At 38.0% G+C, this 144,179-nt stretch overlaps 2 protein-coding genes, 2 long non-coding RNA genes and 1 pseudogene across 5 annotated transcripts; all 5 read right to left on the reverse strand.

Moving 5' to 3' along the window:
- Positions 1–46,576: 46,576 nt before the first annotated feature.
- On the reverse strand, positions 46,577–47,658 carry LOC147509683 (uncharacterized). The gene has a single exon (XM_086597881.1). The coding sequence runs from the start codon at positions 47,597–47,599 to the stop codon at positions 46,577–46,579; it is 1,023 nt and encodes a 340-aa protein (XP_086454007.1). The 5' UTR covers positions 47,600–47,658.
- Positions 47,659–56,419: 8,761 nt separating this feature from the next.
- On the reverse strand, positions 56,420–59,644 carry LOC147509684 (uncharacterized; annotated as a pseudogene). The gene is made up of 3 exons (XR_015218582.1): positions 59,263–59,644; positions 57,205–59,139; positions 56,420–57,049 (listed from the first exon to the last, which is right to left on the reverse strand). The product of XR_015218582.1 is annotated as an uncharacterized LOC147509684 (transcript).
- A 19,031-nt stretch (positions 59,645–78,675) lies between these two features.
- Positions 78,676–80,111, reverse strand: LOC147509685 (uncharacterized). Its single transcript, XR_015216611.1, has 3 exons — positions 79,999–80,111; positions 79,749–79,778; positions 78,676–78,991 (listed from the first exon to the last, which is right to left on the reverse strand). It is a non-coding gene; the product is annotated as an uncharacterized LOC147509685 (long non-coding RNA).
- Positions 80,112–100,639: 20,528 nt separating this feature from the next.
- Positions 100,640–101,544, reverse strand: LOC147509686 (uncharacterized). Its single transcript, XR_015216612.1, has 3 exons — positions 101,155–101,544; positions 100,980–101,078; positions 100,640–100,885 (listed from the first exon to the last, which is right to left on the reverse strand). It is a non-coding gene; the product is annotated as an uncharacterized LOC147509686 (long non-coding RNA).
- A 96-nt stretch (positions 101,545–101,640) lies between these two features.
- On the reverse strand, positions 101,641–105,569 carry LOC147509687 (uncharacterized). The gene is made up of 8 exons (XM_086597882.1): positions 105,474–105,569; positions 105,288–105,398; positions 103,846–103,897; positions 102,548–102,734; positions 102,267–102,477; positions 102,125–102,175; positions 101,814–101,891; positions 101,641–101,742 (listed from the first exon to the last, which is right to left on the reverse strand). The coding sequence occupies exons 1-8, from the start codon at positions 105,567–105,569 to the stop codon at positions 101,641–101,643; spliced, it is 888 nt and encodes a 295-aa protein (XP_086454008.1).
- Positions 105,570–144,179: the final 38,610 nt, after the last annotated feature.

Below are 144,179 nucleotides of genomic sequence, written 5' to 3' on the forward strand. Positions count from 1 at the left end.
CAATATTCAAATTACGGAAATAAAAATTACATTACAATAAAACAACAAAAGTAAATAAAACAACAAAAGTAAATAACACAACAAAAGTAAATAAAACAACAACCACTATCAATCCTCGACTCTCTAAACAAATTCGCCATCGGCGGTGGAGGGCACACTCTCTAGTGGTGGCTCCCCGGGCTCCGAAGGTCCAAAAAGCAGCCGCCCTTCGCCGACGACGCCATGCCTCAGAGCTGTGGTCCTCGAAGCAGAAAGTCAGATGAGGAGGGAAGCGTGCAAGCATATCCACTCTAAACCGGCGCTGGCTTCCATCTCAGCCCCGCCTGCTCCCCATCTCTCATCCTCTCGCGGATCTCCTGATGAATAGTCACCCGTCGAGTCCGGAGGTCCAGGCAGATAGTGTTTAGTGAACACATGCCCCTATGAAGCATAGCCATGCTCGTGATCGACCAACACCTCGAAGGCATCTCAGATCAAAGCAGTCACGCCCCCTCCTCATCCCTGAGGCATCCTCATCCTCCTCCTCTTCATTCCCAGCCCCACCATCCTCTTCTTCTTCCTCTCTATCCTCCGCCCTCCTCCAAACTTGTTGGACACACTCCCCTATAGATACGCCGCGGTTCCGTGCGTGGTAATGTAAATCCTCCTCGACACGGAGTCGCTTTCATCTTCAAAGATGATCTTGGTGATTAACACGTGAAGAGGTGCCAAAGACCTTCCGACCCCCTCTAATCATGCTTCAAGAAAACTCCGTGATACAGAAATCGTGATTTCCGCCTCCCTCGAGTATCCATAGACGCGGAGGGTCGACCGATGTCACCGACCTTGTCCTTCCCTTAGACATTCCGGATTAATCCATCGGGTCAGATTTCCACCGGTCGGGTCCCGAGGGATGCCGGGCGCATACAATGGGAGTTTGTATCAGAAAGTTCCCATCGATGACAAGTCACGCCCATCAAGGCTCTACCTCACAACCGGGGCTCCTCGTAAGGTGGTTTCCAGATGGATTCTAGGCGAATGCCTAGAATCTCACCCAACAACCAAGAGTCAACTCCCTTTCTTCTTCCTTACCATCACAAAATCCTACTCCTCCAACTCCCCGGGTGTTGTAGAACCGCCCGGACCAAGTCTTCATGGTAGAAGGCTTCGGTCAGGTACCGTAGACTATTCCAGTCTTTACTAGCCATTTCGTCACCGTAAAACGGAGTTTAAATGGTCGGCAAAGGAAAACTTGCTCCTGTGATGATTCAAATTGTTGTTGAGCATTTGAAGTTTGAAATGGTTTGGGGTTTGTAGAAATGTGTGGTAGTGGTGGTTTAACTTGACCGACTGAAGAAAGAACAGTGGTGGTGGCGGTGTGGTGGCGGCGCTAAAGACCAAATTTTTGAATTTTTGGTGGTTTTTTGTTGGTTAAATTGGTGGAGGTGGTTTGGTTTTAGTTTTAGAAGAGATTTGGCTTGGAAATTTGATGGTTGGCGTGAGTTTATGGTATTTCTTTTAATTTTTATTTTTGTTAGGGTTTTGAGCTTTGTTAATGGCGGAATGGAGTGGAAAAACGATGAACCGTTGTTGAGAATGGGCGCCGAGCTACCGGGTCGTATTGGTTCAGCCCAAGCCCAAAATCGAAATTTTGATTTTTTTGATTTTTTCGCGAATTTCAAATCAAAATTCCCGCTTCGCTATCGGGTCCGATTTATGCGAATGAGATATGGAAATGATCAGGAGAGAATTTCCTATCCAATGATCCATAAAACACTCTATTCCGACTTCAGATGAGATACGAGATAGTGGAAAACGCCCGAAGCGCGCATGACGAAGTTACGCTTAACTAATGAACTCTAAATTAATAGATTATGTCAATCCAAATCGTAATACAATAAAACGCCTAAGCAACTCTAATGGGACATAAACATTTTAGTACGGAACATTTAACACTTATTCCCCAAACAAATTTTTACAACGGCTTAGAAAATTTGTTTTTAGCAAAGGGTCTTTTTAAAGTCGATTCGATTCGAGACTTCCTAGATTACTATGTTTATTTTTTTTTTATTTTTATTTATTTTAGAAAGAAAAACAATAAGCAATAAAGACATAATTCACACCATAGAGAAACATGACTCAAAAAATCCGAGAAAAAAATATGCAAGAGTGGAAAACGTGAACTATGTGAACCGTGGACTTGGATCCGTACTTACAGCCACACACTCCATAGGAGGGCCCGGTTACCTTTAATGGTGCACTCGCCAATATATTAAAGTGAAAGGAAGTGCACCAAACACGTAAATTGAGTCGCTTATAGTCGATACTCGAGACTTTATCTAAAACATATGTATGAACATGCAATTGATCATATATCAACAACCTAAATAGTTGTGGATCATTCCATAAATAAATATCACAGTAAAACATATCCAAACACAATCAAACACCAATTTTCCCTATGACTCAACCTAGTGATATGAAAGGGAAGTCGGATTACCCTATCAGGTAACCTATCATGCACCTTCTTTTTAATTTTGAATGAGTGGGTGTTCTAGTAAATAAGTGTGGAAAAGTGAATGGGTGTGGAGAATATGGTGGATATGGATAAGTTGTAGAAAGACGGCTTGTACACAATGAGGATGTGGTTTTAGCACCAACTCATTCATCAGGTATGTAGGGACTGCCTCACCGAAAAATGAAGGTGTCAAATAGTTTGTCCTTCCAAGTATCCGCTTTACAGAGGATTTAAAAAAATTATGAAGCATGTGAGAGAAAAAAAAAGGATCGAAAAGTGCAAACTCGAGATTCCTTTGAAAGGGTGGAAGGAGGGGAGTCGAGGCGGATGTTGTGCAAGTTAGTTCTTGATAGGGTGAATTGTCACCTACCAAGAAACTCATCAAATTCCTCATCTAGATTGGTCATATCCACATTACTATGGTAGTCCTTTACATCTTTGAGAAATCCTTTATCCCTTCCTCATCAATAATACGTATCGACTAAGTGTAGGATGAAAATGTTGAGAGTCCTGACTTTCCAAAGGAAAGAATTTTCGGGGCATATGACTATCGTGGAACGGTTGTTGAAATAATCTCGAAAGCAAAGCTCTCGATCATGCTAACCTCTCCATCCATAGACTAATCGGGTAACCGTGGTCCTTGTTTTAAAACATCGACTTCAAAAAGCCAAGATGGCCAAAAGACATGGACATTGAACCATCACGCAATTAATGAGCGCATTGGCAAGTTGCCAAGAAAGGACACCCTAGAATGATCGACAGAGTCGTTAGCTTAATTTCAGATCGAGGACTACAAAATCAGCCGGATAGTAGAAATCCCGAACTTTTACCAACACATTTTCGACTACACCCTTTAGGATACTTAATAGACCGATCAGCTAATTGCAACGCCATTTTAGTGGGTTGCATCTTGTCTAGACCTATTTGTCTATACAAATAAAATGGGAGTAAGTTAACACTAGCCCCCGTGTCTAATAACGCGGGTCGTCAGATAGAATCTCCTAAGGTGCATCAGACAAGAGGGATCTAATTGTGGTCCTCAGATTTAACAATTCCATTATGTTCAGATAAGGTCGGGAATTGTTCTCTAAAAGCGCGCTTTTTGGTATATTTGTCTTTACGCCTAGTAGTACACAATTCTTTAAGAAACTTAGCATGATGTGGTAGCTTTTTAATAGCTTTCGAGGAAGGAAGGTTTATAGTTAGATTCTTGAAAACGCCCCTAATCTCCCTCGTAATTTGTATCCCTAGTTAACATGGCTAATTTTTGTGGAAACGTGGTTTCGCCTCATATTTAGCAATGGTATCACCCGGATGTTTAACCGCGGCTTTCTCGCTTTTAGGTTGGTTGTAACCGGTACCTCTACGCTGGTAGCTCTTCAGCTTCTATTTCGCATCTAGTAAAATAGTAGGTGTAGGGTTATCGGGTGGGGTAACTATAGGCATAGTTACCTTTTGTTATCAACCACTCGCCTTTAATCGGAGAGAGTGGTGATGGCATTTATCTCACCTACATTTTCAAATTCATTACTAGTATTATCCGCTACCTCAAAGGTCGTGGTTTGTTGTTTTAGGATTATGTATCGCGACTTGGCAACACACCTTTGGTTTCGGGCTTTATCTTCGAGCCAACATTGGGTTAAATTATTAACGGATTGTAGAAGCTGTTGGTTAGATTGAGCCATGGTTTGGAAAAGTTTTGGCTCACTTGTATGAAGGTGTCGAGGCGATCCGGTAAGGGGGTGTAGTAGTCACGTGGTGTGGATCGAACTATTTCACGGAATTATTTATAAAGGCGGATTTCGATAATTATTATCGAATCGAACGATACCTCTATTAGCATTATAATTATTATAATTACCTTGACCTTGTGCTTGACCTTGTCGAGGTTGCACTTGGTTGTTATAATTATTAAAATTACCCCACCCTCGCCCTTGTCGTGAAATGAGCTTGGTTAAAGCCGCGGGCGGCCTAACATATTGATTATTGTAATTCTCGAGGTGTGACTTGTTGGTTATTTCTCCAACCTAAGTCTGGGATTTTGTCCCCAAGGGCTTAGGTTCACTATTAATGGAACAAGCCCGCTCATAGGCTATAGGACGTGGGGAGCCCGGATGCTCGTGGACTCCAACGTAAACTACATGGTTTGAATTTACATTCATGACTCGATAGCTTTTGTCATACGTAAATGGCCTCTACCTTTTTTTGAAAGTGATTCGATTAGAGTTTTAAGCTCGAATCGTGGTTTAATTTCAAACATACGGCGGCCTTTAATCAGAAGAAGAACTATCGAAATGGGGATATCATCACTACCCCCCACCATTATTTCGCTTTAGTTTGGTCTTCTAAAAATTTATAAGCCTCCGGAGGCTCCTTTTACTTAAGAAACTACCCCATTCATTCATAATGTCAAGGACTTCTTTATGGTGATGTTGAAGTCCTTTGAAAGGCATTAACTAACGGTCTTTTGCTAGGTTATGGTGTGGACACTCTATAAGCAGATCGGTGAAACGATTCCAAGCCTCCTCAAAAATGATTCACGAGGATTTTGTCGAAAGAAATGAATCTGGAAAGATCTCATCCGTTTTAAAGGGTAAAATGTTCCATAAACAAACAACAAGTTTAGCTCCACGAAGTCCATTTAATTAGCGCCAAAGCGCTTAACCAAGACGCCTTTATCGGGCGTGAAAGGGAATACCCTTAATTTAATTTGTTCCGCATCAACCGTAGGATGGTGGAATGTCATAAGACTTGTTCATGCTTTGTAGCATTTATAAAGTGTTGCGATAGCTCAATTAAATAACACTTCAAAGTATTACATAATTTTGTAACATTTTAAAATGTTACATAAGCGTCGTAACATTTGAAATGTTACAACTTTATGAGGGGTTTTACAACATTTTACTAAAATGTTACAAAAGCTTTAACATTTCACGAAGTGTCATGACTCTTTTCTGTTGGTGGTGGTTACATTGTTTACTACTTGTTTAGGAGTTATTTAGTTGATTTCATACACGTAGTTGTGAGTTGTTGATTACCCACGTTTATCATTGGTTGTTAAACACATTTACATAGAATTGGTGTGCTCCACAGTTTTTGGGGCTATGGACATTATTAATGTCTTGGTGATCTGGTTGATGTTGGTGGGTGTCAAGCTGAGGTTATTCGCGATGTGAGGACTTACGTGGCTTTGAATAATTTAGTAACTAGTTATTGAGATTGAGTCGATGTTGCATTGTTCGCGTCGGTGGTTGATCTTTGAATCTAGCAAGAGAGATTTTCATATTGTTAAACATGATAAGTAATGAAGTAACTTCTTGCCCGATTGTGAAGTAGTTGAAATTGTCGAGGCTGCCTTGCAGTCCTAGAAATGAGAACGAGGCATGCATGCATGACTGTTCACTGACTTGTAACTCTTTGTAAATTTTAATATACTATTCGTCTTACCAAGCAAAAAAAGTGGAGGGATGTTGATTAGCTAAAGCGTCAATTGATGAGCTAAGACTAAGAGTGCAAATTTGCAATTTTGTTGAGAACTTGTAAGGGTTCGATGCTAGATGACTTAGCGTTACTATTGTCGGTTGTCACTATCTAAAAATGCCAAACTAACATAACATGAACCAAGGTTAGAGCAGTTAAGTTCCATATCTGTGAGAATCTATCCGAAAGCCTCATCCCGAATGATTATTGAGTGATGACACAAGGATATCGGATAGAGATAACATGTTCATTTGCTTGATCACCACACCATATCTATGAGAGAATTTAGGCCGCTTTTTGGTCCGATATAGCCAAATAAGCGTTAAAAAACCGAAAAAGATAATTTTCCTCCTGAATTTACCCCTTGAGCCTTCACGATTTCACAAAGCCTTTTTATTTGCCATGCATCAATCCACTGAACCGTTATATCTGATTAAAAGCTTACCGGTGATGAGTTGAGAATTGGATGAGCAAATAAAAAAGAGAAGAAGGCACTTGTCTATGAATAGTTAGAATTAGGCTTCAAAGAAAAGAAAAAGAAAGAAAATATTAAAAATTGAAATCTCCCAAAGTTCAAAATCAATCAAAATTCGAATTCAAAAGAAACAAAAAGCAAAAGTTAGAACTCCAAAAATCAAAATCATGTGGAGTCCAAGCCAAAGTAAGAATGTAATCGATTTCAAAGCCAAAATGAGAGGGTTCTTCTCACAGTTACAAATATCACGAAGACCTAATTTCTCAACTTATCGAGTTTGTTTTCCCTTCCTTTATTTTCTGAAACCCACTACCTTAGCCCGTAATTCCTAATAAAATACCTCCAGCTCTGACTAGGAATATGATGGTGTGATAGTAAGTGGATATTGTGATCAATCGACCCCGGTTTCCTTAGAAGTCATTTGTGTATATAGGGAATATAAGTGCCCTCACGCACTTGAGTAAATGAAACTTGAGTGAATCTATCGTGAGTTGTGAGTTGTAGTTACCTTGTGAGAACCTAGGTTAAAAGGCAGCTCTTCAAAAGTTTTAGGCTTGACTTTGCTTTTTGCATTTCACGCTCATGTTTTGCATGTTTATCTTTAGATGATTAAATTCTTTGTGTAAATGTTATTCGAGGAGTTCAAATAGGCTTTTTCTTATTCCCCATTTAATGAGATGTATAAACCTTTGAGAATAAATAAGGAAGCGAGACCCTTTGTACTAGATAAAAGGAAGTTTGTAGTACGCTCTCTGGAAAACTCAAAGAGGCTTAAAAGCTCATCCTAGGGAAGTCCTAGTGGTTTAAGGCACTGTTGCATATAGTTAATGCAATCACCTTCTTGAAACAAAACTAGTATAATAAATCACATTTGTGATCTTAGTTTTCTCTCTCCTCTTTGCTTGAGGACAAGTAAAATGTTGTTTAAGGGGTAGTTGAGTAGTCCAAAGTATGCGTTTATTACCTTTATAATTCTTCAATTATGCCCTTCTTATGCTTAATGAATAAACAACTTTTTAGCTTTTTGCTACCCGTTTGCATAATCTGAGACCAATTAGGCGTATATTCCTATCACGTGCATTTTTAATAAAAAGGTTTGTATTGGCCAGCTGCTTGGGAAGATTCTAAGCAGGAGGAAAAAGTGCGAGAAAGTCAAAGTCAACTCTCTCAAAGACTCAAGGACTTAAAAATTTAAAAGCTATGGACTCGGGGACTTAAAGAAGCCAAAATCAAGAATTCTATTGTATGAGGCAGGTTAAAATCCACAAGGTTGTTTCTAGAAGGAAGGGCAAAAGATGTAATTGGTGTCCTATATAAACCAAAAAGATGTAGAAATTAGTTATTCAATGTTTGAGGTCGAAACCATTTTGGTTTGTTAGGAGATAGAGACCCTAGAGCTAATCTTTGGTCATTAGGGTAGATTAAATGTTTTAATTTAAATTATTTATTTACTTGTTTTCCTTTTTATATTCTTCAAGCTTTAGTGTTTTTTTCAATACAAGTTCTTAATCTTTCAATACAAGTTTTTAGTCCTTTCAATACAAGTTTTCATCCTAGCTTATATACAAGTTTTCTCTGCTTATCTCATATTGATTGACCCACAAACCTGAGTCGTACTCATTTGACAAGTTCAAATGAGTATAACACAATGATGATAAAAACCAAAACTGTAGTTTTAACCCCTTAACAATAATCTTACAGACCAATTATGAAGTAATAAATAGAGAGTTTATCATGATTCACGTTTTTTATGTATTTGGGCATTAAAAGTCAGTGTAATGCGAGAAATGTGTCACTTTGGGAGAGATAAAGGCAAGGGTTGGTTGCTAGAAGTTCTGTGATTAAAGTCAAGATTCAAGGGAAAAAGCCTTTGTAAAGCCCAGTCAAAGCTGAAAAGTCAAAAGTCAGCGAGGGAAAGCATTACAAAGTCAGTGAGAACTTCTCTTAAGGCTGTATCATTGGACTCAGACCTTGGAATTGGGCATATCTTATGTCAAAGCGACCGGGCTCGAAAAGAGATTTTCAATAGTTTAAACCTTGACCCAATTAGAGAGGAGAAAAAGTGGGCCGAAAGGTCTGTTGAAAGCAAAATCCATTTGGAAAGGCCTCTATGTAATTTGAAGAGTGGGTTTTGGGCTCGATTTTCGACCCCAAAACATGGCTCCTCATCCCATACACGAAAATGTGGATCTTGTCTCCTCCATTTTAGTAGAGAAGACTTAGCTCTTAAAGCAATCTTAGTTTAGGGTAGAAGGTAGCCATTAGAGAATAGTCTAGATCCGGGTTTTGAGAATCCATTAATTCATTAGTTTTTATTTTCTTGTTTTAACTTAGTTATTGAATTATTATTTATTGCTATTCATTAGATCAATAAAGTTAATTAGTTCTTCATAATTTAGTTTTTATTTTCCATTAATTATTTAGTTTCAATTCATTGATTTAGTCATTTTGTCATTTATTAATTTCAATCAAATCTTGCATGAGTAGTTTCATTTTGAATTCAAATAAGTAAAGTTAGAAACTTTATACCATGTCTTGTTTAATGTCATTTGGGAAATGATAGCATAATGATTCTAGGCTAAACTCCATTAGAGGGGTTGAATAAGCCATGATGAAGCTTGATTTGTGTTAGCGTAGAGGGTAAGTAATTTCCGTTTCCATTCTAGAAAAAGCGATTAGTTCACCATGAGAATGGGTTTGATTGTTTTCACATGTTAGATGTTAGTTGGTAGAGATTACCATGAATAACTAGGGATTAGAAAGAACCAATTGTTATCTGCAGAAAGTTCAATTCCGGATTATGGCGATTCTACGTTAGTAAATTAAATCAAGTTAAGGTAGAATCGATCCCCCTAATTCCTTATCATAGATTCAATTTAGCATTTCATAGTTGAATTATAATTATCTAGTTAGTATAATTTGTATAGTAGTATAAATTATTAAAACTCTCGTATTAACTTTGGCTAGGACCGATAATCTTAGAAAATATTGAATACTAAAAAGAACTAGGAGTGGAGCGAATCTTTTTACTCAAACTCTATTTTGAAATAATCGAGAGTAGAAAACTTTGATAGACAACACACACTTTCGAAAATAGTTTTTGTTTTACTTTCGTTTGAGTTTCATCGTTTATTCTTAGGTAAAACTATTCATTTCACGTTTATCAAATGGCATACCGCCATCTTAGTTCCCTTTAGTATTGTTTTTTAGTATTATTAGTCTTCCAAAGTCCCATAACCCACCCACCCGTGTTTGATTCTAACCAGGGTGTTTGTTTGTTTAGAACTAAATTTTTCCTCATAGGAATACGGGCCGACCGCACCCTACTAAAACAAAACTTCGAAAAACCAAACTCTACAGTTTAGTTTTACGGCTGGCGACCAGCGGCTTGCCAAAAGCAAAACCAGCGAAGCACCCCCCTGGGCGCTGGAACTTGAGTTTTACCCGGCTAGCGACCAGCGCCATGCCAAGGCAAAGTTCGAGCTCCCCCCGGGGCGCCTGGAGCTTGAGTTGGACCTGAGCGCTACCCGCTCCCTACCTAGGTGATTCTCGAAGCGACTGCGCCTTTACTTTGAACCCTGATTCCATAGGTTAGTTCAAACTTCCATTTCTTCAAGTTATTCAGTGTTCTAACTTGATAAATGCTGCTTGAGCTTCAGATACAAGACGCCATTCATAAGCCGCAAAGCGCTACAGTCAGTACTTCTTTCTTCCACACCTCGCATATCCCGTTTAGAGGTTCATACTAGCATATCAGATTGTTTGGAGTGTTGTCATGTTTAGTTAAGATTGGTCTTAGCTTTGTATGAGATTAAGGTCGCCAAGAAAACGCCTAACGTAATCAATCGTCAACGTCAACAAACCGCCTTTCTAGTATACCACTTACTGATCTCTAGCTAATATACCACATACCACACTTTCAAATAATGGTCAAGAAAGAGACTCTCCTCTCCGACTTTTACAAAGCCTTGAACGATCTCACCGCACCTCTAGCTAATATACCACATACTATACTTGAAATAATGGTTTGAAGAAAGAGAGTCTCCTCTCTCCGACTTTTACAAAGCCTTGAACGATAGCCCAAATCTTGTATCGTTTTATATCCGGACTCCATGGGAGATTTCAATCCCCCCAAATATATTTAATTTGTTACCCATTTTTCATGGGTTGGGATCAGAAAAGCCTTATCGACACGCGTAGGATTGACCAAGTCCTTAATACATTCCACCATCCTACGGTTGGTCTTTGAACAAATTAAACCGATGGTATTTCCTTTCACTTTAGCCGATAATATGACGCCTTGGTTAATCGCCCAAGTGCCTAATTGTGGACTCGTGGGCCAAACTTGTTCAACTATTTATGGAACATTTTACCCACCAATCAAGACCGATGAAATGCTTTCCAAGATTCATTTCTTTTGACAGAATCCTCATGAATCATTTTTAGAGGCTTGGAATCATTTCACCAATCTTCTTATAGAGTGTCCACACCATAACCTCGCGAAAGACACGTTAGTTCGTGCCTTTTTCAAGGGACTGTTGCACCACCACAAAGAGGTGCTTGACATAATGAATGGGGGTAGCTTCCTCAGTAAGGGAGCCTCAGAGGCTTATAAATTTTTAGAAGATCAAACCAAGCGTAATAATAACTGAGGGGTAGTGACGATATCTCCCGTTCTACTAGTTCTTCTACAACAGTTAAGGCCGCCGGTATGTTTGAGATGAAACCCAATCCTGAACTTAAAAATTTAATCAAATCTCTCACTAAAAAGGTAGAGGCTATTTCTGTTCAACAAAGCCTATTCCCATCATGAATGTCAACACCAATCCATGTAATTTCTGTTTAAGTCAAAAACATCCCGACTCCTATTGTCCTCTCGCTTATGAATAACAAACATTACAATAAGATAACGTTTGCTCAATAAATAGTTATCCTATTCCTAACGCCCCTTGCAGACAACATCCCAACTTCAGTTGGAGAAATAATCAACAAGTAACACCTCCAGGATATAATAATCAAAATGTTAGGCCAGCAAACAATTACAATCTACCCATTAATTATAACAACCAAGCTCCACCACGTCAAGGACAAGGTCAGGGTAATTATAATAATTATAACAATAATAATTATATTGCTAATAGTGGTATCATTCCAGTAAATAATAACTATCAAAATCCACCCATTAATAATCAACGTGATATAGTTCATGTCACACAACCTATAGCTAGCTCCTCCACAACCGATCGTTTCGGACGCCTTTATGCAAAACCCAACAACAGATTTTTACAAGCTATCCAACTTTCCTTATAGAAGTTAGCACAAGAGAGTATTAACCCAAAGGTGTGTTTCCAGTCAAGCGATACCAAATCCTAAAACAACAAAACACAACCTTTGAGGTAAACGGTAATACTAGTGCGGAAAAATGCTTAACGTGGGGTGAACTAAATGCCATCACCACTCTCCGCTCGGCAGAGTGTTTGATAACAACGTAACTATGCCTCTAGTTATCCCAACCGTGGGTCCCTACAATGAGATATTGTACTAGATACCAGACATAGAAACTCAAGATCCTACCCCATAGAGGTACTAGTTAAACCACAACCTAAGAAACATAAAGCTAAGGTTAGACATCCAGGTTGGCCCATACGCTAAATATAGAGAGAAACCACCGTTCCCCCAGAGATTAGCTATGTTGAACAATGATACAAATTACGATGAGATTAGGGAAGTTTTCAAAAATCTAACAATAAACCTTCCTTTTCTTGAAGCAATTAAAAAGTTATCTCACCACGTTAAGTTTCTTAAAGTGTTGTGCACTACTAAGCGTAAGACAAAGATTCCTAAAGACGCCTTTTTAACTAAATAGTTTCCAACTTTAACGAACACAATGGAATCGTTAAGTACAAGGACCCTAGTCATCCCATCTGATAATGCACTTTGGGGATACTCACACTAACCAACGCTTTATGGGACTCAAGGGCGAAGTGTTAACTTACTCCCATATTATTTATATAAATAAATAGGGTCTACAGAAATGCAACGTGATAACAATGACGCGTTGCAATTAGCCGATAGGTCTATCAAGTATCCTAAGGGTGTCTTGGAAAACGTCTTTGGTTAAGGTCGGGGATTCTACTATCCTATGGATTTTGTTATCCTCGATGTAAGTCACTAACGACTCTTGTTCTCGATCATTTTAAGGCACCTTTCTTGGCAACCGCCAACGGCTTATAAACCGGGATGGTTCGATGTCCTTGTCCTTTTGGCCATCTTTTCGTTGAGGTCAATGTTTTAAAACGATGAAACAATTTCCCGATACTTAATATTGATGGAGAGGTTAGCATGATCGAGAGCTTAGCTCATGATTATTTCAAAACCACGTTTCGGATGACCGATGCACAAATTCCTTTCCTTTGAAGTTCCAACTTTGACAAGGACTCCTTGGGCGTAGATGAAATTGAGGAAGATTTCCTTCAACTCTTTTACAACTCTTTCCTTTCCACCTCACGAAGTCCCACCCCCAACACATCTATTCATCACTTGACGCTTATGATGGAAGATGAATTTTTCACCCTCTATCCCCTGATTCTTTTGACCCACCTATTGAGGAATGTCTCGCATATCTCAAGGATTTTAATGATCTAGACCTGAGAGCTCTAGCTGACACTCATTCATCTTCCATCACCAATGTTCCCCACCTTCCACCTTTTCAAAGGAACCTGGAGTTTGCGCTTGACCCTTTTGCTTCTTCTATACTTAATGATTTTCTAAATCCTCTTAATACAGAAATAATTTCCAAGGGAAAGGCACTTGACACTTTCATTTTCAGAATTGAGACAGTTCCCACCTACACCATGAATGAGTTTTGTGCTAAACCCACATTCCCATTTTTTCCATTCCTTACTTCTAAAACTTATCCATATCCAACATATTTTCCACAAACATCCATTTTCTCATGATCATTCACTTGGACACCTTCTCATTCAAAGATGGAAAAGAAGGTGCATGCTCGATCACATTCTAGATCTACCAGACTTCGCTTTCATTTCAATAAGTCATACAGTAAAAAATCTTGGTACTTGATTACGTTTGGGGGTGCATTCCATGTTATTTATTTATAGAAAGACCCACAACTCTTTAGGTTGTTGATATATGGAAACTGCAGGGTATATATATATATATATATATATATATATATATATATATATATATATATATATATATATATATATTTGTTAAAGTTTCGAAGTATCCGACTATAAACCACTCATTCTCATTGTTTGGTGTACTTTGTTTCACTTCCATATATTGGTAAGTGCACCATTCAGGTAACTTAGGACTCTTGATAAGAGCCCAAACCAGTAGTTTTAACCCCTTAATAATACTACTTTTAGACCATTATGAGTAATAAATAAGTGTTAATGCGAATTACGTGCTTTTATGTATTTCGGGCATGGAACTCAATTATATGTGCAGACATGTGCCACTTTGCATATATAAAGGAGCAAAGGGTTGGTTGCTAAGAAGTTTTGTGATAAAGGCCAAGATTCAAGGAGACAAAGCCTTTATGAAGCCCGGTCAAAAGCTGAAAAGTCAACACGGGCAGAAACAGTGCACAAGTCAACAGAACTTCCAAATATCATATCTTTGGACTCAGGCATCGGATTTGGGCCTACCTTACATCAAAACGACCATCTCGGAAAGAACTTTCCAATGATCTAAGCCTTAACCCAATTAGTGGAGTAGAAGTGGATGAAAAGTCTGCTGAAGTCAAAGCCAGCTGAAACAGGCTCTGTGGATTGAAGAAATTTGGCTTTGGCCTCGATTTTCCGGCCCAAAACATTAGACCTCTGCCCATGCATGAAATGTGGATCTGGTCTCCTCCTTTACGTAAAATAAGACTAAGCTCTTAAGAAAGGGATAGTTAGAGAATCTAGAATAGAGAGTAGCCATTAAAATAGCTTGTAGATCTAGTTTTGAATTAAATTAGTTAAATTAATTAGTTTCATACATTGTTTTAGATTAATTCTTTGAATCATACTTCTTCATTGATTAGATAAATAAAATAGTTATTTCTTGTTCATTTTGATTCTGTCATTTAAAATTGTTAGATCTAATTTTAGGTGGGTTGTTATTCAATTCTTAGTTATTAATTTAGAATTCAATTATTGTTTAGTTATATTTAATAAAGTTATAATCTTTATATTACATCTAGTTTTAATTCACATCGTAGTATAATTCCCACCATTGCTCTCATTAGACTTTGAATAGATTAGTCAATCTAGGAAACTTGAATGCTAAAGAACTAAGAGTGGAACTAACTTTTCTTGACTCTATTTCGATAGAATTGAGAGTATAGAAATCTTTGATAGCAACGCGTAATTAAGTTTAGTTTCACTTGCGTTTTGAGTTTCATCGTTCATTTCGTACGTAAATTATTCAATTTTACGTTTATCAAATACATTTGCCGCCATCTTAGTACTCTTTAGTATTATTTTTTGTAGACTTGATAGTTTTTCAAAGTCCCATAACCTACCCACCCTTGTTTGGATTTTCACCGTGGTTGTCTGTTTTTTAGCTTTGCAAGTTTCCACGAAAAATTACTCGAGCGACTTCATACTGGCAAGCCAAAGTGGAAGCACCGCTTCACATGCTTGGAATCCCACCCTTTGGTCGCGCCACTTACCTACCAAGGCCAACTTGGAGTGCCACCCGCGCTACCACGCTGGAATCCTACCTTTTGCCTCGAGCGACTGCGCCCTGCCTTAGGCATATTCTCGGAAGCACCGCCTCTTTGAAACTGCCCGATTTCCACAGGTTTGTTTTGAACTTCCATTTCTTCAAAGTTTTTAGTGTTCTAACTTGTTATATACACTGAGCACGCGTAAACAAGACGTTATTCATAAGCGAAGCAAGGAGGCTTTTAGGTACTCTTTTCTTCCACACCTCGTATCTTCTGTTAGAGATTCATACTAGCATATCAGGATTGTTTGGAGTGTTGTTGTGTTTCATTAATATTGGTCTTAGCCTTGCATGAGATTAAGGTCGGGTTGAAGAAAAACACCTAACGTAATTAACCGACAACGGCAACAAACAAGTCTTTCTAGTATACCACTCACTACACCTCTAGCTAGCATACCACACACACCACCAAGTAATGGCTGAAGAAAGAGAGTCTCCTCTCTCGACTTTACAAAGCCTTGAACGATAGCCCTAAATCTTGCATCGTTCTATCGGACAGATGGGGATTTCGAATTCCCCAAATATATTTAATTTGTTACCCGCTTTTCATGGGTTAGACTATGAAAACCTTATCGACATTACGTAGGATTGACCAAGTCCTTACTATATTCCACCATCCTACGGTAGGTGCTGAACAAATTAACCTAAGTGGTATTTCTTTTCACCTTAGCCGATAAGGCGTTGTCTTGGTTAACTTGGCGCTCTAATTGCGGACTCGTGGGCTAAACTTGTTCAACTATTCATGAAACATTTTACCCACCATCAAGACCGATGAAATGCTTTCCAAGATTCATTTCTTTTCGACAGAATCCTCATGAATCATTTTCAGAGGCTTGGAATCGTTTCACCGATCTACTTATAGAGTGTCCACACTATAACCTCGCGAAAGACATGTTAGTTCGTGCTTTTTTCAAAGGACTTCTACACCACCATAAAGAAGTCCTTGACATAATGAATGGGGTAGTTTCTTAAGTAAAGGAGCCTCGAGGCTTATAAATTTTTAGAAGATCGGACTAAAGCGGAATAATAATGGGGGTAGTGATGATATCTCCCGTTCCGCTAGTTCTTCTACAACAACTAAAGCAGCCGGTATGTTTGAGATGAAACCCGATCTAGAACTTAAAAATTTAATCGAATCTCTAACTAAAAATGTAGAGGCTAATTCTGTCCAACAAAAACCTATCCCCGTCATGAATGTCAACTCCAACCCATGTAACTTATGTTTGAGTCCAGAGCACCCTGACTCCTATTGTCTTTTCATTTACGAACAACAAATATTACAACAAGATAACGTTTGCTCAATTAATAGTTATCCTATTTCTAACGCCCCTTGGAGACAACACCCCAACTTCAGTTGGAGAAATAATCAACAAGTAACAACTTTAGGATTTAATAATCAAAATGTTAGGCAAGCAAACAATTATAACCAACCTCCACCACGACAAGGACAAGGTCAGGGTAATTATAATAATTATAACAACCAAGCGCAACCACGACAAGGTCAGGGTAATTATAATAATTATAACAATAATAATTATAATGCAAATCGAGGTATCGTTCCGGTTATTAATAATAACTATCACAACCCACCCATAAATAATCAACGCGGACATAGTTCCCTGCCACACAACCTATAGCTAACACTCTTCCATAATATCGGATCGTTTCGATACCTTTTATGCAATCTCAACAATAGATTTTGGAAGCCATCTAACTTTCCTTTACAAGAGCTAGCTCAAGAGAATGTACAACCCAAAGGTGTGTTTCCGGGACAAGTTTATACCTAATCCTAAAACACCAAAACAGCCTTTGAGGTGAACGGTAATACTAGTACGGAAAATGTAAACGTAGGTGAGCTAAATGCCATCACCACTCTCCATTTTGGTAGAGTAGTTGACAACAATGTAACTATGCCTATAGTTATCCCACAAGTAGTCCCTACACAGGAGATTGAACTAGATACCAAAATGGAAACTGAAGAGCCTACCCCTGTAGAGGTACCAGTTAAACCACAACCTAAGAAACAAAAAGCAAAGGTTAGACATCCAGTTGAACCATACGTTAAGCATAGAGACACCACCGTTTTTCCAGAAATTAGCTATGTTAAACAGAGATACAAACTTTGACGAGATTAGGGAAGTATTCAAGAATCTAACGATTAACCTACCCTTTCTCGAAGCAATTAAAAAATTACCTCACCATGCTATGTTTCTTAAAGAGTTGTGTACTACTAGGCGTAGGAAAAATATTCCTAAAGACGCATTTCTAACTGAACAATTTCCAACTTTAACAGAACATAATGGAATTGTGAAGTACAAGGACCCTGGTCGCCCCATCGTATTAATCGCACCTTAGGAGATTCTCACACGACCATTGCATTATTAGACCTGGGGGCAAGTGTCAACTTACTCCCATATTATTTATACAAACAAATAGATCTACAAGAGATGCAACCTACTCAAATGACGTTGCAATTAGCGGATAGGTCTATTAAGTATCCTAAGGGTGTGGTTGAAAACGTGCTAGTTAAGGTCCGATTTCTACTATCCCCGCTGATTTTGTTATTCTCGAGGAAGTCGTTAATGACTCTGTTCGATCATCTTAGGGCGCCCATTTTGGCAACCGCCAACGCTTTTATAAATCCGAAATGGTTCGATGTCCTTGTCTTTTGGCCATCTTTCGATTGAGGTAAAATATTTTAAAATGATGAAATAGTTACCGATTCATCTATAGATGGAGAGATTAGCATGATCGAGCTTAATAGCAAAGATTACTTTAATAATACATTTCCAAAACCATATACATAAATTCCTTTCTTTTTGAAGTTCAGATTTTGTCGATGACTCCCTAACGATAAGAAGTCAAAACCATCTTCGAAGTCTACACAAATCGTAGAACCTTCGGTTGCTCCATATACTGAGTTTGAAGACCTGCTGCCTAAGCAAGTATTCATTACTCAAGATGAGGACACCCTGTAAGCTTTTATCGACATACCAACCACCCCGGTATTTTAAACCTCTTCCTCCCCGAAGTTAAAATATATTCAACTTGATCCGGATGGTAGCCATCCGTAATTATATCTTCTATTATCTAAGGAGGAAGAGACACATTTAATCAGGTGATTAAGGAACATCATTCTGCGATTGGTTGGTCCCTAGCCGATATTAAGGAATTGACCCTAATGTGTGCACTCACCTTATCCATTTGGAGGATAACGCAAAGACTTTCGCAAAACATCGGCCGTCATTTGAACCCCGACCATGAAAAAGTGGTCGGGGAAGAAGTCTTTACGGTTATTTGATGCACGGGTATCATATACCCAATCTCTCGATAGCTTAATGGGTGGGCCCCATTCACGTAGTTCCAAAAAAATCGGGGATTAAAAATCAGACGTAATGCCAAGGGTGAATATGTTTCCACACATGGTCCTATGAAATGGAGGATGTGTATTGATTACAGATGTTTAAATGCCATGACACGAAAGGATCATTTTCCATTATCCTTTATAGATCGATGCTAGAACGCCTAGCCGGGTCATGTTTTTTACTGTTTTTTTAGATGGCTACTCCGCTATTTCCAAATTATTATTGATATTGATGACCAAGAAAAGAGTACATTCACATGTCATTTTGGAACATACACCTATAAACTAATGCCTTTTGGCCTTTGTAATGCTCCTAGTATCTTTTGGTGATTGTATGCTTCATATATTTAGTGACATGGTAGAGCGTTTCATGGAAGTATTCATGGATGATTTTTCTATCTATGGAGACTCTTTCACTGACTGCCTGTATAACCTATCTAAGGTTTTGACACGGTGTGAATTGAAGAGTCTAGTTTTAAATTGGGAAAAATGTCATTTCATGGTAAAAAAGGGCATAGTACTAGGTCACATTGTATTTAATGATGGCATAGAAGTTGATAAGGCCAAACTAGATAAGATAGCGACTCTACCTATACCATGGACTGTCCGTGATATTAGAGCCTTTCTAGGCCATGCAGGTTTTTATAGGCACTTTATCAAAGATTTTTCGAAAATAGCTAGGCCGCTAAATAATCTGCCTTTAAAGGATGCCATCTTTGATTTTAATTTTAAATGTAAACAGGCTTCTGAAACTTTAAAAGTCGCCTTAACTTCTGCACCCATTATACAGCCTCCCGATTGGTCTAAACCTTTCGAACTCATGTGTGATGCTAGTGATTATGCAGTTGGTCTTTGTCGTCTTTGGGACGTAAAACTAGATAATAATCCACTGTTATTTATTATGCTAGTAAAACTCTAAACGATGCTCAAAGGAATTATACAACTACTGAAAAATAATTCTTAGCTGTCGTTTATGCTTTAGATAAGTTTCGTCCTTATTTGGTTGGTTTTAAGACCCTAGTTTACACTGACCATGCAGCCCTTAGGTACATTCTCGCAAAGAAGGATGTGAAGTAGAGATTAATTCGATGGATTCTCCTCTTGCAAGAGTTCACATTAGAAATAAAGGACAAAAGAGGGGTCGAAAACGTAGTTGCCGACCACTTATCAAGACTGACAAACGACGATGATAGTGATTCGGAGTCCATACCCGACTCTTTTCCTGATAAGTATTTGTATGCTATTTTTTCTACACCATGGTATGCTGACATCGTGAATTATTTAGCGGCTGATGCTATTCCTTATGATTGGTCAAGAAATGAACGTAAGAAGTTCTTGGCCAGAGTTAAGCTATACTACTGGGATGAGCCCTACCTTTTTAAGTATTGTACGGATCAGATTATTCGTCGTTGTATTCCTCAGTGGGAATATAATGAGGTTCTCTCATTCTTCCATGAAAAAGAGTGTGGTGGCCATTTCACTGGTATGAAAACAGCTGCTAAAATTCTACAATGTGGGTTTTATTGGCCTACTCTCTTTAAATATGCCCAAGTGCATTGCAAGGCGTGCATTCATTACCAACAACTTGGGCGAATCACGAAGCGTAATATGATGCCATTGAATCCAATCATGGTGGAAGAAATTTTGACGATGGGGCATTGATTTCATGGGTCCCTTTCCGTTTCCCACGACTTCATCTATATTCTAGTTGTGGACTACGGTCTAAATGGATAGAGGCCATGGCTTGCCGTCAGAAAGCAATGACCATAAGACAGGTTGTGTTTTTGTTAAAGAGTATATTTTCTGTCGATTTGGCATTCCCAAGGCCATCATTAGTGATGGTGGAACACATTTTTGCAACAGAGTTGTTGCATCTCTTATGAAGAAATATGGAGTTACACATAAGGTAGCAACTCCGTATCATCCACAAACTAGCGGACAAGTAGAAGTTTCTAATATGGAAATCAAAAAGATCTTAGAAACAACTGTAAATCTTGATAGGAAAGACTGGTCAAAGCGTCTATCTGATGCCTTATGGGCATATAAAACTGCTTTTAAAACTCCTATAGGTATGTCTCCCTTTAGACTTGTATTTGGGAAACTTTGTCATTTGCCCGTTGAATTGGAGCACCGTGCTGTGTGGGCTATAAAAAGCCTTAACTTTAATTTTGATGAGGCGGGTGTCAAGCGCAAGTTGCAATTGAATGAGCTAAAAGGAATCCATAGCGACTCTTATGACCTCGCAAAGGATTATAAAGCTAACATGAAACGTGTTCCTGATAAGCAAATTTTGCGCAAAGAGTTTGTGGTAGGTCAAAAGGTCTTACTTTACAATTCTCATCTACATATTTTTCCAGGGAAATTTCAAACCCATTGGACTGGTCCTTTTCTGGTTACTGAAGTCACTTCTTACGGGGCAATCACCTTGGTAAATCCCAAGGACAACAGTACCTTTCAAGTAAATGGCCAACGGTTGAAACATTTTCACGAGCTATTGTCCCCTGATGTAGAGGAAGTCCTTTTACAGGATCCTGTCTATGAGGATTGACCTTTTTCATTGGTGTACTTTCTTTCATTTCCATATATTGGTAAGTGCACCATTAAGGTAACCGGGCCCTCCTTATGGAGTGTGTGGCTGTAAGTACAGGATCATAAGTCCACATTTAACATAATTCACGTTTTCCACTCTTGCATGTTTTCTCGGTTTTTGAGTCATGTCCCTCTATGGTGTGAATTATGCATTTAATGCTTTCTTGTTTTCCTATAATAAATTTTATTCATAAAAAATAAAAAAAATTTGTTAAAATCACAAACATAGTAAGTTAAGAAGTCTCAGGAATCTGACTTTAAAAGACTCACTTTTTAAAACAAATTTTCTCAACTCTGTGTCTAAAATTTGTTTGGGGGTGGGGTGTTCGTTCCATCTTGGATTATTCAACTCTCCAGTTGTGTTGGTTAGACCGTTTAATTGTATTATGATTCGGGTTGACATTATCTATGAAATTAGATTTCATTCGTTCGCATAACTTACATCATGCACGCACTTTGAGGCATTTTCCATCTTCTTACATGTCACCAACGGTCGGACTAAAGCTTTTTATGGATCATTGGATTGGAAATTCTCTCCTAATCATTTCCATACCTCATTCGCAAAAATCGGCCCGGTAACGAAGCAGCAATTTAAGTTTGAAGTTGCGCGAAATATCGAAAAATCAAAATCCGAAAATCAAGTGGGCTTGGGCCCAACTTCGCACGCATGTGCAGCGCACGTGCGTCTCTTTCATTCACACCAACAGTCGCGATTCCATTCTCCAAACCGCCATTACCAAACATCAAAGCTTCAAAAACCTAACCTAAAAAGAAAAATAATAAGAAACCTAAATACACCCACGCCCAAAGTTAAAACCCACCCCAAATCTCCTCTTAACTACAACCACCACCACCCCCACCAACTTAAACAACCAAACACCACCAAAAATTCAAAAATTTTGACTGCCACCACCACCACCACCACCGCGCCTCCTACACATCTTATAAAAACTCCAATGGCTGAAAGACGTCGGATATTGCCGGAACACGCTTTTACTGCCGACCACTTCACACCGTTTTACGGTGATGAGATGGTTAGGAGAGACTGGAGTGGTTTGTGGTACTCGACAGATGATTTTTACCATGAAGATTTGGTCTGAGAGTTTTATAGGATGAGGGAGTTGAATGGGGATCGAATTTTTGTTAAGGTGGCTGGGAGGAGGAGAGAGGTTACTACTGGGTTGTTGGCTAAGATTTTAGGCATTCCACCTAGACACCATCTCGATGCCACATTACGGGATTCCGGTTCATCTGGCTGTAGAACCTTTGATGAACGCGATCGTTGTTGAGAAAGGAACTACAATGCGAGCTTGCATTGGTTCGCCACCGTCGTCTCCGAACCAAACCGGTTGGGTCAGAAGTGGATTGGTAGGAATGTCATAGGGAAGGAGAAAGTCGGTGATATCGGTCCGAATGCCTTCACGCTCTATGGATACTCGGGGAGCGTAAGTATGAGTTCGTATTTTGGAGTTTTTGCGTAACATGATTATGGGAGTTGGAAAGAGTATTGCACCTCTCCCTGTTTTGATAACGAAGATCATAATAACCTTGAGAGCGACTCCGAGGTCTGATAGGATTTGCCTGAAGGAGCAACGAAATCATCATATTTATACAGAGTGTATCCAGAGAGTTTGGAGGTTGCCTGAAGAGAGGGTAGTCGAGGAGAGTGACTCGGAGGATGAGGATGACACGGCATGTTTTGATGCCGATGCCTTGGAGAGGTGTAGGTCGGATGCAGAACGCATGGATGTGATTCACCGAGGCATGCGTTCTCTCAATACTATTTGTGAAGACCTCCAAACTAGGTAGGCTACCATGCATCATAACTTCGAGACTCGTGCCCGACGCGAGGATGAGCGGTGGGAACAGACGAGGGCCGACATGGACCATTTCGGCCCGATTCGAGGCGACATGCTTGCACGTTTTCCACCCCAGAGGGGTTCTTTTTCAGAGGAGCAGTCTGTGAGGCACCAGCATTGTCACCGCAAGACGGATGGCTCTGGCCCATCGGAAGCCCAAGGGCCATCTGTTTCTCGAGCGCATTCCACTACTAGGAGCGAGTGGTTTGGAGATCTAATGAGTTGATTTGTTTTATTGTATTTGTTTTTATTTAGTACGGATGTAAAAATATTAGTTCAGTAATTAAATTTGAATTTGGTTGTCGTATGTTATTTGGAATTCAATTTTAATATAAGTTGGTTAATTTCGAATTATGCGTTGTTCTTATCATTAATCCCACCATCCCGAATTGTTTGGGGGTGGTAGTATTTAGCCTAACATAATTCGTTATATGATCATCTATTTTTAGATGTTGTTTTGGAGTGAGGGTTGAGAATATTGCCGATATGGGCATCGCTATAAATAGATATTGTGTTAGGATGAAATCTCGATAAATTAGGCAGTATCTAACCTAAATTCAACCTAAAAGATATTAGGTTTGTTTTGGAATAGAGAATATGGGTTGTTTCCGTTTTCGATTTTGGAAATTTTATTATTTTCGGTAATTGCCTTAAAACTTTTTGGGTAACTTCCCGATTCGTTTTAGCAACTTAAATCCAATAAAAACTGCATTCATTCTACACTCATAACCCCAACTACATCTCACATTCATCTCTCACATTTCATTCCCACTTTACCTTATTTTTCCTTCAAGACTTCAACCTCACGGCTCCCGAGTGCACTCAGTGCTTGATGAGCCACAACGCCTCAAAGCATTGTCGAGGACTTACCCCGAGCGACCCGCCCTCTCCAAAGACAAACCTGAGTGCCACTTGTGCCCAAAACACTGGAATTCTAGTTTTCATCCTTAGCGCACCCCGCGCCCATCCCAGGCTAAAAGTGAGTGCACCTTGCACCTTCGAAATTCAACGAAGCTTCAATACCATCGAGCATACCTTGAGCGCACTCATACGACCCACTGTGGGCACCAAAAATTTCAAGTTTTACGAGGGTTGTTCCGGGATAGTTGCAGCTGTTCTAGAGAGTAGTTTTGTGATGACTTCTCCTATAGTAATACCGAATTAGTCTTCCGAACACTTGTTGGGGAGCGAGTCTTATGGACATTAGTTCCGCGAGAGGATCACGCAGTTCGGATGGAGGCATCTTTTGGTAAGTGAAGACGACTTGTATTCACTTAAGCTTACTGAATTTTTCTACAATAATGTTAAGTTCTATTGTAACCAGGATGGAGAACAAGAATTCTCCGTCACGGTTGATGACACACCCCTAGAATTTAATAAGTATGTGGTAGCATTAGTTTCGGGAATACCAATACCTGATCCTATTCACACGTGGGGATATATGACCGATAATTTATACCTCTATGACTATACATATTTCCATGAGTATTATAGGGGAGGGGTATTTTGTATAATGGACCAAGGGCGTTACAACATAGCCCTTGGTAGCCTGTCCCTAAATATAGGCACCACCATGTTATTCATCCTCATGCATATTCTAGGGGAGTTTTGGTTTATACGCAAAATAGTACCCGTTGGTGGCGTTTTCCTTGCTTTTTAGCTTGAGGGGCGCCACCGATCCGACATTCCCCGAAAGTATTAGTGGCTAGTCTTAAGAGAGCCCAAATTATCGCCATAAGTATCTTCTTATGCCTGTTTTGGTTTGCCGATCCTATGCGGTTGTCTACCGAATTATGTACTTTCAGTTCCGGATTGGAAAAGGGTTGAAGTCATGAGACCCCACCAATTGGGTGGTTCGCTCATTTCGAGTAATGATTTGGCCGGGATGGCAGGTGCAACCTCATTTGGTTGCTTCTTACACCCCATCAGACATAGTAACACTAGACAGGTTAGCACAAGTTGATGACACACGATTTATCCGTCACACCGAATTTCGGCGTAATCTCGGAAAAACATTATTTGTTCCGACTCTTCGATCTTCGAGGTGTGACGCACTCTCAACTCCCAAAAACCCATAAACAGTTTAAATATGTGGATAATTAAAAACCAATAAAATTTTTAACTTAAACAAAAGTCCTCTTCATTACAAAAATTTACAAATAAAAAAACAAATAACTTTGTCTCAACTGAAACTCTATATCACCTCAAGGGAAAACAAAACATATCCTGAAATGCAACGCTAACGCAAACCTCAAGCAGCAACCAACCTTCTTCAACACTAAACCTGTCAAGACTTATCAACTATGTTCATTTAATGAACACACCCGATAAGCAAACATGCAAATCGGGTCAGTATTATAAAAATGCTGGTGTGAGTAGCTCTAAAATACAACATATTCTTATACAAATATATACACAATCCATAAGGCAGTTAGTTCCTCCACCGAGGCGCCTTAACTTTCAACGACTAATATAACATCCTTAAGTACAATAATTAAGGTAGGTAGTTCCTCCACTGAGGCGCCTTAACTTCCTACTAACCACACAACAAACTATACACATAATAAATAAGGCAGGTAGTTCCTCCATCGAGGCTCCTTAGGTTCAACTAAACAAATAACCAACCAAACGTATTATATCCGTACCGCATTTCATGCTCAATAACAGAGTGGGTCGTCTCTGCCCAAGTAATTAGTTTGACCCACCCTTCTCCAAAACCATATACAATCATCTATCTAAAGATATATCATTAACCAACATATTATCATAATTATATTAATTAAGGCTTTCTTGGTGTGTCCCTAAAATCACGTCGTATTTATGTCTTACCTAGTTTTTCTGGCTACCACAATCGCTTCCCAACGCCAAACATGTACATCCACATGCCTCCCCTTACATAATGAACCACTCCGTGCATAACTACCTCGAAAGCGGGATGACACATACCAGGTAACCCTCACACGGAAGCCATTATGTAAAATCGCCAACTATTCGGCATAAAATATCGCGACGCCTCGTTCTATTTTTGATGAATGGAATAATCAAGCCACTATTAGGTGATAAAAGTAAAATGAATAGTCTACCTACTTAAAATGAGCGATGAATTCAAAACGTAAGTAAACTAAAACTAAACTTTTACTAGATATTTATCAAAGCTTCTACTCGATCGCTAATTGCACTAAGTGGAGTAGGAAGTTCGTTCCACTCCTAGTTCCCTAGCATGGATTGTCTTCTAAGTCTAAGAAATCAGTCCTAAGTCAATGAGAGCTTTATTTAAATGTTATGCTAACAAGACGCGCGTTAATTTAAATAACAAGATATAATATAAACTAAAGTTAATCTATGAAAGCTACGGGAATACGATTGTTTGACTCTAGATAAAGAAATAGAGGGAATTAAATCCACCTCGAATCCAACTTAATAACCTAGTATAGATTGTCGTATCTCGATTCTTACGTTTTCACGGCAAGAATTTCGAGTCTAATCCCTAGTGTTCATGGCATTCCTACCGGATACTAACTAGCATGTGAGGTCGTCCACCCATTCTCATGGCGAAACACGACCTTCTAGAGTGGAATAGATTCTACAACCAATTCTATACTAACCACTAAGTTTCATCAAGGCTTCATCAACCCCTCTAATGGAGGTTTTAGCCTTGAGTCATCAACCTAACATTTTCCATTGAATCTAAACTAAACATAATGTAAGAAATTGAGATTTACTTAATTAAACAATAATGAATCTAATTTAATATTTGGAATGGAATAAGAACAAGAATTTAAATTAGATCTAGAATGGAAATGACAAGAACGAAATTGAATAATAACTATTTTATTTATTTAATCAATCAAGAACAATCATTCAAGAATTTAATCTAAAACAAGAATTGTAATGGAACTAAAACTTAATTAATTAATTAAAACGGATCTAGAATTCTATATATTAATTTAGGTCTAACTAGCTACCATTAACAAAGAATGAAGCTTTTGTTTTTATACATCCAGATCAAAAATCGTGCATGGGCTTGGAGCCATGTTTTGGGGCAGGAGAATCGGGCCCAAAACCCAATTCTTCGATCCAAAAGGCCTCTTCAGATGCAGTTCGCTTCAACAGACTTTTCGTCCACTTCTGCTCCTCTGATTGGGTCAAGGATTGGACCATTGGAAAGCTCTTCCGAGCGGTCGTTTTGACATAAGGTAGGCCTCAATCCGAGGTCCGAGTCCAAAGATATGGCATTCGAAAGTTCTACCGACTTTTGCTCCTTTATCTCGCTAAAGTGGCACATTTACGCACATAATGGACTTTGAAGCCCTGAAATGCATAAAACACGTAATCGGTATTAACTCTTACTTATTATTCACATAATTGGTCTAACGGGATGATTATTAAGGGGTTAAAACTACAGTTTTGGGCTCTTATCATTAATTCGCCGAAGGGCCATTCAGATTCAATCAAACGCCCGGAAGGGCCAATCACATTACTTACGCCCGAAGGCCATTCAGATTCACTGAAACGCCAGAAGGGCCAATCACATGAGTTGTGGTAGCTAGGTTCTAGGATTTTCGTTACATAATTTATTCAAGTGTCATACATTAATGACTCATAATAATTCCACTATATCACGTGCAGGTCAAATACCTTATTGCACTATGCCACAATATTTAGAAATATCTCAATTATATCTTATAACCACTTTCATTCTTTCATGTGCCAATATATTATTGCACTAAGCCATAATCCAGTGGGAAAATATCCACACATACTATACTATCTCATAGTAGCATCTCACATATAAAATAATGGAGTGTTTATACATTTATTTCTCCAAAACTATTGCATTTAATATATATATCCCAACATATTATATAATGTCACAATATCAACGTCAAATCTTAATTAGATAATGACCACCAAATTTATACAAGCCTCCACAGCATTTTAGCATTTGATTTGTCCATACAATTTACAACATAAAATGTAGCACAATTAAACAGTCCACAGTCCACAATCAAAGTCCATGAATCTAAATCCGTATATAACTTAATACTCATAAAAACATATATATCAAAGTCTTATTAAAAATTCCCCGCTTGTTACGTGCCAATATTTATATGCTTTACACACTACTTACGTCAAAATCTTAATTAGATAAATGACAAACAAGGTTATACAATATTTGACAATATTTTATGACTACATTTGTCCATATTCTTAAATATGTGAAAAATTGGAAAAAGTCAACATTCCCCAGTCAACGATCAAAGTCAAAGTCAACGGTCAATGGTCAAAGTCAACACGTCATGGTCAAAGTCAAAGTCAAAGTCAACACGTCATGGTCAAGGTCAACGGTCAAAGTCAAACTATCGTTTCCATGTTCGACAGGTTCAGGGTCATAACCATGGTTCATGGCTAAGGTCAAAGGTGCATGGCTCATGGGCTCATGACCAAGGTAATGGTTCGGACCAATCGCCAAGCCCAAACTTTTTAACACGAAAGTCTGAACATTTAAAGACCCAATTAGATATATTTTAAGTTATATGACCAACCCAAAAACCAAAGTTAGAAACTGGCTCAAAACACCACTGGGTTCGGCCTGGAGAATTTAACTGAAACCGGCCCAACACTTAAACTAAAACTGGTCCACAACTTAAACTAAACAGGTCCGAAACGAAGGATTAATCCGGCCCAATAACTAACAAATGTTTAGGCCCAAAAACTTAAACTGAACTGGCCCATAACTTAATCAAAACTAGCCCAACAAAAACCAAAATAGAATCGGGCCCAACAATAAATGAACTGGCCCATAGATTAAGCCAAATTGGTCTGGCCCAAACAAAACAAGCTAAGGCCCAAGAACTGAAACTGACCCAGGCCCAAGCCCAAACTGACCAACAGTCATCTTCTCCAAATTTCTTCTGCCTCCAGCCACTAAAACCGGCCACCACCATCTCCACACGTCCACCCATTTCAACCAAACGGTTGGACTCCTAAAGAAGAACCCAACATCTTTAATACATAAAACTCGATCTCATCTCCCCTTACCACAGCGGTACCGAATTCGCCAAATCAAATCAGCCATTGCCAACTCCTCTCGAGCCAACAGCCCCCTCCCTCACTACACCACCCAATCCTACAACCACCAACCCAATCCTACAACCACCAACCCATAACACAAACAAAGCAGTTCACAACAACGAAAATTACAAATTTAAAACCAAACCCTCAGTAACACAGTATCAACCTCGCGCCCCATTAACGCACCTTCAAGTGTTAACAACCTCACCCAAACAACAACAATACAATCATCAACCTGTAACCCCAGACATCAATCCACAAATCGTTGGGTTTTGATCCCCAAACACCTAGATTATGACCACCTGCAAATTTGGATTAGTAGTCTTAACGATTTCTGACTTGCGCCACCATTTACAGCTTCCCCAAGCTTTGACAGAATCCAACCCAGCGTCAATACCTCATACCCAACACTCCACCACAGCCACCTAACATCATTCACTCATACCCACCTTAGTGAGGGTTCAAAACCACAACCAGGAGTGTTCAACATATTAGATATGACCGATTCTCTCTTTTGAGCTTGGCGACGCCATCTACAGCTCGTCAAGCTTCGACAGTTCAAATATCGAGTCTCAACAGAGTTTCGAAAGACAGTTTAAACCAATTTTAACAACTACATGATGAATAACAATAACCGAATAATGAACGAAAACTTTGAACAATACAATTATGTGTGAAATAGAAAAACTAATCTACTCACCTGTATAAAAAGCTCGACGAATTCCTCCTATTCCGAATCATCGCGCTCCACCCTCCAGCAAACGAGTTTCTAGCTCTGCCTCCATTTTTATTATTTTTTTATTCTCTAAAAACCCTATTCTCTAGAACAATGTGATTATATACTTAGGTTTGAAACCCAAGCCCAACACAGACTCGGGCCCAGAAATCAGGCCCGCGTATCCCAAACCCAATCTGATCCAATTTAAAAAAAAAATTAATTAATTAATAAATATGTATTTTAAATACGGGCGTTACAGCGGCGGGCTTGGCAAGTTATCATGGCATGGCAGGATGCGAAAGAACCTCACCTCTTTGAAGAGGGAAATGAGGAGGACAATGTTTAAACGGGAGTACAGGTAAGTGTTAGTTTCAGTAAGTGTCTGTTTATGTCCCAAGCAATCTATTTCTCGTTAACCCCATAATGGGTGGAACTCTTATAGAGTTGCGTCAGTTTTTCTTTTCTATATTAGTATGTTATAACCTTGTTTTGCAGATGTTCTGGAATTTCACGCGTTTCAATGGTATTTTCTTACCCTCTTTATTTAAAATACTTTGACGACAAAGCATGCTTTTTGTTTGGGGGGGGGCATAGAAACACGTGTAATTAAGACATTTGTTAGGATATAGATATGTATAATATGCACTTGTTTTCTAGCTAAAAAATTTAAAAAATTTAAAAATATAAATAAAAAGTATGATATACACTTCGGAACATTGGTATTGTTTTCTTTCTCTAGGCTCTCCATAATCTAGAAGTCTCACGTAGCTTTTGCATTAGAATAGTTTTTAGAAACTTAGGCTAATATGTAGGTAATAATCCTTGCATCTATCTATAAATATGTTACATGAGTATCTATGATTGTTTTGCGATAAGTTTTCAAATCTAGGCTAGAGTACTTATTCTACAAATCCTGTGAGAATATAGCTTAAAGCCTTATATGAGTGACACATTTGAGAAATGACACAAGGGAGAAATAAAATCCAGACAGAGAAATCACATGTCCACTTGCTAGATCACTATACCATATCCTAAGCGAGAATTTAGGCCCTCTTTGGATCGATATAGCTAGAAATTCCAACCTATGAATTATTTTCCGCTAGTCGCCCCTCTGAGCCTTTCTTTAGCCTTTCATAAACCACAAATCCTTTACCCTATTAGAAAATAAAACAAAATAAAAAATCAACCTATCCAATTCTTTGAATAAGTTTGAGAATAGAGATGAAGAATAGAAAAGAGAATAACCTTAGAAATCAAGAATTCGTTGGTCGCTTCAGAAGAGAAAAGTAAGTTTCCATCCAAATAAAAGAAAAAAAAAAAAAAAAAAATAAAGAGTTAGAACTCCAAAAATAGAATCAAGGAGTGAAAAGCCAAAGAAAAAGAAAAAGAATATATGGCTAAGAATGGAAACAAAGTGTAGAAGCAAAAGTAAAGAATAAGGTTTTCTCTAGTTACATAATATGAAGACTCTATTATCTCAAACTTGTTCTTTTTGAATATCCATTTCCTTTCTTCTTAAAACCATATCATAATCCCCGCAACACCTAATAAAGACCTCTAGCTCAATTGGGAATAGGTTAGTGTGATAGTAAGTGGCAGATGTGTTTGATCGACTCTAGCTTCCTTGTGTGTCATTAAGTTTGTAAGGTAAAGTGTGCCCACTGCACATTGGAGTAGCAAAACTTGAGCAAAAAAATTAGATTGATTTTTGTCTTGACATTTATGTGAGGACCTACTTAAGGACGCTATTTCGAGTTTTCAGAAACGGACCTACTAGTTTATCTCATAGTATTACTCATTGCAAATATGTTTATTCGTAGATGATAGATTATAATGCATATATTAGCTTAGGTTTCGACTTGATTATTCTGTATTCATTGCTAGTGAGATGTATAGATAATTGAACATAGATAAGGAAACAATAGTTTTATTTCTGAGTCGTTGTAGTATAGATAAAGATTGTGAGTACCTTCACTGGAAAACTCTCACGAGGCTATAACTCGTCCACTAGGGAATTCCTAGTGGTTTAAAACTTTGTTGCATATGGTCAATGCAATCGCACTCGGCAAAACGAGATTAGTTAGAACTCCATTTTTGGTCACTTATGCTAATTTCTCATATTTGCTTGAGGACAAGCAAAATGCTGTTTGGGGTGGTTTGATAAGAGCCCAAAACTGTAGTTTTAAACCCCTTAATAATATTACTTTTAGACCAATTATGCGAGTAATAAATAAGAGTTAATGCTAATTACGTGCTTTTATATATTTCAGGCATGGAACTCAATTATGTGCAGAAATATGCCACTTTGGTGATATAAAATAGCAAAGGGTTGGTTGCTAAGAAGTTCTGTGATAAAGGCCAAGATTCAAGGAGACAAAGCCTTTATGAAGCCCGATCAAAAGCTGAAAAGTCAACACAGGCAGAAATAGTGCACAAGTCAGCAGAACTTCCGAAGACCATATCTTTGGACTCAGGCCTCGGATTTGACCCAATCAGAGGAGCAGAAGTGGATGAAAATCTACTGAAGTCAAAGGCAGCTGAAATGGGCTCTGTGGACTGAAGAAATTGGGATTTGGGCTCGATTTTCCGGCCCAAAATATGAGACCTCAGTCCATGTATGAAATTGTGGATCTGGTCTCCTCCTTTACATAAAACAAGACTTAGCTCTTAAGAAAGGGATAGTTAGAGAATCTAGAATAGTGAGTAGCCATTAAAATAGCTTGTAGATCTAGTTTTGAATTGAATTAGTTAAATTAATTAGTTTCATACATTGTTTTAGATTAATTCTTTGAATCATAGTTCTTTATTGATTAGATAAATAAAATAGTTATTTCTTGTTCATTTCGATTCTATCATTTAAAATTGTTAGATCTAATTTCAGTGGTTGTTATTCAATTCTTAGTTATTAATTTAGAATTTAATTATTGTTTAGTTAAATTTAATAAAGTTATAATCTTTATATTACGTCTAATTTTAATTCACATCGTAGTATAATTCCCACCATTGCTCTCATTAGACTTTGAATAGATTAGTCAATCTAGAAAACTTGAATGCTAAAGAACTAAGAGTGGAACGAACTTTTTACTTCACTCTATTTCGATAGAATTGAGAGTATAGAAATCTTTGATAGCAACGCATAATTAAGTTTAGTTTCACTTATGTTTTGAGTTTCATCGTTCATTTCGTAGGTAAATTATTCAATTTTACGTTTATCAACCCTCCCTATGGAGGTGTGGCTGTAAGCACCGGATCCTAAGTCCACGTTTAACATAATTCGATCACGTTTTCCACTCTTGCATATTTTCTCGATTTTTGAGTTATGTTCCTCTATGGTGTGAATTATGTCCTTATTGCTTTTCGTTTTTCTTATAGTAAACATCATGCATAAAAATTAAAAAATTCTAAATCATAAAAATAGTAATTTAGGAAGTCTCGGGAATCTGACTTTAAAAGACCCACGTTTTAAAACAAAATTTCAAACTTCATTGCCAAAAATTTGTTTGGGGGTGGGGTGTTGGTTTTTCCATCCGGGATTGCTAAACTTCCCATTTTTGTTACTTATGTCGTTTAATCATAATTCGATTCTGGTTGACATTATCTATGAATTTAGATTTCATTCGTTCGCATAGCTTACGTCATACACGCACTTCGAAGCATTTTCCATCTACTTATATGTCACCCTAAGTTAGAATGGAGTGTTTTATGGATCATTGGATGGGAAATTCTCTCCTGATCGTTTCCATATCTCATTCACAAAAATCAGACCGGTAACGAAGTGGAAATTTTTGTTTAAGGTTATGCGACATATCGATTTTTTTTGAAAATCAAATTGGGCTTGGGTCCAATACCACACGCACGTGCACAACAAGCGCGTCCCCTTCCTCTAAAACCAAAACAGTCGCGAGTTTTGCTTCTCACTCCCGCCATTAAAGCTTTAACCCTAACCTTAAAAAATAAAAAAAGAAAACCTAAATACACCCACACCTAAAGTTCAAACCTACTCCAAATCTTCTCCACAACCTCTCCCACACCATTTCCATCCTTTTACACCACCAAAAATATAAAAAAATTCAAAAAATTCAAATTGCCACCGCCACCGCCACCACCGCGCCTCCTCCCATTCTTTTATGTAAGTTTGATTTTTAACTCCATTCCCCACCTTATTCAAACCCACAAATCCACCCAAAACTTCAGTGGCTCTAAGACAAAGAATTTTGCCGGAACAAGCTTTTACTGCCGCCCGCTTTACGCCGTTTTTTCGTGACGAGATGATTATGAGGAATTGGAATAGGTTGTGGTACTTTACAGATGATTTCTACCACTCCAATTTGGTCGAACAATTCTATAAGAAGAGAGAGTTGGATGGTTAGAAAATTTTCATGAAGGTGGCTGGGACTAGGAGAGAATTATCGAGAGAGAAGTTGGCTGAGATTTTAGGCATTACGCCTGAATGCCACCTCGAAGCCACCGTGTAGGAATCCCAATATACTGGAGTTCCTGCATTGATGAAAGACATTGTCATGGAGGGTCAATACAATCCGAATTCTTATTGTGCTCGACAAATATCATTCTCTAACCAACCAACCGGGTCAGAGCTCAGTGGATTGGTAAGAACATCATTGGGAAGGAGAAAGTGAGCGACATCAGTTTGACATGTCTGCACGTTCCCTAGATATTGCAAGAGAAGAGGTATGAATTTTGTATCCTCGAGTTTTTGATAAATATGATTAGAGGAGTTGGGAAGAGTATTACACCATTTCCCGCTTTAATTACGAAGATAATGTTATCTGGGGGGGTGAGGGTGAAACCAATAACTGAGCGGACTATGTTGAAATTGCATTCAAATGAAATTATTTATACTGAGTGTATCCAAAAGACTTGGATGTTGCTAGAGGATAGGGTGGTTGATTCGGATGAGGAAATGGAGGATATGACATGTTTGGATGAAGATGCTTTGGAGAGGTGTAAGTCTGATTTAGAACGCATGTCAGTGCTGGATACTGGAATGCGTTGCATTTATGGTATTTGTGAAGATGTACGGGATAGGCAGATTATAATTCGAAATAAACAAAAAAACTTTCAGACGAGTTTTGAAGTGCTCGCCAAGGGTCAGGCAGATCTCCATTATAACATGGAGACTCTCGTCCAGCGTCAGGATGCACATTATACAGAGATGAAGGCAGAGATGGAAGCACATCACCTGTTCCGAGTAGAGATTCTACGACGCATGCCACCCTTGGAGGGTTCTATTTCAGATGAGTCTGAGAGGCATGAGCGTAGTCGCCAAAGGAAGGATGGCTCGGGCCCTTCTTCCTCTTAGGCCCCATCTTCATCCTAGGCCCAATCTCCATCTCAGGGTCCATCTTCATCAAGTGCCTAGTTGTTTAGAAAAAGTTGTTGTTTCGATGTTATTTAGTTGTTTTTATTGTTTTTATTAGTTCGGATATAAAGTTTTTTGAATTCAGTAGCTAAAATTGTATTCGGTAGTTAATTGTATTTGAATTTGAATTTGAATTTGAATATAATTTGGTTCTTTTCAAATTGTGCTTTGTTTTTATTGTAATCCCACCTTCCAGAATTGTTTGGGGGTAGTATTATTTAGTATAGCATAATTTTTATATGATCCAAAATTTATTAGATAATTTTGCGATGATTGTTGGGAATGTTGCTGATATAGGCATGGCTATGAGTAGATATTGTGGTAGGATGAAATCTCAATGAGTTAGGCAGTTACTATCCTAAACTCAACCTAAAAAATATTGGGTTTGTTTTGGAATAAAGAATATAGGTTGTTTCCGTTTTCGGTTTTGGAAATATTTTGTTTTCGTCAATTGCCTTAAAACTTTTTAGCAACTTGCAGATTTGTTTTGGAAACTCACAACCTATATAAACTTCCTTCATTCTACCCTCACAACCCACACTACATCCTACTTTCACCTCTCACCTTTCACTCCCAAGTTTCCTTTTTTTTTCTTCTTCACTTTAGCACTTCAAGAAGACGGAGGGCCCTCAAGGTTGTTGAGCCACCGCTTTGCCCACCTGTAACTTGAGTTTTACCTGAGCATGACCTGCACCCATTCCAGGCAAAAAGTGAGCGCGCCCTACGCCTAAGTTCCTGGAACTCGAAATTCACCAAGGCGCATCCCGCGTCCATCCCAAGCAAAAAGTGAGCTCGCCCTGCGCCTAAGTGCCTGTCACTCAACTTAGACTAGAGCGCACCCCGCGCCCTGACATTCGTAGGCACGAAAATTCCAATTTTTTGTGGGTTATTCCAAGATCGTTCCAGCTGTTCTAGAGAGTAGTTTTGTGATGACATCACCTCGTATCATACCGGAACCGTCTTTTGAAGACTTGTTCTAAAGTGACGCTTATGGTGCTTGGTTTCGCAAGGTTATAATACACATAGGCTGGGAACCGCTAATGGTAAGACCTGATGAACTTTATTCTCCCGCACTTACATCTTATTTTTATGATAATTGTAAGTTCTTAGATAGACCAGATGGAGAACAAGTGTTTTCCATCACCATCGGGGACGAACCGATGGAAATTTCCAGGTTCTTGCTAGCCTTTGTTCTTGGACATGCTATGCCCGCTGAAATACAAGACTCATGGGCCTATTTGGTAGATAATATGTAAATGTATAACTATGAGGATTTGCATGAGCATTACGGGGCAGGAATCTTTAGGATTGAGGACCAAGGGGATTATAACGTCACCCTTGGTAGCCTGTTTATGAACGTGGGCACTGTTATGTTTTGGATCATCCTAAACATTAGAGGAGAATGGCGTTATTCTTTTGTGAATGACAAAACTTGTGATATTTTCCTTGCTTTAGCTGGAGGACGTACACTCTATGATATTCCCTAGACCCTAATGTCAAGTTTAGTCCGAGCCCATAGCAAGAGGCATAAGTACCTTCTTATGCTAGTTTTAATTTGTCGTATTATGTTATATTTTTTCCCTATTTTTTGTGCCCGCTTCACGGATTGGGTTGGGGTCGACATTGTGAGACCCACCAATTGTATTATTCGATCGTTCTGTGCAATGACTTGGCAAAGGTGGAGGATACAACCTCATCAGGTTGCACCTTACACCCCATCCGACCAAGTGGCGCTTAACAGGTTAGCTATAGTAGATGATAAGTGGTGTGAAGCCTATCAAATCATCATGGCATGACAGGATGCGAAAGAACCGCATTTCTTTATTAAGGATGAGGAGGATGACGCTTAAATGAGAGTTAAGGTAATGTTCGATATCCACATCGTAATGTTCGATATTCTCTCCTTCATCAGGTATCTTGCATTCCTCTTCTCTGATAGTGATGCTACGAGTGGTAGCGCCACCTTTTGTCTTCTTAGTTCCTGCCATCACATCGTTAAGAGAGTTTAAACTAAATTGGTCGACTGAACGAATGTTACTTGCTAACACTCCCCACAGACGGCGCCAAAAGATGTGGAGGAATTTCTGAGTATCATATGATCCTCCTTTGTGTCGTGTGATGATGAACTTTGGGATTAATTATGGAAAAGGGATGAGATGATTGAATGATCAGGGTTGAACCGCCTTGCGGCTGCCTACGTATCTTCCTATTTGTTTAGAAGAATCAAACTCAATTGTACGTAGTTCCTAAGAGCGAATTCCTACTGCTTATATAGGAGGAGCCTTAGGAGTCCTAGGGTTAGGGTTAACCTCACCGCTTGTGAGTTTCCTTCCCTCTTTGGACTCTGTTTTCCTATTAGGAATCCTCAGTTCTTGGAAGTTTGAATCTGGACCATATCTTCTCAGAGGTAAGTTTCCTTTTAGGTCATAATAACTCGTCATGTATGGGAAGATTAGGCCCAAAAGGTAACTCTTAGAGATATGTCATTTTGATTCCTTCCTTATCATCAAAGACTGTCCTCCTCAGTTTCCTTCTGTTTAGGAACTATCTATATTAGTTCCTATCGACTTGGAAAACTGTTATGTACGTCCAGAGGATGGTTCGTCACGTGATTAGCACATGATTATGAAACACTCGTGATAAACACGAGATTACTTATTCCCAGAACTTATCCGATGGTTCTCGTCTCATTTTGGGTAACTATAGTTCCAGGTCATTTCCCGTCCACGTGTCATTTACTTATTGACGGGAAATCCCCCTTACAAGAACGATTGTCGACCACCAAATCCGCTGGTCTGCTATATTCACCCCAGCCAACAAGCACAAATCCTCGGCACTAAATATAATAAAAAAGTACTCCAAAGACTCAAACCGTGGAATGCCCCCCTCTATTTGCTAGATTCCATTTAGCTTTCTCGGGTCCTCCCTTTCTATTCCTCGGTAAGCTAATCGATTCGTACTATCGGCACTAACCGGCAAGCAAGCGACTTTATTGAATTGAAGTGATTAGGTCTCAAAGAGGGAAGTAGTCCGAGTAGTATAGTTTTAATTGCTTGTGATTGTAGTTTGACTAGGTAGTTTTTCTTGGGGGTAAATCTCTGTTTCTTGTTTTGTGTTTTAGTAGTTTGAATGTCGCTGTACTTTATATGCTTGATATAATTTTGATTATAAATGAAAACCCTATGTTGCAGGCGACACCCAAGGATTTTAAGAAGGCAAAGGAGAAGGTGATATATTATAAGAAAGAAAGGGTGCCTAAAGGACTCTATATGTAACATCGATGCTCTAGACCTTGAGCTCGTAGGCATGTTTTATCTGTGTTTTCCTATAACTTCTGTCGCCTATAACTTACATGTTTATTAGTAAATTACATTCATGAAGCTAACATAATGATTACTATATGCTGTTGTGATTCAGTACTAACCGAAAAAGAAAGAAACTTATGTTTTGTGGTACTTTAATCGTCCCTTACATATTGCTTTGTGGCATAATTGTGTAAACCTAGGTTTCAGCTAATGTTTGTGAATTACTGATTGAAGGATTTGAACATTATTGAAACAAAAACTTTCAATGATCCAGAATAGGGTACTGAGACTAATAGAAATCAGAGGGCACATGCCCTCTGTTCTAATACAATCGAAGCCACAGCGCCTACCAAGATTCCATGAGACTGACTCTAAGTTTCGCGACCGCTTGTTTGTACATATTTTTGTTATTTGTTTCTATTTTCCTGTTCACGTATATAGTAAGGATTGACATCAATCTTAGGTACTTGTAACATCTATATAAACCATTGTATGAGACCTATAACTCAATCAAGTAAAATATTCTCTCAAATCTATCTCTTTATCTAATTTATCATGGTATCAGCCTAATTTCGATCCAAACCCTAACCCTTGCCGCTCTAAGTTTCCACCTCCTCTCAATTCTTAATGGTCGACGCCTCAAACATCACTAATGACTCTCTTCCAGGATCCGATGATCTTTTCTTTGTACACCACTCAGATAGCCCCAAGGCTATTCTCGTATCTCCTCTGTTATCCGGTGACAATTATCCAACTTAGTTATGGTCTATCTCTAGGGCCCTTCGAGCGAAAAATAAGTTTGGTTTTGTCGATGGCTCCGTCACACCTCCCACTACTCCCAAAGAGAAAGCCAAGTGGTCGCAATGTGATGATCTCGTTTCTTCATGGATTCTTAATTTTGTTACTCCAAATATCCGTGGAAGCATCTTCTATGCTGGTAGGAAATTAATCGGCCAAAATAAACAGGATAATTAAATCCTATTTTATTTATACTAATACTCGCAAGCGCACGAGGTCTATCGTAATAGGTGCGCAAGAACGAGGTCGATCCCACAGGGATTGCTATTTAGGAACAATTGAATATTAAAATACTACTTAACCTAATCCGAACTATATTGGTTTATGAAGTTTTGATTAACTAATAACTAGTCCTATTTAACTTAATTATGAAAACTATAGAACTTATATTAAATTATCAATGGAGAGACTACTAAGGCATTCGAATCCACCCTAGACCGTTGTAAGTATCCTAATTCAATTAATTCAAAGTTCTCTTTTAATTACGAGTAGCACGAGGGAAAGGAATCCCTAGCTTTCTCGAAGATGTGAACGTTGAGCTCTTATATAAATCTATATATTGGTTTGATCGAATTTCAACAAACGAGAATATAAACTCCTAGCAAAAATCGTCTTCTTACAAGATGACTTCTCACAAGTTTACGTAAAGCGATAAAACGATGCTTTGATAAGAACGGAATATGTATCTAACGATTAACTAGTCAAGTCATGCAAGATATAATTAATGAAAGTATACCACTAATATCAATAATAAAACGATCATCGAATCTTTTACGCCCGAGAACAATGAATCAACTAAACAAGATAAACCTCACGCAAGTCTAGGGCTTTATCTAAGCCCTAGCTTATAGTTTAGCTACACATAATAACTGGAACCATAAAACGTAAGAAATAAAACTCCTTAGCAAAACCATAGCCTGCTGTGAAGTCCTCTCTCTCTCTCTCTCCGTTTTGGAGAGTTCCAATGACATGATAACTTCGAACTCCCGCAGTAGCTCTGCTTCCCGCTTTTGTTCTCGCTTTTCCCCCCCCAGCGACCTTCCTTTCTTGTTGTGTTTTCCTGCTACCGGCTTTTCTATTCTCTCCTTTCTGTTCTCCCTCTCTTCCACGAGAGCCCGCGCCTTTTGTCTTTTTTTTTCCAACCAAGAGCCGCTTCTTTCTACTTCTTTGTGAGTTTTTCTCCGCCCAAGCCCCCACCCCAATTGCTCGCTCCTTTCCTTCTTTATGCAAGAAAAATCGATAGAAAGAAACTAAAGATCTTTCCTATTAGGTGGTAGCGATTTGGGCTTTTAATATCTTGGTTTGAATTTGTAAAGGCGGATTTTTCGGATTTTCCGTTTGTTTTGCGATGGAGAAGGAAGTTAAGGATTGCTACGGTGCTTCTCGGGTGGACATGATAAATGGTCTAGCCATTAGTTAGTTGTGTGGGCTTTGATGTTTTGGTTATGGGCTGGTCTAATTAGATGAACATGGGTGCACATGGTCCGGTCTTCAAAGACATGGGCTTAAACTCAACTCTCACCGGGTTGCCCACTTAAGTTCATGAGCCATTTGCTTTTCATTCTTTTTTTATTTCGCCCATCCAAATAATTGCCCAATTCTCCGATGCTCTTTTTCGGTACCAACTAAAATCACGCATTGATATCTCGATTCTTTCCAATATCGACCTTATTAATCAAGTTACTGTAATTCCTGCAAAATCACCAAAAATACGCTAACTTAATCAACCGAATAAATTAAACGAACTAACTAATATAAAATTGAGCGTGAATAATGTAATATTTATGTGCTTATCAAATACCCCCAAACTTACATTTTGCTAGTCCTCAAGCAAAACTACATCTAAACTAATAACAAAAATTAAAAATCCTAACTCATTTTCGTAGGAATCACGATTACACTTAGCATGTGCAACAAGCCTTTTAGACCCCTAAGTTTACCCTAGTGGACGAGTTTAGTCTCGTGAGAGTTTTCAGAGAAGATACTCACAAACTTCGTCTATACTATAATGACTAAGAAATAACAGTAATGTTTCCTTAATTTATCTCGGATATTCATATTTCTCACTAGCAAGGCATAAATAATACTCATTTTAAAACTTAAGTTAACATATCGTAATAATCAAATCATCTACAAATAAACATACATGCAATGAACAAAACTATGAAATGCGATGGCAGGTCCGGTAAAAAACTTGAATAAGTCCCCTAAGTAGGTCCTCACAAATATGTCAAGACAAAAATACTCTCGATTTTTCCGCTTTCGAGTTTTAAGCTCACTCCGGTGTCGCGGTGAGCACACTTTTCCTCTCAATCTCAATGACATCCAAAAGAGCCGAGGTCGATCAAACACATCTGCCACTTACTATCACACCAACCTATTCCTAATTGAGCTAAAGGTCTTTATTAGGTGTTATGTATGGCTTAGGTGATAGTTTAAGAATAAATGGAATGGATAAACAAAATAGACAAGTCTGAGAAAATAAGGTCTTCAAATTCCGTAACTAGAGAAAGTCCTGTTCTTACTTTGCTTCTGCACTTTGTTTCCATCCTTAGCCCTTTTGTTTTGGCTTTTTGACTCCTTTGATTCTATTTTTGGAGTTCTAACTTTTTTATTTTATTTCTATTCATTTTTTTTTCTTTGGATGGAAACTTTCTTTTCTTTATTTTTCTTTTGAAGCAACTAACAAATTCTTGATTTTCTACAGGTCTTTCTCATTTCTTTTCTTCATTTCATCCTATTTCTCAAACTTATCAAATGGGTAGGCTATTTTTATTTATTTTTTATTTTATTTTTTTCTTTTATATAGGGTAAGGAATTTGCGGTTTATGAAAAGGCTAATAAAAGGCTCAGTGGGGCGACTAGCGGAAAAAATATTCTTTAGGTTTGAATTTCTGGCTATATCGATCCAAAGATAGCCTAAATTCTCTTTTAGGATATGGTATGGTGATCAAGCAAGTGGGCGTGTGTTTTTCTCTTTCGAATTAACTTCTCCCTTGTGTCATCACTCAGATATCAACTCATATGAGGCTTTTAGGCTAGATTCTCACGGATATGTAAAATTAAGCACTCTAACTTAGGTCTCAGAAAAGTACTGCCAAATACAAATATAACGTTCATGCAAGACATTAATGAAAAGATGCAGAAACTATTACCTATATCTTAACCTAAGTTTCTTAATAACTACTCTTAATTCTAATGCTAATCGAGATTTCTAGACTATAATCATCATAGAAAAGGAAACGATACCACTACCCCTAAGTGTATAGTATACATAAGTTTTATTTTTTTGCTAAACAAAACATTTTGTTCCCACCCCAAACTTAGTTTAGACATTGTCTTCAATGTTGACAGATATGCTTAATTCCAAAATTAATAACATAGACAAGTAAAAGAATAAGGAAAGAAGTTACCAATAGCTCCATGAGCGAAAAATAAAACTTCGAGTCACCTGTAGAAATTAGTACCTCACTAAAGATATAAAATCGATAAAATAGAAAAGGAACCAATTTACTATGACGACTAACTGTGGCACATATCTCATTCCATAGAGTTACGTCTCCAAAACACGGAGAAAAGGTGCTAAAGTGGAATGCATGAGATATCGCGAAAGGTACACATGACTCAAAAAATAAAAACATGCATATATAATAAGCAAATGCGAACAATAAAATGGAAAATAAATTCCCAACTATTATGGCCATATTCATTGCTCCATCCCGTTCACCCGAACTCTTTTTGGTTGTCTTCGCTTAGTTCAATTGGGGTTCGACGACCCGGTCCTCTAAAACTGGAAAATTTCGTGTCCACGGAGGTCGAGGGTAGGTCGCTGCCCTCCACATGGTAGTAGCGCTTCGGAGTTTTTGGATTTTATGTTTTGGAAGCGGGCGACTTTTTTTTTTTTTTTTTTTTTTTTTAATGCAATTTCCGGAAATACTAAAACATGGGTTGCCTCCCACAAGCGCTTCTGATTAACGTCTCTAGCAGGCGAATGCTTCACCAAACCGATCATTGCTATGTGGGCTTATCAACAAGCGGATACTCAATCGGTCATGATAAATAGGATCAAGCAGACTTACTTCTTCCACATCCTGCCCGGCCAAACCGTCAAGGTATGGTTTCAAACGTTGACCATTTACCTTAAACACATGACCATCCGTAGGATCTTCTATCTCAACAGCACCATGAGGAAAAACAGTTTTAACAATGAAAGGACCAGTCCACCTAGAACGTAACTTACCCGGAAAAAGGCGCAAACGAGAATTATATAGCAATACTTTTTTATTAGGTTCAAAAGACTTTCGAAGAATAGATTTATCATGAAAAATCTTAGTCCGCTCTTTGTAAATCTTGGCATTCTCGTATGCCTCATTCCTTAACTCAGCTAACTCATTCAACTGAAGTTTACGTTGTGAACCACCTTACTTTACGATATCGAAGTTAAGCGTTTTAATGGTCCAAAAAGCACGATGTTCCAATTCTGAGTGCAAATGACATGCCTTTCCAAACACAAGCCTATAAGGGGACATACCAATAGGAGTCTTATAAGCAGTTCTATAAGCCCAAAGAGAATCATTAAGACGTTGAGACCAATCCTTACGGTCGGGTCGTACAGTCTTTTCTAAAATCCGCTTAATCTCCCTATTAGATACTTCTACTTGGCCACTAGTTTGAGGATGATATGGGGTAGCAAGCTTATGAGTAATAGAGTACTTTTTCATTAAAGATTCAAATGCTCGGTGTGTAAAATGAGTACCATTATCACTTATAATTGCACGAGGCGTACCAAAACGAGAAAATATATTATATTTTAAAAAGTTAACTACGACTTTATGATCATTCGTTTTACATGGCACCGCCTCAACCCACTTAGAAACATAGTCTACGGCAACAAGGATATAAAGATAACCAAAGGAAGGAAGGAAAGGACCCATGAAGTCTATACCCCATACATCAAAAAGCTCCACAACTAAAATAGGGGAAAGAGGCATCATGTTCCTATGGGAAATATTACCCATTCCTGTACGCTGGCATCTATCACAATTCAAACAAAACTCATGTGCATCCCTAAATAGAGTAGGCCAATAAAAACCACACTGCAAAACCTTCGCAGCCGTCTTTTTAGGACCAAAGTGACCACCACATGCATGGTCATGGCAAAAAGAGAATACTATGAGACTCACTCTCAGAGACACATCTCCTAACAATCTGGTCAAGGGCATGACTTAAACAAGTATGGATCATCCAGAAAAAATTCCTAACCTCAGCAAGAAACTTAGATTTATCCTGTTGTCTCCAATGAGAGGGAAACCTGTTTTCGTTACAAGATAATTAACAATATCCGCGATACTAAAGGCGATTGTGATATAACAAAAAGTTGCTCATCGGGGAAAAGATTCATTTCTGGGCAAAATATCGTAGAAGATTCTACTATAAGTCTAGACAAACAAGTGGTCGACCACCACATTCTCGATACCCTTCTTATCCCTAATCTCTATATCAAACTCTTGCAACAAGAGTACCCAGCGAATCAAACGCGCTTTAGCGTCCTTCTTAGTAAGGAGATATTTCAAAGCCGAATGATCAGTAAACACGACAACCTTAGACCCTATGAGGTAAGACCTAAATTTGTCTAAAGCAAACACAATGACTAACAACTCTTTCTCGGTTGTAGTGTAGTTCATCACGTGCATCATTAAGTGTTCGACTAGCATAATAAATAACATGGGGCAACTTGTCAAACCGTTGACCTAAAACAGCCCCAACTGCATAGTCAGACGCATCACACATTAACTCAAAAGGCTCACTCCAATCAGGTGGTTGTATGATGAGAGCGGTAGTCAATAAATGCTTAAGCTTCTCAAAAGCTTTCAAACAATCATTATCAAAGACAAAAGCGGCGTCCTTACCAAGTAAATTGCATAAGGGGACGAAATCTTGCTAAAGTCTTTAATGAAACGCGCCTATAAAACCGGCATGACCTAAGAATGACCTAATATCTTTCACGGTCTTAGGTGGTGGAAGGCCGAAATGACATCAACCTTGGCCTTATCGACCTCAATTCCTTTACTAGAAACAATATGACCAAGAACAATACCTGTTGAACCATAAAATGACACTTCTCCCAATTCAACACAAGATTCTTCTCCTTGCACCTAATTAACACTAATTCTAAACGGTGCAAACCCCTCATCAAAAGAATCCCCAAACACCGAGAAGTCATCCATAAACACCTCAAGAAACCTTTCTACCATATCGAAAAAAATACTAAGCATGCATCATTTGGAAGGTACCAGGTGCATTACATAATCCAAAAGGCATCTGACGATAGGCAAAAGTTCCAAAAGGACAAGTAAAAGTAGTCTTTTCTTGATCCTCACCGGGGATAATACATATTTGGTAATAACCGAATAACCATCAAGAAAACAATAATATTTATGATCGGCTAACCTCTCGAGCATCCGGTCAATAAGCGGAAGAGGAAAGTGATCTTTCCTAGTGGCCAAATTCAACTTACGACGATAGTCAATGCAAAAACGCCATCCGGTAGTCATGCGGGTGGGCACTAACTTCGCCCTTCGTGATTCTTAACTACCGTAAGCCCGGACTTTTTAGGGACAACACGAGCGGGACTCACCCATTTACTATCGGAAATGGGATAAATGATACCAAGATCTAACAACTTGAGAACCTCGGCTCTCACTACCTCTTTCATGTTAGGATTAAGCCGTCTTTGAAACTCACGGGTTGGTTTAGCATCCCTCTCAAGATGAATATGATGCATACAATCGGTTGGGCTTATACCATTAATATCGGCAATATTCCACCCTAAAGCTGCTTTCTATGCTCTTTAAGAACCTTAATCAATTTACCTTCTTGTTCATTATCAGATTAGAAGCAATAATAACCGCAAAGAATCATCGAGGTCCCAGAAAAACATACTTAAGAGTATCGGGTAATGGTTTCAACTCTAGCTTAGGAGGACTCTCTATAGAAGAGGATGGGGTAGACTTCGGATGGAGTCGGGTGCTATATTGTGGCTCTCCCATGATCGGTTTCTAAAATTGGGGTTGCATCCGAACGCATTAACTTCACAAATTACATCATCCACATCACAACCACTACCGAATTAGTTAAACAAGACTCAAGAGGGTCATTAGAATAACTCTCCAAGAAAGTCTCGTGAACTATACTATCAATAAGATTAACGTCCCAAAAATCATCGAGGTTCGGGGAGGTTCTTGACCCACATTAAATACATTAAGTTCTGTAGTCATATTACCAAAAGAAAGTTTTAACACTCCATTACTGACGAGTTAATGATAGCATTAGAAGTGGCTAAAAAGGGACGACCTAAAATGACCGGAATATGGTGTTTAGGATCTTGAACAGGTTGTGTATCCAGAACAACAAAGTCAACAGGGAAATAAAATTTATCAACCTGAATCAAAACATCCTCAACAACACCACGTGGAATCCTAATAGACCTATCTGCCAATTGAAGAGTAATTGATGTAGGTTTCAACTTACCAAGACCCAGCTGTAAATAAACTGAATAAGGCAACAAATTAACGCTAGCTCCTAAATCAAGTAATGCTTTCTCAATCATATGATCACCAATAACACAAGAAATAGTAGGGCATCCTGGATCTCGAAACTTAGGCGGAGTTTGGTTTTGGATAATAGAACTCACTTGCTCAGTTAGGAAAGCTTTCTTGTGCACATTCAACTTACGTTTTTGTGTACACAAATCTTTAAGAAACTTGGCGTAGGAAGGAACTTGTTTTATAGCATCAAGTAACGGAATATTTATTTGAACTTGTTTAAACATTTCCATTATTTCATTAAGATTAGAACCTTTCTTAGCCGGAATCAAACGTTGGGGAAAAGGAGCTTTAGGTATATAAGATGGCACAGGGTTAGTCTCCACAGCAGTAGAAGGTTCTACACCCTTCTTAGAAGTATTATGACTATTAGATTCACTCACCTCACCTTCCTCCTTCTCACACTCTATAGGATCAGATCTGACCTCAGCGTCCTTAGACATCTCAACCCTATTATCAACACGTTTTCCACTCCTAAGAACAGTGATAGCCTTGGCTTGCTCCTGGTGAGCCTGGTTTAAGTTAGAACTTATTTCCAACTGACTCCTCGGATTAGCTACTGGTTGACTAGGAAACCTACCCTTGTCTCTCTCATTCAAAGTATTAGCAATTTGACCTATGGTGATTTCAATCTTCCTAATGGCTTGAGCATTATCCTGAGTAGCCGTTTGACTGGCTTGCATAAACTGTTGCGTTGTGTCCTGGAATTTCATGGTGTTTTGTGTTAATTGAGCAATGGCCTCTTCTATAGGTGAAAGTTTAGGTGGTTGAGGTGCATACTGTGGTAATCTTGGGTTTTGAGTTAACCACGGGGCCTCCCTGATGTATACCTTTAGACCAAGACAAATTGGGATGGTTACGCCATCCAGGGTTATACGATGTTAGAAAAAGGATTATTGCCTGGCTTTTGGTATGAATTAAAAGCATTGACTTGTGCATTTACACGGGGCAATTATCTATAACGTGATCAAGACTTTCACACACAACGGACACCCGGGGACTTCAACATTGGCATTTGGAGCTAGAGACTTTGTCTCTTTTCTAGCTTCGAGCTTCAACTCTTCTAATTAAAGCGGCCATCCTAGCGTTAGGTGCCGAATTCCTTGTCAACGCTGAACAAACCCTTACGTGGTAGTAGTACTACTAGCCACCTTCTTAGGCTCACGACTAGTTTCCCATTCTTTGGACCTTCTCGGAGACTTCTTCTAAAAAGGTCCACGCTTCTTCTACTGATATTATCACGAAATCCCTAGTACTCATGGTCTCAATCATAGCCTTAGAACTAAAATCGAGACCCTCATAGAGAATCTGCACTAGCCTACCGTTCTCTAGGGCGTGGTTAGGACCTTTGCAAGAGCATGTCCTTAAACCTCTCCATACACTTCCATAATGACTCTCCATCGGTTTGGCAAAAGATGACAAGTCTTTTCTAAAAGCAAATCGCCTTTTATGATTAGGGAAAAAGTTCTTTAAAAACACAATGCATAACTTTTCCCATCCCGTTATGGAATTGATGGGAGAGTGTGAAACCAACTCTTGGCTTTTTCTTTAAGAGAAAATGGGAACAATTTTAATTTTATAGCTTCGTCACTAAATTTTTGAAGCTTAATAGTCCCACAAATATCCTCAAATTCCCTCACATGAAGATATGGGTCTTCCTCTTCCGTTCCCCTAAACTTAGGAAGGAGCCCCGGCCAGATTGGGCTTCAACTCAAAGTGATTAGCATTGGTTGCGGGGGAACGATGCAAGATGGTCGGGTTGTCCTAGTAGGATATATATATTCCTTAATAGATCTAGGTACTTGGGCAACCACGTTATTGTTATTACCCCTCCATGTCAAAGAAAAAATTGGTGTATTGCCAACAAAAGTTTCGGTACCTCTAATTCGGGATGCCTACTTCTCCTAAGGAGAGTGCGTTCAATCTCGGGATCAAAGCGGTGTAACGGGGTGTGTTATCGATCGAAGTTACTACCATAAACTACTTCTAAAACCTAAGACTCTAATAAAAGATGCATAATTCACACAAACAATACCAAACAAAAATTACAACCCAGATTGAATTTTAAAACTTGTTTAATATATATTTGCTCCTAAACCCAAATCACACGATTCCCGGTTCTTGTGCAAAAAGCAATCACTCGATCCACGCAGTAAAAAAAGGTTTTCCTAGTGAGCGGGCTAAAACCTGTCCTAATGCAAGATGCCTAAGGCTGGTCAATGTGATTTAACCTTCCTAAATGCAAGAAACAATAAAACAAGCACCGACCCACCTAAACAAACAAAATTCAATCCCACAAAGAAAAACGCATTCTACCTCCGTGAGCCTTCGAGGGCTACTTGCGGCGACGGTGTGACGACAAAGCAAGCACTTCACAACGCCCACAACAAAGTCGCGACTATCCCTTTGTAAGAAGAAATCTATGCTTAATTATCTGCAAAAATAACTGAAATTAGATCGTAAACTATGAAATAATATAACTACGACTAAACTTAAACTACTTAATCACGATAAATAAAACTTTAAAACTCAATTGTACTACTACTACAATCCGTGGGCGTGCTAAAAACTTGGTAGGAAATTAACCGGCCTAAATAAACAGGCTAATTAAATCCTATTTTACTTATACTAATACTCGCAAGTAGCGCACGAGGTCTATCGTAATAGGTGCGCAAGAACGAGGTCGATCCCATAGGGATTGCTATTTAGGAACAATTGAATATTAAAATACTACTTAACCTAATCCGAACTATATTGGTTTATGAAGTTTTGATTAACTAATAACTAGTCCTATTTAACTTAATTATGAAAACTATAGAACTTATATTAAATTATCAATGGAGAGACTACTAAGGCATTGAATCCACCCTAGACCGTTGTAAGTATCCTAATTCAATTAATTCAAAGTTCTCTTTTAATTAAGGAGTAGCACGAGGGAAAGGAATCCCTAGCTTTCTCGAAGATGTGAACGTTGAGCTCTTATATAAATCTATATATTGGTTTGATCGAATTTCAACAAACGAGAATATAAACTCCTAGCAAAAATCGTCTTCTTACAGTACGACTTCTCACAAGTTTACGTAAACGATAAAAACGATGCTTTGATAAGAACGGAATATGTATCTAACGATTAACTAGTCAAGTCATGCAAGATATAATTAATGAAAGTATACCACTAATATCAATAATGAAAAACGATCATGAATCTTTACGTTCCGAGAACAATGAATCAACTAAACAGTATAAACCTACGCAAGTCTAGGGCTTTATCTAAGCCCTAGCTTATAGTTTAGCTACACATAATAACTGGAACCATAAAACAGAAGAAATAAAACTCCCTTAGCAAAACCATAGCCTGCTGTGAAGTCCTCTCTCTCTCTCTCTCTCTCCGTTTTGGAGAGTTCCAATGACCGCAGTAACTCGAACTCCTGCAGTAGCTCGCTTCCTGCTTTTGTTCTGCGTTTTTCCCAGCCCCAGCGACCTTCCTTTACTGCTGTGTTTTCCTGCTACCGGCTTTTCTATTCTCTCCTTTCTGTTCTCCCTCTCTTCCACCTGAGAGCCGCCTTCTTTGTGTTTGTTTTTCCCACCAAGAGCCGCTTCTTTCTCATCTTCTTTGTGAGTTTTTCTCCAGCCAAGCCCCCACCCCAATTGCTCGCTCCTTTCCTTCTTTATGCAAGAAAAATCGATAGAGAAGGAAACTAAAGATCCTTCCTATTCGGTGGTAGCGATTTGGGCTTTTAATATCTTGGTTTGAATTTGTAAAGGCGGGATTTTCGGGATTTCCAGTTTGTTTGCGATGGAGAAGGAAGTTAAGGATTGCTACGGTGCTTCTCGGGTGGACAGTAAATGGTCTAGCCATTAGTTAGTTGTGTGGGCTTTGATGTTTTTGGTTATGGGCTGGTCTAATTAGATGAACATGGGTGCACATGGTCGGTCTTCAGCACATGGGCTTAAACTCAACTCCCGCTGGTTACATGCCCACTTAAGTTCATGACCCATTTGCTTTTCATTCTTTTATTTCGCCCCATCCAAATAATTGCCCAATTCTCCGATGCTCTTTCGGGTACCAACTAAAATCACGCATTGATATCTCGATTCTTTCCAATATCGACCTTATTAATCAAGTTACTGTAATTCCTGCAAAATCACCGAAAATACGCTAACTTAATCAACCGAATAAATTAAACGAACTAACTAATATAAAATTGAGCGTGAATAATGTAATATTTATGTGCTTATCATATGCCGACTCTGCATCCGAAATCTGGAAAGATGTAGGTGACCGTTTTTCACAAACTAACGCACCCAAGGTCTTTCAATTAAAAGATTTCATCACTCTTCTCAACCAAGACAACCGTCCGGTATATGTTTACTTCACTTTGCTTAAATCTTTATGGGATGAATTAAGTTCTTTGTCTATTATGCCTGCTTGTACTTGCGGTCATGCATCTATTGTTACCAAAGAGATTGAAGATGGTTGTTCTATGAAATTCATGCAAGGCCTCGATGATCATTTTACATCTATTCGCAGTCAAATTTTCTTAATGGATCATTTTCCTAGTATGTCCAAGATTTATTCTTTAATTCGACAAGAAGAGAAGCAACAAGAGATTCATGCACTATCTCTTCCTTCTACTCCAGACGCTGCTGCCCTGAGTACCCACTATAAAAAGCCAAATTGAGCTTCTTTTTCAAAACCAAGCCCATTCAAACCTCCACAAATCAATAGTCGCAACAGCCTCGAGGGCGCACACCCTCAGATTCGAGGCAAACAGAGGGTGCACGCCCCTTCTCCTCGCGTCCGTTTTGCATTCATTGTAATAGAGTTCGACATCATATTGGTACATGTTATAAACTGCACGGTTATCCCCCCAAGCCTGCTCAAGCCAATTCGGTTGCTACAGACTCTAATCATCCTATTTTCTCCACAAAATAATACAACAAACTTCTCAGTTTGCTCGATTCAAGTAGCACCACTTCACAAGCCAACCTGACATGTATTTCTCTCTCGTGTTTCTCTAAATCCATATGGATCATTGACTCTGGTGCTGCCAATCATGTATGTTCATCGTTAAATATGTTTTCTCATTATCATACTTGTTTAACACATTCTACTCTTAAACTTCCGAATGGAACATACCATTTAATAACTCATGTGGTAGTGTTATTCTCTCTCCTCTATTACGTCTTGACAAGATTCTGTTTGTTCACACCTTTCATTTTAACTTGCTTTCTATTAGTGAACTAGTCAAGTCTCACCCTATCTCTGTCACATTCACTAATGATTCTTGCCTTTTTCAGGACCAGTTATCGAAGAAGAAGATTGGATTGGGACAACTTAATGAGGGACTCTACCATCTTCAACTAGCTTCCGTTTGCTCATCCCACAACTCCACCACTAATAATTTATGGCACTATCGCTTAGGACATCTCTCTTCCACTCCTTTGTAGATTTTAGCTAAGTAGTTTCATTTTATTTCTAGTTCCAATAATGCTACTTGCCATGTATGTCCACAAGCTAAGCAAACACGTTTATCTTTTTCCCATAGTTTAATAAAAACTATTAGACCTTTTCAAATGATTCACTGTGATATTTGGGGTCTTTTTCATTTACCAATCTATTCCAATGCTCGTTTTTTCTTAACTATTATCGATGATTTTAGTCGTGCTACATGGATTTATCTTATGACTGTCAAATCTGAAACTACCATGCATTTACAATCTATTTTTGCCATGGTTCATACTCAATTTCATTCTAAAATACATTCGCTCATATCTAGCCATGACAACATTGATGACCATTTTCATGAAATACAAGTTTTTCGATCCGACAATAGATCCGAATTTATATCCCATATACCATGAAACAATTTTTTTTTCCAAACATAGGGTTATTCACAAACGTAGTTGTGTTGCTACTCCCTAACAAAATGTTGTTGTTGAAAGAAAACACCGTCACTTGCTCAATGTTGCACGAGCTTTATGTTTTCAAGCTTATCTCCTATTATCTTTCTGGGGTAAATGCATTCTCACCGCAAGCTATCTCATTAACAAAATTCTTACCCCTTTGTTAAATGGAAAATCACCTCATGAGTTTTTCTTTACAACACCTCCCACTATTACACATCTTCGTGTTTTTTGTTGTTTATATTCTGCTCACAACACTTCCATTAAACATAAGTTTGATCACCGAGGTAAACCTGGCATCTTCATTGGTTATCCTTATGCTCATAAAGGCTATCGCATTTATGATCTTTCTTCCAAAAAAAATTTACATCCTATGACGTGATTTTCCATGAGAATGTTTTCCCTTATCAACATTTATTTTCTTCACCATCAGATCTGCCTGTTTATCCATTACCTATTGCTGACAATGCCACTTTCAATTTTCCAACACCTAACACTCCACGAAGTCGAGATAATATCGCCTCTAATCCAAGATAAATCAAAGCACTCCGCGCCCCATCTTCAGTCGATCTTGCTCCAATTAATCTTCCCCCACAGTCAGCTCCATCACCTGCCATTTTGGAACCCCCTCAGTCATCACAACTCAACCCTCCTACCTCACCTTGATCTACTAGAGTGTGAAACTCTCCACCACTTCTCATCAAAGATTATCACTGCCATACTCTCACCAAGGCATCCACAGTCTCTCGTTCGACCAACCTCATCCAATCAGACTCTAAGGTAACATGATCTTCCACTCCATATCCTATGGCTTTCTATGTTTCTAACACTAATTTTTCTACTTGTCATAAAGTTTTTTTGTCAGAAGTATCTTCTTTTTTTTTTGGCAAACCTATTTTAAATGAGATCAGTAACTCTTTGATGCTAGCAGAGTTCAAGTTCCAGACCTGTGGTATCATCACCTAAAGGTTTTACCGACTTTGCTAGTCGGCACCTGCTAAAGTATCTTCTTTAGTTCTTCCTACACCTTTTTCTCAAGCTGTCAAAATTCCAGAATGGCGAGCTATTATGGCTACTAAAATTACAACTTTGGAACAGAATAACACATGAACTCTTGTTCCGTTATCCCCTTATCATAAGCTTATTGGTTGTCAATGGCTTTTCAAGATTAAACATCATTCAGATGGCTCTATTGAGCATTACAAAGCTCGTCTTGTTGCCAAGGGTTACAATCAGATTGAAGGACGAGACTATCATGACACTTTTGCACCCGTTGCTAAATTAGTCACTGTTCGATTACTTCTCTCCATTGCTGCTATGGCCCCCTCATCAGCTGGATGTCCACAATGCCTTTCTACAAGGTGATTTGGATGAAACTGTCCACATGACCTTACCTCCTGGCTTCGCCAAACAAGGGGAGCACAGGATCTGTCGCCTCAATAAGTCTTTATATGGACTCAAGCAGGCTTCTCGGCAATGGTTTAATTTGTCAAACTATCTACCACTCTTCTCATTGCCGGCTTCACTCAGTCTAAATCTGATTATTCTTTGTTCACTAGTATTCATGGTTCTAATTCTACATTTGTTCTTGTTTATGTAGACGACAATTTGATCACATGCAACAATCCATCTATCGTTCAGAACTTGAAGCAATTTTTAGAAGCCAAGTTCTATATCAAGGACTTGGGACGTCTTAAATATTTCTTGGGTATTGAGGTGGCTCGATCCAAAGAAGGATTATTTCTTACACAACGCAAATGTCTTTTGGACATTCTGTCCGATTGTGGTACCACTGGTGGTCGTATTTCTGAGTTCCCTATGGAACAAAACATCAACCTCAATACCGATGATGGCACCTTACTTCAGGATCCTACTATCTATCATCGCTTCATTAGGCATTTCCTATTTCTCACAGTTATACGACCAAATATCACTTATTCTGTTCATTATCTCAGCCGTTTCATGCAATCCCCATGGACTCCACATCTAAATGCTACTCATCATATACTCCACTACCTTAAAGGTTCAATCAACAAAGGGATTCTCTTATCAGCTACTAATTCTTTACATATCTCTAGCTTCTGTGACTCTGATTGGGCTGGTTGCCCTATCACTCGTCGTTCTACTAGTGGTTATTGCACTTTTCTTGGTTTTAGTCTTATCTCCTTGGAAACAAAGAAATAGATCGAGCACTTTATCTCATTTTTCTACTAAAGTCGAATATCAATCAATGGCTACCTTTGCATGTGAACTTAAATGGTTGAAGTATCTTCTACATGACTTAGGCATCACTCACCCCTCTCCGATGACCATGTTCTGCAACAATCAAGTCGCCCTCCATATCTCTCAGAATCCAGTTTTCCATGAATGAACGAAACACATCGAATTGGACTGTCATTTCTTATGCGACAAGATACAGACCAAGTTACTATTTCCTACGTTCGTTCCTTCCTCAGCTCAAGTTGCTGACACCTTCACTAAACCTCTCGGCAAGGACACCTTCCTAGGTTAATTCACAAGTTGGGCATTCTTGACATTTCCCACTCTCCAACTTGAGGGGGAGTAATAGAAGTCAGAGGGTGCACACCCTCTGTTCTAGTACAATCAGAGCAGCCCGCGCCTCGCATTCTAGTAGACAACTCTAAGACGTACTCGCACCATTTGTACAAATCTTTGTTATTTGTTTCTATTTTCCTGTTCACGTATATAGTAAGGATTGACATCAATCTTAGGTACTTGTAATCTCTATATAAACCATTGTATGAGACCTAGAAATCAATCAAGTAAAATATTTGCTCAAATCTATCTCTCTATCTAATTTATCAGAGACATTCCCAATGCTTATCCCATGTAGTCAAGTACCGTAACAGTTCTTTGAAGGAGAAGAAGTATTTCACACAAACAGCCTGACAGCAAAATCTTAACATGGCAAGTAGTGTCGAGTAAGATTTGGATCACAATGAAATCATTGAAACCCTTCAATGGTACTTTAAGTTGCAAAAGCAGCACATCAATGCGTGATTGCCCTATTAGACATTTTGCCTTTGCAGAATGAGCTGAAACCTAGGTTGATTTCAAAATACTGGCACGACTAACAGTTAGTTGTTGTGTAGCATTTTGAACTATAATAATATAAGATAGAAACCTGAACATGGAGAGCAGGATTGTGACGTGGTTGTTATCGGTGCATCAATAGGCCCCACTCTGTGGTTAGTCATGGGATCAAGTCGTGGTGACGAGAAAAAAACAACCAAGAAAAAAGAAACCATAAAAGTACAATACTTCTCCAACAGGAATAGAGCTAGTCTGGTTCTATAATGACAAATGTTTTAATCCAAGCGGTACTCCCATGATCCGTGTGTCCGTGTGTGGACAAACACTGTTTTGTACGTACCTTCCTAAAGTTCATGCCCGAAGTTCAACTATAGCAAGATTTGTCACCATTTTGGTGACAAGCTAGTTCGCCTCTGGGAATAGTTTGTCAACAGTATCTTTTTGCATACAAAATCAAAACCTCGAGGAAGTAGAAACTATGGATCATATTGTTGGCTACTATCCTCTCTACAAAACTTTGATGCGGGTTGGTTAAGAAGCCAAAATGCAGTAACAGAGTTGGACACTCAACATGCTTGAACATTTCATTTTTATAATACTTACTTGGTCTATACTAAATTGAAACTCACAATGATTTACGATTCATAATATGTACATTCCATTCCTACACAATAATCCTATATAACCATTGCAATCCATCTAGAACGATGTTGAACAAATGACTGAAACGCTATGGCCTTATGGGTTTGCTGTTGTCGAACTATATTGGTAAAAGATGTACCAGATCTATGAGTCACCCACCCTGACTTCGCCCCTGTATTGTTACGTAGGAGAACACGGTGTTTTCAAAGTCACAATATCAGAGCTTAATACTTCACTTTGAATTTTTGTAAGCCTAACCACAACCTCATTCATCTTAATCCTTTCTTCAGGTAAATGCCTAGAACACTCCAGAGCTAATTCAATGATGGATGAAAGACAGTCTCTTCTATTAGCCATCGAACGATCTTCATTAGTCAACAGGTCGGCGTCTATAACATCCATCACTTTCTCAGGATATGATGTGTTTACCCACTTCGTCAAGCTCTGTCCTTCAATAAACAAGTCATCTGTAGGCCTTTTTCTTGTAAATGTTTCCAATACCACAATACCATAGCTGTAAACATCGCAACTTGTAGACACCCTTCCTTCTGAACCATACTCTGTTACAACATTGATTATCAGAGATTAAGAGTGTCAGTACGTTTCTGCGACTATAGCTATTCACAGGGAAATTATATAATAATTTCTTGGCATAAACATGTATTATGATACTCTATTCGACGAGATAAAAGAACAAACAAAAGAGAATCTTGACCTGGTGCAATGTAGCCAATTGTTCCTAAGGTCTTTGTTTGTGTTGCATTATTATCTTCAGCTAATATTTTGGTAATACCAAAGTCGCCCACATGAGCAACCATGTCTTCATCAAAGAGAATGTTGCTTGGTTTCAAGTCGCAGTGCACCACAGGCTCCGAATAGTAATTGTGGAGATAATCCAACGCCATTGCCACATCGAGGACAACACTGATTCTTTGGTTGAGATCTAACCAGCAGTCATGGGAATGCAACCACTTTTCAAGGCTTCCGTTAGACATGTACTGAAGGATTAGGGCCCTGAAATCTTGGTTGGAGCAAGTGCTGATGATTTTTATAAGATTCCGGTGTCGAATGTTGCGTATCACTTGGCACTCTACATCAAAACTCTTTAGTGCTCCCTCACGTTGCAAATCCAATACCTTCACTGCGCTAATTGTGCCATCATGCAGTAATCCTTTATAGACCGTACCAAAACCTCCCCTCCCCAGTAAATTTGATTCACTAAAGTTATCAGTTGCAGAAGTTCTTGGTAGGAAATCAATTTATGTGCATTCACTGCTTGTAAATCATCAGGTGCAGTGTTTACCTCTCCCTTCTTGACTCGATATCTTATCCACTAGAGGAGAATACCAACTAACAGAAGTATTAAAGCAATGGGGGGCAAGACATACCTGAGTACAAGCATTTTAACCCCTGATTTACTAGGAGTTTTGGTAGTAGCACAAGGAGGAAGTTGGAGTCTCGATAAACCACACAATCCTTGGTTTCCCAGGATAGATTGCCCTGTGAGATTGTTGAAGACTCATCCATTTGGAATTTCTCCTGTTAATCGATTGAAAGACACATTGAACTCCTTCAGTTGTGAAAGATTTTGAATGTTACTTGGGATTGTACCTGATAGAGCATTTGATGAGACATCCACAAGATCTAAAGTTATCAAGTTACCAAGGGATCTTGGAATAGGACCCTGAAATGAGTTATGTGATAGGATTAGAATCCTGATCGAGTCTTTGGAGATCTCCAATTGTGCTTGGAATGTTGCTTGACATTCGATTCCAGGATAAATCTATTTCCTCAATTACACCCAATCTTCCCACTTCTGTTGGTAGTTCATTCCCTAGAGAGTTATGGGATAAATTCAACGCTTCGAGATTCCCAAGGCTCCACAAACTGAAAGGTATCAATGATGTTAACTTGTTCGACTGCAGTGCAATGTCACTAAGCTGACTTAAATTCCCGATACAGTTTGGTATTGATCCTGAGATATTACAGTCCCGTAGGTGTAACTCACCCAACTGATTCAAGTTGCAGAGTTCATTTGGAATAGATCCTTGTAGTCCACTGTTCTCCAGATGAATTCTCTGAAGATTCTTTAACTGACCGATCGTTGATGGAATTGTTCCACTCAGTTCATTGTTGCTTAGCACCAAGGTTATCATGTCACTCAAGTTACCGATTCCTAAAGGAATATTTCCCTTTACCTGTGCATTCTGTATGTTAAACATTTGAATAGAAGCTGAAAGATTCCCAACAGAGGATGGAAGAATACCAGTTAAACGGTTAAATCCTAGAACCAAAAATTGCAAACTTCGACAGTCTACCAAAGAACTTAGAAAGTTGAGTTCAAGTTTGCCAGGTTCATTACTTAGAAGATTATTCTCAAGATTGATGAACTGGAGTTGTGTCAAACTGCCCAAGTTATCTGGTATTGATCCAGTGAAAAAGTTTTGGGATAGCTCAAGTTCAAGAAGATTTGAAGCATTTGATATCGAAATGGGAATTTCTCCACTGAGTTGGTTGTCAGCAAGAAATATCCCTTCAAGTTTAGGAAGCCAAAGGCCAGTAGTTGTTGGAATTGCTCCTGAAAGGCGATTAGAGGTGAATGCAAATAACCTTAGGAAAGAGATGTTGAAGAGCCTATCAGGTATTACACCTGTAAGATTATTGAAATCAAAGTCGAGTTGTGAGATGTTAAAAAAGTTTCCTAGTTCTTGAGGAATGCCTCCTTTTAGACTGCTTCTTGAACAACTAACAATCTCAAGCCTGGAAATATTACCAATAGAAGGTGGGATGCTACCAGTCAAATTGTTACTGCCGAGATATAACTCCTTGAGCTTAGTTAAATTCCCAATCTCTACCGGTATGCTTCCTGTGAATGAGTTGAATGATAAGGACAGTTCTTCCAGCTCAGGACGCATTCCTAGCAGTTTTGGCATGTCTCCGCTGAACTTGTTTTGTGCCAGTGACAACTGTTGTAGAGCCCTGCATTGAAATAAAGTAGGTGGGATTATTCCTTCCAGTTGGTTGTACTGCATGTCTATCAGTCTCAATCTTTGCAAATTTCCAAGCTCAGAGGGAAGATTGCCATTGAATCTGTTCCTTCCGAGGTCGAATGAGACGAGAAATGAAAGATTTCAAATTGATGGTGAGATGGTTGTTGGGAGATTTCACTAGAAAGTCACACCTCAATCTAGTTACTTTCTATCCCAAATGATTTCAAATTTGGAGCTCACACCAAGGAAATCACCCACCCAAGACTTTGGTAGTTATCACAACAAACTCAAACAAGCAAAGCCACTAATTTATCATCACCCATAGCAAGCAAACAATAAATAAGGAAGTAAATATGCAAAGAGACACAAAGATTTAGGTGGTTCGGTAAATGTTACCTACATCTACACAAGAGCCAAGTTTCCTTTATATCAAAGATTGGAGAGTTTACAAGAGATATCAAGAATCAAGAACAAGAGGCCTCACTCAAACCCTAGCTCAATAGAGCTCCCACAATACTCAAGAAATGAATCTCTCAAAGTTGTCTCAAAACCCTAATCTATTTCCTTTATATAGGTGTACATAAAAAAAAAAGGGGAGAAAAGGTTTGGGGCGAAATATCGACAAATCGTCAAAATTCGAAAAAGTTTGAACTCTAAAGCTTCTTTGGTGAGATCTGGGAGCTTCATGCGCTCGGCGGTTCCACGACCCCAACAATCTCCCACTTGGAACCTTCGAGATTCTACATGCACATCACATCTCAATTGTAACAACTCCATCCAATTCCAATTTACTAAAGAAAACTTCGGCTCATCCATCATGGTCTTCAAGCAAGAAGACCACCGGTTGAACACAACTTCAACTTCTCGATAGGCGCGGTCTTGGTCAACATATCCGCCGGATTCTCACTCCCTTGGATCTTCTCAAGTGCCGAAACCCCATCCTCTAACAGAGATCGGATAAAATGATATCGGAGACCAATGTGCTTGGTCCTAGAATGAAAGGCAGAATTCTTAGCAAGATGTATAGCACTCTGACTATCACTGTGTAACACACTTCTCTCTTGCTTCATCCCAAGCTCTTCCATCAATCCTTGTAACCAGATCATCTCTTTGCTTGCCTCTGTAACGGCCACATACTCTGCTTCTGTGGTAGACAAAGCAACAATCTTCTATGGCGAGAAATCTAACTTCGGCTGCGGTAGCAGCACCTCTTTGTAAAGACATAACCAGTAGTGCTTCTTCTGCGATCTACTTCTCCTGCAAAATCGGCATCCACATACCCTTGCAGGTTCACAACACCCCTTCCATAACATAGGCATTTCTCTGTAGTACCTCTCAGATATCTCAATATCCACTTCACGGCTTCCCAATGTTGCTTGCCAGGATTACACATAAATCTACTGACAGCTCCCACTGCTTGGGCTATATCCGGACGCATGCAAACCATGGCATACATAAGACTTCCAATGGCAGAGGCGTATGGTACCTTAGCCATGAAGTTTCTTTCCTCAACAGTCTTGGGAGAGTGTTCCTTAGACAACTTGAAGTGGACTGCCAAGGGTGTGCAAACTGGTTTCGCACTACCCATGTTGAACCTCTTCAATACCTTCTCAATATACTCAGCCTGAGACAACTCCAGAATACCTTTCTGCCTATCTCTTATGATCCTCATCCCTAGAATCTGTTTCGCTGCACCCAAGTTCTTCATAGAGAACTCACTTGCTAACTTCTCTTTCAATCTCCCAATTTCTGACATATCAGAACTTGCTACTAACATATCATCAACATATAGCAATAGGATGACGTAGCTAGAGTTGAACCTCTTGAAGTAGCAACAATGGTCAGCGTTGCACTTATAGTAGCCATTTCCTTGCATGAAGTTATCAAACTTCCTGTACCACTGCTTAGGGGCTTGCTTCAAACCATAAAAGCTCTTTCTGAGCCTGCATACCATATTCTCTTTACCCTTCTTGATGAAACCCTCCGGTTGTTGCATGTAAATTTCCTCAACTAGGTCACCATGGAGGAAGGCAGTTTTAACATCCAACTGCTCAAGATACAAATCTTCCGCTGCAACAATACTCAACACTGACCGAATAGTATTCAATTTCACTTTGGGGGGAGAATATCTCGTGAAGTCAATGCACGCTTTTTGCTGAAAACCCTTGACTACTAGCCTCGCTTTGTATCTCTGGGAACCATCATGTTCCTCTTTGACTCTAAACACCCATTTGTTTTGTAGAGCCTTCTTGCCCATGGGTAGTTTGGCTAACTCCCCGTGCCACTAGAGATGAGGGACTTCATCTCATCTTGCATAGCAAGCTCCCACTTGCTTGCATCACTCACCTCCAATGCTTCATCATAGCATTGAGGCTGCCACCATCGATAAGTAGCAAGTAATTCACATAGGTGGAGGGTGGATATCTCATTACTTTCGGTACATGTGGCACGGATGTCTTCCTTGGGGCACGAGGTGGAGATGGACTTCGGTGGTGTAGTATCCTCATTATTCTCTCGAGTCACTACTCTTGTCATCCTCGATTTGTGGGGCTCCCACTATACCACGACTTACATCGAAGTCTTCCAACTCAACATGCTCGTATGCGCCTTCTGCGTACCCGATTCCTTGGTTTGTGCTTCATCTCGTCCTTGTACATCACCTTCTCATTAAACACAACATCTCAACTACGAATGATTTTCCGATTTTGATCATCCCAAAAGCGATACCCAAAATCATCACCGCCATAGCCGATGAAGGTGCACTTTAGTGACTTAGCATCAAGCTTGCTTTTAGCTTGGTCACTAATGTGGACATAGGACACACAACCAAACACCTTCAAATGGGAAAGGTTCACATCCTTCCCGCTCCACACTTCCTCTGGAATCTTAAAATCCAAAGGTACTGATGGTCCTCTATAGGTAAGCTGTTGTGCTAACACTTTCTGCCCAAAACTGCTTGGGCAAGCCTGCTAGTGTACGCATACACCTAGCTCTCTCTGTCAGTGTTCTATTCATCCGCTCTGCAACCCCATTCTCTTTGAGGTGTGTCACGCAAAGTCTTTTCCATCTTGATGCCATTGTCAAGACAAGACTTCTTAAAACCCTGAATCCTCATACTTCTATCGTTGCCGGATCTCAACTTCTTTACTTTCAAGCTTGTCTCATTCTCAACCATGGCCTTCCAAGTCTTGAATACTTCAAATACGCCGACTTTGTCTCTCGAAATAGACCCACACCTTCCTAGTATGGTCATCAATGAAAGTCACAAAATATGACTTTCCGCCAAGTGAAGACATTAGTGGCCCCGGACATCTCAGTATGAATCAACTCGAGCCTTCTTGCTTTCGAGTCGACCCATTCTCGAAAACTCACCCGCCGCTTTCCAAATACAGTTCTCCGTAAGTCAATTTCGATCATTTGTAACTTTGGGAGTTTACCGGAAGAGTGAAGAATTTTCATTCCTTTCTCACTCATGTGACCAATTCTGCGGTGCCAAACATTGGATCCTCTTTGCCATGTGCCCACGACAATCGACTCACAACCATAATGCGGCTATGTAGAGAGTACCATCTTTCTTACCATTTGCAACAATCAATGAACCGCCCGAGACCTTCCAAGTATCACCGGTGAAGAGGCGTAACAAATCCTTCACTTGCCAATTGCCCCACATAAATCAAATTCTTCCTCAAATCCGGGCGTGTCGGCGTCCCTCAATAACCATGACGAGCCATTCATCTTGACATGCACGTCACCCCTTGCCGACAATGTCACAAGGTTGGTAATCACCGAGAAAGACTGTTCCAAGGTCACCTTGATTGTAGTTCTCAAGGAACTCTCGATGTGAGGTAGCATGGAAAGATCTTATTTGGAATCAAGTACCCAAGAATCCTTCTTGTGCTCCATCGAACATATCAAAAAGCGTCATCTACCATCTCAACAACAACATTAGCTTCTTGATTCTTTTTCTTGTTCTTATTAATGTTGTTGTTGTTTCTTGGTGCTTGGGACAATTGGAGGGGCTATGGTGGCGGCCTACCACAATTATAGCACACCACTTCACTTATGTCTCGAGGTTTGTGTTCAACACTTTGCAATTGGGGGCTTGAGATTTCGATCTCCCCACTTCTTCTTACCACGATTCTGTTTGAATTTCTCCCCTACTTTCGATTGCTCAATGCCGACCCGAAGTTGACCACGAAGATGAAGGACAATCCTGTCTCGAATTTCCTCGGTTAGTACCATACTAACAACGTGCTCAAACTTCAACTTGGTCATTCCCGCAGAGCCACTAATAGCCGCAACTGTAGCCTTCTAACTTGGAGGCATTTGCCCAAGTATCGCCAAAGCTAGCACCTCATCACTAAATGTAATCTCAACCGACTCCAATTGGTCCTTAGTTTGGTTGAATTCATTTAAGTGATCCTTGAAGGATGTCCCCTCCGACATTTTCATACTAAATAGCTTGGTGATCAAATAGACTTTGTTCGCGGCCGAGGGTTGTTCATACATCGTAGTAAGTGCCTCCATGAGAGACTTCGCCCTCTTCTTAGTCTTAATATTGAAGGCTACCGACTTCGAAAGACTCAATCGGATTGTGGCCAAGGCCTTTCTATCCTGCAAATCCCATTTGTCTTGCGGAATCTCCTCGAGGGCTTCTCACTTATCAACGCGTTTCCATCAAATCCTTTTGATAGAGAGCGTCCTCAATTTGCATTTTCCAATAGCCAAAGTTTGTTCCATCAAAGTTCTCTATCCTGTAGCTTTCTCTGTCGGTTGTCATGACTTTACTGAATCAAAACCAACGGTGGAGAACCTCTCAGAGGAATTTCCTCAAACACCTAGCCTCCAATGCTAAAGGTGGAGTCTTTCCTCTCACACACCACAGTAGCTACATTCTGATCCCAGAAGCTTCTCGATACCACTTGTTGGGAGATTTCACTAGAAAGTCACACCTCAATCTAGTTACTTTCTATCCCAAATGATTTCAAATTTGGAGCTCACACTAAGGAAATCACCCACCCAAGACTTTGGTAGTTATCACAACAAACTCAAACAAGCAAAGCCACTAATTTATCATCACCCATAGCAAGCAAACAATAAATAAGGAAGTAAATATGCAAAGAGACACAAAGATTTAAGTGGTTCGGCAAATGTTACCTACATCCATACAAGAGCCAAGTTTCCTTTATAGCAAAGATTGGAGAGTTTACAAGAGATATCAAGAATCAAGAACAAAAGACCTCACTCAAACCCTAGCTCAATAGAGCTCCCACAATACCCAAGAAATGAATCTCTCAAAAAGTTGTCTCAAAACCCTAATCTATTTCCTTTATATAGGTGTACATAGAAAAAAAGAGGAGAAAAGGTTTGGGGCCGAAATATCGACAAATCGTCGAAATTCCGAAAAGTTTCAGAACTCTAAAGCTTGCTGGTGAGATACCGGAGCTTCATACGCTCGACGGTTCCACAGCCCAACAATGGTTCCTTCGAGACTCATGTTATAAAGACTCAATGCCGTGACTCTATCCCTGCGACGACTGCAGGTGACACCAATCCAAGTGCAGAAGGATACTCTAGTAGTCCAATTATTAGCTAAGACGTCACCAGGATCAGATGTTATAAGCTTTCTGAAATCAAGCAGCGCAAACTGATCACTCGAGTTAGTGGCAGATGTTACTGAGGAAACCATGAATAAGTGCATCAATAACACACAAGTGACGAAGACCGTGCAATGCTTCTTCATGAGATGGTATGGTTGGAAGATTCCTTTGTTTAAAAGTAAGGCACTCGCAAGCTGAATGTACACTTAGAAATAATTTGGAGATATGTAAAGACCCTTTATAGATCTTGCACTGGACTTACTAGATTGGCTGAAGTCTAATTATGCAGTATAAGGTCTCTTTATAATCCTCTCTGAAATTCGAGCCCGCAGCACAGTGTCTCGCAGTCCGTTTCATAAATAAATATGGTAGTTTAGGAGTTGAATACTTGAAAGATTCTTGTAAATAAAATAACTGTGTTGGACTGGTTCGGAAAGGTAATGATACCAAAATAGGAGAACTCCATCTACTACCTTCTTTTAAAGAAGACAAAGTTCTAGCACCTGGCAGAGTCCATTTCTTGTTCCTCTTTAATACGTAAGGATGATGTTGATAAGGTCAATTTTGTTGAGCTAAAACGTCAATTGATGAGCTAAGAGCCTAAGAGTACAAATTTGCAATTTTGTTGACAACTTTTAAGGGGTCCAATGCTGACTTTGCTGTTACTAATGTCTAATGTCGGTTGTTTCAATCTGAAAAGGCCAAACTCACAACATGAACTAATTACAGGCAGTGGCGGAGCCAGGAATTTATTCCAGAGTGAGCCGATGAGCACTAAAAGATTTCAACTCAACTCAATTTGTGTGTACACAACTACATGAACTTAGTTTGTTTTATTTTAGTTCAACACTGTTCATCAATATATATAAATATTTTACGTAAACAAGCACTTCTTAATTTATTTAGTCAATATTTGAAAATAAAAAAATTATGTTACTATATTTAGGTAATGGAGATTTCCAAATTTGTAAGTAGTGTTGAATTTGGTTACGAGTCACAACTCATTGCAACTAGTTAATCAAGTTTAGCGTTAGTAAATTGGACAAAATGAGATCCTTAGTATTTATTTATTAATAAGTCATGTATCTTGTTTTTTTTCGCCAATTATGATAAGTCAGTCAAAAATTCTACATGGTTTCCAACAAAATTAAATTTAAAGAAGCATGGAATCATATGATATGATCAGCTTACTGTTTCTAACTTGAGTACTCTTCTAACTTTTCATTTTAACGGTAGCATGAATCCATCAGCTCAACAAATGAAATATTACCTTTACCAAATAACCCTTTATAGTTCACATTTTTACAACTAGCTAAAGCCCTTTATTCAAGGGCACAAAGAGAAAATTCAAAGCATAATAGACGCACTAAGTACCAACTAAAAGTATCAAAGTACTGTTTTTAACCAAATTTCAGGGTGAGCCAGGGCGTACCCTGGACCCCCCTGGCTCCCCCACTGATTACAGGATAAGATCTATACTCTTCGTGCAAACGCAAACTTGTACCAGTTTTAGGGTGACTAAACAAATCATTTATTAAAGTCAAAGTTTCAATTCAGTCCCAAAATTCACCTATATGGTGTACGTTGCTGGGTATGTGATCGTTTTGTGCAGCGCCGGCTATACCCAATAGCAAAACAAGCAGCCGAATTAGGCCTGTAGCCCAAGGGGCTCCAATATATTCTAGCCCACATACAGTCCATTATTGTTTATTGCGGGAAAAAAAAAACCCACTATTATTTTTCATTTATTTTAATCAGTTAGATAAACATTTTTACATTGGAAAATTGGAAATTAGAAAATTGCATTAAACCCATAATAATAAGAAATATCCTTTCCTTAATTGCTAGAAGATCTTCTGTAATTATGTAAAATCTTAATATGGAAGTATATATTGACAAATATGTTTTCTAAATTTGAACCTGCTATATCTAGTTTGTGGTGCCATAATTTTGGGCAGGGCAGATATGCCATAATTTTTGGCAGCGCATGCACGCCATAATTTTGGGTAAGGCAGGCACGCCATAATTTTGGGCAGTGCAGGCACGCTATAATTTTGGGCGGCGCTGGCATGCCATAATTTTGGGTATCGTGCCTAGTAGTGAGTGACTCTATAATGGCACCCAAAGATGGTTGTTTATAGGGGTGCATATATGGTGGCACATACACCACCCCCTCTTTGCCTGATAGAACTAGTTCTTTGTGGTGAAGAATAATAAAAAAACTGGTTCAAAAAGGATGTGACGGTGGAAGTTATAGACGGAGGTGAAGATTGTGAAAAGAAAGCAACCAAAGGCTATTTGCTTGACACGAATGCCCATATAGCTTCTTGATTTTGGAGAACTATTGGAGAAACTTCTCGACGTTGTATCTCATGCTGATGTCGCCCCCAGTTTTTGTTTAACTCTATAGTCTGTTTGTTCCTTGGACTATGAGACCTGTGTCGATAATATTGGCTATGTCATCGGGTTGGGGAGTGGTTTCTCCAATGTGGTCTTATTCTGAGTTGATCTTCATGTAGATTTCGGTACTGATTTGCTGTGTTCAAACCATGCCTTAGGTCATGTTGTAGCCCGTGTTGGAGGTCATAGCTTTGTCATCTAGAGTTGTTCCTCGTGATGGATGTTGTCATATGACCAGATCTTCTTGACGTGCTTTGATTAATGCCCGATGACCTTGGAATGTCTAGAGAGCTATGATGGCTACTTGACAACGTGTGTTGTTGTTCTTCATGCCTTGTGCCATGACCACTACTAGGTCTATCATCTTGGTTATATCGAGAGTCAAATCGGTTCCTCGGATGGTATGAATGACTGCTTGACCTGGATTGATTTGGATGATTTTCACTGATAGGTTCCAATATGCAGAATCTGCCGTTCTTGTTTTTTCTTTGGTTGAATACGCTCCGATTTCTACCTCATTTTAGGGCTCTTGACGGTATGGAAGACGCAGCATCGACATGATCTGTTTGTATTTGCTTCCCTTTGTCTAGTTGCATCTGCAAGTTGTTGTTACGTTCCATCTCTCTTGTGAACCTTTGATGCATCATTTCTAATGTAATGTAGTCATCACCTATCTCCCTATTTCCTAGATCTACTTCCTTTGCATTTGCAATATCTAGATCCTGAAGATGAGAAGTTGGAGCCTGAGGTCGTGTATGTTTAGATATTGGTTGTCGCGACACTTGATGTTGTGAAGGTTGAACTTGTAGATCTAGAGGATTTTGGTGATCTAGTGGAGCTTGAATGATTGGAACTTCAAGATTTGGTAAGTTGTTCTCATCTTGTTATTGTGCTCTTGTATTCTTGCTTACTTGAGATCTTGTAGTAGTCGCCATTAATGGAGCTTGGAGGAGAAAACATGGAAGAAGGTTCGTTGGTAAGAACCACAAATGGCGCCAATTATGCTTGGGTAAGAACTCACCCAAACACACTAACGATCTTGTTAGGGAGCTTTTTGTATAATTATTGAGACTGTACCTTTAATGGCTGCCTATGTATCCAAATCGTTCTCTGGAATCAATTCCCTCAAATGAACGTAGTTCTTTGTTTAAAATGAATGGGGTATTTATAGGATAATAATAAGAAATATCCTTTCCTTAATTGCTAGAAAATCTTCTGTAATTATGTAAAGTTTTAATATGGAAGCATATTTTGACAAATATGTTTTCTAAATCTGAACCTGCTATATCTAGCTTGTGGTGCCATAATTTTGGGCAACACATGCACGCCATAATTTTGGGAAGCGCAAGCACGCCATAATTTTGGGCAGCACAGGCACGCTATAATTTTGGGCAATGCAGGCACACCATAATTTTGGGCGGCGCTAGCATGCCATAATTTTAGGCATCGTGCCTAGTAGTGAGTGGCACTATAATGGTACCCAATGATGGTTGTTTATAGGGGTGCAGATATGGTGGCATATACAATATGAATAGTAGATTCCTTGTTTCTTTGTAACTCAACTTCAATTGACCAAGGTTTAAGAATAAAAACTCTACCTGCAATGAAGACAAGACCTTCATCAAGCACTATCTTTTTGTCCTCATTGTTAGTGAAGTTGATGTAGAACAACTCCTTGTCTGTCGTAATCTCAAATCCAGCTTTTAGCTTCCACGTTTTGGTTAGGTAATCCTTTACAAAGGGAAAGGAGAGTCTTTTATCTAGAAAATACCTAACCAAGTACTCATCCCATTTTTGCTTACCTTGTTCCACAATGTTGCTAGGAACTTCAGCCACTCCATCTTGTAGTAATGGAGAAAAACTCTTTAAGGCAGTTGTTGTTCAATTCATACCTGCACCACTGAAAAGAGAGCTCCACGATGTTGCTGTGGTGTTAATACTACTTGTCTGATCACTAGCCATGAGGATAACAGCAAGAATCTAAAGAATTTGGCAGATCTATCTTCTTCTTCCTTGATTGGTTTTTGAACTTACCTGATAAAGAAGGTTTTGGAAGGGAAAAAGAGGATAAGATTTGCCTACTAACTATTTTTTACTCCAAAAAGGAAATAATTAGTACACTAGATCGGGGATTAGAATATATTAAGTAACAACCGATCCCCTAGATGAGGTCCCCATTTTTACTAAATAATTAGAAAAAAAAAATTCGAAAGCGATAAGTTGATCACATGTATCGTAGTGCGCATTCCTTTTATCCAATAACTCTTTAAGAACTTGGAATGAGACAACATGCATCTCATCCTCTCTACAATGGTACGGTTTATCCTCTCGGCTCTACCATTGTGTTGCAGTGTCTTGGGCACTGTCTGCTCATGACGAATCCCATGACTCTTGCAATGCTCTTTAAACAGCCCAATGTACTATCCCCCATTATCTGAACGGATACACTTTAAAGGCTTTCAAGTCTCTCTTTCCATCATACTATGGAAAGTCTTGAACACACTAAGAACTTCATCCTTGGTCTTCAAACCATATGCTCATACCTTTCTTGACGCATCATCAATGAAATTCAAGAAGTAAAAAGCTCCCTCGTGGGAATTCACTTTCATGGGATCACTGAAGGTTTAGATTGTAGTAAGTATACTTCAGAAAGTTTGATTAAGACTTGAGGTTCATCCTAAATTGTTTAGAGTTTGTGTGAGGGAGATGTGAAGAAGAAAGGTAGACTCTTGTAGGATTAGAATGGTTCTAAGCTAATGAAAACTTGAAAACTTTGATTGTTGTATTGAAATGAATTAAAAACATGAAGGGGAAAGTTAATTAAAACATTGAAATGAAAACAAGCAAACAAGATTGAAGATTGAAACAAAGACAAGTAAATAACAAGTTGATTAAAAGGAAATAAAACAACAAGAAATTAAAAACATAAATTGAAAAACTAGACAAGAAAATAAACAAACCAAATGGTTTGGATCCTAAGACAATGGATCATTTCTCTTTCCCTTGTTTTTAGCTTATATACCCTTACTTTTGCCTTTTACAGATTTACCCTTCTCCATTACAAACTAGACACCTCACACTTTCACTTTTGCTTTTGTTTTTTGGTTTCTTCATGACTAAGGTAGGTTAAGGAGAAAGTATTCATAATTTGAGATAAAGGCCTCCATCTCTGGTCTTCAGAATTGAGGGCTTTGACCTTTGATTTTGACCGGTTGACTTTGACTAGTTAACTTTAAGCTGTTGACTTTGACTTTTTCAGCACTTTTCCACAGCAGTTACTGGTCTTCATAATAAGCGTGATTAAGGCTCTTTTTGGTGCTAAGACGCAAATTTTATGATAAGTGGTCTGAAATACTCCTTAACCTAAAAAAGGTAGTAAAAGCTATGAGTTGTCTTTTCGTTAAGTGTAAGAGGGACTGTAATGCAGCAATATATGGGTAATAAAATGCACATTCGGGAGCTGATCACCACCCCCAAACAGCATCTTGCTTGTCCTCAAGAAAGGATGAGAGAAAAAAACTAAGATCACAAATGAGTGATTTATTATACGTTATACTAATCTCGTTTCACAGACTGCGATTGCATTGACCATATGCAACAAGGCTTTAAACCACTAGGAATTCCCTAGTGGACAAGCTTTAAGCTTCATGAGAGTTTTCCAGTTAAGGTACTCACAAACTTCTTCTATTTATTACAAAAAGTGTTTTGTTTTCTTATTTATTCTCAGAAGTTCATACATCTTATTAGCGGTAAATAAAGACAAGCTCCTTTGAACTTAGAATGACATATATACAGTAATTAAATCATTTAAAGATAAATGCACAAAACATGAGCAATGAAATGCAAAAGCAGAGTTGTTTCCGAGGCTTTTAGAGAGCTTCCTTAAGGTGGGCTCTCACAAGGGTGTGTTGCAATCACAACTCTCTGATAGCTTCATGATAAGAGCCCAAAATTGTAGTTTTAACCTATTAACAATATTATTTTTTGACCAATTATATGATTAATAAATTAGAGTTAGTACTGTTATCGTGTTATTGTGTATTGCAGGCATTTGAGTCGAATATGTGAAGAAATACATCCCTTTTGCGAGATAAAGGAGCAAAAGTTGGTTGCTAAGAAGTTCTATGATTAAATGTCAAGATTCAAGGAGAAAGAGCCTTTTAAAGCTCGATCAAAGCTGAAAAGTCAAAGTCAACGCGGGCAGAAATAGCGTAAAAAAGTCAACAGAACTTCCACAGGCCGTATCTTTGGACTCAGACCTCGGAATTGGACCTACCATACATCAAAACGACCGACTCGGAACGAGATTTCTAATGGTCTAAGCCTTGACCCAATCATAGGAGCAAAAGTAGACAAAAAGGCTATTGAAGTAATTTCCAACTGAAAACCCATTTGTGGACTAAAGTAATGAGGTTTTGGGCTCGATTTTTCGGCCCAAAACTTGGCTCCTAAGCCCATGCACGAAATTGTGGATCTAGCATCTTTTCTATAAAGAGGACTAAGACTTAACTCTTAAAAAATTGGTTTTATATCCAAGTAATTAGTTTTAGAATAAGAAATTAGTTTTTAGACTTAGTTACTTAGTTAAATTATCAAATACTTTGTTTCTAATTCAATAGTTAGTTAGATTTTAGTTTTGTCTTAATTTCATTCATAAATTTAGTTTTAATTCATTTTGAATCATTAGACTATTGTTCATTAGATTAATAAAGTAATTGTTATTCATTAAATAATGTCTTGTACTTATTGTTCTTGTTCTAGAAATAATAGTTTAATGAATCAAGGCTAGAACCTCCATTAGAGGGGTTTGAGGAAGCCTTGATGATGACTTGATTTTTTTAGTATAGATATAGTTGTAATGTTCTATTCTACTCTAGAAAGTGATTAGTTCACCATGAGAATGGGTTTGATTGCTTCACATGCTAGTTATTAGTTGGTAGAGATTACCATGAATAATTAGGGAATAGAAATACCCAACATTTACGTGAAAAAATAAAGATTAGGATTACAACGTATTCTATGCTATTTATTTAGTCGAATCAAGGTGGAATCAAATTCCCCTAATTCCTTCTCATATTGTCAATTTAGTATTAAATTTCCGTAGTTTGATTTATATCATCTTGATTAGTTAATTCACCATCATAGTTAAATTCAATTCCATTACTCTCACGATTTTGTTAGAATACATGAACTAGGAAACTTCACATCTAAACGTACTAGGAGTGGAACGAATTCTCTGCTCCAAATATTGCATTGATAACGAGAGTAGATAACTTTGGTATTAAGCACAAATTCAGTTTTAGTTTTACTTACATTTGAGTTTAATTACTTATTCGTAGGTAAAACTATCGTTTTTCCTTTTATCACTTCACTCAAGGTTCGTTCTCTTAAGTGCAGCGGACACTTATATTTCTCGCATACTCAAATGGCATCCAAAGAAACTGGGGTCAATTGATTACACTTGCCACTTACTATCACACCATCCTATTCCTAATCGAGCTAGAGGTCTTTTATTAGGAGTTACGGGACTAGGGTGATGGTTTAGAACAAAAAAGGAAGGGAAAACAAAATTTGATAAGTCGAGAAACTAGGTCTTCAAGATACTTGTAACCAGAGAAGAACCTCGTTTTGTTATTTTGCTTCCGAATTATGATACATTTTTTTAGCTCTTTGGCTTTGTGACTCCATATGATTTTAAATTTTGGGAGTTCTAACTTTTTTTTTTTTTTTCCTGATATCGTCTCTTTTTGATTTTGAACTTTTGGGAGATTAGATTTTTGACTCATTTGATTTTTTTAGAGTTTTGGTTTTTTATGGGTCATTTTTTTTCTTCTCTTTCTTTTGTTTTTCCTTTTGAAGCAAATAATTGTTCTATTTTTGTACAAGATTTTCTCTTTTCTTTTTCCGATATCCATCTAGTTCTCAACTCATCAGCTGGGTAATCTTTTTATTGTGTGTTGTAACAGTTTAGGAATTTTTGGTGAAAAATAAAAAGGCTTTTAGAAAAGGTGAAGGCGAGGAAAACTATCTTTTTAGGGTTTTAATGTTTATTTGGCTATATCAATCCAAAAAGGGCCTAAATTCTCTCATAGGATATAGTGTGGTGATCTATCTGGACATCCTTTGTGTCATCACTCAATAATCATTCAGATGAGGCTTTTGGCTAGATTCTCACAGGATATGGAACTTAATTGTTCTAACCTTGGCTTCAGAAACTCACTGTTGTATACAAACAAATGCTGATGCATACCATTCATGAAAAGATGTAGAAACTATTGTATGTTTATTAGTCTAAGTACGAAGAACAAGTCCTTACTCTATTACTATAATGAGACTTCTAAACTTTTTATTCATCATAGAAAGAGGAAACAAGATTTTTTTAATACTAAACGGAAAAATATTTTTAGTCTTTTTCGAAAAAATTTTAGAAAGGAAGAAATATACTATAATATTTATTATATAGAACACTGCTTAGTTTTTGCAAAATGTTACTATACCATATAGAACCATGCTTGTCCTCAAAGTATGAAGAGATAAGGAAAGAGATTACTATAGAAACATGAGCAAAAATAGTGATACACATGTATTCTGTTCTTCATGATGAAAATATGCCACCCCCAAATAAATTTGGGGAGTGGGTTGTTTGATATAGAATGAGAAATACATGGTTTATTATACTAGGGATATTTATTCTATTATAAAATATTTTTGGGTTTTTGTGTTTTTTTGAAAACATATGTAAAATGCAGAAGATCTAACATGCATGCATGATTATTATTACACTACGATTAAAGAAATAAAAAGTGCATAACGTAAAGTATGTAAACAACTATCTATACAGACACATGATTTTTATTTTTATTTTTAAGAGTAATTGTTTTTCTCAATTTAAAAATATCTCTAACCATATAGAGGTTTTGACAAGAAGATAAAATTATATGTTGATCTAGTATCATTTTGGTTACTCCGGGGCAAATAATTTTCATTTTTATATCCTCTAGTTTTGAAAACTATGGAGAGATGTTTTAAGATACTCGTACCTCAAAAGTTGTGATTCTAGATACTAATATTTTGAAACAAATCATAACAGATAATCTCAGGCAACTTTTGTGTCGGCTCTTTATTGAACCCAATTCAGTCAGGTTGTGGCTTCAGTTATATGTGCTATGGGATTTATTGTGCAAGATATAATGGAAGGGTTTAGTTGATTGGACACTAGTGGGTGGTGGAACTAGGTCTTTTTGGTAGATTTTGGTAGTTCTAGTTAAAATGGGATGGGAACCAATGTTCTATTCTAATTGTTTAGGTACCTTGTCCTTGTCTGAATGCATTTGATGGTTGACGTGATGATATATTGGTGAGCAAGGGACAATTGGTATCTATATGGTTTAGGTTGAGACAGAAAGTGCATGGTGATATGGCCAACCCTTAGTAACACATAACTAATCCTCAAACCGCCCTTAGAAGAATGGAGATTACGTACTTCTAAGGGTTTGTCTATGTGGAATCCATCACCCGTTTTGTTTTTGGTTTTATAAAATCACATAACTCTTGGTGTATCAAGAACTTTTTATAATGAGAACGAAGAAAAACAACTATTTTGAAAAAGAATTGAAAAATAAAGAAAAGGAAAATTGTATACTCGCTCCATAGGATCACATTTACTTAAACAACGAGTAAAAATTGTTTTATAACGAATATGCGAGATATACGTGGACTAAGGCTCCAGCACTTACAATCACACACTCCAAGAGGAGGGTCCGGTTACCTTAATGATGCACTCCCATGGAATACATCAATAAAACATGCTATGAATATTTTATAGTCAGATATTCATGACTATATGTGGGGTCGTTTTAAGTCAGATTCTCCAAGACTATGCATAAGATGGATGATATGATGTTAACTATATACTAATAATCTAAACATTTGGGGATCTTTATAGAAAAACATATAAAAGCATACTCCCCCAAATAGAATGAGATGGTGCATATGGAATGTAAGGTGCAGAATGATAAGAGAATGTTTATGCAACCCATCATGGAACTTATGCAATAACCCATCATGTTTGAATTCTCCAAAAGAGTGAGAAGTTGGTAGTAGATGTCCTTCATGAGGCTCAGATGATGGGGAATAGGACATACCAGGTTTCTCAACTATAGAAATGATGGACTCTTGTGTTCATATATTGGGCAAAGTCTCCTTACTAGGAAGGTTTAGAAAATTATGAATAGTCTCAAAGGCAATAGGTTTAAGTGAAAATTTGAGGTTTCTTTGAAATGGTTTCGTGGTGTTGTCCTCAGAAATTGGTGGATGTTTGATGAATGGAGGTTGGATTTCAAGAGCTGTTAAATTGGGATTGTGATGGTTGGTTGGTGGTTCTTCACATGATCTCGAGGACTTAGAGAATTCTTCATCTAGTTTTGTTGTTTCCACAAGATTGTGGTTCATATCTGCGATAGTATGGATATCACAAAATTGTTCCATCGATAAATCTTTAACAACCAAACTAAATTGAAATCCACTTTCCACCATAGATTTTACTCCCTCTTTTCCAAGCACTTCATTTTCGTTGTCCTCTCTGCCTAGATCTTCATAAATTTTCTTAATGCCATTGTCCAAGTGTGTTGAGTCTAATACATGCTATTGAGTTTCTTATGCCAGAGTTTTCTCATTTATGGGTGATGATGCATTAAGGCATGTGAGAGAAACTGTGACTTCATGCATATAATCATCATCATAAGATCTGGAATTCTCACGATAGTCAAGTGGAGGATGATGGGTTTTTAACTGGTCATGAGTATCAGGATGGGCTTTAGCAATTGGCTTTGTTATAGTAACACCTTGTTTCTCTTTCCGGCTGGGTTCTGGACTGATGGGAAAAATATTAGTCTCAGATGTGGTATCTTTTGAATCGGATTGGAGAAAACATAAGGTAGTTGCTATTTGCTGAGTTAGTATAGTTTGCTTGGCCATTTCTTGGTAGAGTTGGTTTGTGATGGATGGTGTAGTATAATATGAATTTGATATGGATGGTGATATGAATGGTAATGGGCTTTGGGTGAAACCGTACTCTGACTGATCATGTGGATAGATGAATGGTGGTTGACTATTTGTGGTGGAACTCCATGAATTGTCGACATGATTAGAAAACTCTTGAGAGTATAGGGTACTAGGGAAGTTTGAAAATTGAAGTTCGTAAGGATTTCCCGTAGTAGACTCGAATTCGGTATATGATGGACAATGGGATAACCAGTGATAAGGACTACCACAAAAATAATAGGGTTATGGGTTTGCATTGTAATTCCATGACCGTTGCGATGCATATTGATAAGACATGAATTCTCAATCAATAATGATGCACAAACAGTAGAAATTAATTTTTTTGGATTTTTGAAAATATTTGCTTTGGTCAATAATTTACTATGCCCTGTTTAGAATAACAATTGGGTGCAAGACTAGGATGGCTCTACTACACATCTTAGAAGAGTAGGCAGTCACTTCACCAAGTGGTGTGCTACCAAGAATCTCACTCACAATAAATCTGGGGGAGGGGAGTGAGGAAGGTAGTTGGTCTACCGGAATCTGGTAACTGATTACTCTAAATCCTCGTGGCTATATTTTTGTCTTTTTCTGGAGGAGCGTGACTACTTTAGGCTTTAGTTGATTGATTTTCATTAAATTTTTGGTATAAGGATTTGAAGAATCAAGCAACGTCCAATTTACCTACATTGGGTAATGACTTTCCAATGGTTGTTATGTGGCTCGGGTTTAGCCTTATGCGTGAATGTAAAGACAAGACTGAAATGTAAATCACATAATCATCCAAGCATGCTTACTAACACACAAGTATCCTCTTACACTTTGTAGCGATGAGGTTTAGAAATTACCGCCCAAAGTGTGCGTACACGACCCTTAGGGTGAAGGCAACGTCAGTTGGCGCTTGATCTGAGAATCAGGCCCAACCTTTCGAGATTTACCTTGTTTTAAGTTACAATAAAGGCCCACTTAAAAAGCCCACAAGTTGGGTTTTTGACAATTTATACAACTTTGCCTTCAAGGGCTCAAACTTAAAACTAAACTAAGATTACACTAATCTAATTACCTAGTTTTAGATTAATCACCTAGATTAACTAGAGTCAATTGGAGTTAGAGTGTTGATTACCAAGTTGATTCAAAGTGTGTGAGCTATGATCTACAACTTGCCTCACACACTTAAACTTCCCAAGACAATTAAAACCCTAATCCCTTGGTATATATGTAACTTAAACCAAGTTTAACTCATGTTCATCATAAGAAATCAATAAAAAACCAATTTTTTTTATTTATTTTTTTTTTCCATTTTTCTTTTTATCACTAACTATTACAAACAAGTTCCACTGTTTTCTCCTACTCTATTACAAAATTTGGGCTCAGAGTGTAACTATTCGTCACAAATCAACTGGGCTGCGAAAAAATCGGATACACTTCTGTGGAGGTGAGGTTGTGGTCGCCCTCCACCTAGCCAGCGGTAGCCCGTTCGGTCTGGTGAACAGTCGTTGTCTTTTGCCTGTGTCTTCAGCTCTTCTCCAACTTTGTTGTCCCACAACCTGATTTGTAAAAAAGTAGATCAATACTGAGAAACAATCACTACTACAGAAAAGCTCATATACCAATGTTATTTACAGTGGTAAAAAGCTTTTAGCCACTGTTTTCATACCGTGGTAACAACCACCGTGACAAATACTTCTAACAAAAACGTGGGGAAAAGTACCTCTTATATACCCCGGTTTTGAGTAAAACAGTGGTATTAGGATTTACAAACTGTGGTTAATAGTCCGAAAAGTTTGCTCTTATATTTACAAACCGTGGGAAATAGTGATGATATATACGACGGTTGGATACAAACCGTGGGTTATATAAACTGATTATACCTCGGTTCTTATCAAACCATGGTGTATAGTCATTACAAACCGTGGGTTATATAAACTTCTTATACCTCGGTTCTTATCAAACCGTGGTTTATAGTCTTTTTTTTTAAAACAAAATAAAAACCCCTAATTATTTGATTCTAATCATATTCATTCAACCTGCAACCTACCCATTTTCACCATATATATCCACACTGGATTTAAAAACACATTGCTCAAATAAACAATTCATAGTGCAACACAAACAAAAGAAATAAATTTACACATCCAACACAAAGACATTGAATTGCTAAAAGAATTTTGAACTTTTTTGAGTCATCAATAATGAAAGAAACATCCAAATTTACTTGTTATATCAAAATAATAATGACCTAACTTGTTGCATCAATAAAAAAAGCAATCTATTTGTTCTATCTAAAATATCAAAAAAAAAAAAAATGGTGAGACCAAGCACCACACCTTAACTGGAAAGGGTCAAAACCTAGCTAAGACTCGACGCTTGGCTCGAACGCTGCATTATGCTGGATGAATCTAAGAATTTTAAGTCGAACAACATCAAGTTCCTCTTGTGTGTATGTATCTTTGAGAGATAGATTTGTCATCTGCACGATCAAAGATAAAAAAGTATATAATAACTAAATAATGAAGAATAACACAAAATAGAGATAATAAACCAACTATGCGTAGGACCACTAAAAAAATTTATCTAAACAAGCTTCCATTATTTCCGTCGTCATAAACTTCGTTACATAATACCCACTCTGTATCACCAGGTTGGTACGTGCCCTATGTACTGACAAGTAATGTAATGAAAAATAATGCAACTACCACCCCAATATGCAACCTTGCACTAGTACTTCACAATAGTCTACTCCATCTCAAGGTTGAAATGTATAAAGAAATATATTGTTCTATTTGGACTAAAATACAATGTCTTTAGTGCTTGGCATGGGTCACTAATACCTTTATAAGTGGAACATGTATATGGGGAGAGAGAGAGAGAGAGAGCACTACGTTTGCGCAACCATCTATCCCATTTAATAAGTCCAATTAAGATATACATACAAGTGAATTAGTGAACCTTAGTTTAAACACAAATGCAGTACAACTGATTGTCCATATATACAAAACATGATCCCATCAAAGGTCATAACTGAAAAGTAAGAACGAAACAACTAAGGTGTAGTCGCTTATCAATCTTAAGGAGCTCTAAGTAACCATGCCCAGTACAAACCTCACCTTCAGTACATAATGGCCATATAGAATGTTTTTTTATGAAATTTCTCAAATATATATGCAAGAGAAAGGAAGACAAGTAATAAAAAAAACAACACTTGTCAAATATGATGGGGAACTTACTTGTAAAGGCACTTGTAAATTGTGGAAGTGCTGAAAAATGAAAACACAAAGAAAATGAATATCTCCTTGGTACAAAAAAAACTGAACTAGAAATACCACCATAAATAGAGAACTAACACACTACCAATGACCAATCAATTATGAGTTAAATACTTAAGCGACTGAAGTAGTTATAAGCTTCTAGCAAAGTCATGGTCTTTGATTGGGTAAGAATTATGAGCAGCACTAGGACATGTATATATAAACTAACCTTTATGATGTAGGTTATCCAACACCTGGCAACTGAAAGAGTATGCTCCAGTGAGTTGAACTTGAGCCACCTGAAAAACATACCAACCCAATGCAACATTAGTTTAAACAAAATAAAGTAAATAGGTCACCAAAATAGAAGTAAACAATAATTTACCTTAACCATTTTGTCCACATCCAAATGTTCACAAACAACCAACAAAGCTGCCAACAAAAGAAATTAAAATACAAACGTATTCCTAAACAATATAAATCAGCCAAAGTTATTAGTCCTAAGTGAGCAAGGTTTGTTACAAACAAATTGATCCCATGTCAAATAAACACCCAATAAGTTTTCCAAATTCAGCTCTTGCAGTACCCCAAGTAGATAGATTACCTTATGAAATCAAAGGTCCATTGGAGCTTACTTCTGTGCTTTGAAATACTTAGATACTAAGAAATCCAACAACCCAAAAGAAAACTAAAAGAAGACAACCATACATACTACTACCTGTCAACAATAAATGCATGCTATAATTCCACACAAAAACAAAAGGATCAATGGGGATATCACTTTTTTCTACCAAAGCATAGGCCAAAAACTAAATATGGCTTGTTATCGATAAATTAGATTGGCGTAAACTCGGACACCAAGAGTAAAACTCAACCTTTTTCCTATCAAATGTCTTGGTCGATAAGTTGAATGCCAAGTTTCATAATGACATAATAACTAAAAGAAACACAAACACTAAAGTGAAGTAAATGTACAATGGAAATATCAAAATATAGAAAAATAAAAACAAGTATAACTAGCCTCGTGCTTTAAAAGATTGCCTCTGTAATCTGCAATTAAATATCATGTGAACTGAACCACGCTCATAATAATAATAGAATGTACAGTTCAGAAATAAGTAGAGAAATTCTCCCAATTGGATGCATAACTAAGAATCTAAGATTCAGATAAAATGTTTTGAGTATTTGAGGAAAATGACAATACCTTAAACACATTCATCTCCTTAGCATTGACTAACAACATCATAATAGTAATCCTCATACTTCCTAAGCCACACCAACAAGCACTTCGATGGTGTGAGCCTTGACAACTGAACACTTCAACCATGTTACTCATGTTGTTAACAATTCTTGAAATAGATCCTCTAATTAATTGTCGGATGATGGGCAAAGTAGTGGCTCACTTCTAATTAGTTATGTAACTTGCTGAAGAGTAGATATTATATGGTCATAGAGCCATAGAGGTTTATTTGGGGTTTAATATGTATCATATTCAAAGTGTCAAATTCATGGAATACCATCAAATGAAGAATATCACTAACACGTGCAATATATAGCCAAAATAAAGTAACTCTACCATCTGAAAAGTGAGTCTTGTAATTGCAATATGGAACACAACATTAGGTACTTAGAAAAGAACAAAAAACAGGTCATAGCACTAAGTAAAAGCAACAAAATAGACAAACAAACAGTTCATATCATTGACATTTTCACAAAAGAATTTAACGAAAAAGACTAGAGAGTTGAGAAGCTTGATGCAGCAACAAAAAAACCAATTTAGAAATTGAGGCAAAGTGGAAACTCTAATATAAAGAATGAAAAAGTACGCAAGGTGCATCTTCGATTCTTAAAACTATAAACCTTAAATTTCGAATCTAAATCAACAAATTTACAGTAATTGTGCAAGAAAACCTTCATCTGCTACATACAAAGTCATTAAAACTACCTTAACATACAATAGGCAAATTATACCCAATTACAATCGTTGGCCTAGCTACCAATTAAAAGAACAAGAACAAACTCTTTGTATATATATATAATTGCCAGTGGATATGATTGTGTGTTTATTTTTGTAAGTATTTAGTAAGATTCTTCTTCCACATCTACTTCTTGTAATTCATTGTATACCAATAATTCATTGCATAACCAAATCCCAATCCAATTCACAAAAAAAACCTAGGTCAGTTATTGGAACGTTATGGCATTTTGCTTCAATTCAGATAAACAAAAAAAAATTATACATATATTCTCTTCAATCCAGCATTTAAGGAAACCTAGAAGTTAGTTTCTCCATTCATGATAGCTAAACAAAAAATAACTAACCTTGAATAAAATCCTTTGAAGGAACATACAAGAACTATTTTACCTTTACAGAAATCAAACGGTTCAAAGCAAGTGGTGACCAAACACATCTCAAAACGATGACGTCGCTGCTTTAATTCTGAACAAAACGAAATTGATAAAGTGGCATATTAAATAGGAGTGAGAGACCTTTGGATTGAACATGCATTAAAATTTGTAGACGAGAGAGATGACGAGGGGGAGGCAGCTACACCACCGGTATAAAATAGGGCGAGAGAGAGAGATGTTGAAGCCCTAGTGAGAGAGATATAAGGTCGCAGTTGAGAAGCAGAAGTGGGGTTTCGCTTATAGACTTTTTTTTTTCTTTTCAGAATTTTTTATCCACGGTGGGTGTAATATTGCCAAAAATATAAACCACTATTTTCAAGGAAACAGTGGGGTATATGATTACCAAAACATAAATATCGTTATATTTGAGAGTACCATGACAAATGTCAAAATATATACCCACTGTTTTTTTTTAAATTAGTGGTATTTGATTGTTTCAAAACTAGACAAGTGTTTTGTACCGTGGCAAATGACTATAAACCACTGTTATTAGCGTAAGCGAGTGGTATATACCAATTTACAAACCGTGGCTAATGTGCTTTTCTGTAGTAGTGTGTATTCCAAATTGTATTGCGACGAAAGAATAAGAAAAGAAAAAAAAATACAAATCTATTTAACTTCACCAAGAACATTCTAATCCACGTTCGCATTCTCGTCCCAAGAACATTCAACCAAGAATAAACAAAGTTTGATCACCCTATGAAAGAAATACTTGTGATTAAACAATAAAGAAAAGTACAAGTAAAACAGTTTAGAAATTGTATAACTAACCACTTATGATACCTTATTAAGTAATTGGTTCCGTAAGATTTTTGTACATGTTGTTATGTCCATGAACATCATCTATTCCATAAATCATCGGGATACCAAGACAACTAGCATCACATTGAGGAGTATGTGTGTATGCACGATTACCATAGTTCAAAATACACTCACCAATTGTTCTCCAATATCGGAAAAAGGGTTCTTACGACGAAAGTGGTTATATTTTTTTGTTGCTCGCCGCTTTGAATTAAGGGTGCTAATTTCCTGGAAAATGGAATTAGTGAGTTAGTGACTACCAGTTTAGAACTACAAATTCAACCTAATTAAACAATTCAGCGTACTGGAATTTATCTCATATGCTTAGTCCTAATTTAACAATTCATGAATGTACATATTAAGGTAACTAATGCCCACATTTCAGTGTTAATTCATAGCAAGCTTTCATAATAATCTTCAAGAGAACCTAGCTTTAGAAACACATACAAACATACTCCCAATTCAAACCCAGGTGAATTCCCTATCAATTATTTATAATTTCACTTGTAAACCTCTAACAAAACAAGATGAAAAGTACTGTCAGAACCTATGTTCCACCTGTACCACTTCAATCAAGCAATTCCAGCCATCAAAATACTACATAAATGGTTCACAATAGTATAAATCTAGTCTAAGAGAGAGATCCCATGTGGATTAAAAGAGATTTACTAAAATTGACCCATAAAGGAAGAATTTCAGTTGGGATTTGTCCTTCTTCCACCCTTATTTTCCAATGCAACTCCCTTATTTAATAAGCCATATAATTGTTTTTAATAATAGTTAAATAAATTGATTTTCTTACCTTAACTTACCTTGGACACATGGTGTAAATGAGAACCCCAACCAGATGGTTGACGTCCTGTAGGGTCTCTTCTAGCCCATCCTTATTTCCATCTCCCCTTTTCTTACTGTTGAGCATGTTTTCGGAAATCTCAAAAGAGATGGCCTACCAGCTCCTCCTTACACCAAATTAAGAGGTGGCAATCATTAAGCCAAGTTCATGAAATATACACACATGTCCCGCTTCCACTTCCTTCTTAAACCATCTGAATGAAAACAAATTTGTTAATTTGTTATGCTACTAAGTGACAAAACCATACAATGATACCATGCTCTACAACATAATTTTAATAAGTGAAATCCACTACCAAAATGATGATAATCACCAACCAAAGCACAAGCGGCTTCAATAATTGTATGACCAAACTATATATGCGGATTTCATTTATAAGATATTACCCAATAAAAATGCAAATTAATTTTAGAATTTACTTAAACGCAAGACACTGCACGACACGATGTGGAACTTATTTCAGCAACGTTCTTTCTAAAAGAATGGAATAAGGCACAAATATTTCTAGAATAGTAAATTACATACCAAAATTAAGTTCATAGAATTGGAGTATTCTTTTGGTCCCCATACTCCAAGAATAGGGGACCCAACGATTTTTTTAGAAATAGGATAATCAAAGTGTTTGCTTGTGCGTAAGTGACTATACTTCTAAAACCGATTTATGTACAACCTCCATATCTTATTCCTTCAGTCCAGTTTTTTATTAAGCCACTAAGAAAAATTGTAAAACAAATACCTTGCTCGATACAAACGAATGGGTTTCTGCATGTCTCGCTTGTTACAACCATGCCGGGCCACTACCGACTACTATGATCGTCATCATGGGCCAATTAAGCGGCAAGTTAAAACCTAATTGATAAGAGCCAAAAACTGTAGTTTTAACCCCTTAATAATCATCTTTGTTAGACCAATTATGTGAATAATAAGTAAGAGTTAATCGATTACGTATTTTTATGCATTTCGGGCTTCAAAGTCCATTATGTGCGTAAATGTGCCGCTTTAGCGAGATAAAGGAGCAAAAGTCGTGAGAACTTCCGAATGCCATATCTTTGGACTCAGACCTCGGATTGAGGCCTACCTTATGTCAAAACGACCGGCTCGGAAAGAGCTTCGCAATGGTCCAAGCCTTGACCCAATCAGAGGAGCAGAAGTGGACGAAAAGTCTATGGAATCCAACTGCAGCTGAAGAGGCCTTTTGGATTGAAAAGAATTGGGTTTTGGGCCGATTCTTCGGCCCAAAACATGGCTCCAAGCCCATGCACGATTTTTGGATCTGGATGTATAAAAACAAAAGCTTGACTCAGTGTTAATGGCAGTCAGGGGCAGTTAGGTTAGGTAGATAGTTAGACCTAGATTAGTTAGCCTCCATTAATTAGTTTTAGAACTTAGTTTAATTAGTTTCAATTCATTGTAGTAGATTAAACCTTTGAATCTTGTTCTTCATTTGATTAGATCAATAAAGTAGTATTTTTTATCAATTTCGATTTTGTCATTTCCATTTCTAGATCTAATTTCAATTCTTGTTCTTATTTCATTTTAGTCATTAATTTAGATTTCATTATTGTTTAAATTAGTAAATTTCAATGCTTTATATTATGTTTAGATTTAATTTAAATGGAAATGATTGCGGAATGATTCAATGTAGGTAAACTATACATTTTACTTTTATCAAATGGCGCCGCTGCCATCTTAGTTACACTTTAACATTGTTTTCATAGTAGAAGTAGTCATTTTAAGTCCCATTAAACCCACCCACCCTTGTTTGTTTCATCTTTGTGGTTTGCCCGGTTCGGCGTTGACAAATTCGAGAAAAAATACGCGCCGAAGGAGAGGAGACGACCGCACTAAGTTCTTGGAATTTCGGTTCTACCAAAGCCAGCGCTTCATACCAAAGCGACCAGCGCCAAACATGTAATTGAATTTACATCGAAGCGACCGACCCATTTGGAGCGACCATAATTTAAAAAAACACGTAATTTGATTAATTACTTTCGAGGAAGGAAGCGCTATCTGGCAGCTTGGCGGCTGATGTTAAAATTTCGGATTTCCACGGTTTTGATTCAAACTTTGATCTTTCATATTTTTCGGTGTTCTAATCTCTTATATACACCGAACACGCATGCCACACAAGACGCTATTCATAAGCAAAGCAAGGACGCTTATCAGGTATTCCTTTCTTCCACATTCTCGCGATCTCTCGTTAGAGGTTTATACTAGTATATCGAATTGTTTGGAGTGTTGCATGTTTAGTTAAGTTCGACTTAGTCTTGCATGAGATTAAGGTCCGGCCGAACAAAACACCGAGCGTAAATACACAACAACATCAACAATCAAATCTATCTAGTATACCACCCACTACACCTCTAACTACTATTTCACACACACCACCCGATATAATGGGGAAGAAAGAGAGACTCCTCTCTCGGACTTCTACAAAGCCTTGAGCGATAGCCCCAAATCTTACATCGTTCTAGCGGACCAAATGGGGATTTTGAATCCCTCCAAATATTTTAATTTGTTACCCGTTTTTCATGGTTTAGACCATGAAAAACCTTATCGACATTACGCGTAGGATTGAACAAGTCCTAACAACATTCCACCATCCTACGGTTGGTGCGGAACAAATTAAATTAAGGGTATTCCCTTTCACCTTAGCCGATAAAAAGCGTCTTGGTTAACCGCCTGCCCAAGCCTAATTCTCGTGGACTCGTGGGCTAAACTTGTTCAATTTGTTTATGGAACATTTTACCCACCCCTAAAGACGGATGAGATGCTTTCCAAGATTCATTTCTTTCGACAAAATCCTCATGAATCATTTTCAGAGGCTTGGAATCGTTTCACCGATCTGCTTATAGAGTGTCCACACCATAACCTAGCAAAAGACACGTTAGTTCGATTTGCCTTTTCAAAGGACTTCAACATCACCATAAAGAAGTCCTTGACATAATGAATGGGGGTAGTTTCTTAAGCAAAGGAGCCTGGGAGGCTTATAAATTTTTAGAAGACCAAACTAAAGCGAAATAATAATTGGGGGTAGTGACGATTACTCCGCTCCGCTAGTTCTTCTTCAACAGTTAAGGGCCCGGTATGTTTGAAATTAAACACGATTCGAGCTTAAAACTCTAATCGAATCACTCACTAAAAGGTAGAGGCCATTTCGTACAACAAAAGCCTATCCCCGCCATGAATGTAAATTCAAACCCATGTAGTTTCATTTGGAGTCCCGAGCATCCCGACTCCCATCGTCCTATAGCCTATGAACAGGCTTGTTCCATTAATAGTGAACCTAACGCCCTTGGGAGACAAAATCCCAACTCCGGTTGGAGAAATAACCAACAAGTCACACCTCAAGGGTACAATAATCAATATGTTAGGCCAACGAACGGCTTTTAACCAAGCTCCACTCACGACAAAGGATTGTGGTCGGGGTAATTTTAATAATTATAACAACCAAGTGCAACCTCGACAAGGTCAAGCACAAGGTTAAGGTAATTATAATAATTATAATGCTAATAGAGGTATCGTTAGGTCAATAATAATTATCAAAATCCACCAATAAATAATTCACGTGAAATAGTTCCAAATACACCACCGCGGACTACTACACCCACACAACCGATCGCCTTTGACACCTTCATACAAGTGAGCCAAAACTTTTCCAAACCATGGCTCAATCTAACCAACAGCTTCTACAATCCGTTAATAATTTAACCCAACAGGTTGGCTCAAGATAAAGCCCAAAACCAAGGTGTGTTGCCAGTCACGCAATACCTAATCCTAAAACAACAAACACGACCTTTGAGGTAACCGATAATACTAGTAATGAATATGAAAATGTAGGTGAGATAAATGCCATCAAAACTCCTGGATTCGGCAGAGTGGTTGATAACAAGGTAACTATGCCTATAGTTACCCCACCAAGAACCCTACACCTACTAGTTTACTAGATACCGAAATAGAAACTGAAGAGCCTACCTTTGTAGAGGTACCGGTTACAACACAACCTAAGAAATAGAAAGCCCGCGGTTAAACATCCAGATGATACCATTGCTAAATATAGACGAAACCACCGTTTAAACAAAAATTAGCCATGTTAACTAGGGATACAAATTATGAGGAGATTAGGGACGTTTTCAAGAATCTAACTATAAACCTTCCCTTCCTCGAAGCTATTAAAAGCTACCACATCATGCTAAGTTTCTTAAGGAATTGTGTACTACTAGGCTAAGACAAATATACCAAAAGACGCCTTTTAACGACAATTCCCAACCTTATCGCACATAATGGAATTGTTAAGTACAAGGACCCCGGTAGATCTACTATACAATGCACCTTAGGAGATTCCTATCTGACGACGGCGTTATTAGACACGGGGGCTAGTGTTAACTTACTCCCATTTTATTTGTATAGACAAATAGGTCTAGACAAAATGCAACCCACTAAAATGGCGTTGTAATTAGCCGATCGGTCTATTAAGTATCCTAAGGGTGTAGTCGAAAATGTGGCTTTGGTAAAAGTTCAGGATTTCTACTATCCCGGCTGATTTTATAGTCCTCGTCTGAGAAGTCGCTAACGACTCGTCCCGATCATTTTAGGGCGCCCTTTCCTCGGCAACCGCCAATGCGCTCATTAATTGCCGTGGATGGTTCAATGTCCATGTCTTTTGGCCATCTTGTCATTTGAAGTCAATGTTTTAAAACAAGGACACAATTTACCGATTCGCCTACATGGATGGAGAGGTTAGCATGATCGAAAGCGTTGTTCGAGATTATTTCAACAACCACGTTCCCCGATAGTCATATGCCCAAAATTCTTTCCTTTGGAAAGTTAGACTCCAACATTTTCATCCCTACACTAGTCGATACACATATTATTGATGAGGAAGGGATAGATGATTTTCTCAAAGATGTAGAGGACTACCATAGTAATGTGGATATGACCAATCTAGATGAGGAATTCGATGAGTTTTTTCGAGTAGGTGACAATTCACCCTATCAAGAACTAACTTGCACAACATCCACCTCGATTCCCCTCCTTCCACCCTTTCAAAGGAATCTCGAGTTTGCACTCGATCCTTTTTTTCTCCCGTGCTTCATAATTTTTAAATCCTCCTAGCAAAACGATACTTCCGGAAGGACAAACTATTTGACACCTTCATTTTCAGAATTTAGACGGACCACCACTACACACACAATGAATGAGTGATTGCTAAAACCACATCCTCATTATTGTGCGGTGCTGTCTTTCTACAACTTATCCATATCCACCATATTCTCCACAACCATTCACTTTTCCACACTTATTTACTAGAACACCCACTCATTCAAAAATTAAAAAGAAGGTGCATGATAGGTTACACAATAGGGTAATCCGACTTCGTTTTCATTCCACTAGGTTGCGTCGTAGAAAATCTTGGTGCTTGATTGTGTTTGGATATGTTTTCTGTGATATTTATTTATGGAATGATCCACAACTATTTCGGTTGTTGATATATGATCAACTGCATGTTCATACATATGTTTTAGATAAAGTCTTGAGTATCTGACTATAAACGACTCAATTTCTGTGTTTGGTGCATTTCCTTTCACTTTAATATAATGGTGAGTGCACCATTAAGGTAACCGGGCCCTCCCTATGGAGTGTGTGGCTGTAAGTACCGGATCCTAAGTCCACGGTTCACATAGTTCCGCGTTTTCCACTTCTTGCATGTTTTTCTATGGTGGATTTTTGAGTTATGTTTCTCTATGGTGTGAATTATGTCTTTATTGCTTATTGTTTTTCCTTCTAAAATAAATAAAAAATAAAAAATATATAAATAAACATAGTAATCTAGGAAGTCGGGAATCGACTTTAAAAGACCCATCGCTAAAAACAAATTTTCTAAGCTTTGTAAAAAAATTTGTTTGGGGGGTGTTAAATGTTCCATTACTAAAATGTTTATGTCCCATTACAGTTGCTTAGGCGTTTTATTGTATTATGATTGGATTGACATAATCTATTAATTTAGAGTTCATTCGCTTAAGATAACTTACGTCATGCACGCACTTCGAGGCGTTATCCACTATCTCGTATGTCATCCGAAGTCGGAATAGAGTGTTTTATGGATCATTGGATAGGAAATTCTCTCCTGATCATTTCCATATCTCATTCGCAAAAATCGGACCGGTAACGAAGCGGGAATTTTGATTTGAAGTTCGCGAAAAAATCGAAAAAATCAAAAATTTCGATTTTGGGCTTGGGCCCAACTCGCTCCCAACCCGCGCCCACGGCCAGCGCGACCGCGCCCTTACCTTTAGCTACAGTTCATCGTTTTCATCTTCCATTCTGCCATTAACAAAGCTCCAAAACCTAAAACAAAATAAAAATTAAAAAGAAAATACAATAAACCCAATTCAAAAATCAAACTAAAAACCCCCAAATCTTCTCTCAAACCAAACCACCACAACCCCCACCGATTTAAATAACAAAACCCAATCAAATTTACAAATTTTTTTGCTGCCTCCTACACCACCACTCCACCACCACATTGTTCTTCAAAGTCGGTCAAGTTAAACCACCACCACCACATCACATTTTAAACCCCCACTCCATTCCAAACACTAGATGGCTCAACAACGAATTATACCGAGCAAGTTTTGAAGCTTGGTCGACCACTTCGCCGGAGTTTTACGGTGTGAAATGGCTAGTAGAGACTGGAATAGTCTCGGTCTTTCGACCAAAGCCTTCTACCACGAAGACTTGGTCCGACGATTCTACAACACCAGGGAATTGGAGGAGAGTAGGATTTTTGTGTTGGTAAGGAAGAAGAGGAGGGAGTTGACTACTGGACTGTTGGGGGGATTGGTCGGAATGTCCTAGGGAAGGACAAGGTCGGTGACATCGGTCCGACCTGCCTCCACCCTCTTATGGGTACTCCAGAGCGGAAATACAATTACGTATCTTGGAGTTTTTCTTTGAGCATGATTAGGGGTCGGAAAGTCTTTGGCACCTCTTCTGTGTTAATCACCAAGATCATCTTGAAGATGAAAGCAGCTCGGCGCCCGAGAGGATTTACATTACCCCCGACCGTAACACGCGTATCTATAGGGAGTGTGTCCAACAAGTTTGGAGGAGGCTGAGGATAGAGAAGAAGAAGAAGAGGATGGTGGAGCTGAGAATGAAGAGGAGGTGGGGGACATCGGGATGCCTCGGGATGAGGCGGACTTGACCTGTTTTTGACGCAGATGCCCTCGTCGCGGTGTTGGTCGATCGCAACGCATGGCTGTGCTTCATAGGGGCATCGTTCACTAAACACTATCTGTCAGACCTCCGGACTCGACAGGCTGACTATTCATCACAACCGAGATCCGCACCCGGAGAGAGGATGAGAGATGGGAACAAGCGCAGGGGAGATGGAAGCCAGCGCCGGTTTAGAGTGGAGATGCTTGCACGCTTCCCACCTCATACGGACTCGCGCCGAGGACACAACTTTGAGGCATGAGCATCGTCCGACGGAAGGCTACCGTCGCTTTGGACCTTCAGAGCCCAGGGAGCCACCACTAGAGTGTGCCCTCCGCCACCGATGGCGCAGGTGTTTAGAGAGTCGCGAGGATTGACTAGTAGTTGTTGTTTTATTTATTTTTGTTGTTTTTATTGTAATGTAACTTTTATTTCAGTAATTTGAATTTTGTAGTGGTACTCCGAATGAAATTTTAATATAAGGGCTTATTTTCATTATGCATGGTTGTTTCATATTGACCCCACCTTCCCAACTTGTTTGGGGGTGGTTTTATCAATTCAAGCATTATTTTTGTATAACCCTCGTATTATAATTTATTGCGGAGTCAAGGTGAAAATATGGTTGTTTAGGCAGAAATATGATTAAGTATCATTGTAGGATGAAATCTAGATTAAATAGGTACATTCTATCATTAAATCATCCTAAAAGATACTGGGTTTGAAGTAGAATCCAGGATATGAGTTGTTTCCGTTTTCGGGTTTGGAAATATTAGGATTTCCGGAAACTGCCGTAATTAGTTTTGGCAACTTTCCGACCCATTTTAGCAACTTAAAACCTATATAAACTTGATACAATCTATCCTCACAACTCACACTACACCTAAACTCCATCACGCACCTTTCACACCCGCGATTCCCATTTTTCGTCTCCATTTTTGCAAATCAAGAATCCGAAACGCCCAGCGCCGGAGGAAGTCTCGAAATCGACTTTAAAAGACCTATTGCTAAAACAAATTTTCTAAGCCGTTGTAAAAAAAAATTTGTTTGGGGTGGGGTGTTAAATGTTCCGATACTAAAATGTTTTATGTCCCATTAGAGTTGCTTAGGCCGCTTTTTTATTGTATTACGATTCGAGTGACATAATCTATTAATTTAGAGTTCATTCGTTCGCATAACTTACGTCATGCACGCACTTCGAGGCATTTTCCACTATCTCGTATGTCACCTGAAGTCGGAATAGAGTGTTTTATGGATCATTGGATAGGAAATTCTCTCCTGATCATTTCCATATCTCATTCGCAAAAATCGGACCGGTAACGAAGCGGGAATTTTGAATTGAAGTTCGCGAAAAAATCAAAAAAAAAAATCAAAAATTTCGATTTTGGGCTTGGGCCCAACCCGCGCCCACGACCAGCGCGCTCGCGCCCTTACCTTCTCACGAACAGTTCATCGTTTTCATCTTCCACCGCCATTAAAAAAGCTCCAAAACCCTAACAAAAATAAAAATTAAAAAGAAAATCACAATAACTCTCGCCAACCATCAAAGATCCAATTCAAATCTCCTCTAAAACTAAAACCACACCACCTCCACCAATTTAACCCAACAAAAACCACCGAAAATATCAAAAATTGGTGCTGCCGCGCCACCACATCACCTCCACCATCGTTTTTTATCAGTAAGGTTTTTCCTCATTACTCCTACACCTTCTACAAACCCCAAACCGTATTCAAACTTCAAATGGCTCAACAACGCCGAATTATACCGGAGCAAGTTTTCACTGCCGACCACTTCGCGCCGTTTTACGGTGACGAAATGGCTAGTAGAGACTGGGGTAGTTTGTGGTACTCGACCGAAGCCTTCTACCATGAAGACTTGGTCCGACGGTTCTACAACACCAGGGAGTTGGAGGGGAGTAGGATTTTTGTGATGGTAAGAAAGAAGAGGAGGGAGTTGACTACTGGACTGTTGGCTGAGATTCTAGGCATTCCGCCTAGAATCCATCTGGATGCCACTCTACAGGAGCCCCAGTTTGACGGGGTAGAGCCTCTGATGGGCGTGACTGTCATCAATGGGAGCTACAATACAAACTCCCATTGTGTTCGCCAGGCATCCCTCAGGACCAACCAACCGGGCTACGCAGCCCCAGTGGATCGGGTCGGAATGTCCTAGGGAAGGACAAGGTCGGTGACATCGGTCCGACCTGCCTCCATCGCCTTATGGGTACTCCGGGAGCGTAAGTCACGATTTCTGTATCTTGGAGTTTTCTTTGAGCATGATTAGGGGGTCGGAAAGTCTTTGGCACCTCTTCCCGTGTTAATCACCAAGATCATCCGAAGATGAAAGCGACTCCCGCCCCGATGGGATTTACATTACCCCGCACCGTAACACGCGCGTATCTATATAGGAGTGTGTCCAACAAGTTTGGAGGAGGGCTGAGGATAGAGAAGAAGAAGAAGAGGATGGTGGAGCTGAGAATGAAGAGGAGGTCGGGGACATCGGGATGCCTCCGAGGATGAGGAAGAGTTGACTGCTTTGATGCAGATGCCTTCCGAGGTGTTGGTCGATCGGAACGCATGGCTATGCTTCATAGGGGCATCGCGCTCACTAAACACTATCTGTCAGACCTCCGGACTCGACAGCGACTATTCATCACAACTTCGAGATCCGCACCCCGAGAGAGGATGAGAGATGGGAACGGGGAGGGTGAGATGGAGGCCCAGCGCCCGGTTTAGAGTGGATATGCTTGCACGCTTTCCCACCTCATCATACTCGCTTCGAGGACACAGCTACGAGGCATGAGCGTCGCCGACGAAGGATCGACTACATCTTTGGACCGGAGCCGAGGGAGCCACCACTAGAGAGTGTGCCCCCCGCCACCAATGGCGAGGTGTTTAGAGAGTCCGAGGATTGATAGTGGTTGTTGTTTTATTTATTTTTGTTGTTTTATTGTAATGTAACTTTTATTTTCAGATTTTGAATTTTGTAGTGAAAGGTACTCAATGAAATTTTAATATAAGGGGTTATTTTCAGTATGTGTGGTTGTTTCATATTGATCCCACCTTCCCAACTTGTTTTGGGGTGGTTTTATCAATTCAAGCTTTATTTTTATATAACCCTAGTGTTAGAATTTATATTAAGGAGTCAAGGTGAAAATATGGTTGTTTAGGCAGAAATATGATTAAGTATCATTGTAGGATGAAATCTAGATTAAATAGGTACATTCAATCATATAATCAACCTAAAAGATAACGGGTTTGAATTAGAATCAAGAAAATGAGTTGTTCCCGTTTTGGGTTTGGAAATTTTAGGATTTCCTGAACCGCCGTAATTAGTTTTGGCAACTTTCCCACCCATTTTAGCAACCTAAAACCTATATAAACTTGATACAATCTATCCTCACAACTCACACTACACCTAAACTCCATCACGCGACCTTTCACACCCCCTGATTCCCACGTTTCGCCTCCATTTTTGCAAATCTGAATCCTCGAAGCGCCATGCGGAAGGCCGCTCTACACTTCTCGACGAAAATTTTACTTTCAGCCGCCAGCCAAGGCAAAGCAGCGACTTCGCTTAAAACACTGGAATTCCAAAATACAAAAGCGACTTCGCGCCTAGTTGAGCCTTTCGGCATACCGACTTCGCGTGGACCAGAAATTTTCCAGTTTTTCGCCAGAGTAGTACCCGGTTGTTTTGCGGCCTGTTCCAGGCGTAGTTTTGAGATGACATCTCCTATAATAATACCGAACAGTCTTTCAAGATTTGTTCCAAAGCACTACTTACGGTGCTTGGTTTGCGAGGTGATCATATACGTTGGGTGGGAACCTCTTATGGTAAGACCGGCTGAACTTTATTCTCCAAAGACTTGCATCTTATTTTTATAATAACGCATTTTCTTTGAGAGACCGGACGGAGAACAAGTGTTCTCCATCAACATTGAAAATGAACCAATGGAAATTACCGTGTTCTTGCTAGCATTTGTTCTTGGACTTGCTATGCCCGCTGAGATACAAGAGCCATGGTGCTATTGGGTCGATAATATGCATGTCTACACTTATATGAGTTTTTGCACGAGGCTTATGGGGCAGGCATTTTTCCAGATTGAGGACCAAGGGGACTATAACGTTGCCCTTGGTAGCCCTGGGTCCATGAACATAGGAACTGTTATGTTTTGGATTATGCTAAACATTTTAGGGGAATGGCGTTTTTCTTCCTCGTGGAATGACGCCACTTGCGCCGCTTTTCCTTGCTTTAGCCACGGGGCCGGTTCTATGACCTTCCTTAACTTTGATGTCTAGTTTAGCACGAGCGATACCATGAGGCATAAGTACCTTCTTATGCCTATTCTAATTTCAACGATTATGCTATGTTTCTTTTCCTGCTTTTTTGTACACGCTTCACGGATTGGATTAGGTAGGTAGACGCGGTCGCGACCCACCAATTGTCTTATTCGATCTTTCCGTGCAATGACTTGGCAAAGGTGGCGGATACAACCTCACCAGGTTGCACCCTACACCCCATCAGGACCAAGTGGCACTTAATAGGTTAGCAACCATAGATGATAAATGGCGTGAAGCCCGGCAAATTATCATAGCATTGCAGGGGCTGAAGGAGCCTCACTTCTTTATAGAAGTAGAGGATGACTAATATGACTTAATAAACGGGAGTGGAGGTAAGTTTTAGTTTCTGTTAGTGTCCGCTTATGTCCCAAGCAATTTCATTCTTTTAACCCCATAATGGGTAGAACTTCGTGATAGAGTTGAGTCAGTTTTATTTCCTATATTAGTACGCGTTCTAACTTTGTTTTGCAGATGTTCCCGAATTTCACGCGCTTCAATGGTGGTTTTTACTACCCTCTTTATTTAAATGCTTTGAGGACAAAACATGCTTCTTGTTTGGGGGCATAGAAACACGTGTAATTAAGACATCCGCTAGGATATAAATATGTATAATATGCATTTGTTTTCTAGTTAAAATTTCAAAAATTTAAAAATATAAATAAATAAGTTATGCTATACACTTAGGAATATTGGTATTGTTTCTTTCTCCATGCTCTTAACAATCTAGAAGTCTCAACGAGTCAGTTTTGTTGGGAGGAATAATTGTTAGAAACTTAGGTTAATATATAGGTAATAATCTTTACATCTATCTATAAATATATTACATGAGTATCTATGATTGTTAGCAAGAAGTTTTCAAATCTAGGCTAGAGTACTTATTCTACAAATCCTCGTGGAGAATATAGCCTAAAGCCTTATATGAGTGAAACATTTGAGAAAGGACACAAGGGAGAAGTAAAACGGATAGAGAAATCACACGCCCACTTGTTTGATCACTAAACCATATCCTAAGCGAGAATTTAGGCCCTCTTTGGATCGATATAGCCAGAAATTCAAACCTATGAATTATTTTCCGCTTAGTCAGCCCCTAATCGAGCCTTTCATTAGCCCTTCCATAAACCACAATTCCTTTACCCTCGTTACAAAAACAAAACAAAAAAAAAAAAATAAATCAACCTACCCAATTTAGAATAAGTCCGAGAATAGAATGATGAAGAAAGAAGAAGAGAAAACATGTGTAAACAAAAATTAGTTAGTGCTTGGAAAATAAAGAAAATAAGTTTCCATCCAAAGAAAAGAAAAATAAAAATAGAAATAAAATAAAAACTCCAAAAAATAGAATAAAAGGGAGTCAAAAGCCAAAGAAAAAAAAAAAAAATATGGCTAAGGATGGAAACAAAGTGTAGAAGCAAAAGTAAATAACAAGGTTTTTCTAGTTACATAATATGAAGACTCTATTATCTCGGACTTGTCCTTTTGAATATCCATTTCCTTCCTTCTTAAACCATCTCCTAATCCCCGTAACACCTAATAAAGACCTCTAGCTCAATTAGGAATAGGTTAGTGTGATAGTAAGTGGCGATGTGTTTGATCGACTCGAACTCTGTGTGTCATTGAGATTGTAAGGTAAAGTGTGCCCAATCGTATTAATCGGAGTAGCTTAAACTTGAGTGGAAAAATCAGAGTGTTGTTTCTTGACTATTATTGTGAGAACCTACTTAAGGACGCTTATTCCGAAGTTCTCGAAACAAACCCCGCTAAACATTTTATAGTACTACTCATCAGGTATATGTTTATTGTAGATGATAGATTATTATGCATATATTAACTTAGGGTTTCTGACTTGGTTATTCTTATTCAATTGCTAGAGAGATGTATAGATAGTTGAGCATGAATAAGGAAACAATAGTTTTATTTTCTTAGTCGCCAGAAGTATAGATGAAGTTTGTGAGTACCTTCATCGAAAACTCTCACGAGGCTATAACTCGCCTACTAGGGAATTCCTAGTGGTTTAAGGCCTTGTTGCATATGGTCAATGCAATCGCACTCAATAAACGAGAGTAGTTAGAACTCCATTTTTGGTCACTTATTCTAATTTCTCATCTTTGCTTGAGGACAAGCAAAATGTCGTTTGGGGGTGGTTTGATAAGAGCCCAAAACTGTAGTTTTAACCCCTTAATAATCATAATTGTTAGACCAATTATGTGAATAATAAGTAAGAGTTAACACTCGATTACGTGTTTTTATGCATTTCGGGCTTCAAAGTCCATTATGTGCGAGAAATGTGCCACTTTAGCGAGATAAAGGAGCAAAAGTCGTAAGAACTTCCGAATGCCATATCTTTGGACTCAGACCTCGGATTGAGGCCTACCTTATGTCAAAACGACCGGCTCGGAAAGAGCTTCGCAATGGTCCAAGCCTTGACCCAATCAGAGGAGCAGAAGTGGACGAAAAGTCTGTGGAAGCTAACTGCAGCTGAAGAGGCCTTTTTGGACTGAAAGAATTGGGTTTTGGGCCTGATTCTTCGCCCAAAACATGGCTCTAAGCCCATGCACGATTTTTGGATCTGGATGTATAAAACAAAAGCTTGACTCGGTGTTAATGGCAGTCGGGGGCTTAGTTAGGTTAGGTAGATAGTTAGACCTAGATTAGTTAGCCTCCATTAATTAGTTTTAGAACTTAGTTTAATTAGTTTCAATTCATTGTAGTAGATTAAACCTTTGAATCTTGTTCTTCATTTGATTAGATCAATAAAGTAGTATTTTTTATCAATTTCGATTTTGTCATTTCCATTTCTAGATCTAATTTCAATTCTTGTTCTTATTTCATTTTAGTCATTAATTTAGATTTCATTATTGTTTAAATTAGTAAATTTCAATGCTTTATATTATGTTTAGATTTAATTTAAATGGAAATGATTGCGGAATGATTCAAGGCTAAACCTCCATTAGAGGGGGTTGTTGAAACCTTGATGAAAGCTTGATTCCAATTATCGGAGATTGTCGTAATTTCCTTTCCACTCTAGAAACGTTTAGTTCACCATGAGAATGAGTTTAATCGTTCACATGCTAATTATTAATTGGTAGAAATGCCATGTGTAATTAGGGATTAGGAAGAACCGATTGTTTGCGCAGCGATTCAATTCGGATTACTTACAACTCGCCGCTAGTGGATTAAGTTGAGTTAAGGTGGAATCAATCCCCTCTAACTCCTTAACATCGAATCAACGTAGCATTCCCCTTAGTTGTCCGGATAGTCGACTAGTTGCATTTCGTGGGTAGTTGCATCGTAGTCTAATTCCCCTTCGTAAAGCTCTCATTGACTTAAGACTGATTTCTTAGACTTAGAAAACAATCCATGCTAGGGAACTAGGAGTGGAACGAACTTCTTACTCCACATAGTGCAATTTGCATTGAGAGTAGAAGCTTTGATAATAGAGTGTAAAAGTTTAGTTTTAGTTTACTTACGTTGTGAATTCATCGTTCATTACGTAGGTAAACTATACATTTTACAATTATCACTAACTAAACCCTTCAACAAATTCACAAAAAGAAAAATAACCTAAGTTCCCAAAACTGTAAGGATACTAAGAATACACCAACTGAAAATTCCTTAGCCTTAAATTTCCTTACCTCATCAACAAGTGTTCTTAACTTCTTGACGAAAAAGGCAACTCAATGCCTCAGGTTAGACTATTTCCCTCTCTTCCTAATTAAATTTGTTCCCATGCATATACTCCAAAGGTGTGGGCTGCACACTAAAAGAAAAGCTACTATCTAATTATAAAACAAACCAAATTTAGTACGTAAACAAACCATGTAGCTTTCTCGTAAAAGAAGGAAACATCATTGATCATACCAAGTATAGAAACCAACAGAATACCACTCACTTAGAATTTTCATCAAACACTAAGTGCGCCACTTTAAAGTTCCCAACTCAAATTTGATAAAAACAAAAATACTCTAAAATTAGCTCAAACCTTGAATTTGGACTGAGGGTTTCCAAGCCTTTCCAGCAAACGATTCATTCTTCCCAAATCAAACCCATCATCTGAATTAGTCCCAACACCTTTTTGACACACCAGATTTCTCATAATTGTTTGATTTCTCTGAATAATCTACAAACTCATTCAACTTCGGATCCTCGTTTCGGTAACTTGAAAACCCTCGCAAGAAGCATAGTGAAAATCGAACCATATTGATAAATCTTGCTTATAAATTTGGAAAGGAGAAACCCTTATCTGAATTAAAATACAAACCGAGAAGCTCGCAGGGTTGTCAAGAAGTTCAAGAGCGAATAGTCACGAGACAGTTTTGAGTCCTTTTTTCCGATATAATGAGGGCTTTTGAACATAAAATTTCAAAGGCCACGGTAGATAAGATTTTTTTTTCCCAAATAAAAAATAGCATAAGTTATAAACCACTGTTTGTACGAAACAGTGAGGTACTCTAGTTTAAAAAACACAGATAATTTGAACCGTGGCATATGGCAAACTTGATCCCACGGTTTTCATCGAACTGTGGCATTAGCTAGTAAACAAATAACTATAGAAATTTCTAGCGTGGTATACATGTTTTTGTCACTATTTTTGGTAAAACAGTAGCATAAAACTTCTCACCTACCGTGGTAAATGTGTCATTTTGTAGTAGTGAATAAAATGAAATGACGAAAAATTGAAAAAAAAAATAGAAATGGAGAGATAAGAATAATGTTCCCTTCTTAGATTCTCAACCAATCACTCTCACTCCTTCAATCCATGACGGCGGCACCATTTGAAGTTTTTAGATTGTAGTGAGTATACTTCAAAAAGTTACTACAGAATGACACTTATACCACTGTTTTTAAGTGTGGTATAAATATATTTACCACTGTTATACAACCGTGACAATAGGTGGTGTGGTATATAATAATAGCAAAACTGTGGTATATATGTTTAACGGATACCACGGTTTTTCAAAGAACCGTGGTTTGTAATGCCCATTATATACCATGGTTGTCAACATAACCGTGGCATATAAGCTATTGAAACCGTGGTATATAATTATACTAAACACTACGGTTTATGCCAAACCGTGTATATATATATATATATATATATATATATATATATATAATAATGGTAGTAAATGATCTTCCACTTAAAACCGAACTGCAAGATAACAAAATTTACGCACCGCCTACATACAACATTTCCATCTTCCCAACAAATTCCAAAATGTACAATAAACTATCAAACATTGCAAAAAGATAATAATAATAAAAAACTTCCATTAATTTTTTGAGTGCACTAAGAAAACAAACTTCAAATTCCTTTTCATAAATTAAAAAGGTAAGACTCATAAATTAAACTGGAGGGGTCCGAACATAGCTAAAACTCATCCTCATTCGCTTCCGACTGAAGCACTCCATTTTCCTGGATGAACTGAATAATATCGAGTCGAACACCGTCAAGTTCATCTTGCGTGTATGTCTCCTTCAGTTCTAAATTTGTTATCTGGATGAGTCAAAGCACAACATGTGGAGTTACTATATAAGAATAAGGCGAAGTCATTGAGCCAAATAAAGTGTTTGTCAAAACTTTCGAATACCTTATTTTCAAATGATCCAGTTGAACAAGCTTCTACTATTTCCCTCATAAACTTCATTGTATAATACCCACACTCTGTGCCACCTAGTTGATATGGGCCCTAACACATAGACTCACAACATATGTAAACATATACTTTTCAAAGAAAAAGACAATAATGTGTAGGATTTGTTTACCTTAATTGATCTTGTCCCACTTCAGCGGAACTCATTTCCCATCAACCATTTGCAATGTGAAGACCGCACTTCACAATTAGATAAATGCAAAACATTTAATTCACAAGGTTTAGAGACAACCAATAGAAACTAAGTTACGTTCTATTAAGCGAAACATGATTCACTCCCACATAGTTTGTACATACAGGTTTTCACCTCACACATGGCTGCCAAGAGGTTTGAGAATAGATGCATTGAAAGAGAATCGAAGAAACTAGAAAGATTAAAGCAAAACACCACCAGGTAATAGGGGTAAACAAGTAGGTCCCTCATCAGACGAGTTACTCCATCCATAAATTAACATTTTTTTATGGTAAGGGTGATCAATGATAATCATCAACTTGACACATTATGAAACAAAAAGGAATAAGGTGGTTCGTAGTATCTTCAAAACCGAATTAATATGAATGGAAAACCAGGAAAAAAAAAATATCAATCATTTACTTCCTAAGTTGCACTACAATAAAAAAAAAGTAATATCAGATAGGGTGTCCTTATCGGAGAGTTGATGTAACTTGCCCCTTGCCCAAAAGATCCCTGATGAGTGAGCTGTGAAATTCAATTACCCGTATTTACAACAACTCTTTAAATCCCAAAAGACCATTGAAAAGTAATAATACCTGGGAACTTTGACTCGATTGAACTCCAGCAGCCTCTTTTCTACCATGACCACCGTTCACAGATCCTTCGCTATCACCCTGTCGAAATTATAATTCCTCAGATAAATTAAATATCGTGTAGAAAATTAAGCTACAATTGACAAGTCACGAGAATGGATCAAGCTACTTTGTAGTGTCCTCTCCATTTTCAAGTAGAGAGAACGAGAGAGATAGAGGGGAGGGGGGGGGGGAGGGAAAACGTGACTCCTATAGGCAAAGCAAACTATCCAAACTATAGCAAAATATCTGGAAAGACAAGGACTTGTGCTTACTGCACGTAAAGCTTTGGCCCTTAGTATAGGAGAGTTTTCCCTTAAACTTGCCTGCAAAAAAATAAATAAACAAACAAATAATATAATATAAGCAATTGTTTGATCTCAAAAATAAGAGAGTGCTGCACTGTATCATATTTACCAGAAGCACAAAAAGAATTTTATCAAATCCTCTTGAAAATGAATTATCTTGCCCCAATGCTAAAGAAATCTTTTTGGCAGAATTCCTTGTAATCAATGAAGAAACGCTTCCAATGTCCCGGATAAGTGCTTTTGACTTCAGCCTAGCAAGGTAGTAAATAAACTTCTCTTGGGATTTTGGGTCATCTTTGTACCATAGGCAAAGATAAAACCTACACGAAGCAAGCATAAAGCCGGATTGACAAAACCTTATCAAAAAGATGTTCCAGTACTTTTATGGACCAACGAACAAAAAGATGTGCATCATCAGTAGATGTAGCATCCTGCAAGTAATTTAGAAACATTTGTTGAATGACTTCGACTTTAGCAACAGATTCTAAAGCTTCGGAATTGCTATCTGATACGGTGTGATTCTTTCCTCCGTAGAAACTTGTCGCAACTTGCGATATGATTTGCAGAACAATCACCGCTTCTTACAGAGGCAAACGGCAAAATGAGCCACGTGTAGGAACATCATGCTCTGCAACTTCCATACAATCTGTATGGAAAGCTCTCGACAACCATGGCAAAATATATAAAATTTTGCCACCCCTTGCATCAAACTTCTTCCACAGTTCACCTCTCATGTAACTAGCCGAATTGATGCACAAAATACGGTAGCTTAACGTGTTACGCCTCTATCTACTAATTATTTTATTCCTTCCTTTCCTTTCTCACTTGCGGATCTTCATTTATGAACAAAATAACAGAGTTTTCCACTATTAGTCTTTGGCGTCTTGAACCGAGAGCCAGGCTCTCATGATGATGATTACATTCTCTTAAGTCTCCTTCATTATTATAAATGATAAATCATATTATTTGTTATGACACCAATTTATTTGACTCCCATACTGCTTTGGCTCCCATCCCCATACAGATTAGGCTCCCATCCCAGATCCGAAGTTAGTATCTCTTATTATATTCCTTAAGCGTACATATGTACCTTTCGTAGAGTCTGTATAACTAATACGATTCCTTATCGCATGAGGTAGTACTATCTGAGCTACAGAGAAGTATATCACTAATACTATTCCCTAACTACCATATGTACTAAAACTGCTGCACATAAAAAGAGTCGTTTTTTTCGTACTAGCGAGAACTCTCTATGGGATATGGAGATATTTCTTCAAGTGTCGGCCCAAGACTTTTATAAAGTTTAGCCAGCCATACTTGTTGGCTTTTGCCTCGAAAAGGCAGTGAAATCAATCACTTTCCAACCTGAACCGCACGCCCAACTACGTGAGCCGGAAAACACAACGAAATGAGTCAAAGCCCGGCCGATGTTTCATACTTTGGAGCTTTTGAGTGCAAACGTATGAATGCCCTAGCCTATTATCAATCATCTTTGGCACTATAGCCCTAGCCTATTATCAATCATCACAAAACAGATTTTATTTTATATTTTTAACTAATTTGTCAGTTGCATCTCCATATAATACTCATTTTAACTAACTGGACCCAATGCACCGCATAACTAATTGCTAAGCTAAAAAAAAATTGATCAACATTCAATTTGTTAACTACCGGTCTACTCTGCATACTTGCAATTTCTATCAAATATTGCTTATTAAACCCAGGGCCCAAGAGCCCAATCTGATCCAAAATCCAACAATTAATCCAACCGACGACATTGGCATCAAATGTAGCATTGTGATTAAAAATTGATACAAAATAAGATAAAATGGTGGAATATGGAATATTAAAGTGGATATCAAGTAGCATCATAATTTTGTCCACACTCCTTTCCTAATCTCTTGTCATCACACAAATTAGTTAACTCCAATGAAAATTTCAAACCAAGGAGTTTCCAGTAATTTCAAATTAGGTAAAAAAAACATATAAAATATATATATATATAAACAAGTAGTTGTAGCTATAACAGTGATGAATGAAGATTGTTCTTACTTGTAGATGGAATAACCGCCTTTACCGGGTTCAGTTGGATCACCGGTTTGTGCAATGAAATTATTTTGAACAATTGAAATAAACAACCATTGTAACACTTGATCCTCGTGATTCCAACAAACGTAATAAATACAGGTGTCGCTTAAAAAGAAAAGTTATGAAAGTTTAGGTGGAAGGAAGAGTAAAGAATGCAATCAAGTAAAAAGCCCACGTTTTATTATGGACGGACCTTCTTTTATAGACACACCATCGGGCTTTATGTTCTTCTTGCAAGTATAGCTATGAAATAGCGGCATCAGTCCCCTTAAAAAGTCAAAAGTGGGTTAATGTCTTAGTGATAAATATTGATGTCCAACCAAAAAAATAATAATAATGATGTCACATACATCAATAGCACCACCACCAAGAACAACAATGGAGTTCTTAAGAGCCCTTTCCGACTATCATAATCACATCATGCAAACTTCTTCGACCTCCTCAATAAACCGAAATGAAAACAGAGGATGTTCATCAATGAGTAATCGTTAACAACGAGATTTATTTAGATCACACAATTGGTGAACTTGAGGGCCGACAGATCTATATCACCACCACGGGGCGGGGCGCGTGTTTTCGCCCTTCTTTCAAAGCTTTCCTTATTTCGCCGCTTTCCAAACAACATACTTCTACGCTTCTAGCTGTCAAAGAAGAGGGTACCATTAATGTGAAACACTATACATCAATGTCATCAAATGCAAATCCCAAAACACTTTAAGAAATCAAAGAGACTAACATCGATTGCCATACTTCATTCTTGTCTAAAATCGAAGTGTCTATAAACTTAAAAAGGAGAACAAGTGAATGTGAGCATAAATTTAGAAAGAAATATAACTTGGAACTCACATCAGTTGGAGTTCACCAAACCGGTTAAGTATCTCAAAGACAATGCTTGCAAGCCAGAAAAGCTTTTGCGGTATTTCGCAACAAGTCGAAAGTTATTATAAAATGGCATATCAATGTCATGCTCATGTGAAGCAATCAATGTGTAGTGTTCTGCCAATAAGATAATTTGATATAGAAAGTGAAGGATTTGACATACGATCTGCGACGCTTCCAAACCGGTCTTGCTTATCGGCCTTTGCAAAGACATTTGAAGCAAAACCCTCCACATACAAGTTATCTTCAGCCCCAACTTCAAAGACTTCTTATCCTGTAAAAATTGATGAAAATATTTATAGCAATGATGAGATGTATCTATAAACAATAGATGTTCTAAAATGAGTACCTTTTCAGCTCCACCACGAAGAACAATTGTTGATGTCCTACCGATAACAAAAACTACACATACCGCTTGAAGAAGATTTAGAAGTTGAGCCGACATTCGCCTTCGTGAAATGGGCCTCTCCCGCCAATTGGAAGAATACGAGGTAATCAATATTTCTAATAGAGATGGTAGTGGCAGAGAAGTCCTCTCTATTCAATTTTTTCTCTGTTAAAAATTGAACAAATCAAAAATTGAATAACACTAGAACTCAAGGATATACCATTTTAATCCAATCGAAAATTAGTTTTGAGGAGTGCGAAAATTAGTTGGATCGAGATGATGATTTTAGGGTCTTGAGATGCGTGAGAGAGAGAGAGAGGAGAGAAAGAAAGTTATGTTTTATATTTCTATTTTTTTGGTTTTCCTATTTCACTAAATTTTCAAGTTTTTAATTTGTAACACTTCTCCAACGCCTTTTAAGCGTTAGCAATTAATTGGAAATTCACCCAAATAAACCAACGCTTTTACAACATTGCAAATGCTTATTTAACGTTGAAACTTACTAACGGTAAATAACCGTTGCAAATCAAAAAAGGTGCGTGTTGCAAATATCCTATTATGGTGTAGTGTAGTTCAATTTAAAATTTGGGGAAGATGAATGAAAATGAGGTGGAATTGAATAGATCAAGAAACATGGAGAAAAATCATGCGGAGTTAAGAGGGAAGGGTTTCTCTTTGTTGTGTTCTTGAGTTGAGGTCGAGAAGAAATCCAATTCTTTTGTAATTGTTATGGTGTAGTGACGATGGGTTTTTCACTGTCATGGGAATCCTAATAGTCGAGAACTGTAGAAGTTGTGGGGAGAGACCGAGAATAGCGGAATCCAATTTGAATGAGTTTAGATCTTGTGTGTTTTTTTTTTTTTTGATATTTGACTATTTGGCATAAAGTCATAAACCACGGTAGAAAGTGGAAAATTTATATACCACTGTTTATGTTTAAGGTAGTGGGGATGTGGAGTACTCTCATGCTGAAAAAAAAACTAACCATGGTATATGGTCCAACTTATCCCACGGTTTTCATGTAAGCGTGGCATATATACTAGTAAACCAATGACCAAAGAAATTTCCGCCGTGGTATATAAGTATTTTCCACGGTTTTTGGAAGAACCGTGGTATAAACGTTCTTATTGACCGTGGTATATGTGTCATTTTGTAGTAGTGAATTAGATTAAAACTTGAGGTACATCCTAAATTGTTTAGAGTTTGAGTGAGGGAGATGTGAAGAAGAAAGGTAGACTCTTGTAGGATTATAATGGCTCTAAGCTAATGAAAACTTGAAAGCTTTGATTGTTGTATTAAAATGAATTGAAAACATGAAGGGGAAAATTTATTAAAACATTAAAATGAAAACAAGCAAACAAGATTGAAGATTGAAACAAAGAGAAGTAAATAACAAGTTGATTGAAATAAGAACAAGGAAATAACAAGTTGATTAAAAGGAAATAAAACAACAAGAAATGAAAAACATAAATTGAAAAACAAGACAAGAAAATAGACAAACCAAATGGTTTGGATCCTAAGGCAATGGATGGTTTCTCTTTCCCTTGCTTTTTACTTATATACCCCTACTTTTGCCTTTTACAGATTTGTCCTTCTCCATTACAAACTAGACACCTCACACTTTCACTTTTGCTTTTGCTTTTTCTTTTTGGTTTCTTCATGACCAAGATAGGTTAGGGAGAAAGTTTTCATAATTTGAGATAAGGGCCTCCATATTTGGTATTTGGAATTGAGGGCTTTGACCTTTGACTTTGACCAGTTGACTTTGACTTTTTTAGCACTTTTTCACACTATTACTGGTCTTCATAATAAGCGTGATTAAGGCTTCTTTTGGTGCTAAGACGTAGCTTTTATGTTAAGTTGTTTGAAATACTCCTTTACCTAAAAAAGGTTGTAAAAGATATGAGTTATCTTTTCGTTAAGCGTAAGGGGGACTATATTGCAGCAATATTCGGGTAATAAAACACACATTTGGGAGCTGATCACCCTTATAAATCCGAGTGTACTAGCTCAAGGACATTCTCTTTACGGTGAGAGGGGGATTTTTGAAAAGATAATCTATGTTGCTTTCCAACCAAACAATGAGTACATCTATTAAAATACGTACCTTTGATGTTTGGTAACACCTTTTGTTTGACAAGAATTTCCATGCCTTTCTCTCCCATATGAAACAATCTCTTATGCCATAGTTTGGTGGAAGCTTCTTCTTGTGTCGCATTTAACTTTGTTTTACACAAACTAGCGTGTGTCTTGTAAACCAAACAACACTGCTTCCCTTTGGCTACCACAAAGGAACTTTTGCTCAATTTCCATACCTCATTACCAAACGAGCTCTATAAACCATCATCATCTAACTTCCCAGTGGAAATTAGGCTTATTAGTCGAAGATTGGGGACATGTCTTACATCCTTGAGTGTCCTGGTGTAATCGGCACTAGTTTCCACATGAACATCACCAATCCCTGCAATCCTTGAGACTCCACTATTTCCCATCTTCATCTCACTAAAATCACCATAATTATAGGTAGTGAAGAAACTCTTGTGCGGTGTGACGTGATAGGACGCTCCGATATCTACCCCCCACTCTGTATCCTGACGTAAAGTACTAACACAACACTCACCACAATCTAACACAATTCCCAATAGATCATCGTCTGAAGTTACTATGGTAGTATCTCAATTTGTGCTTCCATTTCTCTTTACCATGTCCTCGTATACATAATTATTCTTCTCATCCTTCTTTAGTACTCTACACTCATACTTGAAGTGACCCTTGGTGGCATAGTAATAATATTGTCTCTCTTTCTTAGGAGTTCTAGATTCAACCCTAGCTTTGCTTCTGTCATCACCTCTAGAATGAGGTGGTTTTCTACTCTTAGCTCTCCCCAAACTTTTCTGTGACAAAGATCTCTAAATGAGAGGAGTACTCCGTGAACCCCTTCTTGTCTCCCCATTCAATAATGCGTTACTAGTAACCATTTCTATTTAAACGATTCCATCCTTAGCGGCCTCGCCAAGAGAAACTGCCAAAATTTCCTAACTATCAGATAGAGAGTTCAATAGTAACAAAGCTTCAACTTCGTCACCCATATCAATTTTCATCAAATGCAACTGACTGATGGTATTATGTACGTTATTAAGATGCTCAGACATTAAAGAACATTCTTTGTACTTCGAGTTAGCAAACTTCTTAATGAGTAACACTCTGTTGCCCGTAAACTTCCTTCCACAGAGGTCTTCCAATTTCTTCCACAAGCTAAAAATGATAGTCTTTTGGGATACATGGTGGAATAAACTATCGTCAATTCACTATCGAATGTACCCAATGGCTTTTCTATCAAGCGTCTTCCAATTTGCATCAGATACTTATGTCAACTTTACTTTTTCATTCTCAATAGGTTATGCCATGTCTTTGTAATAAAGCAAGTCTTCCATCTTGGCTTTCCAAATAGTATAGTTACTTCTATTTAGACTAGTTATGTGAGTGTTTATAGAATGATCCATCTCAACAAACTATTTCAACTCAAACCTCCTCTTAAAAATTTAATAAAACACCTTTCAAGCAAAGTTTGAAATAAGAACATTTGTGATTGATCTAACCACGACTCTGATACCACTTGTTGGGGAAGATGATACCAATCGATCCCCTCAAGATAGCTTGTATATAGACACTCCTCACTCTAATGCAAAATCCAAACTTTCACTACAACCAACAATCAACAACCAACAATCACTAACCTAAGCTATCAAATCAACAACCACAAACCTAAGCTATGGAATAAAAAACAACAACGACCACAACAAACAATAACAATATATAGTAAAAATATAACACAAGATGTAGCATTGTTCGGCCAATTATGCCTATTTCCACAAGAGCAATGATTTTATGAGAAAAGGTTAGAGAAGGTTTACAGTGCTCTTCTCTCTTGTCTCTCAAACTCACTAAAATCTCTCTTCTCTCTCTTTACAAGGTAAAAGGTTTCTCTCTTGAGTGACTCCTCTCTCTCAAGGTTTTTGTCACACTCAATTTTTGGTGGCTCTCAAAAATTGGTTTTATCTCTCTTCTTTTGGATATGAAACCTTAACTTTTTTTATATACTATGCTGACATTTCGGTGACCCACGAAATTTCGGTTCAGTAAATAATTAGAACTTTGCTCTTCTTCTCACTTGGTGATGGACACCCAACACTTTATCCCTTTCCGAAAGGAATTTGGATGAATTGCTAGGGTTGTTTATCCCAAAAAACTGGTTAGCTTGTGACTTTGGCCTGTATTGCACAGTGAAAATGATTGAATCATATTTTAGTATAAACCTAAAATAAATTTCAGACAAGTTTCAGTTTTTTCCCCTATTCGACATTGTGACGTCTAAAAACAATATCTCTTAATTGTTCTAAGATCACTCGAAGTAATGCTCGTAATTGAAGATGAATGGTGGAAATGTAATTTGAATGATTAAAGAAATTGATTTTGGAGTCAAAGGACTTTATCCAATGAAGAAGTGATTACACACTCATGATCTAGCTCTCGATACTCACTCTATGTTTTTAGAAAATGAAAGTCATTCTCCCTTTTTCGATCTTGTTTCCTTCTTGATCTTCTCTTTATGTAGCAAGAAATGAGGCTCAGCCCCTTAGTTCTAACTTGGTTAAGTATAAACTCCCTCCCATCGACCCATATCACATAACCTCCCTATTATTTATGTCTCTTTAAATAAGCTCCCTGTTTAAAAAAAAAAGATAAAATCTGGTCTGTTTTTATTTCCCATTTTATCTTCTTTCCTTTTTTACCCTTTTGGAATTGAAAATTTCCCGACTATATGTAAATATATTTTTACATAGTCATACATATATGTAAAACTATATTTGCATAGTCATTAGAGCTATAAAAACTTAAATTTACATAGTAATTTTTGGGATTGAAAATTTCCCGACACCTGACAAAATATATGTAAATGTATTTTTACATAGTCATATATATGTAAAAATATATTTATATAGTCATTGGAGCTATAAAAACTTAAATTTACATAGTAACTTTTGGGATTGAAAATTTTCCGACGACACTAGACATAATATAAATTTAAATTTTCCTACGAAAAAAAATTTCATATGAAAATTTAAATTTAAATAGGTTAAGAAGACTGTGTAATTTTATATTGCCATATGTAAATACAAATTTACATAGGATGACGTCATCCCGGTTTGTCCTTAAGCCGAAATTATAAGTAAAGATTGATGACGTCAGCCCGGTTTTCACAGGGTATTTTGGTATGTTTTGGCTTTGATGTTATGTTTTAAATAATAGGGAGGTTTTATGCATTTGTTCGCTTACAGGGGGTTTTTGTGCAACAATTTAAGTACCAGGGAGATTAAACCCATTGTCTGCTTTATATAGTGTCCCTATCTCCAATCACTGATCAACGCGTGTCCATTATTTTTCTCCTTCTTTTCCCGCTCAATCAATACCTGCAAATGTTTGAAATAACAATGAAATATATGGAGATATTGACCCTTATGTCAATATCTCAAGCTTTGAAATCTCAGATAAAATGCCTAGAGGCACGATATTTGCCCACTACATTGCCCCCTCTCGAAATTTTGAAATTTCACTTCAAATTTCAACTTTTCGAGAAACCGTTATATCAAAATAATCATTTTCACATCTGAGCCCGGATAACAACCTGGCCCAAGCTTCAAGTATAAAAGTTTGAACAAATCGTTTCTCCTTCCCTCGCCTTTTCAACTTCTTACATACGCTATCTAGAGAAAAAGAGAAACCAGTATACTCCCTTCGTCTTCGTCTTTGTAATCATTTGTTCTTCTCTAGAAAAACAAACTTTTGCAAGCTGTAAGGTAAGCTCTTTACTTCTTGTACTTTACTTGTTAACCTAAAACACACATTATCATATAATCTTTGAAAGAAATAAATTTGATAGTTTAGGGCTTTGAAGATTTTTAAACTTGAAGATAGTAAATCTGTGTATTTTGGTGTTATATAAAGTAGAGAACACTGTATTATTCTTTAAAATGCTCAAAAGTTTGCATCTTTATATCACTAATATGGTCTGTGTGCATAACCTTCTGTATGTTATTTTACATATCAAATGTATCGACTGAAAACCCCATTATCGATACTTCTGATATCTCAAACTGTGTTATTGACGATGTGTTTATATATATATATTAAATTGAAGATACTAAAATACCTTTGTCGTCACCTCTTTGTTTATAGTTATCGTGATGGCAAGTGAAGACACCTTTTTGATGTTAGAATTGATAGTGAAGATACTCATTCTGAAGATAGAGCCGATAGTCATAACTTTACCTCCACTTCTACTAGGAACTATCGACCTAATACCTCCTAGGAAATGGATTATGTTGTAGAAGGAATTCCTTGTCATCCTTTCAAAACTCTTTCTTCTGAAAATGAACGGGAGACTGTCGAAGATACCAGTCGATGGAAACATGGTCTTAGCCCATTCTTTATCAAACGGCCAAATCTAGCTTTGGTCCAAACCGCCTATCGAATTCTCCCTTCCCTTTACCTTCAACATTATGCTAGGAATCGAAAATATACCAAATGCCAAAGTGGTAATAAGAAAGACATCATTGTCACAATTGGCCAAATTATTGCAGGGTTTAGATTTCCTTTGACAAACCTCGATCATGAAGTTTTAAACCATCTGAATATTTCCCCTGGTTAGGGCATGGGTAATTTCTGGAGGTTGATGTTTGTCTGTAACTATTACAATAGCCACCTCTCCCCAGAAAAGTATGAAACTTATAGAATCAGATTATCCGACATTCTTCTTCACTATAAGTTTTATAAGAAACTCACTGGATACTATTATCCCAAAAAAACATTCAAAGAGGGAGATTGCAGCCGGGTATCCTCCGAAAAAATTGTAATAGCGATAAGGAATGGACTTTGTACCCTATCATAGTTTTCGACGATTGGGAAAGCACCGATACTGAAGCAACTACTCCTCTGAAACATCGAGTCTTCAATTCTTCAGGTATACTATCCCTCTTGTTTATTTTCGATATCTATATATTGGAATTCCAATCTGACCCAACCCTATCTGTATCTTTTCAGTTCTCCTTCCTCATTTTGACAAAGTTCGTGGGAATTTGAAGAGAGTACTCAAACTTTTGAAAGGATCTGATGAAGAAGTCGATGCCAAGACTGGGGCTAATAAAGAAGGCAACCCCATCGCTGATGTTCAGCTTGAAGACATTGATAATTACCATCCCCCTCTTTATGTTCTTACAAGTAGGGCTCTTCATAGAATGGGTCAGTCGCCAACTCCAACTAAGTCCCCTTTAGAAAATCCTCTAGATAGTCGTTCTTTTCTTCTGTCTTCCTTCTCTTTGTATGAATTGCCTCCTATTCTTCCCCAATGCTATATTGATTACTTGAATAATAACCTTAAAATGACCCCAGATCTTTTTCCCCAGATTAAAAAAGAAGTTTTTGACTTTTATCTATATCCCATTTTTCAAGATGTATTTGACCAACATACTTTGTTGTATACTGATAAGAGTCCAAAACTGTAGTTTTAACCCCTTAACAATAATACTTTTAGACCAATTATGTGAGTAATAAATAAGAGTTAATGCTGATTACGTATTTTTATGTAAATCAGGCATTGAAGTCAACTATGTGCAGAAATGTGTCACTTTGGCGAGATAAAGGAGCAAGAGTTGGTTGCTAAGAAGTTCTGTGATTAAAGGCCAAGATTCAAGGAGACAAAACCTCTGTAATGCCCGGTCAAAGCTGAAAAGTCAAAGTTAACGAGGGCAGAAACAACACACAAAAGTCGATCAGCAAAACTTCCAAAGACCATATCTTTGGGCTCAGACCTCGGAATTGGGCCTACCTTATGTCAAAACGACCCTCTTGGAAAGAGCTTTCCAATAGTTAAAGCCTTAACCCAATTAAAGGAGAAGAAGTGGACAAAAAGTCTGTGGAAGTCAATTCCAGCTGAAAAGGCCTCTGTAGACTGAAGGAATTAGGCTTTGGGATCGATTTTCTGGCTCAAAACATGCCTCCTCAGCCCATGCACGAAAATGTGGATCTTGTCTCCTCCATTTCAAGACACAAGACTGAAATCTTAACCATTCTAGTTTTTAGGGAGCCATTACCATAGAATTCTAGATCTAGTTTTACATTCCATAAATTAGTTTTCAATTATTATTTTTAGATCTAGTTTTTACTTTGCAATAGATTAGTTAGAACAAGTAAATTATTAATTGAGAATCATATTTAGTTATAATAAAGTATTAGTTTTTAATTCCAATTTAGTTTAGTGATTAAATTCTTATTTAGTTTTAGTATTGTTAAATTCATATCTTAGTTGTTAATCATTTCTTAGTGTTAATTTAGTTGTGAATTATTGATTAGGAACTTTATATTAGTAAAATTAGAATCTTTATATTATGTCTTGTTCAAATTCAAATGGAATTGATAGTTTGATGAATCAAGGCTAAACCTCCATTAGAGGGGGCTGATAAAACCTTGATGAAAACTTGATTGTGTAGTGTAGAAATAGTTGTAAGAGTTTATTCCACTTTAGAAGGTAGTTGATTCACCATGAGAATGGGTTGAACTTCCTTACATGCTAGTCATTAGTTGGTAGAGATTGCCATGAATGATTAGGGATTAGAACGACCAATTCTTATCGTAAGAACGTAAGAATTGGATTACAACAATCTATGCTAGTTTATTAAGTTGGATTCAAGGTGGAATCAATTCCCCCCTAATTCTTTATCTAGACTCAAACCTTAGCATTTCGTAGTTGAATTATCATATCTTGTTACTATAATTTGCATCGTAGTATAAATTCCGCAATACTCTAATTAACTTTGGCTAGTACCGATAATCTTAGAAAACGCTAATACTAAAGAACTAGGAGTGGAACGAATCTTTTACTCTAACTCTATTTCGATAGCATTCGAGAGTAGAAATCTTTGATAAACACTTAGACAACAAAATGAGTTTTAGTTTTACTTGCGTTTGAGTTTCATCATTTATTCGTGAGTAAAACTATCAATTTTACTTTTATCAAATGGCACCGCTGCCATCTTAGTTCCCTTTAGTACTATTTTCTTTAGTATTGTTAGTTTTCCAAAGTCCCATAACCCACCCACCCTTGTTTGATTCTAACTGTGGTTGTTTGTTTAAGAACTGAATTTTCCTCGCAGGAATACACGGAGTGCATCCCGCGCCCTACTAAGGAAAAACTCGAGAGCCCCCCGCGCCTAAGCGCCTAGAACTTGAGTTTTACTTGAGCGCGACCCGCGCCTTGCCAAGGCAAAACTCGAGCGCCCCCCGTGCTGAAGCGCCTGGAACTTGAGTTTTACCTGAGTGTGACACGTGCCTTGCCAAGGCAAAGTTCGAGCGCCCCCCGCGCTGAAGCGCCTGGAGCTCGAGTTGGACCTGAGCGCTACCCGCGCCCTACCTAAGCTGATTCTGAGAGCGACCTGCGCCCTCTACTCTAAACCGCCCGATTTCCACAGGTTAGTTCAAACTTCCATTACTTCAAGTTATTCAGTGTTTCTAACTCATTATACACACTGAGCACGCGTATACAAGATGTTATTCATAAGCGAAGAAAGGAGGCATTCAGGTACTTCTTTCTTCCACACCTCGCATCTCCTGTTAGAGGTTCATACTAGCATATCAAGATTGTTTGGAGTGTTGTCATGGTTAGTTAAGATTGGTCTTAGCCTTGTATGAGATTAAGGTCAGGCCAAAGAAAAACGCCTAACGTAATCAACCGGTAACGTCAACAAACACGCCTTTCTTGTATACCACTCACTACACCTCTAGCTAATATACCACACACCACACCTAAAATAATGGCTGAAGAAAGAGAGTCTCCTCTCTCTGACTTTTACAAAGCCTTGAATGATAGCCCAAAATCTTGCATCGTTCTATCAGACCCAGTGGGGGATTTCCGAATCCCCAAATATATTTAATTTGTTACCCGTTTTTCATGGGTTAGACCATGAAAAGCCTTATCAGCACATGCGTAGGATTGACCAAGTCCTTACTACATTCCACCATTTTACGGTAGGTGCTGATCAAATTAAACTAAGGGTGTTTCCTTTCACTTTAGCCGATAAGGCGGCGACTTGGTTAACTACCCAAGCGCCTAATTCTGTGGACTCGTGGGCCAAACTTGTTCAACTATTTATGGAACATTTTTACCCACCACTAAAGACCGACGAAATGTTTTCCAAGATTTATTTCTTTCGACAGAATCCTCATGAATCATTTTTAGAGGCTTGGAATTGTTTTACCGATCTTCTTATAGAGTGTCTACACCATAACCTCGCGAAAGATACGTTAGTTCGTGCCTTTTTCAAGGGACTGTTACACCACCACAAAGATGTATTTGACATAATGAATGGGGGTAGTTTCCTCAGTAAGGGAGCCTCAGAGGCTTATAAATTTTTAAAAGATCAAACAAAGCATAATAATAACGGGGGTTAGTGACGATATCTCCCAAAACGCTAGTTCTTCTTCAACAGTTAAGGCTACTAGTATGTTTGAGATGAAACCCGATCCTGAACTAAAAAATTTAATCGAATCTCTCACTAAAAAGGTAGAGGCTATTTTTGTTCAACAAAAGTCTATCCCCGTCATGAATGTCAACTCTAATCCATGTAATTTCTGTTTGAGTCCAGAGCATCCCGACTCCTATTGTCCTCTCGCTTATGAATAACAAACATTACAACAAGATAACGTTTGCTCAATAAATAGTTATCCTATTCCTAACGCCCCTTGGAGACAATATCCTAACTTCAGTTGGAGAAATAATCAACAAGTAACACCTCCAGGGTATAATAATCAAAATATTAAGCCAGCAAACAATTATAATCCACCCATTAATTATAATAACCAAGCTCTACCACGTCAAGGATAAGGTTAGGGTAATTATAATAATTATAACAACCAAGCTCAACCACAACAAGGACAAGGTCAAGCACAAGGTTAGGGTAATTATAATAATTATAATACTAATAGAGGTATCGTTCCGGTAAATAATAACTATCAAAATCCACCCATTAATAATCAACGTGACATAGTTCCTGTCACAAAACCTATAGCTAACACTCCTCCACAACCGGATCGTTTTGACGCCTTTATGCAAACCCAACAACAAATTTTACAAGCTATCCAACTTTCCTTATAGCAGATAGCCCAAGAGAAGGTACAAACAAAAGGTGTGTTTCCAGGTCAAGCAATACCAAATCCTAAAACAAAAAACACAGCCTTTGAGGTAAACGGTAATACTAGTACTGAAAATGCAAATGTACGTGAGCTAAATGCCATCACCACTCTCCGTTCTGGCAAAGTGGTTGATAACGCCATAACTATGCCTATAATTACCCTACCAGTAGTCCCTACATCGGATATCGAACTAGATACCGAAATGATAATTGAAGATCCTACCCCTATAGAGGTACCAGTTAAACCATAACCTAAGAAACAGAAAGCCAAGGTTAAACATTTTGTTGATCCATATGCTAAATATAGAAAGAAACGACCATTTCCTCATAGATTAGCTTGTTAAACAAGGATACAAATTTAGACGAGATTAGGGAAGTTTTTAAAAATCTAACGATAAACTTACCTTTTCTTGAAGCAATTAAAAAGTTACCTCACCATACTAAGTTTCTCAAAGAGTTGTGCACTACTAATCGTAAGACAAAGATTACTAAAGACGCCTTTTTAACTGAACAGTTCCTAACTTTATCGAAACATAATGGAATCGTTAAGTACAAGGACCTTGGTCGTCCTACTGTATAATGCACTTTAGGGGATACTCACACAACCACTGCTTTATTAGACCTGGAGGTGAGTGTTAACTTACTCCCTTATTATTTATATAAACAAATAGGTCTACAGGAAATGCAACCTACAACAATGACGTTGCAATTAGCTAATAGGTCTATCAAGTATCCTAAGGGTGTAGTTGAAAATGTGCTGGTTATGGTTCAAGATTTCTACTATCCTGTGGATTTTGTTATCCTCGATACAGAAGTCGCTAACGACTCTGTTCCGATCATTCTAGGGCGCCCTTTCTTGGCAACTGCCAACGCGCTTATAAACTGCCAGCGATGGTTCGATGTCCTTGTCCTTTGGCCATCTTTCTATTGAGGTCAATATTTTTAAAATAAGGAAACAGTTTCCTAACACGAATATCGATGGAGAGGTTAGCATGATCGAGAGTTTTGCTCATGATTATTTCAAAACCATGTTTCTGGATGATCAGATGCACAAATTCCTTTTCTTTGGAAGTTCCAACTTTGACGATAACTCCCTGGAAGTCGAGGAAGATTTCCTTCGTCTATTTTGTAACTCTTCCTTGCCACCTCTTGAGTCCCACCCTGCCAACATTCCTTCATCCCTTGACACTATGACGGAAGATGAATTTTTCACCCTCTATCCCAGTGATTCTTTTGACCCACCTATCGAGGAATGTCTTGCATATCTCAAGGCTTCTAATGATCTAGACCTGAGAGCTCTAGCTGACACTCATTCATCTTCCATCACCAATTTTCCCCACCTTCCACCTTTTTAAAGGAACCTAGAGTTTGCGCTTGATCCTCTTGCTTCTTCTGTGCTTAATAATTTTCTAAATCCTCTTAATACTGAAATAATTCCCAAGGGAAAGGCACTTGACACCTTCATTTTTAGAATTGAGACAGTTCCCACCTACACCATGAATGAGTTTTATGCTAAACCCACATTCTCATTTTTTCCATTCCTTACTTCTAAAACTTATCCATATCCAACATATCTTCCACAAACATCAATTTTCTCATGATCATTTACTTGGACACCCTCTCGTTCAAAGATGAAAAAGAAAGTGCATGCTCGATTACATTCTAGATCTATCAGACTTCGCTTTCATTTTAATAAGTTGCGTCGTAGAAAATATTGGTGCTTGATTCTATTTGAGGGTGCATTCCATGTTATTTATTTATGGAAAGACCCACAACTCTTTAGGTTGTTGATATATGGAAAACTGTAGGGTATATATATATATATCCAGTTATTTGTTAAAGTCTCGAGTATCTGACTATAAACGACTCATTTTGTTCTTTGGTATACTTTCTTACAATTCCATATATTGGTAAGTGCACCATTCAGGTAACCAGGCCCTCCCTATGTAGTGTGTGGCTGTAAGTACCGAATCCTAAGTCCACGGTTAACATAATTCACGTATTCCACTCGTGCATGTTTTCTCAGTTTTTGAGTCATGTTTCTCTATGGTGTGAATTATGCATTTCTTATTTTATTGTTTTTCTTATATTAAATTTTATTCATAAAAAGTAAAACATATCAAATCCATAAAAATAGTAATTTAGGAAGTCTCGGGAATCTGACTTTAAAAGACCCACGTTTAAACAAATTTTCTAAACTCTGTTGTCTAAAATTTGTTTGGGGGTGGTGTGTCAGTTATTCCATCCGTGATTGCTAAACTTTTCATTTGGGTTTCTTAGGCCGTTTAATCATATTTTAATTTGGGTTGACATTATCTATGAATTTAGATTTCATTCATTCACATAACTTATGTCATGCACGCACTTTGAGACATTTTCTATCTTATTATATGTCACCCATGGTTGGAATAGAGTGTTTTATGAATCATGGGATTGGAAATTCTATCCTGATCATTTCCATAGCTCATTCGCAAAAATTGGACTGGTAACGAAGCGGCAATTTTAGTTTGAAGTTGCGTAAAAAATCGACAAATTTTGATAAATCGAATTGGGCTTAGGCCCAATCTCGCACACACGTGTGTCTCCTTCCTCCAAATGAAAAATAGAATCGTGATTTTCTTCACTTCCGCCATTAACAAAGCTTTAAACCCTAACTAAAAAAAAAGAAAAAGAAAACCTAAATACACCCACCCCCAAAGTTCAAATCAACTTCAAATCTTTTCCAAAATATTCCCCCACCAATTCCGACCTTTTGGAATACCGAAAACATACAAAAATTCACAAATTTCGAACTGCCACTGCCACAACCGCGCCTCCTCCCATTATTTTTAGTGAGTTTGATTTTAACTTCATCCCCATATTGCATTTAAACCCTCAAATCGTTTCAAAACTCCAATGGTGCAAAGACGGAGAATTTTGCCAGAACAAGCTTTTACGGCCGACTGCTTCGCCGTTTTACAGTGATGAGATGGTTAGGAGAGATTGGAGGCATTTGTGGTATTCAACGAATGATTTTTACCATGAAGATTTGGTCCAACAATTTTATAGGACGAGGGAGTTAGATGGGAATAGAATTTTTGTTAAGGTGGTCGGGACGAGGAGAGAAGTATCTCCGAGGTTGCTGGCTGAGATTTTAGGCATTCCGCTTAGACACCATCTCGATGCCACATTGCAGGAATCCCAATTTGGTGGGATCGAGCCTTTGATGAACGCGACGGTTTTGGAGGGGAACTACAATACAAGCTCACATTGTGTTCGCCAGTCGTCTCTGCGAACCAACCAGCTGGCTGTAGCTTAGTGGATTGGTAGGAATGTCATCGGGAAGGAGAAGGTCAGTGACATCAGTCTGAATTGCCTTCATGTTCTATGGATACTCTAGGAGCAGAAGTATGAATTCTGTATTCTTGAGTTTTTGATTAATATGATTAGGGGAGTTGGGAAGAGTATTGCACCTCTCCCCATTTTGATAACAAAGATCATGATGAGTTTGAGAGCAACTCCGAAAACTGAGTGTACTATGATTAAGTTGCATACGAATGTCATAGCGTAAACGGACTGTGTTCAGAAGGTTTGGAGGTTGCCTGGAGAGAGGGTAGGGGAAGAGACTGACTCAGATGATGATGAAGAGGACACGACATGTTTTGATGTCGATGCCTTGGAGAGGTGTACGTCTGATGCAGAACCGCATGATGGTGCTTCATCGTGGCATGCGTTCTCTTAATACAATTTGTGAAGACCTCCGAACTCGCCAGACTGTCATATATCATAACTATGAGACTCGTGCCCAGCGCGAGGATGAACGTTAGGAAGAGATGAAGGCCGAGATGGAAGCACAGCGCAAGTTCCGAGAAGATATGCTTGAACGCTTCCCACCCCACGGGGGTTCTTCTTCTGAGGAGGCGTCTGTGAGGCACGAGCGTCATCGCCGAAGGATTGATGGCTCAGGCCCATTGGGAGCTCAGGGCCCATCCTCATCTCATGCTCCATCCTCTACCAGCAGCGTGTGGTTTAGGGATATTATGAGTTGATGTTGTTTTTTATTTAATTTTATTAGTTCGGATGTTAATTTTTGAATTCCATAGTTAAATTTCAATTCGGTAGTTAATTGTATTTGAATTTGAATTTTTATTTGAATTTGGTTCTTTTCAAATTGTGCGTTGATTTTATTGTTAATCCCACCTTCCCAAATTGTTTTGGGGTGGTATTATTTATTCTATCATGATTTTTATATGATCCTCAATTTTAGAAGGTGTTTTGGAGTGATTGTTGGGAATATTGCTGATATTGGCAGATTATGAGTAGATATGGTGGTAGGATGAAATCTAAAATAGTTTAGAAGTTACTATTCTAAATTAAATCTAAAAGATATTAGGTTTGTTTTAGAATCAAGAATATGGGTTGTTTCCATTTTCGGTTTCGAAAATATTTTGTTTCTAGCAATTGCTGTAAAACTTTTTGGCAACTTGCCGATTCGTTTTGGAAGCTCACAACCTATATAAACTTCCTTCATTCTACACTCACAACCAATACTACATCCCACTTTTATCTCTCACCTTTCACTCCCAAATTTCCCTTTTTTCTTCTTCACTTTAGCACTTCAGCTACACGGGATAGCGCGCCTCGCTTGTTAGCGCCACTTGGCGCTTTACCCACCAGTAACTTCGAAATTCACCTCGAGCGACCAGCCATCCGAGCAAAAGTGAGCGCCCGCACCTAAGTACCTGGAACTCGAAATTCACCAAAGCGCATCCCGCCCATCCGAGCAAAAAAAGTGAGCACGCGCCTAAGTGCCTCTTTCAACTTAGACTAGAGCACCCCAGCTACCCTACCAAGGCATAGTTTGAGCGCCCCATGCGCTCTGACATCCGTAGGCACGAAAAATTCCAATTTTTTGTGGGTTGTTCCAAGATCGTTTGCAGCTGTTCTAGAGAGTAGTTTTGTGATGACATATCCTATAGTGATACCGGAGCAGTCTTTCGAAGACTTGTTGGGAAGCGAGACTTATGGAGGTTGGTTCCACGACAGGATCTTGCAGTTAGGATGGAGGCATCTACTGGTAAGTGATGACGACTTGTATTCACCTCAGCTTACTGCATATTTTTACAATAATGTTAGTTTCCATTGTAACCAGGATGGAGAACAAGAATCCTCCATCGTAGTTGATGACACGCCACTAGAATTTAATAAGTATTTGGTAGCGTTAGTTTCGGGATTACCAATACCTGATCCTATTCACACGTGGGGATATATGACCGATAATGCATACCTCTATGACTATACATATTTCAATTAGTATTATGGGGGAGGGTTGTTTCGTGTAATGGACCAAGGGCGATATAGTATAGCCTTTGGTAGCCTGTCCCTGAATGTAGGCACCACCATGTTATTCATCCTGATGAATATTTTAGGGGAGTGGCAGTTTACTTCTGCAAATAGTACCGCTGGTGACATTTTCCTTGCTTTAGCTGAGGGACGTCACCGATATGACATTCCCCGAGTATTAGTGGCTATTCTTAAGAGAGCCCAAAGCATCATGCGTGGTTGTTTACCTGTATTTTGTACCCAGTTCACGGATTGGAAAATGGTTGAAGTCATGAGACCCACCAATTGGGTGGTTCGTTCATTACGAGTTATGACTTGGCCGGGATGGCAGGTGCAGCCGTATTTGGTTGTCCTTTACATCCCATCAAACATAGTAACACTCAACAGGTTAGCACAAGTTGATGACACACGGTGACGTGCTTGGCAAGTTATCATATCATGGCAGGACATGAAGGAACCTCATCTCTTTGAAGATGAGGAGGATGACACTTAAACGGGAGTTAAGGTAAGTTTTTATTTAAGTAAGTGTCGACTTATGTCCCAAACAATTTAATTCTTGTTAACCCCCATAATGGGTGGAATTCATATATAGTTGCGTCTATTTTTCTTTTTTCTATATTAGTATGTTTTAACCTTGTTTTGCAGATGTTCCAGAATTTCACGCATTTGCATGGTATTTCTCTATCCTTTTTATTTAAATACTTTGAGGACAAAGCATGCTTCTTGTTTGGAGGGGGGGCATAGAAACACGTGTAATTAAGGCATCTGTTAGGATATAGATATGCACAGTATGCACTTGTTTTCTAGTAAAAATTCAAAAATTTCAAAAATATAAATAAAAAGTTATGTTATACACTTAGGAATATTGGTATTGTTTTCTTTCTCTATGCTCTGAATAATCTAGAAGTCTCACGTAGCTTTTGCATTAGAATAAATTTTAGAAACTTAGGTTAATATATAGATAATAATCTTTGTATCTATCTATAAATATATTACATGAGTATCTATGATTGTTTGGTAGTAAGTTTCTGAAATCTAGGCTAGAGTACTTATTCTACAAATCCTGTGAGAATATAGCCTAAAGCCTTATATGAGTGAAACATTTGAGAAATGACACAAGGGAGAAGTAAAATCCGGATAGAGAAATCACACGTCCACTTGCTTGATCACTATACCATATCCTATGCGAGAATTTAGGCCCTCTTTGGATCGATATAGCCAGAAATTCAAACCTATGAATTATTTTTCGCTAGTCGCCCCTCTGAGCCTTTCTTTAGCCTTTCATAAACCGCAAATCCTTTACCCTATTACAAAAAACAAAACAAAATAAAAAAAATAAAAAATCAGCCTACCCATTCTTTGAATGAGTCTGAGAATAGAGATGAAGAATAGAAAAGAGAAAGACCTTTGAAATCAAGAATTTGTTAGTCGCTTCAGATAAGAAAAGAAAGTTTCCATCCAAATAAAACAAATAAATAAATACATGAAAATAAAGAGTTAGAACTCCCAAAAAAAAATATAATCGAAGTAGTCAAAAGCCAAATAAAAAGAAAAAAAATATGGCTAAGGATGGAGACAAAGTGTAGAAGCAAAAGTAAAGAACAAGGTTTTCTCTACTTATATAATATGAATACTCTATTATCTCAGACTTGTCCATTTTGAATATCCATTTCCTTCCTTCTTAAACCATCTCTTAATCCCCGCAACACCTAATAAAGACTTCTAGCTCAATTAGGAATAGGCTAGTGTGATAGTAAGTGGCAGATGTGTTTGATCGACTCCGGCTTCCTTGTGTGTCATTGAGATTGTAAGGTAAAGTGTGCCCACTGTGCACTAGAGTAGCGAAACTTGAGCAGAAAAATCAGAGTGGTTTTTGTCTTGACAGTTATGTGAGGACCTACTTAAAGACGCTATTCTGAGTATTCAGAAACAGACTTTCTAGTGCATTTCATAGTATTACTCATTGTATATATGTTTATTCATAGATGATTGATTATTATGCATATATTAGTTTAGGTTTAGACTTGATTATTCTTTAGTCATTGCTAGTGAGATATATAGATAATTGGGAGCATAAATAAGGAAACAATAGTTTTATTTCTTAGTCGTTGTAGTATAAATGAAGTTTGTGAGTACCTTCACTGGAAAACTCTCACGAGGCTATAACTCATCCACTAGGGAATTCCTACTGGTTTAAGGCCTTGTTGCATATGGTCAATGCAATCACACTCGGCGAAACGAGAGTAGTTAGAACTCCATTTTTGGTCACTTATTCTAATTTCTCATATTTACTTGAGGACAAGCAAAATGCTGTTTGGGGGTGGTTTGATAAGAGCCTAAAACTATAGTTTTAACCCCTTAACAATAATACTTTTAGACCAATTATGCGAGTAATAAATAAGAGTTAATGATGACTATGTGCTTTTATGTATTTCAGGCATTGTAGTCAATTATGTACAGAAATGTGTCACTTTGGCGAGATAAAAGAGCAAGGGTTGGTTGCTAAGAAGTTCTGTGATTAAAGGCAAAGATTCAAGGAGAAAAAGCCTATGTAAAACCCGGTCAAAGCTGAAAAATCAAAGTCAATGAGGGCAGAAACAGCACACAAAACTCAGCAGAACTTTCGTAGACCGTATCTTTGGACTCACACCTCGGAATTGGGCCTAACTTATGTCAGAACGACCAGTTTGGAAAGTGTTTTCTAATGGTCTATAACTTGACCCAATCAGAGGAGCAGAAGTGGATGAAAAGTCTTCTGAAGTCAATTCCAGCTAAAAAGGCCTCTGTAGACTGAAGGAATTGGGCTTTGGGTTCGATTTTCCGGCCCAAAACATGGCTCCTCAGCCCACGCACGAAAATGTGGATCTTGTCTCCTCCATTTTAAGACACAAGACTAAACTCTTAAACATTCTAGTTTTTAGAGAGCCATTATCATAGAATTCTATATCTAGTTTTACATTCCATAAATTAGTTTTCAATTATTGTTTTTAGATCTAGTTTTTACTTTGCAATATATTAGTTAGAACAAGTAAATTATTAATTGAGAATCATATTTAGTTATAATAAAGTATTAGTTTTTAATTCCAATTTAGTTGTGAATTATTGATTAGAAACTTTATATTAGTAAAGTTAGAATCTTTATATTATGTCTTGTTCAAATTCAAATGAAAATGATAGTTTAATGAATCAAGGCTAAACCTCCATTAGAGAGGGTTGATGAAGCCTTGATGAAAACTTGATTGTGTAGTGTAGAAATAGTTGTAAGAGTCTATTCCACTCTAGAAGGTAGTTGATTCGCTATGAGAATAGGTTGAACTTCCTCACATGCTAGTCATTAGTTGGTAGAGATTGCCATAAATGATTAGGGATTAGAACGACCAATTCTTATCGTAATAATGTAAGAATTGGATTACAACAATCTATGCTAGTTTATTAAGTTGGATTCAAGGTGAAATCAATTCCCCCCTAAATCTTTATCTAGACTCAAACCTTTAGCATTTCGTAGTTGAATTATCATATATTGTTAGTATAATTTGCATTGTAGTATAAATTCCACAATACTCTCATTAACTTTGGCTAGGACCGATAATCTTAGAAAATGCTAATACTAAAGAACTAGGAGTGGAACGAATCTTTTACTCCAACTCTATTTCGATAGCATTCGAGAGTAGAAATCTTTGATAAACACTTAGACGACAAAATGAGTTTTAGTTTTACTTGCATTTTGAGTTTCATCATTTATTTGTGAGTAAAACTATCAATTTTACTTTTATCATATATAGATATGGCACCTCGAGTGGCGATAAACCTAAATGTTGATCACCAATTATCCGATAAAGGGGAAAAAGAAAGTTATCGAAAAAGTGTCGGCTAAATCTCTGCATGCTAAACCTAGTACTCCTCCCCCAGATAAGCATGTTGCTTCTTCCAAGGATAGGCATCCTGCTCCTTCCAAAGATAAGCATTATGCTTCTTCACAAGATACACATACTACTTCTACTACTGCTCCTATCGCTCCTGCTACTAAGAAAAGAAAAACTGCCTGGAGTGAAAGTGGCTTTGAAGCTGGTCAAACTCTTGCATCTGTCACATCTAACACATCTGCCAATACTACTCGTGGCTTCAAACATGTCTTCCTTTTGAATGATGGAAATGTCAACCCTTTGACAGCCTCGCTTTTTGTTGACAACCCCATTGATGAGTTAGCTATTACTCTTTCCACCAATTGTGTTCTTCCCAATGATAAAATTGCTATGTGCAACGAATCTAGCGCTGAACGCCTGACATTAATCTATGATTATGTCGAAAAGGTATGCTTACTTTCTCTTCTATCATCTCATAATGGTTTTATCTCTTTCTGTTTGCTTATCTATTCCTCTTGTTTATGTAGCTTAAAGTGGCCACCTTGGCCCAATTTGATTCTCATTACAAACAAGATCATGAACTTGGTTGCTTTAGAAAATAGTTTCTTTTCAGCAGCAGGAAGTTGATAGATTTAACATAGAAGTAAGCCGGTTGACAACGAAGTAGGTCAGCTGAACAATGAAATAAATCGGCTGAAGACTACTACTCAAACTGCCGAAGAGACTCTAACCAAGAAAATCACCAAACATGCTGAAATTTTGAAGCAAGCCACTGAAGATGTTTTGCATAAGGCTAATGAAGGCTTTGCTAAAGAAAAGGCTAAGTATGAGGAGGCTTATGATGCTGAGTATAACGATGTTGTTTCTGCTTTAAACCTCCTAGGTGATCAGTTGGAAGCCTTCAAACAATATGTTCCTCATGCTGTCCTTGTTGAACATGAACTTACTGCTGATGATGACGATGAAGAAGAAACTCAAAATGCGACTCCCTCTTGTGATCCTAACCCAGAAACTAACTCAGCTCCTTGCATTCTTGCTGATACTACTCAGACCATTTCTATTAACTCAGCCGACTTAGCTGAGGTGGATGATCTCCTTAATATTCCCACAGTTAACAATTAATCTTTTATTCATGGTCTGTAATTCTGATACAATTGGATTCTTGGTCAATCTTTATAAAATGCCTTTGTCTATTGCATTTTTGAATATCATTGGGACTTAAGCATATAAAACTTTGAAATCTATATCATCGATACCCTTCCACAAAGACATATATTTATGAGAATGAAATTTTTGCTACCTTCCCATAAAGAGAGAGTATCAATGATACTCAGAATATATATCTTTGAAAAATGAAATTTTTGATGCCCTCAAACAGAGAAAGAGTATCATTGATAATTAGACATATATCTTTGAAAAATGAAATTTTTGATACCCTCAAACAAAGAAAGAGTATCATTGATACTTAAACATATATCTATAAGAATAAAATTTTCGCTACCCTCCCACAAAGACAGAGTATCAATGATACTTAGAATATATATCTTTGAAAAATAAAATTTTCGATACCCTCAAACAAAGAAAAAGTATCATTGATACTTAGACATATATCTATGAGAATGAAATTTTCGATACCCTCCCATAAAGAGAGAGTAACAATGATACTTAAAATATATATCTTTGAAAAATGAAATTTTCGATACCCTCAAACAGAGGAAAGGTATCATTGATACTTAGACATATATCTGTGAGAATGAAATTTTTGGTACCCATAACCAAAATAGTATCCTTGATATTTGGCAATATATAGCTCTGAAAAACATACCTTAACCATTGGATAATTTTTGATAAGTTTCCTTGCCTTTTGACAATTTTTGATACCAGGGCTTTTGACGATATGCCTGATACCCACATTTCTGTTAGTAACAGAGCATTTTATGCCCACTATCTGCATCGGATTTTGATACCAGGGCTTTTGACGATATGCCTGATACCCCCATTTCTGTTGATAACAGAGCTTTATGTGCCTGGTATCTGCCATTGTTTCTGATACCAGGACTTTTGACGATATGCCTGATACCAACATTTCTGTCGATATCAAGGCTTTATCCGTGTATTATACAATCATTTCTTTTGGAACTTGAAACTTTTTATTGAACTAAATATTTTTGCTACACAGCTCATTACGTGATAAAATTGAAAACTACATTATTGATAGAATACCTTCAGATTACTGACATTCGGAGGTTTTGGCAGTAACTCTCCATCAACACTCTTCAAATAATATGCCCCATTTATTCCAACCTTATGAACAATGTAAGGGCCTTCCTAGTTTGTCGATAGCTTGCCAGCTGATAAGAGCCTAAAACTGTAGTTTTAACCACGTGAATGATCATACTTTTAGACCAAATTATGTGAGTAATTAAGAGTTAACACGATTCGTGTTTTATGCATTTCAGGTTTCAAAGTTCATTATGTGCAGAAATGTGCCACTTTAGCGAGATAAAGGAGCAAAGGTCGGTTACTAAGGAGTTCCGTGATTAAAGGTCAAGATTCAAGAAGACAAAGCCTTTCTAAAGCCCGGTCAAAAAGTGAAAGTCAACGGGCGTAAACAAAGACACAAGTGAGAACTTCCGAAGGCCGTATCTTTGGACTCAGACCTCGGAATGGGGCCTACCTTATGTGAAAACCACCGGCTCGGAAAGGGCTTTCCAATGGTCTAAGCCTTGATCCAATCAGAGGAGCAGAAGTGGACGAAAAGTCTGTTGAAGCCAACTGCAGTTGAATAGGCCTTTTTGGACTGAAAGAATTGGGTTTTGGGCCTGATTCTCTGGCCCAAAACATGGCTCCAAGCCCATGCACGATTTTTGGATCTGAAAGTATAAAAACCAAAGCTTAACTCTTTGTTAATGGTAGCTAGTTAGACCTAAAAATATATATAATTCTAGATCTAGTTTTGGTAGAGTAATTAAGTTTAAGTTCCAATTTCAATTCTTGTTTTAGATTAAGTCTTGAATCATTGTTCTTGATTGATTAGATAAATAAAATAGTTATTTTTATCAATTTTGATTTTTGTCATTTCAATTTATAGATCTAATTTTAATTCTTGTTGATTATCATTTTAAGTAGTTTAAGTAGATTGAAACATTGTTAGTTAAATTAGTTAAGTTAGAATTTTAATATGATGTGTAGTTATAATTCAATGGGAAATGATGGGTTGATGACTCAAGGCTAAAACCTCCATTAGAGGGGTTGATGAAGCTTTGATGAAAACTTAGTGGTATAGTGTAGAAGCATTGTAGAATCTATTCCACTCTAGAAGGTCGTGATTCGCCATGAGAATGGGTGGACGACCTCACATGCTAGTTAGTATTTGGTAGAACTGCCATGAACACTAGGGATTAGAACTCGAAATTCTTGCCGTAAGAACGTGAGAATCGAGATACAAGAATCTATGCTAGGTTATTAAGTTGGATTCGAGGTGGATTCAATTCCCCTCTAATCCTTTATCTAGATTAAAAAACAATCATATTTCCATAGCATTCGTAGTTTAAATTCAACATAATCAATTTCATATTGTATCGTAGTATAACACCCTTCGTAAAACATTCCATGCTAGAGAACTAGGAGTGGAATGAATTTGTTACTCCACTCTATTTCGATAGAATTGAGAGTAGAAACTTTGATAAATATAGACACGTAAATAGTTTTAGTTTACTTACGTTTTGAGTTCATCGTTCATTTCGTAGGTAAACTAGTCATTTTAACATTTATCAAATGGCACCGCTGCCATCTTAGTTTCACTTTAGCATTGTTTTCATATTGTAATTAGTCATTTTTAAGTCCCATTAAACCCACCCACCCTTGTTTGATTCATACTGTGGTTGTCCGTTTCAGCGTTGAAAAGTTCCATAAAAAATATACGAGAGCGACGACGGCCCCTAACCGAGGCCTTTTGCTCCAAAAAGCTGGAACCTTTGCGTGACCGCCCCCATCTTGAGCGCGACCCGCCCTAAAACACTGGAACTTCAAGTTACACGGAGCGCGACCGCGCCCTAAGTGAGCGCACCCGCGCCCTAAGCTAAAATTTCCGGATTTCTACAGGTTTGTTTCGAACTTCGATTTTTTAAGTTTTTCAGTGTTCTAACTTGTTATTTACACTGAACACGCGTAAACAAGACGCTATTCATAAGCGAAGCAAGGACACTATCAGGTATTCCTTTCTTCCATACCTCGCATCTCCAGTTAGAGGTTTATACTAAAATATCAAGATTGTTTGGAATGTTGGCGTGTTTAGACTTAGACTTGCATGAGATTAAAGTCTGGTCGGAGAAAAACACCGAACGTAATTAACCGTCAGCGTCAACAAACAAATCTATCGAGTATACCAATCACTACACCTCTAGCTACTATTCCACCAACCACACCTGACATAATGGCTGAAGAAAGAGAGACTCCTCTCTCCGATATTTACAAAGCCTTGGCGATAGCCCTAAATCTTGCATCGTTCTAGCGGACCCATTGGGGATTTTGAATTCCCCAAACATATTTAATTTGTTACCCGTTTTCCATGGTTTAGACCATGAAAACCTTATCAACACATGCGTAGGATTGAACAAGTCCTTACAACATTCCATCATCCTATGGTTGGTGCAGAACAGATTAAACCGAGGGTATTTCCCTTCACCTTAGCCCGATAAAGGCGTGCCTTGGTTAAGCGCCCAAAGCGCTAACTCTGTGGACTCGTGGGCTAAACTTGTTGTTTGTTTATGGAACATTTTTACCCACCTCTAAAGACGGATGAGATGCTTTCCAAGATTCATTTTTTCTGACAAAATCCTCATGAATTATTTTCTGAGGCTTGGAATCGTTTCACCGATTTGCTTATAGAGTGTCCACACCATAACCTAGCAAAAGACACGTTAGTTCGTGCCTTTTTCAAAGGACTTTAACATCACCATAAAGAAGTCCTTGACATAATGAATGGGGGTAGTTTCTTAAGTAAAGGAGCCTCGGAGGCTTACAAATTTTAGAAGATCAAACTAAACGTAATAACAATTGGGGGTAGTGATGATATCCCCGCTCATGTTAGTTCTTCTTCAACAGTTAAAGGCCGCGGTATGTTTGAGATGAAACCCGATCTAGAACTTAAAAATTTAATGGAATCTCTAACTAAAAGGTTGAGGCTATTTACGTGCAACAAAAGCCTATCCCCGTCATGAATGTCAACTCCAACCCATGTAATATCTGTTTGAGTCGAGCACCTCGAATCCTATTGTCCTCTGCGCTATGAACAACAACAATTAGAGCAAGACAATGTTTGCTCCATTAATAGCTATCCTATTCCTAATGCCCCATGGAGACAACATCCTAACTTTAGTTGGGCGAAACAATCAACAAGTTTCACCTCCGGGGTTTAATAACCAAAATGTTAGGCAAGCAAACAACTATAATCAAGCTCCACCTAGGCAAGGACAGGGGACAAAGTCGGGAAATTATAATAATTATAACAACCAAGCGCAACCACGATAAGGTTTAGCACAAGGTCAGGGTAATTATAATAGTTATAATACCAATAGAGGTATCATTAAGGTTAACAATAGTAACTATCACAACCCACCCATAAATAATCAACGTGAGATAGTTCCAGTCGCACCACCTGTGACTACTACACCATCACATCCGGATCGTATAGACGCCTTTATACAGGTTACCCAACAACTTTTTCAATCAATGACTCAATCAAACCAACAGATCTTACAATCCATAAATCAGGACATACAACAGTTAGCCCAAGAGAAATCCCAACCAAAAGGCGTGTTTCCAGGACAAGCGATACCAAACCCTAAAACAACAAACACAGCCTTTGAGGTAAACGGTAATACTAGTACAGAAACTAGAATCGTAGGTAACCTTAATGCCATCACCACTCTCCGCTTTGGAAGAGTGGTTGATAACAAAGTAACTATGCCTATAGTTACCCCATCAGTACTCCCTACACCGGATATCGAACTAGATACCGAAGTAGAAACTGAAGAGCCTACCACTGTAGAGGTACCATTTAAACAACAAACAAAGAAACAGAAAGCCAAGGTTACACATCAAGTCGAGCCATACGCTAAAGATAGAGCGAAACTACCATTCCCTCAGAAGTTAGCCATGCTAACCAGGGATACAAACTTTGAGGAGATTAGGAACGTTTTCAAGAATCTAACGATAAACCTTCCTTTTCTCGAAGCTATTAAAAAGCTACCTAACCACGCTAAGTTTCTTAAAGAGTTGTGCACTACTAGGTGGTAAAAGATAAAATTCAATAGTTTTACCTACGAAATAAAGCGATGAACTCTAAACGCTAGTAAAACTATACTTAAACTTTATGGGTCTATGTTTATATTTTATCAAAGATTCTACTCTCAAGTCTATAAGATATAGTGGAGTAGAGTGATTCGTTCCACTCTTAGTCCTTCCGCATGCTATGTTCTCAAGTGTAAGTACTCTAAACTTAAAGTCTAATGAGAGATTTACGAAAAAGGCAACTAGACTACGATGCAACTACCCACGAAATGCAACTAGTCGACGATGGGAATAACTAAGGGAATGCTACGTTGATTCTATGATAAGGAGTTAGAGGGGATTGATTCCACCTTAACTTCGACTTAATCCTATTAAAGGCGAATTAATCGTAAGTAATCCGAATTGAACTTCAGATTAGAACAATTGGTTCTTCCTAATCCCTAATTACACATGGCTAATTTCACAACTAGCATGTGAGCGATTAAACCCATTCTCATGGTGAACTAATCATTTTCTAGAGTGGAAAGGAAATTACGACGATTCTACGATATTCGAATCAAGCTTTCATCAAGGCTTCTCAACCCCTCTAATGGAGGTTTAGCCGAGAATCATTACGCTAATCATTTCGATTACATTTAAACTAAACATGATATAAAGAATTGAAATTTACTTAATTAAACAATAATGAAATCTAATTTAATGACTCAATTGAAATAAAGACAGGAATTGAAATTAGATCTAGGAATGGAAATGACAAAATCGAAATTGATAAAAAATACTACTTTATTGATCTAATCAAAATGAAGAACAAGATTCAAAGGTTTAATCTAATACAATAATTGAAATGGAACTAAACTTAATTAATCTATATGAAAAACTAGATCTAGAATTCATTAATGGAGGCTAACTAATCTAAATCTAATCTAGGTCTAACTATCTACCATTAACAAAGAGCTAAGCTTTTTTTTATACATTCAGATCCAAAAATCGTGCATGGGCTTGGAGCCATGTTTTGGGCCAGAGAATCAGGCCCAAAACCCAATTCTTTCAGTCCAAAAAGGCCTCTTCAGCTGCAGTTGGCTTCAATAGACTTTCCGTCCATTTCTGCTCCACTGATTGGGTCAAGGGTTAGACCATTGGAAAGATCTTTCCGAGCCGGTCGTTTTGACAAAAGGTAGGCCCCATTCCGAGGTCTGAGTCCAAAGATATGTCCTTCGGAAGTTCTACTGACTTTGTGTGCTGTTTCGGCCCGCGTCGACTTTTCAGCTTTGACCGGGCTTTTAGAAAGGCTTTGTCTTCTCGAAACTTGGCCTTTAATCACGGAACTCCTTAGTAACCGACCTTTGCTCCTTTATCTCGCTAAAGTGGCACATTTCTGCACATAATGGATTTTGAAGCCTGAAATGCATAAAAACACGTAATTAGTGTTAACTCTTAATTATTACTCACATAATTGGTCTAAAAGTATGACTGTTAAAGGGTTAAAACTACAGTTTTGGGCTCTTATCACTAGGCGTAAGACCAACATACCTAAAGACACCTTTCTAACTGAACAGTTCCCAACTTTATCCGAAAATAATGGAATTGTTAAGTACAAGGACCGGTCGATCCCATCAGAAATGCACCTTAGGAGATTCCTACACACGACGACCGCTTTATTAGACACGGGGCGAAGTGTTAACTTACTCTCCGTATTACTTGTATAAACAAATAGGTCTACAGGAAATGCAACCTACAAAAATAACGTTGCAATTAGCGGACAGGTCAATTAAGTATCCTAAGGGTGTAGTGGAAAACGTGCTTGTTAAGGTTAAGGATTTTTACTATCCTGCTGATTTTGTTATCCTCGATACAGAAGTCGCTAACGACTCTGTACCGATCATCTTAGGGCGCCCCTTCTTGGAAACTGCCAACGTACTTATAAATTGCCGCGATGGTAAGATGTCCTTATCTTTTGGCCATCTTACAGTTAAGGTAAATGTTTTTAAAATGATGAAACAGTTACGGATTAGCTTCATAGATGGGGAGGTTAGCATGATCGAGCTTAGCTCAAGATTATTTTAACAACACGTTTCCGAAAACAATATGTACAAATTCCTTTCTTTTGGAATTTCAGATTTTGTAAATGACTCCTACTTAGAGGAAGTCAACACCATCCTTGAGTCCACACCAATTGTAGACCCTTCGGTTACTCCATAGATTGAGAATGAAGACTTGCTACCTAAGCAAGTATTCATTATGCAAAATGAGGACCCCCGATTTAAACATCTATTGATTTTCCTTCCACCCCAGTGCTTAAACCTCTTCCCCCGGAGTTAAAATATATTCAACTTGATCCGGATGGTAATCATCCAGTAATTATATCTTCTCTGTTATCTAAGAATGAAGAGACAAGTTTAATCCGGGTGATTAGGGAACATCGGTCGGCGATTGGTTGGTCCCTAGCCGACATTAAGGGAATTGACCTTAATGTTTGCACTCATCGTATCCATTTGGAGGATAACGCGAAGACTTCTCGTGAACCTCAGCGTCGCTTGAACCCTGCCATGAAAGAGGTGGTTAGGGAAGAAGTCTTACGATTACTCGATGCGGGTATCATATACCCAATCTCTGATAGCGAATGGGTAAGCCCCATTCATGTAGTTCCTAAGAAATCGGGAGTTACCATGGTACGTAATGGGAAGGGTGACTATGTTGTCACACAAGGTCCTATGAAATGGAGGACTGTATTGATTCTGACGCGTTTAAATGCTATGACACGAAAGGATCACTTTCCTTTACCTTTTATAGATCAAATGCTCAAACGCCTAGCTGGTCATGCTTTTTATTGTTTTCTGGATGGCTACTCAGGCTATTTTCAGATTATTATTGATATTGATGACCAAGAAAAGACTACCTTCACATGTCCCTTTGGAACGTATGCCTATAAGCGAATGCCTTTTGGCCTTTGTAATGCTCCTGGTACCTTCCAGCGGTGTATGCTTCATATATTTAGTGACATGGTAGAGCGCTTTATGGAAGTTTTCATGGATGATTTTTCTATCTATGGAGACTCCTTCACGCATTGTTTGTCTAACTTTGTCTAAGGTTTTGACACGGTGTGAAGAAAATAGCCTCGTTTTTAAACTGGGGAAAAGTGTCATTTCATGGTGAAAAGGGCATAGTACTAGGTCACATCATATCTAGTGATGGCATCAAGTAGATAAGGCCAAACTAGATAAGATAGCGACCCTACCTAAAACCACAATTTGTCCGTGATATTAGAGCCTTTCTAGGCCATGCAGGTTTTTATAGGCGGTTTATTAAAGACTTCTCGAAAATAGCTAGGCCTTTAACTAATCTTCTTTTGAAAGATGCAATCTTTGATTTTAATTTTAAGCGTACATAGGCTTTTGAAACTTTAAAAAGCCCTAACCTCTGCACCAATTATCTGACCTCCCGAATGGTCTAAACCTTTCGAACTCATGTGTGATGCTAGTGACTATGCAGTTTGTGCAGCCTTGGGACAAAAACTTAATAATAAGTCCACTGTTATTTATTATGCTAGTAAAACCTTAAACGATGCTCAACGGAATTATTCAACTACCGAAAAAGAATTCTTAGCTGTCATTTATGCTTTAGATAAGTTTCGTCCTTATTTGGTTGGTTCAAAAACTTTAGTTTACATGGACCATGCAGCCCTTAAGTACCTTCTTGCAAAGAAGGATGTTAAGCAGAGATTAATCCGATGGATCCTTCTCCTGCAAGAGTTCACATTAGAAATAAAGGACAAAAGAGGGGTCGAAAACGTAATTGTGGACCACTTATCTAGACTCACAAACGATGATCGAGTGATTCGAGTCCATCTGGGACTCTTTTTCGATGAGCATCGTATGCGATTTTTCAAACACCATGGTATTGACATTGTAAATTATTTAGCAGCTGATGTTATGCCTTATAATTGGTCAAGAAATGAGCGTAAGAAGTTCTTGGCGAGTTAAGTTATACTACTGGGATGAGCCATACCTTTTTAAGTATTGTGCGGATCAGATTATTCGTCGTTGTATTCCCCAGTGGGAATATAATGAAGTTCTATCGTTCTGCCATGACAAAGAGTGTGGTGGCCATTTTAGTGGGATGAAAACAGCCGCTAAAGTTCTTCAATGTGGATTTTATTGGCCTACCCTTTTTAAGGATGCCCAAGTGCATTGCAAGACGTGTATTCGTTGCCAACAACTTGGGCGAATCACGAAACGTAATATGATGCCATTAAATCCAATCTTGATAGTAGAAATTTTTGACGTTTGGGGCATTGATTTCATGGGTCCCTTCCCGGTTTCCCACGGTTTCATTTATATTCTAGTTGTCGTGGACTACGTGTCTAAATGGATAGAGGCCCTAGCTTGCCGTAGCAATGACCATAAGACCGTTGCATTTTTTATTAAAGAATATATTTTCTGTCGGTTTGGCATTCCTAAAGCCATCATTGGTGATGGTGGAACACATTTTTGCAACAAAGTTGTTGCATCCCTAGTGAAAAAGTATGGAGTTACACACAAAGTAGCAACTCCTTATCATCCACAAACTAGCGAACAAGTAGAAGTTTCTAATAGGAAAATCAAAAAGATTTTAGAAACAACTGTAAACCCTGATAGGAAAGATTGGTCGAAACATCTATCGGATGCCTTATGGGCGTATAGAACTGCTTTCAAAACTCCTATAGGTATGTCTCCCTTTAGACTTGTATTTGGGAAACCATTTCATTTGCCCGTTGAATTAGAGCACCGTGCTCTGTGGGCTATAAAAAGCCTTAACTTCAATATTGATGAGGCAGGTGTCAAACGCAAATTATAATTGAATGAGCTTGAAGAAATCCATAGCGATTCTTACGATCTCGCGAATGATTATAAAGCTAACATGAAACGTGTTCATGATAAGCAAATCTTGCGCAAAGAGTTTGTGGTCGGTCAAAAGGTCTTGCTTTACAACTCCCATTTACATATTTTCCCAGGGAAACTAAAAACCCGTTGGTCTAGTCCTTTTCTGGTTACTGAAGTCACCCCTTACGGGGCAATCACCTTGGTAAATCCCAATGACAACAGTACCTTTCAAGTTAATGGTTAACGGTTAAAACATTTTCACGAACTTCGCCCCCACGATGTAGAGGAAGTCCTTTTACGGGACTCGCATCTATGAGGATTGACCTTTGTCATTGGTGTACTTCCTTTCACTTCCATATAGTGGTAAGTGCACCATTCAGGTAACCGGGCCCTCCCTAGGGAGTGTGTGGTTGTAAGTACCGGAACCTAAGTCCACGGTTAACTTAATTCACGTTTTCCACTTTTGCATGTTTTCTCGGTTTTGGAGTCATGTTCCTCTATGGGGTGAATTATGTATTTATTGTTTTTCATTTTTCTTATAATAAACTAATAAAAAATAAATAAAAAAATATTAATAAAAAATTCTTAATAATAGAAATAGCAATCCAACAAGTCTTGGGGAATCTGACTTTAAACGACCCACGTTAGAACAAATTTTGTGTTTAAAAATTTGTTTGGGGGTGGGCAATCAGTCTTTCCATCTGGATTGCCTGAACTTTCCATTTGTGTTGCTTAGGCCCATTACTTGTAGTTCAATAGGGTTAACGTTATCTTAAACTTAGATTTCTTTCGTTCGCATAACTTACATCATACACGCACTTCGAGGCATTTTCCACCTTCTTATATGTCACCCATGGTTGGAATTGAGTGTTTTATGGATCATTAAATTGGAAATTCTCTACTGATCATTTCCATAACTCATTCGCCAAAATCGGACCAGTAACAAAGCGCCAAATTGAATTTGAAATTGCGCGAAAAATCGGAAAACTCGGAATTCAAATTGGGCTTGGGCCCAAACGCGACGATCGCGGTGTAGCGTCTCCTTCCTTCCCAAAACGCCGCAGTTCTTTTTCCTTTTCAATCCGCCCGGTTACCAAGGTTTAAAACAAACCTTAAACAACAAAAAAAAAAAAAAAAAAAAGGAAACCTAACTACACCCACGCCAAGAAAATCAAATCCAACTAAAATCTTCTCCAAACCATTACCACCACTACCCCAACTCCGAAAACAGCCACCAATTCAAGTAACCACCGTTGTTTTTAGTTGTTTTTCTTCAAACTTCGCCTCCCCACGGTCTACAAAACCATTAGTTGTGTCGAAACTTCAATGGCGCTTACGACGAAGAATTTTTTGCCGAGCACGTTTGTTTCCGACGACTTGGCGCCATTTTACGACGCCGGAGATGATTAGGAGGGATTGGAACAATTTGTGGTGGTTTCGACTGAGGAGTTCTATCACTATGATTTGGTAGAACAGTTTTATAAGAAGCGAGAATTGAGGGGATAGGATTTTCATAAAGGTAGCGGGAACGAGGAGGAAAAGTAACGAGGCGGTTGTTGGCTAAACTGTTAGGAATTACGCTTTGAAAGCAACCTAGTAAGCGACAATTCAGGAATCGATATCTTTGGAGTTCCCGCTTTGATGAAGGATACTTGTCGTGGAAGGTGAATACAATCCGACATCTCATTCGTCCGCCCGATTCGACCACGAGAACCAATCAACCGGGTCAGAGCTGTGGATTGGTAGGAACATCCTCGGGAAAGACAAAGTCGATTGATATAGGCCTACAAATGTGCGTGACGTTCTCCGGATTTTGCAAACAAATAAGTATAATTTCTGCATCCTCGATTTAATGTTTAATGTGATTAGAGGAGTGGGAAAGAGCTTGGCGCCTCTTCCCGTATTGATCACTAAGATCATGCTCTCCTTTAGAGCTATCGCAAAATCTGCTCCTATTAAGATCAAATTGCATTCTAATGCAAGTATCTATACGGATTGCATCCAAGAGACGTGGACGTTGTCTAAAGGAAAGGTGGTTGAGTCGGAGGATGAAAGGGAGGATATGACATGTCTGGATGACGATGCATTAAATACTTGTAGTTCTAATTTAGAACGCATGCAAGTGTTGCAAACTGGCTTGCGTTGCGTTTATGGTATTTGTGAAGATATCGAGAGATAGACAGATTGTAGTTCGAAATAAGCAAAGCGAACCTTGACGAGACTTGAAATGCTCGAAAGGGTTCGGGGCGATATCTTGTCTAACATGGAGACTATCCACCAAAGATCAACAAGCCCGATTAACTTCGGGATGAGATGGAAGACGCACGCTTGTTTGAATAGAGATGCTACGACGATGCCACCCGTGGAGGACTCTGTTTCAGCCGAGTCCGACGGGCATGAGCGTCGTCGCCGGGAAGGACAGATGGTTCAAGCCATTCTCCATCCGGGGCCAATCTCCATCTCGGGTCCATCTTCATCACATAACTAGGTGTTCACCATCGGTTTGTGTTATTTGTTATTTCATGATTTTGTTTTATTAGTTGGATTTTAATTCAGTTGTTAAATTTAAATATTAAGGTGTTTGTTTTATGTTGTTTGGTTTTAAATTTAAGTTTTAATATAATTCCTATATGATCATCTGCTGTAAAGTTGTCTTGGAGGAAAGGTTGAGAATTTGGCTGATATCGGCATATCTATGAATTGTGTGGTGGTAGCATGAAATGTAGGAGAGTTTAGAAGTTACTATTCTAAATCCATTATGAAAGATACCAGGATTTTTAGAAAATCACGAAAATGGTTTGTTTCCGTTTTCGGGTTTGGAATTTTTCTATTTCCGGAAATTGCCTTAAAACAATTTAGGAACTTGACGATTCGTTTTGGAAGCTCAGAACCTATTTAAACTCCCTTCATTCTACACTAACAAACCACACTACACCCCAACATCATCCCGCACCTTTCACTCTAAGTTTTTCCTTCTTTTTTCCTCTAAACTCCTGTTTTCAAAGATTTACGAAGCTTGCTTTAGTCGAGCCACTGCGCCGCATACACTTCACAAAGTTTAGTCGGCGACCCGCTTCAAACTCTGTAATTTAAAACTCGAGCGACCAGCGCCCTCCTTGAGACCAGCCCCCAAACTCTATAATTCTAAAAAGCCGAGCGACCAAAGCGAAAGTGCACCAGCATCCGCCATCCGTGAAACACAAAAGTTCTAATTTTTTTGAGGGTTATTCCAGGATTTTTGGAACTGTTCAAGGAGTCGTTGAGATGACATCTCTTATAGTCATACCTGAACAGTCTTTTGAAGACGTGTTGGGAACCGAGACCTATGGACATTGGTTCCGGCTAATGGGATCCTGCAGATTAGGATGGCGTCATCTACTGGTAAGTGATGACGATTCATATTCACCACAGCTTACTACTTATTTCTACTACCACGTTAAATTCTATTTTAATCAGGATGGAGAACAAGAATTCTCCGTCGTAGTCGATGACACGACACATAAATTCAATAAAAATGTGGTCGCTTTAGTTTCAGGATTACCAATACCTGACCCTGTTCACACATGGGCATATATGACCGATAATGCATATCTTTATGATTATACATATTTCCATGAGTATTATGGGGGAGGGGTATTTCGAGTAATGGACTAGGGGCGATATAGCATTGCCCTTGGTAGCTTTTCCCTAAACGTAGGCACCACCATGTTATTCATCCTGATGAATATTTTGGGGGAATGGCGATTCATTTTCAAAAAACAAGATCTCGCTGGTGACATTTTCCTCGCTTTAGCTGGGGACATCGCCAATATGACATTCCCCGGAGTTTTAGTCGCTAGTCTTAAGAGAGCCCAAACCATGAGGCGTAAGTATCTTCTTATGCCTGTGTTGGTAAGCCGCATCATGCGTAGTTGTTTACCTGTATTCTGTGCACAATTCATAGATTGGAAAAGGGTTGAAGTCATGAGACCCACCAATTGGGTGGTTCGCTCATTGCGAATAATGACTTGGCGGGATGGGTGCAGCCTCAATTAGTCGCCTGCACATCCCATCGGACATAATAACACTTAACATGTTAGCATTAGTACATGATAAATGGCGGCAAGCTTGGCAAGTTATAATGGACTGGTAGGATGCGAAGGAACCTCATCTCTTTAATGAGGAGGAGGATGCTTAAGCGGGAGATAAGGTAAGTTTTTAGTTTTGTTATTGTCTGCTTATGTCCCAAGCAATATAATGGGTGGAACTCTTATAGAGTTGCGTCAGTATTTTTATTTCCTATATTAGTATGTTCTAACCTTGTTTTGCAGATGTCCCAGAATTTCACGCGTTTCCATGGTATTTTTCTACCCTCTTTATTTAAATGCTTTGAGGACAAAGCATGCTTCTTGTTTGGGGGGGCATAGAAACACGTGTAATTAAGGCATCTGTTAGGATATAGAAATGTATAATATGCATTTGTTTTCAAGTTAAAAATTTTCAAAAATATAAATAAATAAGTTTATGCTATACACTTAGGAATATTGGTATTGTTTTCTTTCTATGCTCTTAACAATCTAGAAGTCTCAACGTAGCTTTTGCATCGAAGAATAATTGTTAGAAACTTAGGTTAATATGTAGGTAATAATCTTTGCATCTATCTATAAATATATTACATGAGTATCTATGATTGTTAGCGATAAGTTTTCAAAGCTAGGCTCACGATACTTATTCTACAAATCTGTGAGAATATAGCCTAAAGCCTTATATGAAATAAACATTTGAGAAATGACACAAGGGAGAAGTAAAATCCGGATAGAGAAATCACACGTCCACTTGCTTGATCACTATGCCATATCCTAAGTGAGAATTTAGGCCCTCTTTGGATCGATATAGCCAGAAATTCAAACCTATGAATTATTTTCCGCAAGTCGCCCCTCTGGGCCTTTCTTTAGCCTTTCATAACCCACAAATCATTTACCCTGTTACAAAAACAAAACAAAATAAATAAATAAATAAATAAAATCAACCTACCCAATCTAGAATAAGTCTGAGAATAGAATGAGGAAGAAAGAAGAAGAGAAAAACCGGTGTAAACAAAAGTTAGTTAATTGCTTCAGAAAATAAATAAAAGAAGTTTCCATCCAAAGAAAAGAAAAATAAAAATAAAAATAAAATAAAAACTCCGAAAAAATAGAATAAAAGGAGTTAAAGGCCAAAAAAAAAAAAAAATATGGCTAAGGATGGAAACAAAGTGTAGAAGCAAAAGTAAATAACAAGGTTTTCTAAGATACATAATATGAAGACTCTACTATCTCGGACTTGTCCTTTTGAATATCCATTTCCTTCCTTCTTAAACCATCTCCTAATCCCCCATAACACCTAATAAAGACCTCTAGCTCAATTAGGAATAGGTTAGTGTGATAGTAAGTGGCGGATGTGTTTGATCGACTCGACTTCCTTGTTGTCATTGAGATTGTAAGGTAAAGTGTGCCTACCGCATTAATCGAGTAGCTTAAACTTGAGTGGAAAAATCGAGTGGTTTTCGTCTTGACATTTATGTGAGGACCTACTTAAGGACGCTATTCCGAGTTTTCAGAAATGAACCTGCTAGGCATTTCATAGTATTACTCATAGTATTTATATTTGTATTATAGATGATTGATTATTATACATATATTAGCTTAGGTTTTTGACTTGGTTATTCTTATTCATTTGCTAGTGAGATGTATAGATAGTTGGGACATGAATGAGGAAACAATAATTTTATTTCTTAGTCGTTGTAGTATAGTTGAAGTTTGTGAGTACCTTCACTGGAAAACTCTCACGAGGCTATAACTCGTCCCACTAGGGAATTCCTAGTGGTTTAAGGCCTGTTTGCGATATGGTCAATGCAATCGCGACTCAATAAACGAGAGTAGTTAGAACTCCATTTTTCGTCACTTATTCTAATTTCTCATCTTTCCTTGAGGACAAGCAAAATGCTGTTTGGGGGTGGTTTGATAAGAGCCCAAAACTGTAGTTTTAACCCTGTAACAGTCATACTTTTAGACCAATTATGTGAGTAATAATTAAAAGTTAACACTGATTACATGTTTTTATGCATTTCAGGTTTCAAAGTCCATTATGTGCAGAAATGTGCCACTTTAGCGAGATAAAGGAGCAAAGGTCGGTTACTAAGGAGTTCCGTGATTAAAGGCCAAGATTCAAGAAGACAAAGCCTTTCTAAAGCCCAGCCAAAAGCTGAAAAGTTGACGCTGGGCGTAAAACAAAGACACAAGTCAGTGAGAACTTCGGGAAGGCCGTATCTTTGGACTCAGACCTCAGAATGGGGCCTACCTTATCTCAAAACCACCGGCTCAGAAAGAGCTTTCCAATGGTTTAAGCCTTGATCCAATCAAAGGAGAAAAAGTGGACAAAAAGTCTGTTAACACCAACTGCAGCTGAAGAGGCCTTTTTGGAATGAAAGAATTGGGTTTTGGGCCTGATTCTCTGGCCCAAAACATGGCTCCAAGCCCATGCACGATTTTTGGATCTGAAAGTATAAAAACCAAAGATTAACTCTTTGTTAATGGTAGCTAGTTAGACCTAAAAATATATATATAATTCTAGATCTAGTTTTCAGTAGAGTAATTAAGTTTAAGTTCCAATTTCAAATTTTGTTTTAGATTAAGTCTTGAATCATTGTTCTTGATTGATTAGATAAATAAAATAGTTATTTTTATCAATTTCGATTTTTGTCATTTCAATTTATAGATCTAATTTTAATTCTTGTTGATTATCATTTCGTAGTTTAAGTAGATTGAAACATTGTTAGTTAAATTAGTTAAGTTAGAATTTTAATATGATGTGTAGTTATAATTCATTGGGAAATGATGGGTTGATGAAGCTTTGATGAAAACTTAGTGGTATAGTGTAAAAGCATTGTAGAATCTATTCCACTCTAGAAGGTCGTGATTCGCCATGAGAATGGGTGGACGACCTCACATGCTAGTTAGTATTTGGTAGAACTGCCATGAACACTAGGGATTAGAACTTCGAAATTCTTGCCGAAGAGAGCGTGAGAATCGAGATACAAGAATCTATGCTAGGTTATTAAGTTAGATT

This window comes from Coptis chinensis, chromosome 3, assembly GCF_015680905.1.
Source record: "Coptis chinensis isolate HL-2020 chromosome 3, ASM1568090v1, whole genome shotgun sequence".
NCBI classification, from domain to species: domain Eukaryota; kingdom Viridiplantae; phylum Streptophyta; class Magnoliopsida; order Ranunculales; family Ranunculaceae; genus Coptis; species Coptis chinensis.

Bases quoted from the DNA above. Each gene is read 5' to 3' on its own strand.
- LOC147509683 (XM_086597881.1), bottom strand. From the start codon at position 47,599: ATGAAATTCCAGGACACAACGCAACAGTTTATGCAAGCCAGTCAAACG.
- LOC147509687 (XM_086597882.1), bottom strand. From the start codon at position 105,569: ATGTCGGCTCAACTTCTAAATCTTCTTCAAGCGGTATGTGTAGTTTTT. The intron at 105,399-105,473 runs GTACTCATTTTA...CAATTTTTACAG, and splicing joins TTCGTGGTGGAGCTGAAAAG to GATAAGAAGTCTTTGAAGTT. The intron at 102,735-103,845 runs GTATGCAGAGTA...CTCTGTAAGAAG, and splicing joins ATATTTGATAGAAATTGCAA to CGGTGATTGTTCTGCAAATC.